Below are 129,677 nucleotides of genomic sequence, written 5' to 3' on the forward strand. Positions count from 1 at the left end.
TCACTGCAAAGCAGCAGTCACGGGCAGCCCGGCCTCCAAAACTTCCCGTCGCCGAACCATGAGAACTCAGAAATCTATCTGCTCCAGGCCTCAGACCAATCTAGCTTGTGAAGGTCCATTTGCTCACATGATAATTTTCTGTCTTCCTCTACCTTCGGCTCCTGTACACCTAGCAGGTGTTCAATAAATGTTGGATGGATGGATGGGTGGATGGATGGATGAACGGCTCAGTTTCCCCGCGTCTGCCACAGGGACCGCGGGAGGCGCCACCATTAGAGGCCTGGGGGAGAGCCTCCGCTCCGGCCCAGCAGCCGGCTGGAGCTGGGCGATCCCGGCCCGAGGGCCGGGAGTCGGGCGGGGCGCAGCCCTCGGGGGCGTGTCCTCCCGGGCCCGGGCGCCGCCGCCGCCGCCGCCGCCGCCGCCGCCCCGAGAGGCATGCAGCTGGCCCGGCAGGGCTGCGGGGGCCGCAGAAGGCGGGAGGCGGCGAGCATGGAGCGCGAGCTGGAGGCGCTGGCTGCCCGGCCCGCGCGCCCGGCTGAGCCGCCCTTCCAGGCGCTGGTGGAGGCGGCGGGCGGCTGCGGGCAGGTGTTGCTGGTGGGCGAACTGTGGGAGCGCGAGCAGAGCCGCGCGCTGCTGTGGGACTTCGCCCGGGCGGTGTTCCCGCCCCAGCAAGCCGCGGGCAAGCCGGGCGGCGCGGCGGCCGAGGGCGCGGGGCCCGGGGCGCCGGGGGCGCAGAAGGTGCCCGAGACCCGGGCGCGCGCCATCCGCTCACCGCTGGTCTTCGTGCTGTGCCGCGCGTCATCGCTGGCCTCCCGGGAGCCGCGGCGCCACCTGCGGGAGATGCTGCGGGACGTGCGCAGCCGGCGGCGGCCCGGCGCGGCGTTGGTCGGGGTGCTGGTGGCCGAGGCGGAGCCCGAGGACGCGGTGGCTCCGGAGCTGCGGCTACTGGAGGCGCTGCTGCGCACGGTGTTCGGCCGCCAGGCGGGAGGCCCGGTGCAGGCGGCCGCCTACTGCCCCGGCCACCCGGCTTCCAGCTTGACTGTTCAGGCGGCCGCCTGCAGGGCCCTGCAAGCCGCCGGGCCCTTGCGACCAGGTGAGTGGGCTCGAGGTCCCGGACGGCGTGGGCGGGCGGCGGCTGGGGAAAGGCCAGCTTTTTTGGCCAGCGCCCCCCTCATGGTACACCGAGGTAAACTGAGGCTGGGAGAGAGGAGGTGCCTAGCACTAGGCCTCCCAGGTAGGGCGGAGCAGGCCCTGGGCAACGGGCCGAGTCTGTCCCGGGAGGATCCTGCGTGCATGGGATCCTGAGTGCTTAGGAAAGACGAGGGGGCAAGCAGAAGGCAGGGGAGGTTGGTGGAAAGAGGGCTGGACTGAGCTGGGCAAAGATCTGGAGTTGGGGGGGAGGGGGAGGAGGAGACGGGAAAGCCTTGGGATGCACCAGTTTCAAGGTGGGAGGAGGACAGAATTGGGACTAGGGGGATATCCGGTGCCAGGAGCTTCTAGGACGCACACAGCTAGGGATGCGCTAGAGACGCGACCGTGAAACGCCGCGGGGTCAAAGGAAGAAGGCAAGGAATAAATGCCGGGGACTTGGAGGTGAGGGGAGAAAGGATGTGAGGGACTGAGGGCCTAGAGTTTCCCAGTCCTTCTTGGCTACCCACTGCAGTGTCTCCCTCTCTTCCCTCCCCACTCTCCTGAAGTGTGGGGAGGGAAGTAAGGGTCTTCTCCCAGCCCCAGTGACTGCTGCCATCAGCAAAAGGGTCAGAATCTCCTCCATCCGGGTACACAGGGTTTTACAGAAGGTTTCCAGTGCCCCGAGATTAAAATATGGATGTTAAGTACAGCTGGATCTGGCAAAGCTGGAGTGATCTTTTCACTTCTAGCTTCCTTCCCCCCACTCCTCTCCAGCACCTGCTGCCCTCCAAGCTTTCCAGCCTCTGCCAACCTTCTTGCTAAAGAGTTAATGATGACAGAGGCTGTGTTCCGCCTCCCTGGGCATTGGTGTGTTAACTCAGCAACTGGGTGATGCCAGACTTACAGGGGTCGGGGGTGGGGCTTTTCCTGCAAGGAGACCTGGTACCTCTGATGTCACAAATGTCACAGACTTACCTGCCAGCTTGGCCTGCCTAGGTGAAGACCATTCCTCTCAGCTGCGGAGCCTGCCCTAACCTTCCCCTCCCCTTCCCACAACTCTTTTGTTGAGTCTGTGAGGAAGCCAGCTAAATTTGAAACTCAAGGACCAGCATTCTGAAAGACATGGAGAATGTCCTGAGGTGGACTGTCATTCGGATTGTTGCTGCCAGCACCTTTGCTGACCTGGCCCCATGGGGAAACTTTTCTGTCCCCTAATGAGCCTGTGCCTAGAAAATTCTCTGAGCCCTTTGTCTCTTAGACATCTCTTATTCCCAAGGAACAACTTTTTTTGAATTTTACTTTATTTATTTTGTTATACAGCAGGTTCTTATTAGTTATCCATTTTATACATATTAGTGTATATATGTCAGTCCCAATCTCCCAATTCATCCCCCACCCCCCACCCCCCCACAGGGAACAACTTTTAATTCCCCAGAGCCAAGCTTGCTCTGGGCTCCTAAACTTTTTTTTACATTGCAGTTGCCTCAGAGAGAAAAGCCTTTTCTTCCATTCTCCTTTTCCTGACCAATCCCATCTTACCATTCAGAACTGGACTTCCTCCTCCAGAAAGCCTTCCCTGACCCGCCCACTCCCATTTGCAAGTTCACAAATGAAATCCCCGAACCTGCTTCTGCTCTCCAAGCTCTTACCACGTGGTTTTGTCACTTTCCCTTGTGAGTTGAATCACCACTGTATTCCCATTTCCTGACACCCTGCTTGGCATGCAGAATCCTTGCCTCTTTTTAAACACTAACATTTCAAATTTTTAACATTTTGCAAGGGAATCATTCTATATATTGTGTTAAAGTCGATTGTACTTTTATCAAAACATAATGAACATGAAACCTTTCATTAATGACTAAAGGTCATGGGTGTAATTATAACTCATTGTCCAGTAATTTCTTCCAGGCTTTTGCGGTGGGTTACACCATGGATTCATGCTACTAAGGTTTTGCTAGTGCTTGCAGAGTTTTCCAATCTCTTTCCTCACTGTCTGATGGCTATTCTTATATTTTTAGGTTGCCTGCCTCTTGGTAGTGCTCTTTTACCCAGTTTATGCTTAATTCAGATGCATTTTGGTTGAAAAACAAGGACCCAATCTTTTTAGAATTGGGTACAGATTAAGAGTAAATTGGCCCCAAGTAAAGAATTATGAGAAAGGATTTTCTGTGTCTTGGCTCTCCGGAGTCCTTTTTTAAAACTTTATTCCAGCTGACCTTATTCCAGATGGTTAGGGATCTCAAGTAATCCCCAGATAACTGAGGTGGTACTATAATAAGGAAACTCGAATCGACATGTAATTGTTTTGTGTGTGATTATCAAAAAAGATTAATTCTATTTCTATTAAGAAATAGTTTGATGGCCATTTCAAGAATAGTTGAATGGCCATCATTTAAAAATCTACAGATAACAGGGACTTCCCTGGCAGTCCAGTGGTTAGGCTGCCGCGCTTCCAATGCAGGGAGCGCGGGTTTGAACCCTGGTCAGGAAACTAAGATCCCACATGCTGCGTGGCCCCCCCCAAAAAAAGTCTACAAATAATAAATGTTGGAGAGGGTATGGAGAAAAGGGAGCCCTCTATACTGTTGGTGGGAATGTAAATTGGTGCAGCGATTATGGAAAACAGTATGGAGCTTCCTCAAAAAAATAAAAGTAGAGTTGCCGTATGATCCAGCAATCCCACTCCTGGGCGTGTACCCAGACAAAACTATAATTTGAAAAGATACATACACCTCTATGTTCATAGCAGCACTACTTACAATAGCCAAGACGTGGAAACAACCTAAATGTCCATTGACAGATGAATGGATAAAGATGTGATGTATATATCACATTGTGTGTGTGTATGTACATATATATATATATATATATATATACACAATGGAATATTACTCAGCCATAGAAAGAATGAAATAATGCCATTTGCAGCAACATGGATGCAACTAGAGATTATCATACTAAGTGAAGTAAGTCAGAAAGAGAAAGACAAATACCATATGGTATCACTTATATGTGGAATCCTAAATAGGACACAAATGAACATACCTACAAAACAGAAACAAACTCTCAGACATAGAGAACAGATTTATGGTTGCCAAGGAGGAGGAGGGGTGGTGGGAGGGAAGGATTGGGAGTTTGGGATTAGCAGATGCAAACTACTGTATATAGGATGGATAAACAACAAGGTCCTACTGTATAGCACAGGGAACTATATTCAATATCCTGTGAAAAACCAGAATGGAAAAGAATATGATAAAAGCATATATGTATGACTGAGTCACTTTGCTGTACAGCCCAAATTAACACAACATTGTAAATCAACTAAACTTCAATAAAATTTAAAAAATAGTTTGAACTAAAAATCCGGGGGTAGGGGGGTAATTACTGCTTCTTGAGTTTTTTCTTTGGGCTATTTAACTGTAATTAATTTCATGTCATTTTTCTTACTGTAGTTTCTCCATCATGGTACCTACATAGGGTTTTTGCGAAGATGAAATGAGGTAATATATATATAAGAGCAGTCTTTCTTTTTGTTTTTTTTTTAAAGCTCAAAAACCCACCCCCTTTTGCAAATCAGAATCTTTCTTTTTTAATCAGGCAGTTAAAACTAGGGCAGTTGCAATTGAAGCTCTTGGTTTGCTGAACAGAAAAGTCTCTCAGTCGTGTCAAGCACCATCTGACCCCACTGCCTCTGGGACTTTGTGTTCTTTCTAGCAGAAGGAGCCTGGGAGAGACCCGGCCTCCCAGGACTGCTGGCATGCTTTTCCTGGGGTCCCTGGAGCCGGGGGAAGGACCCAGATGCCACTTCCCCCAGTGACCCAGCTCAGGGTGAGTGTGTCGCCTTCCTGGCTTCCTGGACCCTGAGGGGGGCTTGGGGTTACGGTCACGTGCACACAGGGGACCATAGGGATGGAGTGGCCCACCATCGGCGAAGCCCTTGCCTCGTGCGGGGCGTGAGGGTGAGCAACGTGAGGTGCCTTGACGCCCAGGCAGCCGGCACTCAGGCTGGGTCAGCGGGGCTCTCGCCCCAGGAGTCTCTGCCTAAGGAAGGGGTTGTGGGCGGGGCCGGAAGACAGTTGCCAGACGTGCATGGTGGGGCACCTGGAGCCAAACGTATTATCTCCCCTGAGCATCCAGGGAGTTTAACAAGTGACTTTTGAGCTGGAGGTTGGGGGATTTTCTTAGACAGAAATGGGAAGATTTGGAGAGGCAGCACCATGAACAAAGGCTTGACAGCATGATGTCAAGCTCAGAAAAGGGACCCTTGCCAAGAGTGCCCTGGGGGTGAGGTGCAGAAGGAGACTGGTGAGGGCCGAGGCTGAAGAGGAGAGCTGGAGCCAAATCAGGGCCCTGGACCCAAGTCTCTCAGGAATAGGGAGCCCTGGCGACTTCTGAGCAGGGGTGTGCGCTGATTACGGTGTGTAGAGACGTGACTGGACTGCAGGAGCAGGGAGAGACCAGAGGCAGAGCCCACCTAGGAGGGGACTGCACCCTGCTGGAGCACTGAGGTCCCCACCTTGCTGGCTGTCACCTCCAAGAGGCCCTGAGCTGTCTCCTCTCCCAGGCTCACTCACTACACCGCAGCTGCTCCTGCCATCAGCAGGCGAATCTCCAGTCTCCTATAACATAACATAGTAACAGAAGTGACTCCCCATCACCTTCGTCACATAACCAAACCTATGGCATGAGTATCTCATCATAATCACAGGTCCCACCCACACTCAAAGGAGGGGATTATGCAGGATAAGTACACCAAGGAATGGGAATCATGGGGGCTGTCTTAGAATTCTGTCTACACAATTGAAAGCTCAAAAAATACAAAAGAAGAAACACAAATATTAAAAATCATTCATTTAATTCCCCCACTCAGAGGTAACTATAATTTGGGTAGACCATCCTGTCTGTCTGTCTGTCTATCTAGCTATCTATTTATATTGCCTTGTACTATTTAAATATTAATAAATTCACTTCTATATAATATACAAATCATCTGCAAAATTCATCATATATTTAATATATTTAATTGCAGAAATGTTAACTTCAACCTCTCCGTCATCATTTTGGATGTATCTGGAAACTAAAGGGGAAAAAAAGCAAAGGAATCATAAACATTTTTTTTTTCTTTTTTTTGGCTGCGTTGGGTCTTCGTTGCTGCGCTTGGGCTTTCTCTAGTAGAGGCGAGCAGGGGCTACTCTTCATTGCGGTGCTCAGGCTTCTCATTGCAGTGGCTTTTCTTGTTGCAGAGCTCAGGCTCTAGGACACATGGGCTTCAGTAGTTGTGACCACAAGCTCAGTAGCTGTGGCTCAGGGGCTTAGTTGCTCCGCGGCATGTGGGATCTTCCCAGACCAGGGCTCGAACCTGTGTCCCCTGCATTGGCAGGCAGATTCTTAACCACTGTGTCACCAGGGAAGTCCCCATAAACAACTTTATGTAACTCTTTGATCACTTCTCTCTGTAGCATATAACAAATTGTTTAGTCTCATGTAGAAGTGAATGTATTAAATGCAAATTGCGTGTACAGACCATACATAAACATTTATAATATACATAATAAATAGCAGATTATACATACATACATTTACATACACTGTTTTAGAATCTGCTTTCTTTATCAATAACATACTGTGATTGTGCAGTATTCCACAGCGATAATTATACGTCAACATCTTTCATCCTTTTTTTTTTTCTGAGGTAATTGTAGATTCACATGCAGTTGTAAGAAATCACATTAAGAGATCCTGTGTACATCTTGCCCAGTTTTCCCCCATGTACATCTTGCAAAACTACAGGATAATATCACAACCTGGGTGTTGACATTGAAACAATCCACAGACCTTATTCAGATTTCCTGAATTTTACTTGTGTGTGTGTGTGCGTGTGTGTGTGTGTGTGTGTTTAGTCCTATGGAATTTTATACATCATTTTTAAAAAATTTATTTAATTAATTTATTTATTTTTGGCTGCGTTGGATCTTCATTGCTGCGTGCGGGCTTTCTCTAGTTGTGGCGAGCGGGGGCTACTCTTCATTGCGGTGCACGGGCTTCTCATTGTGGTGGCTTCTCTTGTTGCGGAGCACGGACTCTCGGCACGTGAGCTTCAGTAGTTGTGGCTCGCTGGCTCTAGAGCACAGGCTCAGCAGTTGTGGCCCACAGGCTTAGTTGCTCTACGGCATGTGGGATCTTCCCAGACCAGGGATCAAACCCATGTCCCCTGCATTGGCAAGCGGATTCTTAACCACTTCTCCACCAGGGAAGCCCTATACATCATTTTTAATGCCTGAATCCCATAATGTGACTGAGCCACAGTTTACTCAGCCAATCCCTTTGTCAGATATCAAATCAGTTAGGATGCTCTCAGCTGTAGGTAAAGAAACCATGACTCAAACTAGCAGAAGCAGACAAGGAATTCATTATCTCACCTAAAAGACGGTCTAGAGGTGGAGTCAGTTTCAGGGCTGGTTGATTTAGGGGTCCGGCAACACTTTCAAGGACCCAGGTTTTTTCATTCTCTTTGCTGGGCCGTCCTTAGTGCTGTTTCATCCGTAGGCTGGTAGCAAGATGGCTGGCGCAGTTCCACTAATTATTCCTAATTATTTCCTTAGGATAAAATCCTAGAAGTGGAATTGCTGGGTCAAAGGGTATGTACTTTTTTAAGGTTTTCGCTACGTATTTTGTTGTGTTTTTAAAGTAGATAGTCACTGGGGCCAACTCCTTCCCTTTCATTCCCAGCTTACCCGCTCATAAACTTTATCTTCTCATTGGGTGATTCCTTCTCTTGTGTTCCAGATAAGTTCCAGGACCCTGAGGAGCATCTGGCACTGACAGTCGTATATCCCAACGGAGACTGCGAGGATCCCGGAAAGGGGTCAGTAGCCTGTGATAGAGTTGCCTCCACTCCCGCTGAGCCCGCCGGAGACTTGAGATGAAGGCTGGACCCCTGGCTGCCCCGGCTCCAACCTACAGACAGGGGGCTGGCTCTCACTGAGCTACCCTGCCTCCATGTTGACTTGGGATGCTGGTAACTACAAAGCCCCACCTGCCAGGGGGCTGTTGCGTTGACCTGTTACCAGCCAGGCAGCGGGACTTACTAAGCTAAGCAGGACCTAGGAAAATGTATCCTCCGGGAATCTGGCCCCCCACTCACATTTGCTCACTCTCGGGTCACTGTGGGATTATTTTTTCTCTCTTTGCCGCGGTTTCTCTATGCCATTGAGACAGCTGGCTATCTGCTTTGAGGTTGTGCGGTGCTGTGACATCCCATGATTGTTTGCATGAGTGGCCATCATTTCAAGAGCAGTTGGACTAGAAATCATCAGATCTGAGAGGGGAGCCTTGGACCTGTCACTCAACCTTTGGGTCTTCTGTTTCTCAAACACGTAAGGGCGCTACCAGCCCAGTGGCTCTCAGCCAGGGGTCAGGCTACCCCTCCAGGCAGTATTGGAAATTTGTGTGTGTGTGTGTGTGTGTGGTGTGTTGGGAGAATCACTGCAACTGTGGGGCACCCCTGGAATTTAGTGGGCATCTCACAATGTGCAGGGCAATCTCCAGCAGCACAAAGTTGTTCCATTCAAAATGCCAATCATGGCAACTTTGAGAAACTGTAGATGAGACCATCTCCTCCCTGTCAAATTCTAGGAAGAGTCCCCCAGAGCAGAGAGAGTTGGGCTTCCTGGGGCTTTGGCTTCCAGAGCAAGCCAGAATAAAGATGCATTGCCACCCTGGGGGCCTTTTGGGGCAGAGTCAGTATGGCCCCTGTGCTGCAGGCCCAGGGCATAAATAGCTTTGCACACTCTTGAGAAGAAAGGACCATCTTTCTTCCTCATGTTGACATTAACTTTCTGTGCCGCGTTCTTTGAGAATAAAGATGCTAGGAACTAAGCACAGCACCAAACAGAAGGAAAGTTAGGGGTATGGATTACAAGAGCATAGGATTTGTTCTTGATCTCAGGTCCTAACCCAAGGTCAAAGCAGACGAAGCCCAGAGGTGCCGAGTTCCTCAATCCTTTTTTCTCTGTTTATGAGTCAGTCAGGGTCAATGATGTTCCCTTCAAAGCCAGGAAGACCATCTGACTGTTCACTCAGAGAGGGAACTCTGTATTAGCTCCCTTGTCTTTCTCACCTGCCCCTGGAGAAATCCAGTCTTTGGAATGGCAAGGACAGCTCCTGATTTTCCCAAGTAGAAAGCACTGTCTAAGGGAAGCAGCTAAATTCATTCATTCATGCATGATTCACTCAGCAGACATGCAGTTGTGCCCAGCGCTCTGCAAGATGCTACATAACTTGTATGAGTTATTTCAGCTCTTGCTGTGATGGCGACCAAATGTGCAACGGGAAACCTTCTGTGGCCGAGGAGCTCTTTGATGTTAAGGAGGAGCCCTCCCTGCTCCGTGCCTTTTTTTCCTCTATAATTTATTCTCTATAATAGGGAGCCTAAGCCTAGTCCGTATCAGTGTGAGGGCAGGTAGGATGCCGGGAAGGATACAGCTGACTTCCTCCTGCGCAAAAATGGACTCAATGAATTGCTGTTGACTTTGTTTTAAAATGGGGAGCCCCATTCCTTTGACCTCTACCACCACGGCCACTGCCACCTCCCGGGAAGAGAGGAAGCAGGACAGGAGCCCACGTTGCCTGTCAACCAAGTCCTCCAGCTGCCCTGAAGAGTGCAAGATGTCCGCCTGTGCACGCTCGCCTGCACCCCGCTCTGATCCGAGTTGGATCCAGAGTTGCATACAGACCAAGTTCTGCATCAGTGTTATTTCGACCAGAGGCTAGGACTGGAGAGGGCTCTTCAGTACTTAACTGGGCCCAGAATGGTGTGTCTCAGTTAATCCAAAGGGAGTTTTAGACCAGTGCACTCAGCAGAGACATTGATACTACAGCCAATTTTACTGGTGCAGGTGCTGCAGCAGTAGGAGTGGCTGGTTCTGGTGCTGTTACTGGAACAGTCTTTGGCAGCCTCATCATTGGTTTTGCCAGAAACCCTTCGCTGAAGCAGCAGCTGTTCTCATACGCTATACTGGGATTTGCCTTGTCTGAAGCTATGGGTCTCTTGTTTGACGGTTGCTTTCTTGATTTTGTTTGCCATATAACAGAAATTACTGCTTGAAATGTTGGCATTCATATAAATTGCAGATGTAATTCTGTGTATCTTACTGTGACTCCGAAAACTGTAGTATTGGTTTCATGGAAATGAATGTTATTTCCAAAGTCATTTCATTAAAGATGAAAACGTTAAAAAGTAAGAATAAAAAAATAAAATAAAATATGGAGACTGGTATTTTTTAAAAAATAAATTTATTTATTTCATTTATTTATTTTTGGCTGCGTTAGGTCTTCGTTGCTGCGCGCAGGCTTTCTTTCTCTAGTTGCCACGAGCGGGGGCTGCTCTTCGTTGCGGTGCGCGGGCTTCTCATTGCGGTGGCTTCTCTTGTTGCAGAGCACAGGCTCTAGGCACGCGGGCTTCAGTAGTTGTGGCTTGTGGGCTCTAGAGCGCAGGCTCGGTAGTTGTGGCGCCCGGGCTTAGTTGCTCCGCGGCATGTGGGATCTTCCCGGACCAGTGATCGAACCTGTGTCCCCTGCATTGGCAGGCGGATTCTTAACCACTGCGCCACCAGGGAAGCCCCAAGACTGGTATTTTTGAAGCTGCTATATTTTTCTATTTCTCTGTTAATTTCTTTGTAATAATTTGGTTGAAGTTTTGTTATTTGATGGGGGGCGGGAGCTTTTTTTAAGTTAGGAAATTGTCTAAGGCAGAAGTCACAAGACAGTAGCCTCTGCTGTGTTTAAAAATCTTTTGTATTTGTTGCCAACATTTGAAACTTGGGAGATTGCATGTAAAAAAGCTGGTTTTCTGGGTGAAGGATGGGGCATGTTGTCCCCTCCAGTTTCCTGTACCCTCCCACCCACCTCTCCCACTCCTCTGCCTCTCTTCATCTGAATATGCCATGTGCCTGGTCCTGGTCCCGGCGGGCAAGTGAGTTTGCAAGCCTCTGGTATAAAGCGTGGTTTACTCAGTATTTTTTCCTTACCTTCAGTTTTTGCTGTGAAGAGTTGAAGAGAGAAGGTCTTTCTTTACTGAGATTTGGGTTCTGCCTCCCAAATGTTAAACGGGACTGAGACCCATCTGTGCTTCCTTGAGAAATGGCTAAGATACGCCCCATCCTTTTAGGAAATGTTGTTGCTGTCTTCTAGCAGACAGAAGAGTTAGGTAACAGAAGGGATGGCTTTGGCAGTGGGTCTCTTCTCTAGGGACCCTTTACAAGGCACAAAGGTTGGGCTGGGCCTGTCTGAGGGCAGAATTAGGTCAGTGGTACCAGGAGCCATCGGTGAGGGGCCTCCAGTCAGGTCCCCGTGTGGGCTCTTGGGTGCTAATCTTTCTAATATGGCAGTGGTTGTGTTACTTCTGACTTAAATCAATAATTCCTAATATCTAATAAAACCAAACAGTACCTCATTGCTGGCTAATTGGAAACGGAATGGATCTTTCCCTTTATTCTCATAAAAGTGTTCCTTGAAGGGACCCTTGGGAGCAAGGCATCTGGTTAAATGGCAGGACCTCTGGAATCGTCTGGCCTAAAGTCCCTCAGTCCTGCCCTGGGTGACATCTCCACAACCCTATTGGCTGGGATTGGAAAACATGTAGCTGGAAAGTGTAAGAAGATATTTAAAAAGAGTTTTTTTTTTAAGAGATAGCATTTAACTTGGTATTTATTAGGGTGTGTGTCTGCACACGCGAATGTTTAACGAGATAAAACGGCCTTAACTGAGTCTCAGAGAACCCTTTATACTACGTGCGTCACAGTTTCCTCTCAAAATATTTGTTCACAAGACCTTCTGCACAAGAGTCCCTTGGTTATCAAACCAAAGCTTAAGGCAAAGCTGCAAAGGAGTCAAGGGCTGAGGCCCCTACACCTGTGGTCTAAACAAGCCCCTCTTACCGGGGGCAGACCACCTAGGACCCCACCTCCCTGGGGAAGGTTGACAGTGGCCACGTTAACCTGAAAGCAGTCTATACTTCAAAGTGTAGCAGATCCATGCTGCAGGGCTGTCCCTGTGGTCAGGAGGCCGCACTTTGTCCTGTTTGGGTGGCAAACATAGCCAGCACAGTAGAGGAGCCGGTTATTTTGTACCCAAATAACCCCCTTCTGACCTGGTTTTGTGTGTAAGTGGATCAAGGATTGGGACAGACGTGGAAGTTGGCCTGGGCAACCTGCCATATGCTTACACGTGGAAAGTTCAAGGGGAAATGGAGAAGGCAGGGGTGACGCCCAGGATCCCACATGTATCCCCCTGATGCCTTTGGCCCCTGGGCCAGAGCCCTCTGGTTGCCCTCTATTTGAGGCTGCCTAATACAGAGCAGAAACAGAGACTACCCCACTGGGCCATGCTGTGGTTCACAGGGATCTTGGAATTCGACTCCAAGGGACCATGGTGTGCCACTGGGCACTAGGGCTGCTGTGGGTCCAGGGCTCTGGCAAGAGAGAGAATCTCGTCTGGCTTCCTCCCTGAGCTGCTCAGCTCCAGCCAGGGCTCCTGCTGCAAGTGCAGACAGTGAATTTCAGAGACCCTCAGGGAGAAATTCAGGTTTTCAGTCTCAAGTCACGCTTGTTGCTGTCCTGCCCTGCACTTATGTGGAGTAATTAGGCGCTTAGCTTAGTCCTTGGAGCCAAGCCCTCATAATGAGTCCTGGCTGCAGAAACTGGGTCTCTGTCTTGTCACAGGAGTTCTTTCTCTCCCTCACTGGTTAACAAGGTCTTCTCAGAGCAGGGTGTTGCCGCGGATCATTACCCTAACCTCCCGCCCCTCCCCCGTCCCAGGCGCATAGCCCTCTCCAGAACTCCTAGCTGCGAGGGCAGCCACTCCCAGCCCTTTGATCCCCGACAGAGGTGGGTCTCACTTTCAGATTCTGCCCCCTGATCTGGTCTGGCCCAGTATGTGCCACCAGCAAAGAGCAGCCATGATTGTGAAGCATGCCAAGGGGCCAGGCCTGAATAGGAGGGCAGAGGGACTGAGACCTCGGGGTGAGTCTAGACCAGCCCTGTCTCAGAAGAACCTACCAGGCACATATGTAGCTTTAAATTTTCTAGCAGCCACATTAGAAAACAAATCAAAAGAAACAGGTGAAATTAATTTTACTAACATTTTATTTAGCCCAGTATGTCCAAAATAGTATCATTTCAACTGTAAATATAAAAAAAAAATTTTTAATGAGACATTTTGCATCTCTGAAACCCTGTGAGAATTTTACACTTACAGCCAATTCAGATATTAAATTTTTATCCAATATACTTAATCTGTATTTAGATTTCATTAAATTTATAGTTGAAAAAATAGATTCACATCCTCAAATTGTTCCAAAGATACTTTAAAAGTTTCCCAATGACTGAATTGGTACCAGTCTTTAAATTTCAATAAAATAAGATTTTAATTTAAAATCAGTTTCCTGGGTTGCACTAGCCACATTTCAAGTGGCCACCTGGGGCTAGTAGCCACTAGATAGGACAGCCAGAGTGCAGGAGATCTCGCTTGGGGGTTCATTGTGGCTCCTCCCACCCCTGGCCACTTGCCCAGAGCTGGTTGGTCATTATAGACCCTCCCCCTGCCCCCAGCCACCCCTCCTCCCGCGAGGGAACAGTGGCTTCCAGCATCACTTCACCCAGGGCAGATTTCCGGTTGCCCACGATAGGCGTTGCCCTCCTGGACACTGTCCTTAGAGGGAAGAGAGCCCAGCGTCTCCGATGGCTTCCGGGTTCTTTCGTGCCTCAGTCCATCCAGAACAATTCCAGCCCCAGTCGGGCGTTTCCCTCCAGCCAAGCACCTACCTACGGGAGGCCCGAGTCACCGTCTGCGTTTCACGTTTCTGCTCCCTGAATAAACGCTTTTACTCTAAAAGCACGTGGCCTGAGTGCTGTAAAGGAAGCAACCACTAGCCTCGTGGCCAGTTTTATTCCGCGCTGTTCTATGCCAAGCCCTTGATTAGAGCACCTCCCCTCACAGGCGGCGCCAGGTAGGTGGACCAGCCCCCTCTACAGCAGGGCTCAGGTGACCCCAGGGCTGCTGTGCAACAGGATTTGATCCCTGGTGTCCTGGCACCGACACCCGCGCTTTCCACCTTATCACTGTGCAGCTCAAAAAGCAGTCAAGCCCAGTTCTTGACAGGAGACCGAGCCCTCCTGAGACCCAGGATTTAAATGCCAGAAGGCTCGCGGGTTGAGGGGATGGGGGTGGGTAGAGGTGGGTGGTCATAGAGCGCTCGCCCCTTGCCATGTGCTCCGCCTTCTGGGGAGCGCTGTGACCACTAGAGAGCGCCGCGCGGGCCAGGGAGGTGCTTCGGCGAAGCTTCGGACTGAATCCTGCTCAAGGTGGGCACATCCGCAAAGAAAAAGCAGGGTCACGGTTTCCTCCCGTCACCCTGACAGAGGCCCCCGCCTAACGCGTAACTGTGTGAGCCCACAGCTGACCTCGTTTGGGTTTTGAGATCTTTTGTGTTATTCCTATATTTGGAGGGAGATAGTTGTTTGTGAACAGAGCACTGGGTAAGAATTCTTTCTGTGGTTTTACTGTGTCCGAAATGTCCTCTAAAAAGAGCTCATTTTAGAGTCTTGGAGAGGGCAGGGGTTTCTGAGACATTGGTCTGAGTTCTAGCCTTGTGCCAATAACTAACTGACCCTGTGTTCATCCATTCATCCAACAAATATTTATTGAGCACCAACTATGTGCCTGACCCTGTGCTAGTTACTCTAGGGGACATGTAGATGAATAAGATGTGGCTGTGCCCTTGAGTCGTTCCTTGTCCAGTTGGGACATAGGCAAGAAAACATGATTATAGCTGTGTGGGGTAAAGGCTGCAAGGGGACACATGGTGGGGTGGTCAAGGAAGGCTTCCTGGAGGAGGTGCTGGGGATGAGGGGGAGAGGCCTTGAAGACAGAGCAGAGAGCAGGTACTGAGGTCAGAGACAAGGTACCATGCCCGCACAGCCTTTCTGGGAATCGGAGCAGTTCAGGATGGCAGGAGTGTGGCACACAGGGCAGAGGGGTGGGACATAAAGATGGAGGGTAAGCAGGGTTGGGTGAAAGTCCTGGAGAAGCTTGGAGGAGACCGTCCCTGCCTTCCTTGTTTTGGGTAGTGCTCCAGGCTAGCTGTGAAGAATGGCCTGGAGAATTGTGGGATGGTGAGCAGGAAGTCAAGGCTGTTGGGAACTGTTGCAGCCAGGAGAGAAGAGGGGGAGATGACTAGGGGGTAATGGAGTGAGATGGGAGGCTGGGCTGGTGTAAGAGAGATTAGGGAGGACCAGATCTGGTGCAGACCAGGTACGGGGGACAGAACAGTCAATGGTGCCCTCTACCCACCCTCTCCCTGGGGGGCCCTGCTTCAGTAGCTGATGGATGCCCTTCATCACACTGGGATCAAGGCAGGAGACACAGATGCAGCGGGGGCGGGGTGGGGGTCCGCAATGTATGCAGCTTTGAGGTCGTTGAATTAAGGAGCATCAAGCAGAGATGCCTGGTAGGTGTGTGTCTGATGCCCTGGAGAGAGGGCAGGGCTGCAGGCGTACATTGTAGGGCCCCCACCTTGTCCATGGCAATCCGAGGCATTGCACTCCCACAGGGAGAACGGGGAGTGAGGAGAAGGCTGTGCACAGAAACAGGGAAGAACAAAGCAGAAGAACAGAGCCCAAGATGGGGACTCGGGGTTTCAAGGAGCAGAGGCAGTGGTCAGAGCTGAGTTTTGAAAAAGATTGCTCTGACTAAAGAGTGCAGAATGGAATGGAGAGGAAGAAGCCAGAGGCCTGGGACAGCAGAATGTCCAAGAAGAGAGGGACCTCTCTCAGGGCTCCCATGGGGCTCAGGTGAGACTGTGGCAATTACAAGCTCAGCGTCCCAGCCAGAGACAGAATCGTCCTTCCATAGAGAATGTCTTCTTTTTGAAGAGCAGAGATGGCAGACTGGCCACCTCTCTGCTTTAAAACATTTTGAATTAGTTGCCAACATTTTTTTTTTTTTTTTGCCAACATTTTTTTTTTGAGATATAATTGACATATAACATTGTATTTGTTTTAGGTGTACAGCCTAATGATTTGGTATTGTGTATGCTGTGAACTGCTTATCACCATAAGTTTAGTTAACATCCGTTACTGCACAAAGTTACAATCTTTTCTTGTGATCAGAACTTTTAAAATTTACTCTCTTAGCAACTTTCTAATATACAACTGTAAGTCGTCATGCTGTACATTCATCGCCAGGACTGATTTATCCTATAAATGGAAGTTTGTACCTTTCCACCCCCTTCACCCATTTCACCCAACTTGCCAACATGTAAAATTCCTAGGATTTCACACAAAATTCTGATTTCTGGCTTTTCTTGGAAAAATCAGAAGCTCTCACGACAGTAGCCCTGCATTTGGCACTGCAACACTGTCAGAGCTAAATTGTTTAGTAAAGCTGGTATAAGACTGCAGATGGCTGTCACAACAGGCATTCCAAATTAGATACAATAAAAAACAGGAACCTGTCGCTACAGAGGGAGAGAGGAACTGGCCAGATGTAAGACAAGAATGGAAAATTTGTTTTTCCTTCAGAACACTTTTCACTGTATATCTTTTTATATTTCTGATTTTTAAACCATGTACAGTATTAACTATTCCAAATGTAAATAAAATCCTTCATTGTTCAACTTTATTATAAACCAGTGCTTACTTAGGGATTCATCGTGCTATGATTGTAAAGCATTTATGTTTGGATTTCTTTGGAAGCTGGGCCCTGGTTTTTAAAAATAATGGAAAATCACCCTTCTAAGAAAACGCTCTTTGCCCTCCCGGGATCCCCAAAGGCTTGGCTGGGGCGCGGGGTGGGCGCTGCAGGGAGACTTCCTGAGCAGCAGGTGGCGCTACGAGCCCCGCGAGCACCTCTCCTCAACCCGTTTTTCTCAGCAATGGCGGGTGACGGTGGGGGCGGGGTGGGGGTGGGGGTGGGTCCTGTCTCTAGGGGTGGCTATTCTGAAGCCTGATCCCAGGTGCGGACGAGGGTTCCCATTCCCGCGGGAGCGCTGACCTCGAGGAGGATTAGAGAACACCATGGAGCTCTCCGTGCACCCTCCCGCGCGAGGCGGGGCGGCAGTGGCGGCATGGAAGACACAGGTCTGGGGAGAATTCGTGCCAGGCGGCAGGCGGGACAGCGGGCAACCCCGAGGCGGGCGGGGTCCTGGGTGAGAAGCGAGCCGGTGGCCTGAAGAGGCGAGTGACTGAGCCGGGCACCCGGGGAGCCAGGCGGCGCGGCGGAGCGAGCGGCAGGGAGCTGACAGATAGACGGCGCGGCCGGGGCGGCGAGTGAGCGAGCGGGCGAGCTAGTACGGGGCGCAGCCATGATCACTTCAGCCGGTGAGTGGGATCGCAGCCGGCGCCGAAAGGGAGGAGACGCCACGCCGGCTTTTAGCTGAGTCAGGGCCGGTGACTGGGCACCTCCCGGCGGAGCACCGGCCTGCGCGGCTGCTCACTGCGCGAGGCTCACCCCTCGTGCCGGGGGCTGGTAGTGTGGCCCGGGGTCTCCGGGGGCCCCGCGACCCCCTCCGGCTCGGGGGAATCGCGCTGGGTTGACCGGCTCGTTCTTCCTCCGCAGCCACACCCCCATGCCCGGACACGAGGGGCTTCCTGGGCCCTTCTCTGACCCCGACGGGTTTTCCTTAATTCCATTCCTCCGGCGGTTGACCATGTGGGGCCGTCCGAGCCCAGCCCTTCCTTGCAGGTGGTTAGGGTGGGATGGTCCCCCCGTGCAGCCGGACTGTAAGGGAGCCCATGCTACTTAAGTACTTCTCGACCTGACTTAGCACTTTTCTCTTTAGAGGGAAATCGAAATTAAATTAGGCTTGAGGCGGGTCGTTTCTGGGTCTGTTCTAAGGATATTTAGTTAAAGCACCCAGAGAACTTTAGTGTTCGGTGAAGACAGCATCCTGAAGGCAGACATTATACTGAGAATCCAACTGTGGTTTTGAGGCTAGACGCTAACTAGGCTGCCTTGAAGGAAGAACTCATGGGTGTGCGGGGCAGGTTTCCTGCACTTAACCGTTGTGTGCGTAGATCGTGGAATGACGTTTGCAGCGGCATAAGCTGTAGAAGTCAGGTTTCAAGTGGAGATTTTTAAGCCCCGGGCTGCAGATTGATGTGCACGTAGCTGTCCTCAGCCTTGGTGCCTTTTTTCGTCTCTGCTCACAAACCTTTTTCTCGTCCTGTTTTACTCCACACTTGCCCCACAAGTGCTTTGCTATAAACAAACTGATAATCAGAGGACAGTAACTTGTAAGGAGCTCCAAACCATGTGTTTTATAAGGATTGCTTAAAGAAATTGGTGGAGACCCTGGGAGACATAATAGTTCTTTTTAAAGACTTGAAGAGCCGTCACCTGTACATGGGATTAGAGTTTTGTCTCCAGTGGGTGCAGATGATTGGGAGATGAATTTTAGTTCAATGTAAGGAAAAGCTTTTCCATCCAGTCAGAGTTCTCTAAAGAGAAAATTAGCACTAAACTTCTTGCTGCTTGTAAATGTAGGCCTCATTGTTTTTCAGATCCCTCTACTTAGCCCACACCACCTTCATCTCTTGCCTGGCTTGCTTTGACAGCCTTAAGATTTTGTTTTTCCAACAATTACCTCCGTATAGTCCATTCTTCGTGTTGTAGTCAGAGTATTCTTTTTTAAACCTTAATCACATAATATTATTTTTTTGGTTAAAATCCTTCAGTGGTTTCCATTGTGCTTATAATAAAATCCAGGCTTATAGGCCTACATGATCTGATTCCTGGCTTGTCTTGTACTACTTTTTTCCTCACTATACCCTAATCATACTGGCCTATCTGTTCCTTGAATATGTCAATTTTTCTCCCCTACCTCAGGCCCTGCCACATTCTTTTCCCCCTTTCTAAACTCCTCTTCCTCAAGTTTTCCCTTAGCTTCTCAATCTTTAGCTTCCGCTCAAATGTTAGTCTTTCCTGATCATTCTATTAAAACATGCTGCATCTCTCCCCCTCAGCTGTCCCCTCTCTTCATTACAGTCCTGTAATTACTTTGTTTACTTGTCTGACTACTGTTTTTCTCTCTGTGGTAGATTTTGGGCGGGAAGCTTTTCATAATTCTTAGAACAACTGCCGAGCAGATGACAGAAGTTCAAAAGTATTTCTCGAATGAAGAAATCAGTTAGCTAATCAAATCAATAAATCAGTCACCAGAGTATTTTAAGTAGAGGCTGAAACAACACTTGGTGGGGATTTAATAGAATTTAAACCTAATGATTTTTGAGGTCTTCCTCTGAGACTCGGTGGTGATAGCATAGTGTGTATTCGTTACTGTCATTGGTTACATTTACTGGATTACTTATCAGCTTCTGCTCCAAACCTTTTGTCACCTGGTTTCCTGTCCTTTGGCTTTCTATGGCTTAGGATCTGTCCCGGGTGCTAAACGGAACCTAACAGGTACTAGTTTGGATTAGTCAGTTTATTTGTTCATTTATTGGCTAGGCACTTGCAGGGCACTAAGAACACAGTGGTGAATAAGAGGTCAACATGTACTGTTAAGTTTTTCCAAGAGGTTTGGCTGTGAAAGGGAGCGGAGAGATAGAGATAGGTGGTTGCTGGAGGGAGACATGAGAATAAATTTTTTTTAACATAATAAAGGAAAATTATGCATAAAAGCTTTAAAATAATAGTCTCCCACTCCTCTTTTCCCTTTCTTATTCCTTGAGGCAACTGTTTTCAACTTTTAAGCTGTGTCTTCTGGAGCATACCTTTATATTTATAAATAATATGCTATTTAAAATAATGCTGTAAATCGATAGAGCAACTTTAGGTAATATCTGCTGACTTCATATTATGGCATAAGAGATTTTTTAGCATCCTGAAACCTTCCCCATTCCCCAGGTGCACCTCGTCCCCCGTCTAAAGGAGAGTTCTGTTGTCTTTAAGATGAGAAATATTTGTGTATGGAGTGTAGGTATTTGATTTAGTTGTGTTCCATGGACAATGGCTGCATTTCTAAGCCAGGACAACCATATAACACATTAGTCATAAGTGAAACCAAACAGGAGAGTGTACAGAAATCCATCACCTCTTTTGGTAAAAGCAGTTCAGACATACTGTTGATTGACGGTAAGGGAATGGGTAGCATTTTTAGTATTTTGATAAAGCATTCTGCCATTTATGATCTGTTCCACATTTAAGGTACTCTTGTCTATCAGCTCTTCCATGTCACTAGTTCACAATCCCCCTCCCCTCCCCTGATTGCATTCTTTAATCTGTCTTCTCTTCATGCTGTCAATTCAACCTGTCTGTTCTGGGTTTGTTATACCAACCTAGAGTACCAAGAAGTTCCTTTTATCTGCTTTCATGCTTTTTGAACAGTAGTATGCCCTAGCTAGAACCATGGCATAGTTTTGTTTGCTAAATTTTGTATCTTTTCCTGTATGGCTCTCTAAAGACGAAGCTATTTGGCGAACCTACACTTACCAGTTAGAAATGGCTAGCTACATCTCCTAAGGAAAGTTGCCTTGACACTTTTTGTATCAGCTCACAGTTTCAACTCAGTGTTCCGGAATGATTTTAAGACCTACATGGAAAACATATCTGAGAGACAGTTTAGTTTCCTTCATGGTCCAAGGACGGTAATCTCCCACATCTTTTTTTCTAATAATCCCTTTGCTATATGACTGTACTTCAGGGTGCATTTTTTTGGAGAGGACAGTTATTTCCTTTACTCTCCAGTGTTAGTGCTAATCACCTCAGGGTCACGTGGGGAATGCTGTGCTTCAGTAATTGAAGTCAGAACAAGTGAGATTGCTCATCATTTAGCAGAGCCTTCTAGGTTACTTGTGATACAACAGAGGTGCCTTAATATAGGCATCTTGAAATAATCGAATTATTTTATTCTGTGAGTTGATGACTAAGTACTCCTGCTTTTGTAAATAATTTTATAACTCTTGGTTTATTTTGTGTGAATAATTTTATTCAAAAATTGTGTAGGAAAATTTCTCGTTTTGGTCAGTAAATTCGGCCAGTGATTGTCAAACTGTAATGAATATCCGTATTACAAGGAAGGCTTATGGCTCCATTACTGGACCCCATCCCCACAATTTCTAATTCAGTAGATCTGTGATGGGGCCAAGAATTTTTATTTTTAACAAGTTCCCAGGTAATGCTAATGCTAATTGATCCAGGAACCATGCTTTGAAAACTGTTGAATTAGGCAAATAATGTGATATATATGGTATTATGAGGGTTTGATAACATAGTTAATCCTTAAAATTTGAAATATAAACCTTTTCAGTTTTAAAGAAAAATAATGATTCCTCTAGTGAAGTCACCCCTCAAAAAATACTTTTTTTCCAACTCTAATATATTGTTGACTAAGTGTTAGTTTATCTTAAGATATATATTTCATAATCATATACCTTTTGTCTTATAGCTGGAATAATTTCTCTTCTGGATGAAGAAGAACCACAGCTTAAGGTATGAGTCAAATAAAAATTAACTGGGCTTAATATGAGTACTTCGAAGCTCTTTGAATTTAGTGATATCTGTATATCTTCTTCCATTTAAAATAGCCGTCCTACTTAGTCTATACCTAGTCATTGAAATCTAGCCCGAGGACAGGACAGTATTTTGGCAACAGCAGTGGTTTTCCCTAGAGTTTTAACAAAGCTGAGGCAAATAAATCTAAGTGTGGCACCTGGAAACCCCCCCCCCCCCCACACCAGTTTTCTTATCAACGGAAATCACAAAAAGTTACTTCTGTATCACATATTTTAAAACTATTTTCATTTGACGAAAATTTGGAATATACTTTGGTTGGCTCTAGGCACCTGAATTCATTTATATCCAAACCAGCAGCCTAGAGTCAATCTTATGCATACTGTCAAAGAAGAAAAATGTTCAGTATGATAAGGAATGACATTATGTTTTATGATTGAAAACAGAAAGGAAGTGTGTAAGCCCAATGGAAAATATAAGTCAGTTGGTAAACTTTTGTATTTGTCATTTAGTAAATATGACTTAGAATTTGGCCACTGATTTGTTGGAAACTTTTTTTAAAGGAAGTATAATGGTAAGTCTGTCTCAAAATCGAATTTTGGTTTTATCTTCTACAGGAATTTGCACTACACAAATTGAATGCAGTTGTCAATGACTTCTGGGCAGAAATTTCTGAGTCTGTAGACAAAATGTAAGAATTTACTTTATTTCTATAAATTGGAATAAAGTAGATCAACCTTAATTATCTGTGGATGTGGGTCTGTGGCTTATTAATTCATTTAGAAATTTGCTGCCACTAAATTGCGACTTGAGTATTTAGATTTGGAATTTTTAAGGAGAACCACAGTTTGAACTAGGCCTATACTTCCTAATTTCTTTCAGAGAAGTTTTGTATGAAGATGAAGGTTTCCGGAGTCGACAGTTTGCAGCCTTAGTGGCATCTAAAGTATTTTATCACCTGGGGGCTTTTGAGGAGTCTCTGAATTATGCACTTGGAGCAGGTGACCTCTTCAATGTCAATGATAACTCTGAATATGTGGAGACTATTATAGGTAATTATCTTCCATCTAGTAAGGCTTTATCTTGTTGGCTTCTTTCTTGCTCTAGTACATATAGCATTTTTTTCCCTGAATTTTTGAGGTTGCCACATTTCATCTAAATTGAAAGTTCATAATCTTCCTACAGTAATTTTATGCAGGCTGAGTTTTTAGATCTGCCTTAGAATTCTGTGCTTTGTTATTTTTTGTTGTAATGAACAGTAACATGAATAACAGTAAAAATGAAGACACTCTACTCACAAAATATTTTAAGAATGAATCTAAGAAATTATTCAGAAACAGCCAACTTAACACAAAGATAGTTATCTCAGTGATTATGTTTATCTCTTTTCCGATGAGCATACTGTTACATGAAAAAATTAAATCTGATTGTTGTGAATAACAGAAATTAAATGATAGTAATTCATAGAGTTGTTTCTAACACAGGAAATCATTATTGAGTGTTTCCATTGTACTAGGCACTGTACTGGTCGTTCTTCATAGCATAGTTTATTCCACAGCTGCCCTGTGAAGAAGGAGCTAGCCTTGTTTTACAAATGAGAAAACTTGGGTTTCAAGATGATAAAGACACATGGCTATTAAATAGGAGGGTCAGAATTTAAAACCCAGGCTTACTTACTACGAAATCCATACTGTTTCTACTAGTAACCATTGTTTTTTTATTTGCTTCTGTGTTTTTGAAGTGAGAGGGTAGCACACAGGTAAGGTTCGGGATTCTCTATCTTGTAAGTTGAACCAGCTCTGTAAGAGTTTGTTCAAAGCTTTTGTAGCTTTAAAAATGTTTGAAAACTCCTGTTCTAATAGATGAAAGAAGGGATTGCATACCCTTCAGATGTGTCTTTTTGACTATCAAGCTTTAGATCATAGTTACAGAGAGCCCAAGAGTGTGTTCTCTGTCAAGTGTGTATAGTATAGTTTTTTGAATTGCTGATTAAGAGGACATCTGCATTATTCACCTGAACCCTTAAAAGGAGAAAATTGGTATTCTCTTTCAGAAATTGGGAAATGCTGCACAAGGCAGTCCAGAGAGGTACTTTTCAAATGTCCCTGAAGTTTGAAGTAAGATTTTGTGTTCACATTTAAAATTTTTTTGCCATGATGGTGTGAGAATGTTGCAAGTAAGTTTATTGTTGTTGGGAACTCACTGAATTGGAGTTTTCATCTGTGAATCCTGTGGGAAGAACAGATGATTTTAAAGAATAGACCGTATCATTTGAAACCAGAGCACTTTCCCTACATTAAGTTAGAAATGGTGAGTTAAGTGCATTTATCTCTTTTCTCTTATTTGAAGGATTTTTTTTTTGATGAATGTTGATAATTTTTTCCAGTGGTGATCTGCAAGTGCTTGCAATGTTAACATTTTACAAATGATGCTTTTAATCAGGACAGCTGGTCTATAAGAGGTTATGAGGTGGTAGATGCCTTCCTATGTATCATCTTAGTCTTAGCTTGTAGAAGGTGGTTGTTGACTGGTAGACCAGTTCTGTTTGCTTTTCTTTGTGTGGAAATGGGGTTCACCCTTCTAGTTTTCTTGAGACTCTTAGAATGGATTTTTTTAAATGTCAGCGAGATTTGTGAGAGGATATATAAAATAGAATTTAGGAAAGCCTTCCTAGGATCTTAATGAATGTCATAAACAGTACACTCAGAAAATTCAAGGCTAGAATTTTCAATCTTCTCCCAGTTGTAATAAGACTTCAGCTAGGAATGAGGCTCGGTTCTGGAATACAGTTATGACATAAACCTGGTAAGTGAGAGCACAAGTCTCATTTGAAACCTGGGAGGTAACATTTTTCTCCCTCAGTTATTAACTAAGGAAAGCTCCCCAAATGTTATAAATCTGAGATTCCTTTCTGATGAGGTAGGGGTAATGTTTCCTCACAACTGCATTTGGTTCAAAAAGCTCATATTAGGGCCTGGTGAAGATTTTCTGCAACCAAAATTGTTTAAGGTCTGCTTTGTGAGTGCCACTTAGTTCTTACTAACTGTACCTGAACCTGCCTAATTCTACCTGGATGGACCCCTGAATGTGGTATATTCCAATTTATAAAAGTCCTCTGCTTCCCCCAAAATATAGACCCATTAACATGGGCCATCTAGTAGACCAGCAGTTCTTTATCCTAGTTCAAATCATTTCTGTTTCCTGGGGCTATAGTTGGCAACTAATTAATCTTTTCCTTGTACCTTTCTCTTTGAAAGGGAGGGTGACAGGCCAGTGAGTTATAGAGAGGATAACTGCTATATATGTCATTCAGCTTGAGTGGCTGTTTTCCTTAAGAAGGTGGAAGAAGGTTTAGGGAAATTTCCTTTCTTGGTTGCTCCTAAAAAGTTTAAGGTATGATTGTAAAGTAGTGTAAGTTGTAAACATGATACCCTTCAGTATGTTGCCTCTTCCTCCCCATTCACCCAAATCATCGTGAAATGGGAAAGCCAAATTATGCACATGCACCACTGCATGAATTTTCAGACTCCCTGTTTGGGGGAGAAGGGGAAGTATGTGTGAATAGGTTCAACCTACCTCACATTGAGACAGTGAATATTTTAGCTGATTGCCGGAAAGGTTTTTGGAAATCTTGGGATTGCCTTTAGAACCTGTGGCACATTTCAGGTCATAGACTCTCTACTGTCAAGGATCTAATAGTTTCATTAATGTGAAGAAGTGTAATTTATTGCCATGTGATAATTGCTACAGTAGGGTTTTTGTTAATATCCTCAGTCATGGCAAGTGTTTGTTTTTGAGAGTGAAAACAGCAGCTATTTGTAGCCAACTCTGTAGAATAAGCAGTTTAGTCAAGTTGAATAACATAATTTTGAATAATAAACAGTAACAAGATAGAAATTTTTTTTTAAATTTATTTATTTATTTTGTGGCTGCGTTGGGTCTTCGTTGCGGTGCGCGGGCTTCTCATTGCAGTGGCTTCTCTTGTTGCAGAGCACAGGCTCTAGGTGCGCAGTCTCAGTAGTTGTGGTGCACGGGCTTAGTTGCTCCGCGCCATGTGGGATCTTTCCGGACCAGGGCTCGAACCCGTGTCCCCTGCATTGGCAGGCGGATTCTTAACCACTGCGCCACAAGGGAAGTCCTAGAAATGTTTTAAATAATGTCAGCTTACTGGAATTAGTGTGTAGCCCTGCAGTGTAACTGTTATGGAGGGAACAATATTAACTTGAAGGTATAACTTACAACATTTAAAAAATCTGAAATTTGCTCATTACTCCATAGTCATCCCATAAGTTTTTTTTATGATTATAAATGTAGGCATTGTCCTTTCTAGTAGTATAGCCCAATTTACCAGCTGATCAGAGTTATTTTATTTTCTCTATAGCAAAGTGCATTGATCACTACACCAAACAATGTGTGGAAAATGCAGATTTGCCTGAAGGAGAAAAAAAACCAATTGACCAGAGATTGGAAGGCATTGTGAATAAAATGTTTCAACGATGTCTAGATGATCACAAGTATAAGCAAGCTATCGGCATTGCTCTGGAGACACGAAGACTGGACGTCTTTGAGAAGACTATACTTGAGTCGGTAGGTAGATGCTGGAATTTTAGAGATGGCTATTGATGAAGAATCAGCAGAGCAAATAATGAAAACTGAAAATTGCATGGGTAGTGAAAAGAAAATCTAACTTAGATATAATAAGGTGCTCTTTTGAGAAAAATTTTATTTTTATATTTATAAAATATAAAATATAAGTATTTTATATTTATATTTATGTTTATAAATGAACCTTGGCTGTGTTTTGTGTTTGTCAAATAGTTGCTTTTATCTTACCACATTTATTCCTTTGAGGTCTTGCATGGGGAAGTTGTCTTAATTACCCTGCCCTTTTTAAGGAGACTATATTGGTAAACTGCTATTGTAATGCATTTATCATGGTTAAAACTATAAGCTACATTCCTGGTTTGGGGGTGTTTTGAAATAATTACGACAGTTGTAAGTTACCAACCAAAGTGGTCAGAGAGGTGCAAGACTGAGTTAAATGGACATTGATCTGCATGCCCACTTTGCCTGCCTCACTACGTATCCTTCTCCACAAGCTAGCTCTTTGCACTCCAGCCATTTTGACCTTGTCTCTTCTGCTAGATGTACCATACCCCATTCCCCTTGCCAAAAGTATTGCCCCTGCCAAAAACATCTTTTTCCTTTTCTTTCTTTACCTGCTGTATTCCTGTTCAAGATTCACAGTTCAGCTCAACTGTCATTTGTTTACAGATCCTTCTGTCAATCCCTGCCAGGCATACCCTCCTCAACCCTTAGGTCCAGGTAGGTCCACCACATTATAACCTCCTTAAGGATAGGTACTTTCACCACTGGGTCCCCAAAGCCTAAGGCAGTGTTTAGCAGCAGTGGTAAGATTTGTTTAAATGAGTAAATGAATGAATGACCCAGTGTCATAGAACGGCCCTTATTTTGCTCTGTTTGATTTTTGTGCAGTTGTAGTTTCCCCTTGTCTTCAGGTGAATAGAAATAAAATATTTGTTTTTATTCATTCAACAAATATTTTTTGAGTGCGTATTATGTGTCAGACACTGTTCTAGACATTGGAGATACAGTGGCAAACAAGACCAACAAAGTTCCTGCCCAAATGGAATAATCCACTGGAGGAATAGGCAGTGAAGCCTTATTCCCTATAAGGTAAAGGGGTGATAAATTTTTAAAGAATAAAGCAGAGTAAGAAATGTGTATTACTTTACACCCCAGTGCACATATACATATAGATGTAACTTAGGATGAAATAATATCTACTTTTTCTACTTATGATGTAATCCTGATATTTTAAAATTGTATTTCATTTTTTAAAAAATGCTAGTCCCATTAAGTTGATTTCATCATGTATACGCTGATAGATCACAACTTGCTTTTTAAAAAAAAATTTTTTTAAATCATTGAACAAAGCTATCTTTAAATTTTATAGTACTTTACAGTTTTCACAAGTTTCACACGCGATTTCATATAATCCTATAATAACACTTTTTTATCCCCTGCTCCCTTCCCCCTTCCCTGTCCCCACTGATAACTACTAGTTTGTTCTATCTGTGAGTCTGCTTTTATTTTTTGTTTTATTCACTAGTTTGTTGTATTTTTCAGATTCCACATATAAGTGATATCATGCAGTATTTGTCTTTCTCTGTCTGACTTATTTCACTTAGCATAATGCCCTCCAAGTCCATCCATGTTGCTGCAAATGGCAAAATTTCATTCTTTTGTGTGGCTGAGTAGTATTCCATTGTGTATATACATTTGTGTGTGTGTGACACCCCACATCTTTATCCATTCATCTGTTGATGGACACTTAAGTTGCTTCCATATCTTGGCTATTGTAAATAACACTGCTATTGGGGTGTGTATATCTTTTCGAATTAGTGAATTTTGTGAATTTTTAATTTCTCAACTGGCTTTTTGAGAAGTACTCCTGTAGCTCTTCAGCATGCTTATTTATGCTGAAGGACTTTTATAGGTTAGTATCTCAAATATTGGGTATGCTTTGAAGAACCACAGGTAAACATAAATAATCTGGAGGGGCTTCCCTGGTGGCACAGTGGTTAAGAACCCGCCTGCCAATGCTGGGGACATGGGTTTGAGCCCTCGTCCGGGAAGATCCCACATGCCGCGGAGCACCTAAGCCCGTGTGCCACAACTACTGAAGCCCATGCACCTAGAGCCCGTGCTCCACAACAAGAGAAGCCACTGCAGTGAGAAGCCCGCATGCCGCAACGAAGAACAGCCCCCGCTCGCCGCAACTGGAGAAAGCCCGCATGCAACAGTGAAGACCCAACGCAGCCAAAAATAAATAAATAAAATAAATTTATAAAATAACTAAATAAATAAATAATCTGGAGTCAAAATTTCCTCAGGAGGGCACCAGCTAGATGTGACAGCACTCAAAGCTTGAGTCACTCAGAGCTGGAGAATAGTTCTATCACATTGTGTTCCTGGCCAGTGAGTATAGGCGGTAAGTCATGAGGATTAGCAAGACTAGAGGCAGACACAATTGAAAAGCATAGCCACTTGGTATATGTACAGCTGTATAGATCATTTTATAATAATTAACAGCACCACCACAGTTATAGTATACTATGGTCATATAGTCATGATCCTGGATGATCACTAAATATTTAATTGTTTTCACCTATTTTTTTTTTCATGAAGACAGGGAAATAGGTAATTTTCTTTTAAGATTTTCATCTAAAATGGTTAAAAATTTTAAGTTTTATTGTTTAAGTAGCAAATAAATCTTTAGCTGCCTAGAATGGCTAAAGACTATCGATTAAAATAATTTGATTTCTAAATAAACATGCTTCAGTAACCAGATAATCATGTCTCTTCAAATTATCTTTTTCAGAATGATGTCCCAGGAATGCTGGCTTATAGCCTCAAGCTCTGCATGTCTTTAATGCAGAATAAACAGTTTCGGAATAAAGTACTGAGAGTTCTAGTTAAAATCTACATGAACTTGGAGAAACCTGATTTCATCAATGTTTGTCAGGTAATAACATTGCATTACTTTACACTGTACTGCTGGGCCGTGCCTCACTACATTACATTATATAACATCACATCACTGTAATTTCATACATGTATCTCAATTGATCTTTACAACAGCTTTGTGAAGATACTTTATGCGTTTATATTCCATTTTACTGATAAGAAACAATCTCTCAAAACTAAAAAGCTGTTTTGTTATAATGTGTTATTTCTATGTATTCTTTTTTTCATTTTGAAAATAATCCAAGCATTTAAGGAAATTTTTGAAAATGAGGTTAAAAAAAAAAAAGGTAGAAGAAAAGATAAAAACGGTACCTATGTTATGTCATTCTAAAAAGAATTTCAGCTGTAAAAATTATCTTTGGTTTCATTCCCCGAACACCAGCCAAGACCTTTGGGTATATTTTCTTTATCTCTTTTCATGTATGGACTTGCTTGCACACTTTAAAAAAAATTAAGACAGTATAGAAAATATATAAGATGAAAAGTGTATCTTTCCCTTTCCATTGGCCTTTTCCCAATTAAAAGATTCATAAATGTTTTTCTTCCACCTACTAGCACATGTGGAGCTACCTCATTCTTTTCAATGGCTAGATTGTGTTTTATTGACAAATTTTTGTATTCTGCTTAGAGCACAGCATTTTATCACACCTTTGGTTTGTTATTTTTTCATTATAATGTGTTCTCAATATGTGTTTCTATCCTCTATACATATTTAAAATTTAGATTAATACATCCTTTTTTTGAATGCTTTTTTTAAAAATTGAGTATAGTTGATTTACAATATTATGTTAGTTTTAGATGTACAGCAAAGTGATTCAGGTTTTTATTTTTTTTCCAAATTATTTTCCGTTATAGGGTATTACAAGATACTGAATATAGTTCTCTGTGCTGTACAGTAAATCCTTGTTGCTTATCTGTTTTATATATAGTTTTTGATGCTTTTTAAACCAAGTGTGAAACACAGAAAAAGCTGGAAGAAAAATATCCACCTTTATATCACCTGAAGTCTACGTAACATTTTAGTATATTTCCTTTCACTTTTCTCTGTATAGGTTTCTGGAGTTTTGTTTGCTTCTAAATAGTTTTTAATAGTTTTTAAAATAGTTTTTAAAACTTACATGAAAAACAGTAGTCCTCTGCCTTCTTCCTCTGTGTATTGCAGTTTTATTCCTCAGAAGTAATTTTATTTCTTTTAGCTATTTTATTCCTTGTCCCTGTAAAAATTTTTTTTAATTTATTTTACATTTTTAAAATACATTTTTGAACAGATAATATTACATTCACATGATTCAAAATTCATGAAGAATCAAAGGATATACAGTAAAAAGTCTTCTTGACACTTCTTTCCTTTGGCTCCCAATTTCCCTTCCCTGGAAGCAAACAGTATCAATTATATATTTCCTTCAATTTAACGTTTTTTCATGTTTTAATGTTTCACAAATTCTTGTACAAACTCTTTCTTGATTGTGCAGTAGTCATTCAGTGGATATACTTTGCCTTTCTTAACCAGTCTCCTGGTATTGGTCATTTATTTTGTTTCCATAATTTCCTATACTTAATTTATAATAACTTTGGTTAATGTGTTCATTTTGAAATTGAGTTATTTGCTGCTTAAGGGAACAAGAAAATTTTAATTGAATTCTTAAAAGAAAAATCCTAAATTTATTGGGTGGTTTTTGTTAAAACATGTGGCAAATCCTAAGAGTAGTAAGCGAAATGCTTCAAAACGGTCATTTTAAAATGTGCCTCTTGTCCTGGCCCAGCACAATACAATGTGTTAAATGAATGAACGACTCCCACAATTTATGGTAAAGCAGAAAATAAGTTACAGAGCACTTGATAGCGATTTATGGATAAGATTTAAAGAAGCCAAGATTCATTCACCAACCGGTTATTGAATATTGCTAATTGCCAGGCACAGTGTTAGGAGCTGTGAATATAAGTTGTGTGGATTTTCTTATGGAAGGCAGATTCCATTTTCAGGAAAACTTTGGTGCCAGGATCAGAACTAGAATGCTAGACTAGATAGTCTGCCCCAGTTTGCCTTTACTTATATTTGTTGACTATCACTCTCTAAGTATCTTGTAGACAAAGTTTTCAATTATTATGTAATTGTTCTTTATCTGCATTTCAGTGCTTAATTTTCTTAGATGATCCTCAGGCCGTGAGTGATATCTTAGAAAAATTGGTAAAGGAAGACAACCTCCTGATGGCTTATCAGATTTGTTTTGATTTGTATGAAAGCGCTAGCCAGCAGTTTTTGTCATCTGTAATCCAGAATCTTCGAACTGTTGGCACCCCTATTGCTTCTGTGCCTGGATCCACCAATACGGGTACTGTTCCAGGATCAGAGAAAGACAGGTATAAGTATCTTTTTCTGTATCAGAACGAATTCAACAATCTTTATTTCATTTTGAGAATAGATATTTACAGACAACATAATCTAAGAATAAATTTCACCATTAGCTTTCATAGATTAGCCTCTTACTAAAGCTATTGCTCTGTTTTGCACTCTGCTGCATACATTAAGGAAAACCAAAGAAATGGACCCTTCTGGAAAGAAGCGGAAGTGGTTGTCTGATGGGGAGGGTGCCTGCCAGACAGCATGTGTGCTATCTAATCAAGTAAATTAAAAATCTCAGGGCTTCCCTGGTGGTGCAGTGGTTAGGAATCCACCTCCCAATGCAGGGAACAGGGGTACGAGCCCTGGTCTGGGAATATCCCACATGCCGCGGAGCAACTGAGCTTGTGCGCCACAACTACTGAGCCTGCACTCTAGAGCCCGCGAGCCACAACTACTGAAGCCCGTTGCGCCTACAGCCCCTGCTCCGCAACGGGAGAGGCCGCCACAGTGAGAAGCGCGCGCACCACAGCGAGGAGTGGCCCCTGCTCGCCGCAGCTAGAGGAAGCCCGCACACGGCAACAAAGACGCAACGCAGTCAAAAATAAATAAATTTGAAAAAAAATCTCGGATGGGGTAGGTTGGGCTAGATTTTAGGCATTTGGGTTAGATATTTGTACAGTTAGAAACATTCTCAGCTTTTTTTTTTTTTTTTTTTTTTTAAACAAGGATGTTTCCTCTCACTAGTCCTTTTTTTCTTCTTTTTTAAATTTCTTTATTTTTATTATTTTTGGTTGTGTTGGGTCTTCGTTGCTGTGCCCGGGCTTTCTCTAGTTGCAGCCAGCAGGGGCTTCTCACTGCAGTGCTTCCTCTTGTTGCGGAGCATGGGCTGTAGGCACGTGGGCTCAGTAGTTGTGGCTCACGGGCTCTAGAGCACAGGCTCAGTAGTTGTGGCACACGGCCTTAGTTGCTCCGCAGCATGTGGGATCTTCCCGGACCAGGGCTCGAACCCCTGTCCCCTGCATTGGCAGGCGGATTCTTAACCACTGGACCACTAGGGAAGTCCCCATTCTCAGCTTTTTTAACGCTTTTATTAGAACTAATAAAAATTACTGTAAGTCAGTAATCTTGTAATCTTCATTTATTTAGGTTTTCTTTCATTTCTCTCAACAGTGTTTTTGTAGATTTTAGTACAGGAGTTTTGTACATTTTTCCCTAGATTTATTCCTAAGTATATTAGGTCTTTCAATGCTGCTGTAAGTGGTACGTTTAAATTTCAATTTCCAATTGTTTGTTGCTAATATGTAGAATTACAATTGATTTTTCTATATTAATGTTGAATCCCACAACCTTGCTTTAGTCACTTATTAGGTCTAGTAAATTTTTTTTATAGATCCCTTTATAGAATTTTCTACATAGGAATCATGTCATCTGTGAACAGAGACAATTTTACTTCTTCCTTTATAACTTTCATATCTTTTCCCCCCTTATTTTTTTCTGCATTGGTTAGGAAATCCAAACATTCTTCCTTTGTTCCTAATCATGGGGTAATAGCATTTAATTTATTTCTTTTTGATTTTAAAATTTTCTTTCTCCTTACCCTCTCCTTTTCTTGTGTTGTGTTTATTTGCTTTCATGTTCTTTCTGAGTTGATCTTAATTTCTGAAGTAATTATCCTTCTTCTTCCATTCCCAGTTTTTCCCTAGTTATATTATTTCATTTCTGATATATAATATTCTTTTATATCTTGTAAAAGTTTTCTTCATATCTTTGACCTCTTTTCAAATAATTTTTTCTTATAATGGTGAATGGGATTTTACTTTGATCCTTTTTTGTGGTTTATCTTTACTGAAATTAGTTTTCCTAAATATTTACAAAGGAGGCTTGTTTAGGATAGTTTTTCTAATTTCCCTGTTCTCTAGAACTTCCTCTTTTATTGTGTTTGTGGAGTTTTCAACAAAACGGTGTCTTATGTTCTGAGATCTCCTGGCTCTGTTTCCTTTCTCACTTTTATTTCAGCCTTCTTTTTCCCTCATTTCTGCCGTCTTAATTTGGATTCTGTGCCCAGCATTTTCTCCTCAGTGTAGTGCTTTGACCTAGAAGAGGGTGTCGGCTGGTTCGTTTAAGAGTTGTTGAGGCTCCAGCTGCTTTGCTTCAGACTGGTCTTTGTGGCTCGTGGTGGTGTATCTTCACCTGACCGTGTTTTGGGAATCTGGGAGATACTTTGTCACCTGGTTTTGTTGTCCATATATTTTGCTAACCTAGTTAGTTGCTTTGCGTGTTTTTATGAATTTATTTGGTGGAAATTCAGTAACTGGGTTGCCTCCATCTTACTTTACAATCTTTTTTGTTTCCTAATGGCAGTACTTAAGAAGTAATTAACTGTTTTTTCCTTGCAAAATATTTAATTTGGACATGGTTCAGACCTTCAATTTGATTAAAAGAAAAAAAAAAGCCACCCACACATACTATTCAGAAAATATTTATCACATTAGTAACTATTGGTTCTCTTCTTTTTAGTGACTCAATGGAAACAGAAGAAAAGACAGGTAGTGTACTTGTAGGAAAGACACCAGAAGCGGTAAGTGTGCTTTTTGAAGTTGAGGTTGCCATTTAAACAAATATTTCCACACTATACTGTAAATTATTTAAAAGTGTTTCATACCTGCTTTTATGGAGGTTTATTATTAAGTTTGATACCAAAGTTATTTTATAAAAATGGATTTTCTATAAAAAGTAAAATTTTAAAGATTCATCCCAGGGAATTCCCTGGTGGTCCAGTGGTTAGGACTCGGCGCTTTCACTGCTGACAGGCCTGGGTTCAGTCCTTGGTGAGGGAACTAAGATCCCACAAGCCACACAGCACGGCCAAAAAAGAAAAAAGATCAATCCCAGAAAGCACTTGACTTAGAAGAAATCAAATCCTCAGATCCTTATCAAAGAATGAACTCTGTCCAGAATAACTCTGAATTACCTGTCACAGAGTGAGAAAAAAAGTATGGCTTCTAACAAATAAATGGCAACTTATCATAGAGGGGGAGGGGGTAGTTTAGTTGTCTTTATCTTTAGTATTCATGGTGTGTGGAAGAGTGGGGCAAGGATTAGAGCAGTGGTCTGTTGGATGTAACTGTTTCCTCCATCAGGATTTTTGGTTTCTGGTTATCAGGTGTATAAATTTCAACTCTTCTTTCACATGGTTGGAGAGTTGTGTTGATGGCTTGGTAGTTCATGAGATCATATATATGTGTTGGTTAAAGGTGCTTTTTCTCAATTTGGAGGAGGGAGTTTCTCACCTAAACTATAAGTTGGCTGTGTATAAAATAGTTCTCCTTGCATATCACCAGTAATTAGTTACTCTTTTACAGTTTTTTTTAATATTAAAATATTTTATATTGGAAGCGAGTTTGGAATGAATAGCATTCTTCCATCAAGCTGGTATCATATCTCAATGGCATCTAATAAAGAAATAAATTACTCTTTCTCTCAAATAAATGATACATGAGTTTTCTAGATCCTACTGTTAAAATACGGGTTTTGTTGTGTGTATGACTGTGAATTTCACTGGTTTAGGGCTGTTAAAATAAAGTTAGCTTACTGTATTTCAGTAATACAATAATTTTCATTCTTGTTTGTTTGGCAGAGTCCAGAGCCCAAGGACCAGACTTTGAAAATGATTAAAATTCTAAGTGGTGAAATGGCTATTGAGTTACATCTGCAGTTTTTAATACGAAACAATAACACAGATCTCATGATTCTAAAAAACACAAAGGTAGGAAATTCATCTGTAATGGAGACCTTTTTCTTATATTTATTTCTTTCTTTAATAAGTACTTATATTTATTTCCTATTGAATAATTTGTTGCATTTTATTCCTGATCAAGGAAATAAGTATTTAAAAAAAAATAACCATGGGAGAAATGCTTGATCTTGTTGAAGAAGAAAGGGAATTAATATTGATTGAGCTCCTGTTTTTTGTGCTAGTCTCTCATTGGGAAGTTTAGTGGCTTTTTTTTTTTTCAGTCCCACTTTTTAAAGTTAGCTTTTATTTGAATGTATACATGTGGCATTTGGACAAATACCACAATCAGAACATTAATACAGGTTATTTGTGTGTTTGTTTTTCCCACTGAACTGCAAACTCCTTGAGAATAGGGGTTCTTACCTTGATATTGTAACCTTTGTTGAGATACTGATCGTAACAATTATTAATTTTTGAACAGATTATCTATTCATCTGGTTCAAAAAATGTTTTTATATAAAAAGATACATAGTACAAAAAATCTTCCTGCCTTGCCTGTGTTATTTACCCAGTATCCTTTCCCAAAGTCATTTATTCATTTTTTATTGTCATATGCTATTCCATTACTAAGCAGTTGTTTGATTGAGGCATATGTAATCATGCTTCTCCAGACTTTCAAAATAATTTTTACAGATGGCAAAAAGAATAATATAATTTGCATTTATGGCAATTTTCTGATGTTTATCTTTATAACGCAGTCTCATTAAAAATAAACACAACAACTTTGGTGATTGCCAGAGTTACAGTGCCAGAAGAGGTGCAGCATTGCTCCTCAGGTTACCCCAATACTTTGGAGACCTTGAGCTAGATACTGAAGAGAAATGGCAAACTATTCAGAAACCCAAAATTAGAAAATCTGCTGCGTAAATTCCTACCTAAAATCTACTACTGACCTCAATTAAGACCACAAATAAAACTTTGTTTGACTTGCTTGTTTTTTATAAGCTAGCTATTTAGTGTTTATAAAAGAAATATCCAAGATTCGTATGTTAAATACCAGTTCAGTTTATTCATGTTTTCACCACAAAACAGGGCCTCTTACTGTGTGTTCACATGCAAGCTTGCGTTTGTATGAATACTTTGCTAATATTAAAAATCTGAATTTGTTTTTGTAGGATGCAGTAAGGAACTCTGTGTGTCACACAGCAACTGTTATAGCAAACTCTTTTATGCACTGTGGGACTACCAGTGACCAGTTTCTTAGGTAAATATACTTGTAGGTTCCCACTTTGGTTTAAAATTGTCTTTGACAGAGACTCTGTTGACATTGTCACATGGATGTGGGGAACTTTCCCTGCCTGACAGTCCTGAATTTTAAATTCTACTTTTCTATTTTATAAATTTTTTTAATTGCATATGCCTACTTGTTTTGAGGTAAAATTAATTTTCTTTATTAGTTGCCTTGAATATAGTTTTTTGAATGAAATACATTAAGCTTAGAAATTTGATACAGTTTTGCTTTTGTTCATAGTGGAATTACATGTCATGCATTTTTAAAAAGTCTTCAAAATATTAAGAACAACTTAGGAGGTAAAATGGAATCATCAGTAACTTGAGATCCATAAAGTAAAATGATTTGTAACAGTTCAAGGTGAACATTTTAATGCTTTGACGTTAGCGTTATAAAAAGCTTTATGGAATTCATTTCAGTAGTGTTGCTGAATTTCCTTTTCTTACAGAGATAACTTGGAATGGTTAGCCAGAGCCACTAACTGGGCAAAATTTACAGCCACGGCCAGTTTGGGTGTAATTCATAAGGTAATATATACCGATCACTGTGAGCAGGCATCAGAACAGAAGCAATTTTCCTGGAGTTCAGAAAAAAACTAAAGTTTACTATAATTCATTGACAGGTACATTTTGTTAAATTGGATCAGTCCTCATACAGGGAAGGATAAAGTAAAGAAGAAATGTGTGTTTGTTTTTTTTTTATAAAAAGTGGAAATCTTTTTCCTGTGAAGACTAGCTAAGACGTTTCTCAAAATGAATTGAAATAAGTTATTTGCATTGTCTAAGATGAATTTGGGGAACTGTTATAAAACAAGGAGGGGATGGGAATTGCAGCATTTGTTTCTAACCAGGGTGTGACTGGGTCATATAAAGGCTGTCTTCTTATGTGAGTGATAAAGTTGCTTAGGAGAGAGCCCCACTTCCCCCTTCACTCTGGAGAAAAAGCAATAATCATAGAAAATGTTACATCTTCTTTTCTCTAACTTTCTTTTACTGACACCTTTGTGGTGGCTCAAATTTACAGGGTCATGAGAAGGAAGCATTACAGTTAATGGCAACATATCTTCCCAAGGACACCTCTCCAGGATCAGCCTATCAGGAAGGTGGAGGTCTCTATGCACTAGGTCTCATTCATGCCAATCATGGTGGTGATATAATTGACTATCTGCTTAACCAGCTTAAGAATGCCAGCAATGATGTAAGTATTAGAATGGAAAAATAAATTCCCATTACTTAAGAGTCCAGGGACACATTATATTTGCCGAATTATTTTAGTGAATAGAAATTTTGTAGGATTCCCAAACCAGTACTGTTCTCATTGAATCTTTCTTTCTTTATTTGGTTGTGTGGGTCTTAGTTGTGGCAGGTGGGCTCCTTAGTTGTGGCTTGTGGGCTCCTTAGTTATGGCTGGCCAGCTCCTTACTTGCAGCATATGGGCTCCTCAGTTGTGGCATACAAACTCTTAGTTGTGGCATGCATGTGGGATCTAGTTCCCTGACCAGGGATCGAACCCGGGCCCCCTGCATTGGGAGTGTGGAGTCTTAGCCACTGGACCACCAGGGAAGTCCCTAGAATCTTTTCATTTGAAGATAGTTTCCTCTCCTTCTCCATAAGCTAAAATTGTGCTTCTCAATCCTTTAAACCTTGTGTGTGAGGAGCAAAATAAAGTACCAGATATTTATATTGATAAAATATGTGCTGTATTCCCACACTTCAGAGTCTTGTTATGTTATATAAGTGACTTTAGTGATCATTTAGCCTAATTCTATTATTTTTCAGGAAACTAAAGCCCAAAGAAATTGCATGTACTCTTTTGGGAATCAGGATTCTTGCTTGTTTGATCTTTGATGACTTTTAAAATGTCACTCTTTTGGAAAAACTTACTAAGCAGCCCTGTTCTTTTTTTAAGGAACCTTGACACATAGGATTTTAGACTTTAACTTTTATGTTAGTCTCTTTTAGAAAGCTACTGAGAGAGTAGCTAAGTGAGCCAGAAAATTCTGTCCTACTTCAGTGAAAAGACTGAGGCCAGTAGGAAGGTCTTTCTCAGCTAATAAGCTCCCTATCCACAAATCATATAGTTTATACATATCTCTACCTCATTTCCTCTGTTGGTCTCAGGTAAAAATTTTCTTGTCAGTTAAAACTTTTTGGTTACCAGCAGTAAAACCCTCTGCTTAAACAAGGAGTTTATTGGAAGTAGCTTATTTAATTAAAGGAAAGGCTGATGAACCAGTTCTCACAAAGCTTAAGGGCAGGGCAGTTCTGGGAATCTAGATAACAGGAACTAATGGGATCATCTCTTCAGGGCACTGCTGTCAGGGTGAATGAACTTGAAATGTTTTTGGTCCTTGGGTCATTCCACCTAAGAAAGATGAAAATTCCGGAGGAGCATCTGATTGGCCTGTCTTGGGTCACAGGCCCACACTTCCGCCAGGGGAAGATGGGAGCTTATTTTAAGTGATGGTCCCACCAAGACTCGAACCAGTGGGGAGGAATATTCCCCAAGCAGGAATGGGGTGCTGTCACCAATAAGAGGATACTGTACATTCAAAAGTAACAGATCACCACAAAAGTGTTCCTCAAATAAAGACTAACTTTTGGTCTTGACACCATTTTCTCCCACTTTCTTCATAACCATGAAGTTATGAAGAAACTTTTTTCTCCTCTATCTTCAGTTTCCTTCTGTGCTGCCTCCCTCAGTCCACAAGCATCTTCAGGTCTCACCTATCCTAAAAAAATCTCTCCTCACCACTTGCTTCTCCCTTTTAGTTGTTGTCATCTTTCTCCTCCCCTTCTCATGTAAATTTATTAAAAGAGAGCTGTACTGTTTCCACTTTCATTTTTTTCATTTCCTTCTCAACTCACTATTATTTTGCATCAGCAAGCAGCATTCTTTTGAAACTGAAATTGGTGAGGTTACCACTGGCCCTCTGTATCCTTTGATCATACTTCCTAGGCCAGCTGCTTTCCATGCCTAATATCACAATGTATTTTGAAATTTGAATGAAAGCTTGGATTTTAAGTGCAGTGTACCAAATAATTGGAGCCCATCCTTTTTCTTTAGATTGTTCGACATGGTGGCAGTCTGGGCCTTGGTTTGGCTGCCATGGGGACTGCACGCCAGGATGTGTATGATTTGCTAAAAACAAACCTTTATCAGGATGATGCTGTGACAGGTAAGTGATTCTTTCCAAAGATGACAAACTCTAGGATTAATTAATGTAACTGTAATATTTGTTTTCTACCTATATTTTGTGGTCTCTTAAAAATCTAATAGATTTCTCTATTTGCCCCATTTATCAAACTCATCTTATAAAAATATGTTTTGTGATATATAGGCTTTTTAAAATGGTATATCTTGTGTGTATGTCTGTATAACTGACTTTTGTAAATAGAAGTTTATTAGAGTGATCTGCTTGTATCCTGGGGCTGTCTATACTGCTTGGTGATAATGTAGAAAAAATATTGCCATAATGTCTCCTTTGAAATCACTGTAGGATTTGGTAGTGTATCCTATCAAGATTTAAAAGGAAAATAGCTGTAAATATATGGATGTACTTCCACATAAACTATTCTTCTTTATATCTGATGACTTGAAAAAAGGCTCTCAGAAGCTAATGGTTGTTTTGATAGTTGATGCTAATAGTTAGCACTTCCAATAGGATATGTTTTATTTACTTTACATACATGACTCTTATTCTTTAATGTTTTGCTTTTCACTCACTAGGGGAAGCAGCTGGCCTGGCCCTAGGTTTGGTTATGTTGGGCTCTAAAAATGCCCAGGCTATTGAGGACATGGTTGGCTATGCACAGGAAACTCAACATGAGAAGATTCTACGTGGTCTTGCAGTTGGCATAGCATTAGTGATGTACGGGAGGATGGAAGAGGCTGATGCTCTCATTGAATCTCTCTGCCGTGATAAGGTGAGATCACATATTATTCATCCCTTTTTCCCTGCATTTCCTCACCCTCTGGTTATTATATCCAGCATTTACAGAAACACTTAACCTTTACTGGAAATTGTCTCTATTCCTATCAGAACTCTTAGGCACATTTGTTGATAAAACTTCTCAAAAGATATATAAAGCCTAATAGAATTTAGGAAAGAAAAACACTGATTAAAAGAGGTGAGCAGGGCTAATTTGAGAATTTTAAATTTAATCAAGACTTCAGTGATTTTCAAATAAGCAGATTTAGAAAAGTTCTTTAGAAATATATAAGTTGATTTCTTTTAGAAATAATGTTTTGGGGATGATTTCATAATCATTTAATAAGATATAAAGTTTATTTCATTGTTTTTTCATCAAAAAACAGTGCCAATCTCTATACTTATTTATTTGGGTGAGATTTTTTTCCTTTGCCTTTTGTTTTGTTTTTACAGTGGCATTGTATATGGTAGGTAGTCAGTGGTAAACGGTACTGTCCTCTGTAATCTGATAAAAACATCCACTGCTATAGTTTATTGATAAAACTACTAATTATTTTGCTCAACTGTCAGACTCCGTATCTCTTCCACTCAATGCTCAGTGCCCAAGAATTAAGTGGTAAGGTGAAAAGCAAGTTAGAATGCAGAATTAGAAGCAAGCTTCTTTGTTGTTTGACAAATGGAAGTTGAGAATCATAGGGCAGTGAGTGTTGGTATTGGGCTTGAGTTTATACTTTCTAAAAAGTGTGAGGCAGCATAGGCATGTTGCACAGAATATTGGGAATTAAAAGCCGTTAACTAATACCATATTAGTGTCTTTTAATTCTCCGTTTGTTTAGAGAACTGCCAACCACAAAATGGTGCTCCTTGAGTTCATCATTTCTTACCTAAAACCAACTCCCCTGATGGATGAAACTAAGCCTTTAGAAGTTACTATCTGAAATAAGTTGATGATTGACATTGAATTATTTCTTAGGATCCAATTCTTCGACGATCTGGAATGTATACCGTGGCCATGGCTTATTGTGGTTCAGGTAACAACAAAGCTATTCGCCGCCTGCTACACGTTGCTGTAAGTACTCTGACCTTTCTTGGATAGACATGGAAGAGAAAGTTTGCAGACAGACACTAAATGTGCTGATGACTGCACACCCACACCACATCACTACCACCAGCGGCCCCAGGTTCAGATTCTCATTCATGGAGCACAGTCAGCCGTAACCTAGCGCCAGGTTCACTTAGCTTTTCAGAAGGATACAGGAAAGGATAACAGTGTGTCTATTTGAATGAAAGTCCTTAAAGTCATTTAGGGGCAACTTCTGAAACTCTATTCCAAGGGACACCCTCATTTATAAGGGACAAGCCCATGTGAATGGATCCAGGAACTTGGACATGCACTAGAACACAGCAGGGAATGACTCGGAGTCTTTGGCATCATTGAGCTTACAGTGTCATGGGGAATACAGATGCCAGAACAAATTAATACAAGTGTAATGAGAGTTACAACACAGAAAATTCAAACTGCATATCAGCTGCTCCCTTTAAGGAACATGATATGTCTTCCCGTCTGCAAATAAATTGTAAAGCATTCGTCTAGGACTTCAACACACCTCAGGAGAATTGTTCCTGGGTATTTCATATTTATTGTTATGATTGTGTATGGAATTTTCCTCCCATTACATTTTCTGCCAGGTTATTATTGGTGTAAAACAAAAGCTATTGATTTTTATAGATTTATTTTGTAAACTGGACACCTTATTAAACTCTTTTATTGTGTTTAAAAAAAAAAAGACCATGTGAATGTGTGCAGCCACCCCAGGTAGGGAAATCTAATGAACAATAGGAACGACTTCTTTTTACAGCCTGTGAAGTTAGCTTCCAGGTACCCCTAGGGGACATGCTCTATGACAAGAGACACGTTGCACAGGAAAGCCAATGCCCATGTTTTCCAACAGGCTTTTTCCACTCAGAGTCACCCAATCCAGGTACAGTTTTTCAGTGATAAATAATGTTGCCTGATAACACAGTGGACGTTCCATATGTCTTAACGCAGTAGGTTTCTACCATCTTGGTGCTGGGAGATGGTAGACCCAAGGTCATCTTCCCATGCAGAAAGGGTTTAGAGCTATTATTATTTCTTTCTTCCTAGAGATATTCACATGACACAGTATTTATTAATAATTTATTACTTATCAGTGCAGCATGTGGTATGTTATAGATGGTTGTATTTTGCTTGAGTTTAGGACATATGGTTTTGAAAACAACATTGAAGGAATGGTTAGATTTTCAACGTGGCCCACAAAAGCTATGGTAGAGCTGAAATAGTCTTTACAAGTAGCCCTGCATCTTAAACTTCACCAAACTATAAAGGCTTCTAAGCCTTGAAATGAAGAAATTCTCAGATGAATTTTTCTTAATTGGGGTAAGACATTCTAATAGAGGAATACAGTAGTCCCCCCTTACCCACGGAGTATATGTTCCAAGACCCCCAGGGGATGCCTGAAACCACGGATAGTACATATACTATGTTTTTTCATATACATACGTACATACATACATAACTGTAATAAAGTTTAACTTATAAATTAGGCACAGTAAGAGAATACCTGAATTGCAGCATCACTACTCCTGTGCTTTGGGGCCATTATTAGGTAAAATAAAGGTTATTTGAATATAAGCACTGCAATACCGCATCGATCTGATAACTGAGAGGGCTACTATGTGACTAGTGTGTGGATAGCATATACAACTTGGATACACTGAACAAAGGGATGATTTACATCCCAGGCGGGACAGAGTGGGATGGCGTGAGATTTCATTACAATACTCAGAATGACATGCAATTTAAAACTTATGAGTTGTTTATTTCTGGAATTTTCCATTTAATAAATATTCAAACCACAGTTGACTGTGGGTAACTGAAACTGCTGAAAGTGAAACCATGAATTAGGGAGGTGGCTACGGTAATATGCTAATGAGATCTAGTTTACATTTAAATGATGTGGGCCTCTCCTATCAGTTTATTCTAGTAATGTAATGAATGTAGTAATAGGATGCATGTAGTATAATGTAATTATCCTTGAAATTTTTTCCTAGGTAAGTGATGTTAACGACGATGTCAGGAGGGCAGCAGTAGAATCACTTGGGTTCATTCTCTTCAGGTAATAATTTCTAACTTCTGATTCTATTTATATTCCATTTCTATTTGTAGTTAGTAATTAAACAGAAACTAAATATCTGAGGAAGTATGTCTAGGTTCAGAGTGAGGACCATATAACAATAAAGTTAGTACTGTTCCTCTGAAGAAGAAGCCAGTATGTTTTGAGAGTCTGAGATGCTCTTTGAGAAGCAGTAGTCCTCTTCCCATGTATACTGGTAATTCAAATGGGATGCTATCTCTCACACAGACTTGCAGAGTTCTTGAAGCTCTTTAATGAGAGTGAAAGGTATTAGGTTTTGTTTAAATGCAAAAGAGTGAAAAATTTGCAGATTTGGAGATGCCCTTGGCATTATATTATAGTATGGTTGTGATTTAGAGGACACACTCTGAAACCAGTCTGCCAGGATTGAATCTTGGCCCTGTCACTTACTAGCTGAGTGACTTTGGGCTTGTTACTTAGCGTCTTTGAACTTCGGATTCCTAAGGGTATAGTAATAGTACCTAAGACTGTTTTTTGACAGTTAAGTGAATTAATAGGTCTAAAGCCCTTCGAACAGTATTTGGCACTAGTAAGCGCTATTCAAGTGTGTATGAGTAGTGGCAATTGTAATAGTTAGTGGTGGTAGATGCAGTAGTACTTCTTACAATAGTTCTTCTCTCCAATCTCATATACACTGTTTCTTTTCGCTGAGGTACTTTATCTTAAAATGCAACATAGGAAAATTAAAAGTATTTCTTTCAGCTCGTTTTTGGGCACTGCTTATTAGAGTTTACTTGTGATGAAATTACACAGTAAAATAAGTTCTGAAGGTACATGTAAGGTGAGCTTCATGTACTTTTAATCTTTGGTATAGGTATATATATATATTTTTTCTAACAAATATGTACTCCACTGTGAACTGGTTAGAGGACCTTCTCTAAGATACAAGATAGGAAGTTACTGCAGGCACTAAATATTTTTTTCCTATTGTGGATAAAAATGTTGAATAAAACAGCAAAGCACACATCCATATAGCATGTTAATAGGTTTCTCCTTACACCAGTCAGTTTTGTTGAATGAGGTTGTTCAACAAAATACTAATCTCCTTCACTGTATTACCTCTAACCCTCATTTGTCTAACTTGTTCACAAAGACACTAGAGAACTTTCACTAAATCCTAAAAACGTAGTATTTATACAGATCTACTAGTCTGGTACCTCTAAAACAGATTATGTGGTTAATTGGTTATTATTGTTTTTAGTAAATTCATAGAAGTATCACATGTTCATTGATTCCTTTTCTGAGATCTGATAAAACCTATTTGTGTTAAGCTATTCCACATTTTTTCAAAAGATCTACAACAGACTCCATAGTTTAAATTTCTTGAGTCCTATCTCTTTTTGAACATTGGAATATTTAGCCACGTACAGTCCTTTTGTATCTTTTTTTTTTTTTTTTTTTTTTTTAAGGGAACGTTATTTATTTATTTATTTATTTTGGCTGTGTTGGGTCTTCGTTTCTGTGCGAGGGCTTTCTCTAGTTGCGGCGAGCGGGGGCCACTGTTCATCGCGGTGCACGGGCCTCTCACTGTCGCGGCCTCTCTTGTTGCGGAGCACAAGCTCCAGACGCGCAGGCTCAGTAGTTGTGGCTCGCGGGCCTAATTGCTCCGCAGCATGTGGGATCTTCCCAGACCAGGGCTCGAACCCGTGTCCCCTGCATTGGCAGGCAGATTCTCAACCGCAGATTCTCAACAACTGCGCCACCAGGGAATCCCAGTCCTTTTGTACCTTTGCCATTTTCTGTTTTTGCTCAGATTTGTCAACAGTGGTTCTACAATTATATTCACAAGTTCTGTTTCAGGGAAGTGATTCATTTAGCTTAGAGACTTGAACTCATTTAAGGCACCCAGTCTCTTCACCTGTTTTGCATTTTGATCAGTCTTAACATTACCTTCTATCTTTCTGGTCTAAAAAGCATTCTCCTGAGACAAAAGATGGAAGCAAAATAGAAGTTGAATAGTTCTGTTTCCTTCCTGTCATCTTTGGCGTATCATTCTAGCCAACCTGTGATGCTAACCTTTCCTTATTTTTGTTCTAGAGTTTAGACACAGTTGAAAACCAGACACAAATGGTTTTATTATTGCTATTCAGGGAGGTTTTTTTAAAAATTCTTATTGGAAAACTAGATAATTTGTATATGGAAACTATATTCTTCTAGGTGTACCCTTAGTAACTATTGGCCTGTATAAAGAATCGTACTCATGATGGTCTCTTCCTTTGTTTTATCTATTCATTGTCGGCTGCTAACTGTTCCTATTAGTCACTTTATATTTTATATCACATAAATCAGTCACCTAGTGTGTGTATTCTGCCACACAGGAAGTTGAGCTTTCGTGAAAACTGTTTTTCTTCCATTTTTAACCTGACAGTGCTTTGCTCTCTAATTATCAAAATTCTTTTCTGCCCTTGTATTTACTGTAGCTGACACATGTGCTCAATTCCCAGTTTCAGCAGCAGATGTCTTCCATGAGCTGCTTTTAGGCTTTGCTAAGATCTCTACTACCTAGGATACTCAGATCCAGCTAATGAGTTGCTTATGTGCTCATTATTTCTAAGCGACCATTCAGAGTTCTGTTGCTGTTGTTGTTTTTTTCTTCATAATATGATTCTTATAAGAAGTAGAAACTGGAAAAGATTTTAGAGATAACTTTGTCTAAAACTTCATGGATGAAGAAAATTAAATGTAATCAACTTGTCTAAGGAGGTGCAGTTAAAACCAAGTTCTCTAATTTTAGATTGTTGTCAATTCCCTGGAGTGATAATTTTTAAAGGTGAAAAAAACCTTAGAAATAAACAGTATTCCCATTTTTTTTAAAGAGAAGAAAATTGAATTCCAAAATTGTTAACAAAACTTCCTGTTGTCATAGAGCTGAATGGTAGAACAGAAATTCAAAACAGGTCTCAGGATAGACCAGTGCTTTCTCTACCATGCCTTTCCTTCAGAGCGCCTTCTTTCTGAGTGGCTCTGATAGAACATTTTTATTCTCAAATTTCCTTATTAAGTTTAATATTTGGAAAGTTTCTGTCCTGTATCCTAAGAATTAGTAAATGTTTTCTGATGTGTCATCGGTTGCTTTCTTAGTGCGCTCCATTTTATCATTTCTTCCCTTTTAAATGTCACTTTTAAAATAACCACAGACATTTGGCCCCCTTGAATCGTGTTTTAAGGATTTATTTCTTCTTAATTTTTAAAACTTCTTTTAAAGTGTACTTATTGGACACAAATACTGAAAACATATCAGTAAACACGTATTTGTACTTCAGCAACTAAGGTGAAATTGTCTTTGTAGGAAACTAAACATTTTCATGTATATTATCTCCTTTATTCTTAGGATAGTCCAGGGAGTTGTAGTATTTTCACTATTTCTTTCTCCTGGTATTTGTGGGTTATATGTTCATAATCTATATGATAAAAATAGAAAATTAAATTGAAAAACATTCTTGCCAAGTTGAAATGAACCTAGTTTATTTTTTATCCAATAATTAGGTGATTCGTGGGTCCATTGTTATTAGTCTAGTCAGCAGATGTATTATCACAACTCTGTACAGTACTGTGCTTGGCATTGACTGAAAACTCAGTTGGAATTGAACAATCTGAATTATTTCATCTTCACATCGGAAAGGAAAATGAAGAAAGAGGCTAATAGAAGTATTAGTTTTTATATACTTGTTAAAATTAAGTTGCTATAATGGTGAACAAGTTGATGATCTAATATAGACCTTTCTTAAAATTAGATAATCTTCGATATCCGTGATCATCTTTGCTATGACTTAAGCTTACAATATAACGCTAAATATTTCTCAATTTATACATTAATTTACTTGCAGATATGGATGGATCTCACAAGATCAGAGGGAGATTCTTGGTGCAGATATTTTTTAGACCACAAAAAAATGGTTTCTTGAATAGAAATGTGTTGCATCATCATAGATCCTTAGCATTTGAAGGAACCCTAGCAATCAAATAGTTACCACCAAATGCATAAATTATCTTTACAATATCTCCATTCACAATTTTATATCAATTTGATACATATTCTCTATGTGCTGTTTTCTGTTTCTGCCTCAGTGTCTGGATGCTGTAACTTCCTTGTTTTTTCAATTCTTCCTTCTATCTGCATCTTTGTTTTCGCCTCACATTCAATTAACAATAAATATGGAATAGAGTGAAAAAAATTTTTTTCAAAATTATCCTTCTAAATAGGTACAATCTATTCCTTTTCTTTGAAGGTAGGACTATTAAAGAGAGTCCCTTTGTTGCCATAGCGGTGGTTAACTTCGAGATTTGCTTTTAAGTACAGATTTCCTTAAAATATTTTAAAATAGAAATATCAGTTATGTATCAAAATGCTAAAAATTTTGTACTGTGTTATACTTTTTCAGGAATAGTTTATATTGGAGTTGTATTTCTTTTTCTAGAATCTTCTGGAAGTACTAGAATGATCTCTCATTAACTAGCTCTCAGCTAACTGTAAGCAAGGAATTTTTTTCCAGGAATTGAAGCTGAACAGTTTAAAGGTCTTATAGTTAATTCTGTAGGTGTGCATATGTTTAAGCACATACACAAATTTGAAGTCAGTATAGAGCATGTGGGAAGATATTCCTTCTAATCTAGATTGTCTAGGGATAGAGCTTTGCCAGTAAGATTGCCATCTCTAGTATTTAAATTTTCTGAAACAATTTTATATATGCCATCAGATACCTAAGACACAGTTTGGAATACTGTTGGAGTGATATCTGAAAACTTAATCTCTGACTTGGCAAGAATGTAAATCTTAACATACGCCAAACACTTCATATTAGAGACTGAAACCAAAATAGATAAGAATGATTTTTTTTTTTTTTTTAAGGAACGTAAATTATTTTGCCTCTTATTCGAGATAACCCACCCCTTTTTTTTTTTTTTAACATCTTTATTGGAGTATAATTGCTCTACAATGTTGTGTTAGTCTCTGCTGTATAACAAAGTGAATCAGCTTTACATATACCTATATCCCCATATCTCCTTCCTCTTGTGTCTCCCTCCCACCCTCCCTATCCCACCCCTCTAGGTGGACACAAAGCACCGAGCTGATCTCCCTGTGCTATGCGGCTGCTTCCCACTAGCTAGCTATTTTACATTTGATAGTGTACATATATGTCCATGCCACTCTTTCACTTCATCCCAGCTTACCCTTCCCCCTTCCTGTGTCCTCAAGTCCATTCTCTATGTCTGCATCTTTATTCCTGTCCTGCCCCTAGGTTCTAAAGAACCATTTTTTTTTTAGATTCCATATATATGTGTTAGCATATGGTATTTGTTTTTCTCTTTCTGACTTACTTCACTCTGTATGACAGTCTCTAGGTCCATCCACCTCACTACAGATAACTCAGTTTCGTTTCTTTTTATGGCTGAGTAATATTCCATTGTATATATGTACCACATCTTCTTTATCCATTCATCTGTCGATGGACACTTAGGTTGCTTCCATGTCCTGGCTATTGTAAATAGAGCTGCAATGAACATTGTGGTACATGACTCCTTTTGAATTATGGTTTTCTCAGGGTATATGCCCAGTAGTCGGATTGCTGGGTAGTATGGTAGTTCTACTTTTAGTTTTTTAAGGAACCTCCATACTGTTCTCCATAGTGGCTGTATCAATTTACATTCCCACCAACAGTGCAAGAGGGTTCCCTTTTCTCCACACCCTCTCCAGCATTTATTGTTTGTAGTTTTTTTGATGATGGCCATTCTGACCGGTGTGAGGTGATACCTCATTGTAGTTTTGATTTGTATTTCTCTAATGATTAGTGATGTTAAGCATCCTTTCATGCAGAGATAACCCACCCTTAACACTGCTGAAAAAAGAGTTGTGGCAAAAATGCCTAAAGTTTTAATGATTTAGGAGTTAAATTTGTAAGGTATACTCTTTCTGGCAGAAGGCGTAGAGCCCATAAGATCTGTAATAGAACCATGTTCTAGGAGAGGATTCTGCCATTTGAATTTTATATACCTGGTTCCCTTATGCTGAGTGAGCTTCTCCATAGCCAGCATATTTCTTGTGATAATTTTCTTAAACTGTGTTGCCTGGAAGGGAGCAAGGATGGAGCAATAATAGGTTGAGGCATAAGAATGGGTCAACCTGAAAAGGAAAGGCTAAGATATGGGCTGTCTTCACTGCAGACTCCCTCAGGCTAAATTTATTCACCATTTATGTGAGTAGCATAAAAATAAAATATCAAGGGCTTCCCTGGTGGTGCAGTGGTTAAGAATCCGCCTGCCAACGCAGGGGACACGGGTTCGAGCCCTGGTCCAGGAAGATCCCACATGCCGCGGAGCAGCTAAGCCCGTGCACCACAACTACTGAGCCTGCGCTCTGGAGCCCACAAGACACAACTACTGAGTCCACGTGCCACAACTACTGAAGCCCGCGTGCCTAGAGCCCGTGCTCCGCAACAAGAGAAGCCACTTCAGTGAGAAGCCTGCGCACCACAACGAGGAGTAGCCCCCGCGCACCGCAACTAGAGAAAGCCCGCGTGCAGCAACGAAGACCCAACGCCGCCAAAAATAAATAAACAAAATAATAAAAACATTAAAATAAAATATCAAAAGTAAATAGAATTGGCTACTATTTACAGAGTACCCACATGAACTCATTCTCATAAGAACCCTATGAAACATAGATGAGGAAACTGAGAAATATTTTTTGTAAATTCAGTCAGTTAGTAAACGGCATAGATTGGATTTATTCCAGATCTAGTAGTGCAAAGTAAAGTAACAAAAGGATGAATAAAAAATTTTGTACCAGAAGTTCAACCAAGTCTTTGGGGAAGTTTGGCAGCCATGATCTCATAAGATTATTAAAAGTTAGGTTCCTGGATTAATAAAGTCCCATGCCTTATTGCATGCTCTTTGAGAAACATAATGCACAGGCTCTTTGAGAAACATAATGAGGTTTAGGTACCCAAGACTCGTTTCATTTGCTTTCTCCTCCTCCGGTAGACCCACCTCTGCTGAGTAGATGCCTGGTGTGAGCCATCTAACAAACAGCTCTAGTTCTAAGACCGTGTCACTTTGTGTGATATCCAACTACTCTCCCTACCCCTTCCATCAAGACAGTTTCCTGATCAGTGCAAAATTGTGATTACATTTAACTAAGCCAGATTATGAATGGCAATCTCGGCTTACCTTCAGATGTGATCATTATTTTATGCACTTATTTTTAGTCCTCTGTTTCTATCACTGTTGTTCTGTGTTATGCCTTATGTCTTTAACGCCTTGAAGACAAGGTTAATACTTGTTTTGTTTATTTCATTCTTAGCATAGCTTTGCATACAATTAGGAACTAAATAAATTCTTATGGTGACTTTTTTTGTAAGCCAGAAGTTTATTGATTTATTTAATTTTATTTCATTTGACTATCTTAACATTTAACTAGTGTGCTGGATTGTTTTAATTTGCAACTATACAAAAATGATTTTTTTTGTTAGAATAATTTTGCCCAAATAAAGAAAATTGGATAATCTTAATACATAATTCTTAATTTAAAGAGATGATTTTTGATACATGATATAAAGTTCTTCTTTATGTAATTCTTGGTATATTTATATCTTCTTTATCTTACTCATCATTATATTAGTTACATAAAAGCTGTGCCATTACTCTATACATAACTGATTTGCTCTTCAGTTTTGTCACCTTCATTTTCGGTGAGAAGTGTATCTAGTAAAATGATTGATGAAGACTGAATGGTTGAACTTCGGAGCCTCATTGGGCTCTGGTACATGGCAGGATTAATGCCATTTCGCATTCTATGTTTCATAAAAAATTTAGAGTTCTCTGCCATTGGATTCTGGAAGTACACATTACCGGAGCATTTTCTGAGTTTTTTTACTGATTTTGTGGCCCGGTAATTGCAGGTGATGTACCGGCCAAATGCATCCCGAAATGTCTTGTTGAAGAGGGTGTAGACCAGAGGATTCACCCCTGAGGAAACATAGCCTATCCACACAAATATCTCCAGGAGCATTTTGAGAGTAGTCTGGTTGCAGGAATCACATAAAGCTAAAGTTATATTTGTAATAAAAAAGGGGCACCACATAAGCAAAAAGAGGAAAAACACAATCCCTAGAACCTTTGAGGCTCTTTGTTCATTGGAAATGGTCTGCACTGACTTTTTTCCTACTGTGGACGTTCTTCGCATAAGTATGTCATCACTTGCATTGGGCAGGGTTTTGTCCTTGTGAGAACCATCCAGCATTGCCACTTTTTCTGGTGATGAGCAAGGTGTTTCATCCCTTTGGAAAACTGTGGACACAGTCAACCACATTAGGCGTTGAGGTGGCTTGTTTTTGACCAAGTAAGCTTTCTTCTGTAAAGCGTGGATAGTGAGAAAGTAGGTGACAATCATGATCGCCAGAGGTGTAAAGAAGGACGCCAGTGAGCCAAAGAGCATGAAATTGCCAAAACGATCCTTTGTCAGCCCACAAGTGATGTTGTTGGGGTTACCCACATCAGTGTCTATACCTTTAATAGGGACTGGAACGGCAATGCCTAAGGAAGAAGAAACAAGATAAACTGAGTTACTTTATGACCTTTGACTCTTAGATTAGGTCCTTTTAAAGTTTATCTTACTGACTTTACCCTATTAGTGTATTATAATTCCTGGTACCCACAATGCAGAATCTGTCAAGAAATAAATCAATGGAAGATTTGACAAATAGAACCTAAGTAAGCAAACCTGCTGTTTTTAAAGAGATTGGTTTCAGTTTTATAATTAAAGCTTCCCTAAAACCATAGTGTATACATGAAATAGTAGAGAATGTCTTCATTTATTCTCCATTTCTCATTATCTATTTTTGTTTGTTGATCTATCCCAAATTAAGGAAAAGAATTCAGAAGAGAAGCTGCTTTTATCTTAATATCCAGTGTAGATGAGCTAAAGAGACTTAAGAATACATTCATGCAATATCTTAATTCTGAGTAGATACCTATTTTATAATCTTTGAGGTTACACAGTTTCATTTAACAGACAGTTTTATCTTTTGATATTTGTGAATGTCTTTTAACCTTTTCTTTCTGACTTCTTAGGGAAAACTAAGGGTTCATTGTATTTTTTCAAATGCTACTTAAAAATTTGAGAGCGAGTGGATCATGAAATTTACTTGCTTTTTTTAAAAAATTTATTTATGTATTTATTTTTGGCTGTGTTGGGTCTTTCTTGCTGCACGCGGGCTTTCTCTAGTTGCAGTGAGCAGGGGCTATTCTTCATTGTGGTGCGCAGGCTTCTCATTGCGGTGGTTTCTCTTGTTGCAGAGCATGGGCTCTAAGCACGCGAGCTTCAGTAGTTGTAGCACGTGGGCCCAGTAGTTGTGGCTTGCGGGTTCTAGAGCGCAGGCTCAGTAGTTGTGGCGCACGGGCTTAGTTGCTCCGTGGCATGTGGGATCTTCCCGGACCAGGGCTCGAACCCGTGTCCCCTGTATTGACAGGTGGATTCTTAACCACTGCGCCACCAGGGAAGCCATGAAATTTATTTTCAAGATTGAAGGTTCCTCTAATAAAAATGAAAGAAATGTACCTCATGCTAATTTTATTATACTTTAAATACCGTGAAGTAGGTATTTAAATATGACCTTGCTTATTAGTGAAGTAGGTTATTAGCAAGACAACACAAGGGTTAACCCTAATCCTTTCCCTTTGAAACAGCAAATACTTTAAAATAAGTCTGAATTAATTGATCTTTAGACACCTCTAGGAAGTATCATGAAAGAATTCACTTTTATGAATCTAAAAGTACTCCTGTCATCTGCATAGCCTTTTTATGGTAGCAAAGAGACCTTGACAAGAATATATTCCTCAAACCCTTTCTAATGGAGGCCACTGATTTTTCTACTTTTCCTCAGGTATAACACCAGAAAGAGGATTCTGTATACTTTCTTTTCTACACTAGGGGTCAGCAAACTATAGCCCAAGGGCCAAATCTGGCCTGCCTTCTGTTTTTGTAAATAAAACTTTATTGGAACACAGCCATACCCATTTGTTAATGTATTATATATGGCTGCTTTTGTTCTACTGCTGCAGAGTTGAGTAGTTCTGACAGAACCATATAGCATCTGTAAGACCAAACTATTTACTGTCTTGCCCTTTATAGAAAAACTTGGCTGGCCCCTCCTCTACCCTGTTACTTCCAGGTAATCATTACACTGTTCTTTCCCCACCCCAAAGCACTTCCCTTTTAAAGTCTATTTAAGCTACTTATACCACTCTATTCTCCATCCAGATCATCTACCAACCTCCAGGATATATGTCTGTCTTCCTTAATGGTTTCAGCCCCTTGCTATAGTTTCCTATCCACTGTTAACCTTGCTATCATCTTCCATGACTCCATCCCATTTATTACTCTTCTAACACCTAATTTTATATTTCTTGAACTCTTCAACTCCAATGCACTCCTGAAGCCATCGATCCATAAGTCCACTTAAAACTACCCCATAGGGACTTCCCTAGTGGCACAGTGGTTAAGAATCTGCCTGCTAGTGCGGGGGACACGGGTTCGAGCCCTGATCCAGGAAGATCCCACATGCCGTGAAGCAACTAAGCCCGTGCACCACAACTACTGAGCCTGTGCTCTATAGCCCATGAGCCACAACTACTGAGCCCGCATGCCACAACTACTGAAGCTCGTGTGCCTAGATGCTCCGCAACAAGAGAAGCCACCGCATGAGAAGTCCGCACACCACAACGAAGAGCAGCCCCCGCTCGCCGCAACTAGAGAAAGCCCGTGCGCAGCAACAAAGACCCAACACAGCCAAAAATAAATAAATTAAAAAAAAAAAACTGGCCCATATCTAAAATCATGAACTCTGATATTTCCCTTTCTTGTCCTGCTACTCTTCATTACTTCTCTTTACAGTTATCTTGACATCTAGTGCATCCGTCCTTCTCTTTTTTCACATTCCATTAACTCCCATCAAGGCTCAGGTTACCTTCCCAACCAGCTTGTTGGTCAATGACATTTAAGTTTTCACTAGTATTTTTTATACCTTACCCTCTTATTCTCCTTTCGCCTTACTGTTGTCAGATGTTACCTAGGATAACTGTAAATCCAGAAGAAGAAAGTGAGCTCTTTTTTTTTTAGCACTTTGCAGAATTTAAAAACTAAACTAACCTCATTATTTGCCTTTTCTTTTACAAAGTCACTGAATTGTCATCGGTTCTACAACACAAAGTGTGATGAAATGAAAATGGCATTGATCTTGGCCTTTGTGCTAAAAAGCTGTTAAGTCTTTAAGCCAACTGTTTAAAACCTCTAGGTTTCTTTTCTCATCTGTAAAAGGAAAAAGTAGATTTGTAAGATTCTTCTAAGCTGTAAATTTGGGGTCATCTTTTTATTCTTTTCTTCCTGTATACTTATCACTTAGTATTAGTCCATCTTCCTGAATGCAAAGATTCTTTTTCTTATTTATCTTTGTATTCTTAGTACCTAACATATCATAGGTACTCTATAAATTTGATTATCCAGCCTTGATTGAGGTACCAACAGGCTGTTTATTGGCTTGATTAAATTTCAGTTTCAATGCTTTAATTCTCTTAAGGAGCCATTTCTCCTATTTTCCCTCTACCTTTGCCCTATTCTCTCCCCCCGCCCACCCCCCGCCTCCACCCTACCCCAACACACACTGTTTCCCTTTCCTTCTCCCTTATCACACTGAGCTTACCAAAAAGGTGTGGGTTGTTTGACATGAGCTACTTTAGTTTTCCTTCTCTCCACTCTAAATTTTGGCAGTTGTCACCCATCCATGCCCTTTCCGTAGCTTCTTTTTTAGGGGCCTCTTCTATCGATCAGCCTCTGTCCCCAAAGCTAGCCTTTTCTCTCTGCTTGCAGGTATCTCCATTCTGAATAGAGTTCTCCTTGACCCTAATTTCTTCCCAAGCCAGACTAGTAACAGTCCTTACTTTTACCTCCAAACTTTTCAAAAGAGGGTTGGCCTTCGTATCTTTATTCCAGGAATATAAAGGTCATTTTCAATGTCTTGCTTTCTTGTTTTTTTCCCCCAGCATTCTTTTTTCTGATTAGGGAGAGAAGTTACATCTTTTTCTTTCTTCCTTTTAGCATTTTCAGGTCTCTCTTGATTTTTTTTCCTCTTTGAATTTTTCCTTATTAGGAGAAAGTGAATCTGCTGGCAAACTGTTAATGATCATAGTAACCGTTGTGAATCTGTTTGTTTTTCTGATACTAACGTACTTAAAAGATTTGAGTTATCATTTATGCTGTACTTCATGCTAAGATACTCTAATAGAGCAGCTATCTTTGAGTATTAAACATGGGCACAGGGGCATAAAACAGTTTAGAAGAAATATGATTTCTCCCCAAAATTATTTCTGAACATCATTTGTATCTCTCTTAAAACTTGTAATTAAGCATGTTCAAAACACTTAAACAGACAGTAATGCCTTTAGTCTGCGTACATATTGGTTTCCAAGGTGAATATATGAACTTTGATACCTGCATACAAAAAGTTTGGTTTCTTTTTGTTTTTGTTTTTGTTTCCTCTTTTCCTATTTATCTTCTTAGATGTGATTTAAGATGCATTTCATTTTTTTTTTTAATTGTTGTTACTTTAATAAAATTTCAAGATTCTGCATGCTACCCAGACCTTAATGATCGGTTGACAAATATGAAAACTGTTTTCAGATTTAGTCTTCCTGCATGTCAAAATCAAGCCTTGAACTTTTCTGCTTTTTCACACTTTTTGCTGATAGTGTGCTTTAGAAGCTATATGATGAATGTAATGTTATGAGGAGCTTGTATTGGTGTAACAGTGTCTACCAGGCCTGGTAATCTCCTAGCCCAATGGAACCAAAGGCTATATACACCACCACACACCCTGACATTCCCCACATACCTATTGAAATTAACCACACCACTGTAATCTTGATGAATGCTGTAGCTGGTGAGTTATATTGATTGGCCTGGATTGGCTTTTTGATGGCTATGTAACGATCCACTGAAATGGCGCAAAGATGCATGATGGATGCAGTAGAAAAAAGAACGTCAAGAAATAACCAGGCAGGGCATAGAACGAGTGGGAGGGGCCACATAGCCTCTGAAAGAAAGAAAAACAAAAAAACATAGTCTCAAAATGGCAACCTTTAATCTGCAGTTTCTTTTTTAAGTGATACATATTTTTTAACCTTTTTCTGTATTCATCTGAAATTTTATGACTTAAGCTGCAAGGTAATGTTTGACTTCAGATAATGGAGTCAGTAATATTAAATACATTTCTGTAGATGGTACCCTTTAAATACATTTTCTGTTTTGTAAAATAATTACAGCTCTTTTCCTAAATCAGTTTAGCATTTTTAGCATTATTTTGACCTTTGCTCTTTTGTGTATTCCTTTTGTGATCTTTTAAAAATGTATACAGTGTTGCAACTGGAACTTAACCTTACTATTCAGATAAAATTTATTTTTAAGCTGCTATTGTATTTTTTTTTTAAAAAAAAACATTTACCAAATAGAGGAAGCAATATAATGTGGCAAAAAGAATATTAGCATGGCAGTCTCAGTGAGGCCTGGGATTTTGGCTCACTTCTAGCATTAACTAGCAGTATGATCCTTGTTTATAGCAAACTCTAATTTGGTGAAATAATTAAGTGGAATGACTTGAGTTTTCCTTTTGACAGAAATAGTTCTTAAATAAAGTTTGCAAAAGGAATGGCTTCAGATTATTCCAAAGAAAAGTGGGTTGTTACCCTTCCAATATAGTCCATCCTTCACTCCAAGCAAGGAGATGTAATAAGCAGTACAGACTTTGGTTTAAAAAGAAAATCTCATTATTAAGCATAGTACTTTATTTAACAAATTCTTATTTAAAAAGCATTTATTCTATACCTCATACAGTCTGAAACACTTTAGAAATATTAACTTTTTAAAAAATTTCAGGTTTGGGGTATGATAGTTTTCCCATAAATTTACTTAGATGAGTATTCATACGTGTATGAATGTGATACACTATGCATTATACATATACGCACTACTAAATTTTGCAGTCTTAAAACAACTAAAATTTATTATAGCGTTTGTCCTAGAGTATTTCAGTTAGAATCCATTTTACAAACACACACAGATTTTAGAACTTGCTATAAAAGCAAATTCCTCCTGTATAGAACAAATGTCATACATATGAGATTATATAAACCCTTTTTATGGTTTAATTGTATGTCCACTGACATGTGAACTACTTTTCTTTTCCTGGTTTTTGCGAGTATATCTGACTTTGACAGGTATAAAATGATTGAGATAATTGAAGGGGGAACCAAGATAACTATCTCAGGATTTCAGAGCACCAAGAGACCCTTTAGTTGTAAACTGTTTAAATTCAGGAAGCCTGGGGGGAGTGGAGAAAGGTTAGTATCCCAGACCAAAAAAAGACCATAATTTAGGGAAAGAGGTTTTAAATAGACTTGAATATGTCTTTTTCAAGACTCAAGTAGGATCTCAGTGAAAAATATGTGGATACTTCACAAAAAAAGGTAGGTAGCAAGGCTGACAAACGCACCTTTTGGTGCCTTCTGTTTCCAGAGTTGGTATGTGGCATTCTTAATAGGAATATTAAAATATTTCTTTTTAAAACAAAATTAGTATGAATTTTTTATTGAAAAAGGATAAATGATTCCTTGGTACTTGGTTCCATGTTCAGCAGATTCTTTAAAAAAGATTTAAAGCATTAGGTGGAAGGAGTAATTCATACTTCTAAGTAAGTTACTTTAATCAGACTCTTCCTACTTCACTGAATTGGGGGTGGGAATAAGGGACAGAGATGATAAATTATAGTCATTGAGCTGGAAGAGACCTTAGAGATTATATCATTGATTTTGCAGATGAGTAAATTCTGGTACAATTAAGTCTTTGAATATGAGAGGGAGCATTTATTTATCAAAATTTAAATGTTAATTGAAAGTGTTCTTTGGGACCTTGCTACTCAAGGTGTGCTCGTCAGATCAGCAAGGATCAGCATCACCTAGGAACTAGTTAGAACTGCAGGCTCTTGGGCCTCATCCCTTAGGTACTGAATCGTACTGCAGTTGAAGGAAATACCAGGTGATCTGTATGCAGATTAGTGTTTGAGAAGCACTGCTTTCTTGAAAAGGTTGTGTATTGAGTTTGCTGGCGTAGGATAGGCACTCAGAATTCCTCATGGAAACGAACTTATGGAAGACTGCTCAAAATAAACAAAGAAATAAAGTATGGCAGAGAAACTTGTGTTTAGAATGAATCTAATCAGACTTTCTCCCTCTTAGCCATAGTGTTCAGTTTTCCTGTTAACTAGTGTAAAAGGACCTTGAACAAAGGCAACAATGTACTCTTTGACCTGAGCTTAAGCAAACTTATGGTCTAGAGTGGAAAGAATCATATATGACAGATAGTTTTGCAGTGGAAGCTACTTGAAGTGGGGCTTCATCTTAAACTATCCTGAAGTTCAGATTTAGAACTGAGTAGGAAGTAGAAAAATAGTCAAGCCTAGAGCTACGACCAGAGATGTTAATCATAGTTAAGGATTTTAAAAGGCAGATAATTAATGTCTTATATCTTAGGCTTCCTTTTTTTAAATGCATGCTCTCCATCATCTTTTAAAGTGGGTTGCTAATAAATTTGAACTTGCCTATTTAACTATTCTAATTATGGATTATATTTTTTTTAATTAAGGTCTGGAAAATTCTAGTCATAAATCTAGTAGCCATGAGTAGGAAGCCACAATAGCATTCTCATATGAAAAGTACATGTCTTTGGAACTGAACTGCCTGACCCACATACTTCTAGTTGTGAGCTAAGAGGGAAAGCTCTTCAGTGCTGGTTTTAGTTAAGCCTGTGAAACCTTGTTAGCCTCCTTTTCCAACATAATGAATTTATTTTATAAACTCCAATTTTGGAACAGAAAGTGGATAGTGGATATTAAAATTAATGCAGATCATTAAAATTTTATTACTTGAGTGCTTTCTTAATTGATAACAGTAGAGATGTTGAAACGTGATAGAGCAATTTCTTAAAGAAAGAGACTGAGGTTTAGAATTGAGTGATGGATCTTTTTGATTAACCTTTATGATTCCAAGTTTCATGAAATACTAGTGAATAGACTGTTTTTATGAAACTAATATAAAAGTAACAGATGACTGCATTAAATAGAAATCTTTTATACAAAGCTAAAATAATTGCCTAAGTAGAAATCACGTAATACAATAATTTATACAAGTTAAAAACATTTCTAGACATTCTCAGTTTATAAAAGGACTTTCTCTAGTCGAGATATTTTCATTCTAAATAGTATTAATTTGATAGGCTCAAGGTCAGAAAAGTTTTTTACTATTCGGAGTAACTGAAAAAGGTTAACTTGGTATGGTGAGATAGGTTAGCTATTCAAAAACTTATATGTTATTTTTATTAGGAGTTTTAATTTGTTTTAAGGATTTATAATTTCATTTATTTGTTATAATGTATTATGTCTAACTTATTTCCATAAGAATGTAATGTATTATTTTAAATGGAACATAAAAAGAAAGAATCTAAGGGAAATAAGTTATCAGACACTTAAACTAAATTAATTACTGCTGGGGCTCTAAATTAGACTTTTTTTAATAAAAGCTAATACAGAAAGGGGAAGACATTTAAATTATATAGTATTTGTTGTCCCACAAAAAGAAAGCACACAAAATTTCTCTGAAAAACACATCCCATTTCCCACCTCATTGCCCTATCCACTTCATTAAACTCAAAGAGGAATTTACTTCCAATAAGGTTTGAATAATGGCATTTCTTTGAGTGCCTAAAGTAATTACAAATTGATAATTATAGGAGCAAAAAAGTCTTAGATGAGTCTTGGATCATGGACAGTTCGTTATTTATCTAAAAATATTAGTAGCACAAATATCTTGTTTAAAATGAAGACTTGTATGCTGTAAGTACCATCATACATAAGGGGTGGTAGAATTGCCGTTCAGTTACATACGTTGCTATTTGTCTCCCAAGGAAGGTTCAGTAACTTTTTAGACCTATGTCTAATATCTTCCTCAGAAAAGATGTCTGGCAATCATTTCAAGGATTCATGCAAGTATTGGTTAAGACCCACGTATTCTGTATCATTTAATATGAAATATAACCTTAAAAAAATATTGGGTTCTGCCTTGTCCCTAGAGAAAATTCTATGGTCCTCCTGTTAGATCGAGTTATTTAAGATATAAATGTTGTCTTTGCCAAATATTATAGTTTTGGTTGATATGATTTCTCATTTCATTTGAGAAAGCAGAGTAACAGAGGTTAAGAGTGTGGATTCTAGAATCAGTTCTCCTAGGTTCAAATTTTATCTCTGCCACTTACTTATTCCTATGTCCTCCCTTGTAAAATGGGGATGATAATAATAATACTGGTTTTATAGAGTTGCTTTGAGGATTAAATGCAATAATACATGTAAAGTGTTTAAAACAATATCTGGCATAGAGAAAGCACTCAATAAATGTTAGTTCTTATTACTATTATTGTTTGACAGAAACTAGCCAACTAGCCCAACCATTAAAACACTCCCACTTAGAAACAATGAGCCATATCATCAGTATAAAAACCTGGTATGTTTGTCTTCCTGCCTGCTGTAGCAAGAGTGCGTGCATCCAATTAAACTTAAAACTGTACTTCAAAAAAAGGGCATGAGAACATGGTTAACTGTTCAACTTTTAATTAAATCTGTCATGAAAGTATGCCTTTTACTAAAGTTGAATTTTAACTATGTTATATATGTGGCAAAGAAGCATAAGTAACCGATGTGCATTGCCAAACATTGCCATGCCTTTTTGTTTGTTTTTTGTTTTTTTGTTTTGGGTTGTTTGTTTGTTTGGCTTTCTTTCTAACTGGTATAATAACCTGAATTTTTAAACCATAAACTCCATTTCTTGATGAGGTAAACTAATTTTCATCTGAAACCTGCTTATCCTTTGGGTAAGTTTTTAGTTTGGAAAGCTGAGTTATGTCATTAGTTTGGAAAGTAATTGACATTAATCTCTGAATCTGGCACATAAAAGATTTCCCTTTTGAGGATTTAAAGACTATTTTTAAAGCCATTCCAAGAGGACTATGTTCATTGAGGTAAATAGTTCATGAATGTATTGGAGCAGGACAAATCCTAAATGGCTCTAATGTCCGAAAAGGACATAGTTTTCAAGTACACGTTTTTTTTAATCTCAGAAATTCTTATGTTTCTATATTTATCTTCTGGAAAAGACAGACCTAGATCAGTGCTTAAATTTTTGTTACGGAGCTTCTGCTTTGTTTTCGTTATTCTTGTTTTTTCATTACATTTAAGCATATGAGGTATCCTGGGGTTAGATGTCTAATATAGTGTTTTAAGCGTTTTGAGTGATTTAATACTTATGAAAATTTTTCCTTGGTTTTTTAAAATTTCCACCTTCCAAAAAGAGGTGCCTTTAATTGCTTTGCTCCCTCATTTAAGAATTAGGTAGAGCAGCATTTCACTGCATAAACGAATAACTGATTCTTTTTCTTTTACTGCTATACATTTATCTCATCTCTGGTGAAACTCACATCCAAACTAAATCTTATATTTAAGTATATAAACCCTTTGCATGTTGTACTGATAGTTGCCAATTATTAGTGCCTAAAACATGCTGGGACCTACTTGACAATTTCACAAGATATTGGCAATGGAAGATGTAGCATAACCATTTTACAGACAAGGTGATTGAACTCTGATATGTTGTTGAGTGACTTGCCTAAGCCAATACAAGAGAACCAGGATTCAAAGCCTAGGGTATCTTGCTTCAAACCCCCATCTTCCAGCCATTTTATATACCCTCTTTCAACTGTACCACAGATACTGTTTCGACTTACAGATCGTGAGACATGGATTAAAACTTGTAAATAAGCCAGTAATGACCAATGAATGACCAAATACTGTATTTTCTCCCTTTACATTTTTAATCATTTATTTCATGAGAGAAGGCAAAGTTCAGAGACGTTCTTAAACTGTGAATAATCTGTCTTTTTTATATTGGCATATGATGTTCTGTTTTCCTTTGCGTCCTACTCAAGTATTTCTAACCTAGGCAACTTCAAACCTTATGTTATAAGCTACTAATTTGTGATCATGATTTTTAAGAATTATAGACAAGACAGTAAAAAACTGGAAAGTAAAGGTTAAGTCCAATGCTCCCAAGGAGGAAGAAGTGACAGAAAAGTTGATGTAGCACAATTTATTTGAAAGACCATGTTATGCCTGCCAGTCATAATAATCTTGGAAAAATAGAAATTCAAATAATATATAATCAAATATTATACAAATTATTGGTTGAATAAAATGCTTCTCAGTGTAAAAGCCACTTTAAAATTTTCAGTGCTCTCCTTTTTTTAAAAAAACTACATTTTATTAGAATATAAAGTTTCAGTGTTACTTTCATTGAATTTCTCTGAGATAACTAAAATAACTTATGTCATTCATAGTGGTAATTAGTTTGTTTATGTTTACAGAGCCGGGGACACTTTTGTTTGTACAGACTTCAGAAGTTCTGAAGATTATCCCTATAATGAGAGAAAAATACACAAAATCTACTCCTGCATTTTAAGATTACAGAAATTCTTATAAATGCATTAATTTAGAAAGTTTTAGTATTTGTTAACACATGAAAGGCTATCAAAAAATCTTAGTATTTGAAGTCAGGTCCCCATTTATAATATGTGCAGTTCCCAATTTATGAATGCATCCTTTTGAAGCTTTTTAGAGGGCAACATGCATTTTCTCATACATTTTCTCATAGAAGTAGAATAATGTTTTCAATAATGAATTAATGCAGTAACATTTTAAATAGTGGTTAAGTTCCCAGGTTAGTTTATTTTTAAAAATCTGCTAACCTTTCTATATAGCTTAATTACTGATAGTAGAAGTGTTTCAGTCTATGAAAGAGTTTATTTTGTAATTAAAAATTTACATTTGAAAGAAGGAAATGAGGTTAAAAATGTAATAATTATTTCAGACATAGATAGGAAGACATTCTACATATTTTATGTTAAAATATGTTGGATTTTCTGCTGACTCTTATAGCTAAGAATATCTTGGGCCCCAAATATTTAAATATAAACTTAGTTTTCAGCTGCTATATACCTACTGTTTTCCTGTGGAATACATGGGATGATCACTGTTGTCTGCTTTTGTGTTTTGTTTGTCAGCTTACTTTAATGCCATGAAACTTTGCCTTTTAAGATTCCTTAACTGTTTAGCTGTTGATTTAAGTATCTACCACAGTATTTTGCAAAGACTAATAGATGTTTGACGGACTCATGGATTTTAAAGTTAAAATTCACTTCAATCTCATTTATTCAACATAACATCAATTAAATTCTGTGGTAGTATGAGACGAGCATTTTAACATTTTTTGTACACCTAGCAAAGCACAATTTAAAGAGTGATTTGACACATTAAACTATTGTGTGCATGGAGATAAGAGTTTGAATCAATGCCTATACAGTCTTTACCATATATGCATAAATGTTCCAGCATAATCCTCATTTATTTCTTTTAAACTTTATTCAGAATTAAGATTGTTTAGGTTCTCCTTTAGAGTAAGATTTCTTAATTATTTTCCATGGTTATGTGTAGCACTAGATTATTCAAAAGGTTGCAAATTTGTAAAAGGGAGGGGTATAGACAGGCAATATTAATGATTAGAGAGTCTTTAAAGCAGAAAACCTTATTCATTACTGCATGTCCTGCCACAGAATTTAAAGCCTGGGTAAGTGCTGATTTAGAATGGGAAGTTTTAGCCCGTCACCATCTGATTATATATGGGGGATCAAGTACTTAATTTTAGATATCTTTCTGTACTTACTTATAAAAATGTAACATTTAAACCTGAATACAATAGTTTGAATGGCAGTTTTTCTTCACCTTCTCATATATATTCTAGTTAATAAATTTTACTTCTATAACCTGAAATACTTTTATCTTCACCATATAAGCAATTCCAAGAAGCCCTGTCTGCTACAAATAATCATTTTTCTTAAGCAGTTAATGAATGGAATATCAATTAATGTCAAGCATTAAATAAGTTAAATATTCTCTTAATGCTGATTCTTCAGAGCCCTCATAATTCATCATCAGAATTATTTGTGTTTACCCAAATTCTCTAACTAGAGATGATATGCATGAATAGGAAACTACTTATATCATTTTAATATCGTTATCTTTTTTATTGATATTATAACTAAGATTTCAGTTCTAATTATATTTTAAATTCTTGTAATAACTCAGGTTTTGATCCCTTATTTTAGTAACTTAGAGGTCTGATTCTTCTAACATATATCAAGGACACAAATGGTCAGAAATCATAAAAATTAAACAGATGGATCATCTCTTGAGATGCTCTGAGCCAGACCATTCCTTCAGCAACCAAACATAGTTTTTTGTTAACAAGACACATGTGTAAGACTTGTGTTTAGTGTAAGACTTGTGTTTAAGTCTTAAGTACACAAACTATAAAGATATATAACAAGACTTTTTAGAACAATTCCAGTTTAAATTGGGGTTTAGAGATTTATATTGGAATTTAGTGATTCAAAGACCTTATTATTAATAATTAACCCAGCACATTAACTGTCACAGCAGTGTCCTAGATATTGCTTTATCAAGAAAAAAAAAAGTACTAGTAATGGGGTAAAGTATAGGTCTGTTCTTCACAATAATTTTTAGGTAATGTATGCAGAATATATGAGTATTGCTAACTTGGATGACTTTTTAAATGATTTTGTTAGGTGGCTGAGGAGGGAATGGAATTGTTTCTAAGAAATTATTTTTTGCTCTTTAAAACTGATTATCAACCATAGAAAATGATGAAAAATGAGGGACTGTTTACTCACTGTACCTTTAAATAGTCCAAGTCCATATTTAAAGATTAAATGAGTATCCATTTCTCTAATAGTATACCATAGTTCGGTGGTTTGATGGCAGGAACAAAGTGAAATACTTACCAAACATTATTGTCAAGAGGGCAATCGGCATCACAAACAATCCAACCAGCAAATCAGCCACTGCCAGGGACATTAGGAAATAATTGGTAGCATACTGTAACTTTTTCTCCAGTGCAACAGCCAGAATAACAAGGATGTTTCCACCAATTGTGGGTATTATCACCATGAGTATCAGAAGAGCTGCCCAGCGCAGCTTATTTCCCTGTTCCTCAACAATCTGTTTCATTTCGTCTGGTATCGATTCTGTCTGTAATCCAGACCAGTTAGAAGAGATTAAGTGGTCAAATGAGCTCTGCAAAATGTGCTCAGGAATTGTGCGTTGTTCGAATATTCTATAAGAGAGAGCCATTCGTTGTTTTTCTTTAATTTGATCCAATTCTAGACAGTGGTCAGCATGGTCAGTAGCTAAGTTGGTCATCTGCGTTTTTAAGCCTTTGTACCCATGCCAAAAACTCAAGGCCAAAGTTGACTCCTTCCTTAAAAAAAGAATTTCAAGTTCTATAAAATGAGAGCATACATACATTTGTCCATGTCTGTAGGTAAGGCCCGAGTGTTTAGTATTCTGCAGAGGTTCAGGTTTCAGAAGGCTTAGTGAAAGAAACTGATAGCTGTGAAAAAAAGACTATATTTTTGGTTTCTCTCTCTCCCTTTTTTTTTTTCTTGTAGTGGTGGAGTCGAGTTTGAATTTGAATGCCAGAGAGTTCCCCCTAGATATAAAATATGCCAACTGCATTATTTTATTTCTTTATTTTCAAAACCCAGTTTAAAAAAACAGTTGAATTTATTAGTAGCCCCTCCCTTCTCAATGGGTCTCTTGTGCATTTGTGACAATGCAGCCAGTTCTCATAAACGTATGCCTGGTATGCTCCAATTAATGAAACGAGATATATTAATTTTTTCAGTGGTATAATAAAAACCTAGGTGTTTCTGACCCTTGGATGTCTTTTTACCTTTACTTTAGAATATGTGCAGAAGATTAGAAACATCAGAGCACCAAATAGTTCTGAATAGAACTTTTCATACACACTGGCCATCTACCTAGAAACACTCCAAGCCCCCCTAACGTATAAATAAATGATTTACCAGCTAGGAATCCTTATTTGTAATTGGGTTTTGTCTGAGCAGGTTTATTTTAATACTGATATAAATGCCATTTTTGTAAAACATTTTAGAACTCCTTTAGTTTGAAAGAAGGGGAGAAAATAAGTATTACTAGAATCCAGATAATTGCTTTTACTTATTTCATCTTTCAAAGAAAGCATGCTTCTGCAACAAATATTTTCCAAATTTATCACTTTATGTTTATTGCTTTATGCCAAATTTGAACCAGTTCTTTTTTGGTTTTAAGTAGTAATTTTTTTCTTAACCTTCCCAGTTTCCGAGGGAAGGAGGGGAAGCTGAGAGGAAGATTAAATCATTTATTCATAAAATCTACAAATCCCACATTAAAAATCTCCCCTTTAACATTTGTAAATTTTTCATTTTGGTTTTTTTAACCACTGAATAGAAATAAAAGATTATGGTAGCAGAGTTTGTGAAGAAAGAAAAAAAGAAAACTCTTTAGATCAACTCTATATTTATTTGTTAAATACTTACCTCTTGCTTGCTCTTTACTCTCCCAAGCATGTCATCTTATCTGCTCAGTAGACCTGCTTGCTGCTGTGACTGAAGTCCTCCTCCCATTGACTTATTCTGAGCCTCCAGCGCTGGTGCTTGAAAGCAATGAAACAAATGTGTTGTATAGCTGTAAGCGTGCCAAGGAGGTTATTTCATCTTTGATACATTCATTTTTACAGAGTAGCAGCATTCATTATAATTCATAAAATCACTAGTTAAGTATGTTGAACCAGTTCATGACCCTTATTCAAGTTATATTCTTAAGAGCTCTCTTTAATATTGGGGGGACTGTAATAAACTCTGTCATTTTAGCTTAACGTAGTTTTGTTTTAGATTAACCCTAGGCTGTTTTTCCCATTTGAGAAAGAATAAGATACAATCTAGAGATACTAGAGCTTTAATTCTGTGACGGTTCTGCCCAGTGAACCTTAGAGTGATTTCCAGAGCTCTAATTTCTACCGGTGAAACAAGATTCTTATCCAGCTTTTATGCCTTTGTTGTGGAACACAATTAATTTGCTCTGGTTACAACCTTATATAGAAGAACACAGAAAGGTTTGAATTCTACGTGCTTACATAAGTTTTAGAAGAGACTTTTTCATTGCTTGCTTTTAAAAAGGTGGCCTCTGGATTTGGGAGTTGGTTCATTGGCAGTTTTTTTTTTTTTTTCACAGATATATTGGGGAAAGTATGTGATATGTAATGAAAATATATTTCTGCCTTATTTCAGAAAATTAGTGTAAAAGTCTTATCAGCTATTCTATCTGAGTTTTCCTTGAACTGTAAGACTAGCTTAGTACTAGGACTTCAGCATTCTCAAGGTTTCCTTTTAAAAGATCATCATAGGGGACTTCCCTGGCGGTCCAGTGGCTAAGACTCTGCGCTTCCAATGCAGGGGGGGGCGCATGTTCGATCCCTGGTCAGGGAACTAAGATTCCCGCATGCCGTGTGGTAAAAAATAAATAAAGATCATCATAGATTGCTCATATTTTTAAATTATTTAATTACTTCTACATTGGCAACAGCATTTATGCCCTGTTTCAAATTTATATTCCTTACCTTGTGTGAAAGTTACTGGAAAATATTTTGTTCATTTCAGTTCTACTGAGCGCTTCAGATTTTATTCAATATTTGCTGTTTTATTTTAACTCAAAATTCAATATTTTAGAAAAAATATTTACTAAGAATTTTGGATGAAAACGAATAAAATAATCCTCAAGAACAATCAGATGGATTTTAATGTGCCAGAATTTCTCTTCAAGACTATGAAAATATCTTAAAATACTGCTTTATTCTGAACCACAGTTTGACCCCTATGCTCATGCAGGCAGATAGGTATCTGCAAAACAAGTAATGTCAGATTGAAAATAGCATCATTATATTTAATGAAAAGACTTGTATGAAAGAAACCTTCATTGATCTGTGTTTACAGATAAATTTATTAAAATATTCAATGAGTATATTATAAAAATACGAAACATTATTATTTTATAATACTGTGCCAATACTGAACCTTCTCACCCACATTCACTCACTTTCTTTTTTTTTTAATATTTATTTATTTATTTTATTTTTGGCTGCATAGGGTCTTAGTTGCAGCACGCGGGATCTTGGTTGCAGCATGTGGGATCTTTTCGTTGTGGCACGCAGGCTCCAGAGCACGCGGGCTCTCTAGTTGTGGCTCGCATGCTCAGTAGTTGAGGCGCATGGGCTTAGTTTCCCCACGGCATGTGGGATCTTAGTTCCCCTGCCAGGGATCGAACCTGCGTCCCCTGCATATGAAAGCGGATTCTTAACCACTGGACCACCAGGGAAGTCCCTCCCTTTTTTTTTTAAACCTTAACTAAAAGTAGTTAAAATTGGTTCTTGGAATGTTTTTATTTTATTTTTGTATTTTTAATTAGTTTAATGGCTAAAGGACATAACTAGTTAGAACAGCTACTTATTTGGCAACCTTGAGTCATTAGAAGCATAGCTGATAATCAGAGAGAAAACAAAATAATAATAATAAAAGGGTAGATGAATCTCTCAGTTGGCAAATAACTAAACCTGTGCTGTAAAACTTCACGTACATTAGGCAGAAGGCTGTCTATAAGTCCCCACTCCAAATTTTTTTGCTCTAAACACACTCACAAAAACTTCTCTCCCCCATCTTTAATGAAAACAAACATTTGCACATGGTGGTAAATCTAAATAGTACAAAAGAATATCCATTGATAAATTCACTCTTGAGACGGTTTTTTTTGTTGCTGTTGTTTTAATATTTGAGACAGTTTTAACAAACACGTTTCCCTCCTTCTCCAGAGTAGAGTAACAAATTAAGAGGTGGACAAGCACTTTGGTAATAGCAAACAGGGCCAACTGAAAAAACAGGAATTAAAAAGTGTAGGCGTGTAGGTCTGCTCAGAATAGAGACTTGCAGCTCTCATAACTCAGCCCTCCGCAACTCAGTGGTATAATAATTGATATCATAGTGTTGACTACCATATATTTAATAAAGGTTAAATCATCTTTATTCAGCTCTGTTTTGGATAACAAGAATACATGAAGTGCATTTTTTTAAAATTTTCATCCAAAATGACAAAAAATATAAAAGTATGATTCTAAATGGTAGAATGAGATTTCAAATATCTGGAAACTTTATTTGTGTAGAATATCTCATTTACCAAGAACTCCAGATAAATTAATTCTTACTAAAGTAGCTTAAAGGTCAGACTCAAACTCTAATCTGACCATAAACAAAACACCTAATTGGTGCCTTTTTTTCTAAAATACTTTCTTTTATCCCTGATGCCTTTTAATTTATTGAACAGATTCTGTCTTCTACTTAAAGGGGCAGTCTAGTATCTTTTATAGGTTTAGGAAGACAACTTAAATGTCAGTCAAAGATATTTTTTATCTCTCAGTCATAGTATCTTTCAAACACTAACACACTAAGGAATTTTTGACAATATGTGGATTGTGTCCATTACATATTCATTCATTTGCGAAGTATTCATTGAGTTCCGTTAGCTTGTGGAGATACAGTGATGAACAAGATAAACATTTTCTGCCTTTATATCAATATAATTTATAATTTTATGAGGGGTGCAAACGCATATACTGATAATTATAATATAGATATGGTGCAGCTAAGACTAACTCACTTCAACAGGGCCCTCGGTGCAGCTCAAATATTTCTTGGCTTTTTTTTTTTTTTTAATTCCTTTCTTGTTCACTCTCTTTGATGAGATCAGTGAAAGAGCTAAAACTTCGCTCATTCTTCCCTGATGACTGAATTTACCTCTTATTATTATTTATTTATTTATTTATTTTTGGCTGTGTTGGGTCTTGGTTGCTACGTGCGGGCTTTTTCTAGTTGCGGCGAGTGGGGGCTACGCTTCCTTGTGGTGCGCAGGCTTCTCATTACGGTGGCTTCTCTTGTTGTGGAGCACGGGCTCTAGGTGCTCGGACTTCAGTAGTTGTGGCACTCAGGCTTCAGTAGTTGTGGCACGTGGGCTTAGTTGGTCCAAGGCATGTGGGATCTTCCCAGACCAGGGCTTGAACCCATGTCCCCTGCATTGGCAGGCAGATTCTTAACCACTGCGCCACCAGGGAAGTCCCTTACATCTTATTTTAATGAAAGACTTAGACCAATCTGAAAGCTCTGTCACCTTTCAACTTCTTAAAATGTCTTTCTTTTCATCCATCCTATCATTTGGGATCATGTTGTCATTCCTCTTTACCATAACTAACTTCTACTTAAATCCTTAGTCCCAACTCTTTATGGTAATTCTTTGCAATCTTGCTGAATAAAGTATTTTCTTTTTCACACATAGAATCCATGCCTTAAATATTCATTTCCTCAGCTTTAACTTCTTTCTTGCAGACATGCTCAGGTTTACAGTTAATGAAAAATAAAACCTTTCTTTGTCCCTTAAGTCTCTTTCCTTCATCATTTGACTTCTTTAGAGAAATTGCCTATCCTTTTTCCTTCTTACTACCCACCCAATATATAACCCTTGTAATCAGATTTTTATCCCCAACATTCTATTAAAATAACTCTTAGAAAGTCACTAATTAACACCAATTGTTGATTTTGTGCAATATTCATCACTATTGACTGAGCATTTCTCTTTAAAACTTGTATCTTTTTTTTACTTCAAAGACACCCTATCCTGGGTTCTTTGTCTTTCTTACAGAATCTTTTCTAAGTCTTATTCTACCCTCTTAATATGTAGATTTTCCAAGGTTCCTATCCTGTTAACTTTTCTCCCTCTTCATTTTCTCCTTGCATTCACTCTTATGGTTTCCCATTGACTTGTTGAAAAAAACTCCTAAAACTCTATTTCCAGCCCAATGACTGTGATCTTGTGGTCATGAGATGAGACAAGCAGCATACTTAAGGGCTAGGAGACCTCAGACAAACCAATTTCTCTGAGCTTTAATTTCTACATTTGTAAAAAGGAGGTGATGTAACCTGCTCTGCCGACTTCACAGCAGCATTTGACCCAGTTGATCATTTCCCCTTCGCCTTCCTTAAAATAGTTTCTTTGCTTGGCTTCCACTAGACCACACTGTTGGATTTTCTCCTACCTCATTACTACTCCTTTGTAGTCTCCTTTACTTGTTCTCTTTCATCTCAGCCTCTTTAATATTGGGGCTCCTCTGGGGCTCATTTCTGGACCTCCTCTCCCCTCACACTTGGTGATCTCAGACACACTTAAGGCTTTGAATACTACCTATATACTAAAACTCCCAAATTTGTATCGCTAGCCTAGACCTTTCCTTCAAACTCCAGACTGTTACATTCAATTACCTACTCAGTATTTCCCTTAGATGTCTAAAAACATCTCAAACTCAAAATGTCCAAAATTGAACTTTTGCTCTTTCCCTCCAAATCTGTTCTATCTATTGGTTTCTTTATCTCAGTTAAAGGCAGTTGCATTCTTCCAGTCTCTTTTTTTTCACGTCTTACCATCAGGAAATCTTGTTTATTCTACCTTCAATATATGTACCAAATTTCAAACATTTTCCCCCATGTTCATGACTACCACCAAGTCACAGTTATATCTTAACCAGATTTGTGAGATAGCCTCTTAACGCATTCCTCTTTCTTCTACCTTTGCCCTCTGGTCTCAGTAGAGCAGCCAAAATTAACCATTTTTAAACAAGTCAGATCATATCATTCCTTTGCTTAGAATCCTGATTGCCCTTCACTTCACTCATAGTAAAAACCAAGTTTCCTATAATCTGGCCCTGTTTTCAACTACTCTTCGCCTCTTCACTACACTCGAACTATTGACCTCTTTGCCACTCCTCAAACATGCTGGGCATCATTCCTCCACAGGGCCCTTGCATGAGCTGTTTCCTCTACCTAATATACTCCTTCTCTGGGCAGCCACTTGGCTCACTTCTTCACTGCCTTCTTTTCTTTGCTTAAGTATCACCTTATCATTGAAGCCTGCCTTGACTACTCTAATGAATACTGCAAAATGCCCCCTTCTCTTGGCTCTTCCAATACGCCTTACCTTGATTTACTTTTTTGGTTCTCCTTAGAACTTCACCTTTTTACTTACTTTATCATTTATTGTTTATTGTCTTTCTCCTACTAGAATGTAGTGTTTGTCTTTTTTGTTCACTGTTCTCTTTGAGTTTATCCTGCTTGGAGTTTGTTAAGTTTCTAGTCTCTCATCAAAATTTGGGAAGTTTTTGGCCATTATTTCTTCAAGAGTTCTTTCAGCCTTCTCTTTCTCTTCTCCCATTGGGACTCCCATTATGCGTATGTTGGTATGTTTTGTGTTGCCCACAGGTCTCTTAGGCTCTGTTCATTTTGCTTCATTCTTTTTCTGCTCCTCAGATTGGATAATCTCAACTAACCTAACTTCAATTCTCAATTAACCTAACTTAATATTATCAGTTAACCTTATTTGATTCTTTTTTCTGCCTGCTCAATTCTGCTGTTGAGCCCCTCTAGAGAATTTTTCATTTCTTAGTTTGATGATTTGGAGGGCAGGGGGAAACATGCTGATAATGCTGTAACTTTCTGAATGTTGCACATTTCTCTAGGTTCAGGAATGCAATCTGAGATTTTTAAGAGCCATGTTTCTTATTATGGTGAAGTAGCAATTTCTTTATATAAATCTTTTCAATCTACTTTCTTCTTACCTATTTGAGATATTTTCACTCCATTTTGGCAGCACCTGAAAGAAATTAATCTGTTTGGAAACATACCAAAAGCTTGTCTGAAACTATAATTATTTTTAGTTTTCTGAAGTCCAATAATATGTTAAAAAAGAAATATTAAAGATCGGACTAAATTTGTAAGGTTTGGGGCAAGATCTGTGTGGTTTTGTTTTCCTGGTGGTACTTTACATGTAGTAGATAGATAATTCAGTAAATACTAAATTGATGGTAAAAAAAACTACCGTAAGAACTGTAGTAAAAAACTACAAATAGCACTAGCTTAGGATACAGAGTTTCATGGGACAGAAGTGTGTTTGGGAAATGAAACTGTTTTCTTCTTTTTCAGTTATTTTTGTGATAATATTTTATGTATGTTGTTATGAAAACAAAATTCAAAATGTTTAATATCTCCCCTCTTTTAATGGTATTCACTTTTTAAATTTTTATAAACTAGCCAAGAAATAAAGAGAGCAAGAAATGTTGCTAGAATTCCCACAACATGTAGCTCCATTGTTGAGAACAAATGCAGCTAGCAAATTTGTAATTGTCTGAGTAAATATACTTTTAAATTTAACATATCAAAATGTAAATATGAGGAAAAGCTAAGTCATAGGTAACACATTTTGTGCTAATCAAAGTGTTGAATTCCTTGCTCTCTAACTATCCCCAGCCAATATAACAAAATCCACTATTTTTCCTGTGACTTGAACATTTCTAGACATTTATTTTTCTAAATATGTTCACAGAGACATAGAGATGAACTTTTATTGCTGATCAGGGATTAGTCATTTAAATACTTAGTTTTAAATGCTGATCCAAAGCCATTAAAACAAACTACAGGAATTATTTTGTGACATTATCTTAAAGACATAAATGTTTACATAGAAAAGCTAACATTCAAGGAGAGTCAGAATTATTTAAAATAACTGAAAAAAAGCCTTATGAATTGTTATTAAAGAGTTAGTGTATTTTCTATTAATTTGCACGTTCTTTCTCCTTCCCTTGCCTTGCCCCCCTCTCTCTCAGTTGCATCCCTGTGTGTAATATAATGTGTTTTTTGGTCTTCTATATTTCCTGTAAATTGATAGTTAGATCTAGAGGCTTGGTCACATTCAGGTTCAATTTTTCACTCTTTCTCTTCTTCTCCTTCTTCTCCTTCTTCTCCTTCTTCTCCTTCTCCTCCTTCTCCTCCTTCTCCTCCCCCTCCTCCCCCTCCTCCTCCTCCTTCTTTTTTATTAAGAAGGGGCTGGCAGTGCACATAAGGTGTAAGGTCTAGTTGTTTCTCTTTTCATGATGTTAGTGTCTTTGATAATGATGCTGTTGTCCATTAATTCATTACCAGTTTCAAAATGGTGATGATATAATTTTATCATTTATTAGCTTAGTTTTAAAAATTATATATATATACCAACATGTATGTATGTATTTGGATAAAGATTAATGTAAATTTAGCTTTCAGTGAATATTTGCATTGCGATCATTGCTTAGAAAAATTCTTTTGTCCTTTTAGAGCTGCCTGTTGAAAAATTAAAATAAACCTAGAATATTATGATTTTATTGTACTCTTGAAGAGGTTGAATGTCTAAGCTAATTAAAGAATTTGTCGTTCCTTGTCTTAACAAATTTTCTGAAGAAGGTGTCACAGTTGGAACTATTATTAGACTGAGAAACATAAAAGAATTTTTTATGTGCTTTTGAGTTTATAGCCCTCACAACCTATCTCAGTCTTTTATGGTAATCAACTAGGTAAAGCTCTCTGCGTTAGGCTCCCAGGCAAAGCTCTGTATTTATGTTCGCAGGCAAAACTTTTTTCTAAACCTCATGAAATTGTTAATGCCCTATTCTAAGTATAATACTTTTAACAAGTGGGAGATCATAAAATAAATGAAGTTTTAAGATACGTTTAGGATAAGCTCTTTGTGAGTCACTTTTCCCTGGAATATCCTGTCCTTGCTGCAGCTGAGGGGCAAGGTAAGTAAAGTGTTCTCTGTGCCATTAGCTCCCTAAAAGTTGGTGAGGAAATCTGGAGGTCAGAACCCTGAATATAACCAGCTTTCTAGGTTTAATACCCAGCTTGTTTTACATTGTTTTGAATGAACTTTTGGGTATGAGTTGCCTTACCTTTCTTAAAAAATAAGAGCCCAAACTACAGCATACTAGTAACCAAATTCCTGGTTCTGACCCAAAGGCAATTTCTGGTTATGCATTTAGATTTTAGTAATTATAGTATAGTATTCTACTCTACCACACCACTAACTCCCCAGTGTAAATAAGGTGGAGCAGATATCATTTTATGCATGAAGCAGTTAAGGCTCAGAGAGACTTAGTGATTGCCATTCTATTAATAAATGGCTGCACTAGAATTGGAATCCAGGTTTTTCAAATTCCAAGCCCACGTTCTCTCTACCACAGCATGTTGAAAACGAAAGGGAGAGGAGGCAGAGAGATCATTTAAGGAATCACTGTATTATTTCAAGTGAGAGATGATCAGGGCCTAAAACAAGCAGTGCAGACAGAAACAAGATTTAACAGTTTCACTTGATTGGGCAGATTAGATGTGGGAAATGAGAGAATAGAATGATTGAAAATGTGAGTTTTCTTGGTGTATAGATGAATAGTCACGGTGGAAAGAGAAGCAGTTTAGGGGAGGGGTGCCTTTATTCCTCTTTCTGTACAGAATTCTGTGTATTGACTGAGGTATTTGTGGACTATTTAGTTAAAGACGTTCAACAAGCACTTCAAAATTCAGGATGCTGCTCAGATTATTTGGAGTCTGTTGGTAGGGAGTACAAGGGAATTAAACAGAGGGAATACTCTTAATTCCTGCGTCATTATGTTAATCCTGTGTCACTTACCTGATGAAAATATAAATTCATAACTCTACCAAGGGACTACCATGAGGTTTATGTCCTCACCAAATTCCCACTGCGAAGGACCAAACCCATGTGCTTAGAACAGTGTTTCTGCCTATATACGTATAGTGCTATATTTTTTCCTCTTCTAGGGAAGATAGATTAGAAAAAAGACACATATTCTTGAAAGCATTTTGATTTATTAATACGATTTAATATTGAGGTTGCACAAAATATTCAATAAACAGTAGTTAATAGCCAGTATGTTTAAAAAAAAAAGAATTCATATGTGCACTTTATGGTTGGATAATATGGCAGTGACTTGTGCATATGCCCTTGCACAATTCCTGCTCTCTGGAAGGTTGTACACATAGTAAGTTGGTAAGATGACTGTTAGCTACAAGCCAAGAAATTTTATTGAAACAACAAATCAGAACTTAGTTACCTGTTCCAGTGTTTTACTTTTTAAAGTAGGCCTTCCCTAGCCCTTTATGTGGTCTCCCTGCTGGGAACTTAAAAGCACATAAAATTAAAAGACACTCAGTTAGTTAGCCCTTTTGAAGTAACTCAGAGGTACTTGTTAACTCTCTCTTTTTTGAGTTAAAAACTTAAGTGAGGAGGGGAACAAGGAAGTGCCTGATATTTTTCCCAGTGATTAACCCTTAGGCCTTGAACCTAGTAGGAAATACTTGTTGGTCAAGTCTGTAAATATATATTTAGTTTGGCTGCCTTTGTCTTTTTTTAAGTAATAAAAATTATTTTATCTTTAGTACCTAGCACTGTGCTACTAATTTATGGGAAAAAGTACGGAAGACACAGTCTCAATCCTTGCCCCTTGAGACACGTGCAGTCTTGAGTGGTTTTATTTATAATTTGTTATGTGATAAGATGTTTGAGTTTGTCAGAGGATTTGAGTATCAAAGTATGGACAGAACTGGGCTTCCCTGGTGGCCCAGTGGTTACGAATCCTCCTGCCAGTGCAGGGGACACGGGTTCGAGCCCTGGTCCGGGAAGATCCCACATGCCTCAGCGCAACTAAGCCCATGTACCACAACTACTGAGCCTACGCTCTAGAGCCCGCGAGCCGCAACTACTGAAGCCTGCACGCCTAGAGCCCGTGCTCCGCAACAAGAGAAGCCACCACAATGAGAAACCCCCGCATCGCAACAAAGAGTAGCCCCCGCTCGCCGCAACTAGAGAAAGCCCACGCGCCGCAACTAGAGAAAGCCCGCGTGCCGCAACTAGAGGAAGCCCGCGTGCAGCAACTAAGACCCAACGCAGCCAAAAATAAAATAAATAATAAAAATAAATACATTAAAAAAAATTATGGACAGAACTTTTAAGTTCTTAGCCCAATGCAAGTGAAAAATAAAAGTTAAACAATGATGGGACTTCCCTTATGATGCAGTGGTTAAGAATCCGCCTGCCAATCCTAGTTATTACTTTAAAATGTATATCTCAGAAATAACTAATTTTCTTGTCAACTGCATTATTATGAACTGTCATCAAATCTTTAACCGTGGTCATTTTTAAGTCTTTTGTCATTTACAGACAGTTCTGGGTGTACTCTGGTGATTTTGCAAATATGTTCCTATAAAAGGGTTTCATCTTCAAGAAATACATGGAAAAGACTCTGACAAGTACAGGTTTCTGGTAACGGACTGTACTGCTGAACTGAATGAATAAGCATTTTCAGAACTCTAATGAAAAACTGATGAACTCATAAAAGTGCTAACAAAAGATCAAGATGAAAAAAAAAAATTAATTACATGGGACTGAGTGAACTGATGAGGATGAGTATAATTTTTGTGACTTTCTGTCTGAATTTAAAAAAAAAAAAAAAAAATTCCACAAGGACTCAGAGGCAAAGAATATACAAATCAATTTTCACTGCAAAGTAAAGGAGCTGTTACAGTGGAGGATTACTGGACTGAATGTCAATACTATGACATAGTATGAGTGTGTTTCATGTTTGGTAATTGCAATCATTGTTGCTTTTGTTGTGGTCATCCATGTACAATGCTTGGTGTCAGTCGATTTATCTCTTGTAAAAATAAAATACAGTGTGTGTGTGTGTGTGAAAAAAAAAAAAAAAGAATCCGCCTGCCAATGCAAGGGACACAGGTTTGAGCTCTGGTCCGGGAAGATCCCACATGCTGCGGAGCAACTAAGCCTGTGCACCACAACTACTCAGCATGCGCACCTAGAGCCCGTGAGCCACAACTACTGAGCCTGCACGCCTGGAGCCCATGCTCCACAAGAGAAGCCACCTCATTGAGAAGCCCGTGCACTGCAATGAAGAGTAGCCCCCGCTCGCCACAACTAGAGAAAGCCCACACACAGCAACGAAGACCCAACACAGCCAAAAATAAATAAATAAATTTTTTTAAAAAGTTAAACAATGATGCTGTCAACTACAGTAATTCTCCAGCAACCTCTTTGGTATGATATCACCTTTAAAATTTCATTTTTATTTCATAGGAATATTTCTCATTGATGAAATGTCCTGTAATAATGAACACTGATTTAAAACCTTTGATGACTGGTTCATTTTTAAAAGCCATAGAATCGTAAAGTGGAACAGACCTTATGGAACTTTTTGTCCAATTCCTTCTTTTTCCGATGTGAAAAGGGATCCCAGAGTGTATGGTTAATCGAACCTTGTCTAAAATTATCCCAGCTATTTAGAGGCAAAACAGGAACTAGAACATGGGTTTTTTACTTCTTATATAACTTACTGTTATTTACCTCAGTACTCATTAACTGAAAGCATATGTGTATTTGCTCATTTGTTTCTATATTATTCCTGCATGATAGTCAAGAAATATTATCTCTAGTTACAGAAAAGAAAATTTTAAGTGATTTGCCTAATGTCATGTACTAAGAAATTAATAAAACTAAGACTAGAACCCAGATCTTCTGTTTCTTAGTACATTGCTTTCTTTATACTACTTTTCTGTATTTTTGCCACTAGATTGTTTACAGATTTTTTGTACTAGGAACTAGCTTCATCAAACTGAGAAAGAACATTTTCAAGAAAGAGTGATAGCAGAGTTCTACCTTTTTTTCTTTTTTGAGGTATGGTTGATGTATAATATATAAGTTTCAGGTGTACAACATAGTGATTCACAATTTTAAAAGATTAAGTTCCATATATAGTTACCATAAACTATTGGCTGTATTCCCTGTGTTGTACAATATATCCTTGTAGCTTATTTATTTTATACATAGTAGTTTGTACTCTTAATCCCCTACCCCTATCTTGCTTTTCCCCCAAAATTCCACCTTTATAGACAGTTGCATAAACTTGGCTCTACTCCATTTGAAGTTTGAATTTACCATTCACTGGAGTTTGAGGCTAGAGGGCAATTTCAAAATAGAATTATGGATTTAAATTGGTCTGTAGGTAATAACTGCTTTCATTCACAACAGGATACTTTTTTAAAAAAACGTTCTATTGAAATGTAATATATTAATAGTCTCTTTGTTAAGTTTTTATTGAAGTGTAATATACATCTAAAAACATGAACATAATTAGCCTACAGCTTGATGAATTTTCACAACTGAACACACCTGTGTAACCAGCACCTAGTTCAACATCAGTACCAGCCTTCTAGAAACTCCCCTTACACTCTCTTCTAGTTACTACCCCATCCTGCTGCCCCCTCAGGAGTGACCACTATAACAGGATAGTCCTTTAAGATGAGATCAGATACTTCATTTGTCAAGGTTGTCCTCTCTTCTGTATTTGCTGCAAATATGAAGAACATGAGAAAAGAACAATTTCTCTATTCTTATCAACACAAAAATAATTGCTGAAGACAAAAAAAATCAGAATTTTTTCATACCAAGTCTTATTTAACAATTTAATATTCAATCAGAGTAATACTGGGATATTTAAATCTTTTGTGCAGCTTTGGAAACATCTTGGAGTCTCTGTAAGTGACTTTTGTCTTCTGAAACAAGACACAGAGTAAGCAGGAGTTATAAGAATGGACGTAGGGCAGCGTTCCCCCGTCCCCATTACCCACCCCCCGCCCCGGCCCGCCCCATCTCCCATGGCTGTTCCCCACCCTAGAGAAGACACAAGGGAATGAGTAATGCTGTGATGCAGAGCTGTGGTTGAGGGATCACTGATATGTTCCTCTTTCTTTGCATATATTCTCTGAATGTTGAAGATAGCTTTCTAATATCAATAATTAGAATTCTGTTGGAGATTTTTAATTCTGCAACTTCTGTGTTAAATACAACTCTGTTGTTTCCCATAACTTTCAAAAAATTGATTAAAATTCTTCCATCTTGATTTAAAATATGTTATCTATAACACTGTCTTCACTTTCTCTGTTTCTCATCAGGACCCCTGAACAGTGCCCCAGTGTCGTTTCACTGTTGTCAGAGAGTTACAATCCTCATGTGCGTTATGGAGCTGCAATGGCCCTGGGTATCTGCTGTGCTGGTACAGGAAACAAGGTAAAGGCCAAAGCCAATGCGGTCAGTTCTTTTCTGGCGCCAGACTGTTTTCCCTAGCCGAAAAGTTTATGTAACAGTTGTAAAAATACAAGTGTGGTGTGATCTGTAAGACTTAACTTGCCTCACAAGTTAAGCTTCCCAGAACTTCCTCACTTAACTATGCTGGATTGCTCAAAGCCGTTTAAGAACAAACCACCACATTACATGGATGGCTCTAATGAAAACAATGCTGTTGAATTTTTTATGAAAGCATTGATTTCTTTAAAAAGAAGAAATAGTATTTTTTTCTTTGAAGAGCTACTCTGGCCATTTTACATTGTTATTTTACATGTTTAATTTGCATAATAAGTATTGTGGAAATCAAAGTTCTTATTTGAGGCCACCACAGTCAACTCAGTTTGATTTTTTTGTGTGTTTGTTTTAAGTATATATTTAACTGCTGTTTGCCTGTTTTCTCCTCAAGAACATAATAGATAACCTGGTATTTGTTAAGCCCACAAAAGTGACAAAATAAAGAGTTGGGTTAGGTACATTGATGATTTGAAAACAGTTTGTCATGAGAGTCATAAAGAAATGCACCAATGCTTTAATAACAAGTATTCTTGATTCACAGCAATAACATAAATCACCACATTTTGCCTTTCATAGAGCACATGAACACACCTTGGCCAGTTCCCCAAAAGGTGCACTTTTCTTTTAATAGCACACAGGCATGTGTGTGTGTGTGTGTGTGTGTGTGTGTGTGTGTGTGTGAAAGAGAGAGAGAGAGAGAGAGGGAACAAGAACATGGTTATATTCCCAGTGTCTTTACATCAGAAAGGAGCCACTTTTTAAAAATCATCTCTTGTCCAAACTAAAGTAAAGCAAAGCATAATTATTAGTTTATTGATTGATTCCAGGAATTAGATTTTAACTTGCTTGACTTTTTCTCTAATAAATAGTATTAGTATTGGATACAAATAATTTTTTTTCTAGTCACATAAAACATTATTGAAGCTAGGAATTAAAATAGGCATTTTCACTATATGTGGCGAGAATTGTATAAAAATTTATAGAGACATTACCTTCCAATATTCTCATTCTGTCTCCTTACCCTGCTTTATTTTTCTTCATAGCACTTATCACCACCTGACATATTTTTACACCTATTTATTTATTGTCTGTCTTCTCTCCACTGAAATGTAAGGTTCCTGAGAACAGAATGTTCACTGCTAAAACCTAAAGTCAGACCTGGCACATAGTAGAGTTTCAGTAAATATTTGTCAAATAAATGATGAAGGGAAGATCATTTTAAGGATATGATGATGAACAAGTTGGACATGGTCTCTGTCCTCTCAGTTTTGTTTTTTAAATGTTTTCATTTCTTTTGGAGGAGAATTTCTTACATGAGAATGTATCTTCAGTTTTATTAGAAAAGTCATTGTGTGTATAAAATACAGTTTATAGAAATTGGCCTTCATTTTTTTCTAGGACACATCTGTTCTATAAACAAAGGAAAAATATAGTTGGATGTTTTACTAAGTATTTTCTCCCTCCGGTGTTTAGTAGACATTTATGTCAGACCTCATAAGTTAAATGTAAATTAGATTTTTTTCTTTCCAGATTATTCTAAACTTAATATGGTATCTAGGAGCAAATGTTCTTTGAGACACAGTATCTGACAAGTTAATTCAATGAAAATTCTTCATTACTCATACTAAACAAGTCTGCTTTATTTCTAGATAGTTTGTATGATCTACGTATCAATACCTATCTGTCTGAAGCTTGGCACTTTAATTTTGTTTCTTAAAAGCCTGAAACACCTATTTATTCTAAAATGTATCTTTGAGGTCATGTCACATACCTCAAAGGCCAAGTTAGTGTCTTTTAACTTACAAGTTGGAAATTTTCTTATATTTTTATCATGACTACTTTATAAACAACATTGACAATATGAGTACCGTTTGCAGAACTTTCTTTTCTAAACAACGGCACTACATTTTTCAGGGAAGTGAGGAGAAAGAATACATTTATATGGTATTTGTATTATCTGTTAATCGCTCTAATTTTTCTTTTTTGAATTTTTGAATTTTATTTATTTTTTTATACAGCAGGTTCTTATTAGTTATCTATTTTATACATATTGGTGTATATATGTCAATCCCAATCTCCCAATTCATCACACCACCACCACCACCATCCCCCCGCCACTTTCCCCCCTTAGTGTCCATACGTTTCTTCTCTACATCTGTGTCTCTGTTTCTCCTCTACAAATCGGTTCATCTGTACCATTTTTCTAGATTCCACATATATGTGTTAATATACGATATTTGTTTTTCTTTCTGACTTCACTCTGTATGACAGTCTCTAGGTCCATCCACGTCTCTACAAATGACCCAATTTCATTCCTTTTTATGGCTGAGTAATATTCCATTGTATATAGGTACCACATCTTCTTTATCCATTCATCTGTTGATGGGCATTTAGGTGGCTTCCATGACCTGGCTATTGTAAATAGTGCTGCAGTGAACATTGGGGTGCATGTGTCTTTTTGAATTATAGTTTTCTCTGGGTAAATGCCCAGGAGTGGGATTGCTGTGTCGTATGGTAATTCTATTTTTAGTTTTTTGAGGAACCTCCATATTGTTCTCCATAGTGGTTGTATCAATTTACATTCCCACCAACAGTGCAAGAAGGTTCACTTTTCTCCACACCCTCTCCAGCATTTGTTGTTTCTAGATTTTCTGACGATGCCCATTCTAATCGGTGTGAGGTGATACCTCATTGTAGTTTTGATTTGCATTTCCCTAATAATTAGTGATGTTGAGCAGCTTTTCATATCCTTCTTGGCCATCTGTATGTCTTCTTTGGAGAAATGTCTATTTAGATCTTCTGCCCATTTTTGGATTGGGTTGTTTGTGTTTTTAATATTGAGCTGCATGAGCTGTTTATATATTTTAGAGATTAATCCTTTGTCAGTTGATTCGTTTGCAAATATTTTCTCCCATTCTGAGAGTTGTCTTTTCGTCGCGTTTGTAGTTTCCTTTGCTTTGCAAAAGCTTTTAAGTTTCATTAGGTCCCATTTGTTTATTTTTGTCTTTATTTCCATTACTGTAAGAGGTAGATCAAAAAATCTCTTGCTGTGATTTATGTCAAAGAGTGTTCTTCCTATGTTTTCCTCTAAGAGTTTTATAGTGTCTGGCCTTAGATTTAGGTCTCTAATCCATTTTGAGTTTATTTTTGTCTGTGGAGTTAGGGAGTGTTCTAATTTCATTCTTTTACATGTAGCTGTCCAATTTCCCCAGCACCACTTACTGAAGAGACTGTCTTTTTCTCCATTGTATATTTGCCTCCTTTGTCATAGATTAGTTGACCATAGGTGCATGGGTTTATCTCTGGGCTTTCTATCCTGTTCCATTGATCTATATTTCTGTTTTTCTGCCAGTACCATATTGTCTTGGTTACTATAGCTCTGTAGTATAGTCTGAAGTCACAGAGTCTGATTCCTCCAGCTCCATTTTTTTCCCTCAAGACTGCTTTGGCTATTCAGGGTCTTTTGTGTCTCCATACAGATTTTTAGACTTTTTTGTTCTAGTCCTGTAAAAAATGCCATTGGTAATTTGATAGGGATTGCATTGAATCTGTAGATTACTTTGGGTAGTATAGTCATTTTCACAATATTGATTCCTCCAATCCAAGAACATGGTATATCTCTCCATCTGTTTGTATCATTAATTTCTTTCATCAGTGTCTTAATAGTTTTCTGTATATAGGTCTTTTGTCTCCCTAGGTAGGTTTATTCCTAGGTATTTTATTCTTTTTGTTGCAGTGGTAAATGGGAGTGTTTCCTTAATTTCTCTTTCAGATTTTTCATCATTAGTGTATAGGAATGCAAGAGATTTCTGTGCATTAATTTTGTATCCTGCAACTTTACCAAATTCATTGATTAGCTCTAGTAGTTTTCTGGTAGCATCTTTAGGATTCTCTGTGTATAGTATCATGTCATCTGCAAACAGTGACAGTTTTACTTCTTCTTTTCCAATCTGTATTCCTTTTATTTCTTTTTCTTCTCTTATTGCCATGGCTAGGACTTCCAAAACTATGTTGAATAATAGTGGCGAGAGTGGACATCCTTGTCTTGTTCCTGATCTTAGAGGAAATGCTTTCAGTTTTTCACCATTGAGAATGATGTTTGCTGTAGGTTTGTCATATATGGTCTTTATTATGTTGCGGTAGGTTCCCTCTATGCCCACTTTCTGGAGAGTTTTTACCATAAATGGGTGTTAAATTTTGTCAAAAGCTTTTTCTGGATCTATTGAGATGATCACATGGGTTTTATTCTTCAGTTTGTTAATATGGTGTATCACATTGATTGATTTGCGTATATTGAAGAATCCTTGCATCACTGGGATAAATCCCACTTGATCGTGGTGTATGATCCTTTTAATGTGTTGTTGGATTCTGTTTGCTAGTATTTTGTAGAGGATTTTTGCATCTATATTCATCAGTGATATTGGTCTGTAATTTTCTTTTTTTGTCATATCTTTGTCTGGTTTTGGTATCAGGGTGATGGTGGCCTCGTACAATGAGTTTGGGAGTGTTCCTTCCTCTGCAGTTTTCTGGAAGAGTTTGAGAAGGATGGGTGTTAGCTCTTCTCTACATGTTTGATAGAATTCACCTGTGAAGCAGTCTGGTCCTGGACTTTTGTTTGTTGGAAGATTTTTAATCACACTTACAATTCATTACTTGTGATTTGTCTGTTCATATTTTCTGTTTCTTCCTGGTTCAGTCTTGGAAGGTTATACCTTTTTGCGAATTTGTCCATTTCTTCCAGGTTGTCCATTTTGTTGGCATAGAGTTGCTTGTAGTAGTCTCTCAGGATGCTTTGTATTTCTGCGGTGTCTGTTGTAACTTCTCCTTTTTCATTTCTAATTTTATTGATTTGAGTCCTCTCCCTCTTTTTCTTGATGAGTCTGGCTAATGGTTTATCAATTTTGTTTATCTTCTCAAATACCCAGCTTTTAGTTTCATTGATCTTTTCTGTTGTTTTCTTTGTTTCTATTTCATTTATTTCTGCTCTGATCTTTATGATTGCTTTCCTTCTGCTAACTTTGGGTTTTGTTTGTTCTTCTTCTCTAGTTCCTTCAGGTGTAAGGTTAGATTGTTTATTTGAGATTTCTCTTGTTTCTTGAGGTAGGCTTGTATAGCTATAAACTTCCCTCTTAGAACTGCTTTTGCTGCATCCCATAGGTTTTGGATCATCATATTTGTCTCTAGGTATGTTTTGATTTCCTCTTTGATTTCTTCAATGATCGCTTGGTTATTTAGTAACGTATTGTTTAGCCTCCATGTGTTTGTGTTTTTTACTTTTTTTTTTCCCTGTAATTGATTTCTAATCTCATAGTGTTGTGGTCAGAAAAGATGCTTGATATGATTTCAGTTTTCTTAAATTTACTGAGGCTTGTTTTGTGACCCAAGATGTGATCTATCCTGGAGAATGTTCTGTGTGCACTTGAGAAGAAAGTGTAATCTGCTCTTTTTGGATGGAATGTCCTATCAGTTAAATCTATCTGGTCTACTGTGTCATTTAAAGCTTCTATTTCCTTATTAATTTTCTGTTTGGATGATCTGTCCGTTGGTGTAAGTGAGGTGTTAAAGTCCCCCACTATTATTGTGTTACTGTGGATTTCCTTCTATAGCTGTTAGCAGTTGCCTTATGTATTGAGGTGCTCCTGTGTTGGGTGCATATATATTTATAATTGTTATATCTTCTTGGATTGATCCCTTGATCATTATGTAGTGTCCTTCCTTGTCTCTTGTAACACTCTTTAAAGTCTATTTTATCTGATATGAATATTGCTTCTCCAGCTTTATTTTGATTTCCATTTGCACAGAATATCTTTTTCCATCCCCTCACTTTCAGTCTGTATGTGTCCCTAGGTCTAAAGTGGGTCTCTTGTAGACAGCATATATATGGGTCTTGTTTTTGTATCCATTCAGCAATCCTGTGTCTTTTGGTTGGAGCATTTAATCCATTCACATTTAAAGTAATTATCGATATGTATGTTCCTATTACCATTTTCTTAATTGTTTTGGGTTTGTTTTTGTAGGTCCTTTTTTTCTCTTGTGTTTCCCACTTAAAGAAGTTCTTTTAGCATTTGTTGTAGAGCTGGTTTGGTGGTGCTGAATTCTTTTAGCTTTTGCTTGTCTTTAAACTGTTGATTTCTCCATCGAATCTGAATGAGATCCTTGCTGGGTAGAGTAATCTTGGTTGTAGGTTCTTCCCTTTCATCACTTGAACTATATCATGCCACTCCCTTCAGGCCTATAGGGTTTCTGCTGAGAAATCAGCTGTTAACCTTATGGGAGTTCCCTTGTATGTTATTTGTCGTTTTTCCCTTGTTACTTTCAGTAATTTTTCTGTCTTTAATTTTTGTCGGTTTGATTACTATGTGTCTTGCCGTGTTTCTCCTTGGGTTTATCGTGCCTGGGACTCTGTGCTTCCTGGACTTGGGTGGCTATTTCCTTTCCCATGTTAAGGAAGTTTTCGACTATAATCTCTTTGAATATTTTCTCTGGGCCTTTCTCTCTCTTTTCTCCTTCTGGGATCCCTGTAATGCGAATGTTGTTGCATTTAATGTTGTCCCAGAGGTCTATTAGGCTGTCTTCATTTCGTTTCATTCTTTTTTCTTTATTCTGTTCCGCAGCAGTGAATTCCACCATTCTGTCTTCCGGGTCACTTATCCATTCTTCTGCCTCAGTTATTCTGCTATTGATTGATTCCTTCTAGTGTAGTTTTCATTTCAGTTATTGTATTGGTCATCTCTGTTTGTTTGTTCTTTAATTCTTCTAGGTCTTTGTTAAACATTTCTTGCATCTTCTTCATCTTTGCCTCCTTTGTTTTTCTGAGGTCCTGGATCATCTTCACTATCATTATTCTGAGTTCTTTTTCTGGAAGGTTTCCTATCTCCACTTCATTTAGTTGTTTTCCAGGGGTTTTATCTTGTTACTTCATCTAGTACATAGCCCTCTGCCTTTTCATCTTGTCTATCTTTCTGTGAATGTGTTTTTTGTTCCACAGGCTTCAGGATTGTAGTTCTTCTTGCTTCTGCTGTCTGCCCTCTGGTGAATGAGGCTGTCTGAGAGGCTTGTGCAAGTTTCCTGATAGGAGGGACTGGTGGTGGGTAGAGCTGGCTGTTGCTCTGGTGGGCAGAGCTCAGTAAAACTTTAATCCGCTTGTCTGCTGATGGGCGGGGGTGGGGGGTGGGGGGCTGGGTTCCCTCCCTGTTGGTTGTTTGGCCTGAGGCGACCCAACACTGGATCCTACCTGGCTCTTTGGTGGGGCTAATGGCAGACTCTGGGAGGGCTCACGCCAAGGAGTACTTCCCAGAACTTCTGCTGCCAGTGTCCTTGTCCTCACGGTGAGACACAGCCACCCCCCGCCTCTGCAGGAGACCCTCCAACACTAGCAGGTAGGTCTGGTTCAGTCTCCTGTGGAGTCACTGCTCCTTCCCCTGGATCCCAGTGTGCACACTACTTTGTGTATGCCCTTCAAGAGTGGAGTCTCTGTTTCCCCCAGTCCTGTCGAAGTCCTGCAATCAAATCCCACTAGCCTTCAAAGTCTGATTCTCTAGGAATTCTTCCTCCCATTGCCGGACCCCCAGGTTGGGAAGCCTGACGTGGGGCTCAGAACCTTCACTCCAGTGGGTGGACTTCTGTGGTATAAGTTGTTCTTCAGTTTGTGAGTCACCCACCCAGCAGTTATGGGATTTGATTTTATTGTGATTGGCCCCCTCCTACCATCTCATTATGGCTTCTCCTTTGTCTTTGGATGTGGGGTATCTTTTCTGGTGAGTTCCAGTGTCTTCCTGTCGATGATTGTTCAGCAGTTAGTTGTGATTCCGGTGCTCTCGCAAGAGGAAGTGAGCACACATCCTTCTACTCCGCTATCTTGAACCAGTCTCTCGCTCTGATTTTTTTTAAATAAATAAATTGATGCGAAAGGAAAGCTGAAGTCATTCCCCCCATGTCCCCCAAAAAAGGATTCAATTTATTCTTCCTTTACTTGGCTTTGTAACAAAAGACATTTGAGAAATGACATACTGTATTAAAATAAGTTTGATAATCATATAAACTAATTGCTTTGTTCCTCCAAATTTATACCTACCTAAAGATCTTGTAAGGGGCACTGAACAAAGGTCCTGAAGGGTGTGTAATAGAAGTTATATGGAGTAAAAGAGTTCTTGGTCAAATACAATGAACAGATGCTGGGCTATGCAAAGGTCTAGTAGTTTCTTTAATAGGGTTTCTTGAACCTTTTGTTATGATATGTACACTCCTGGAGCCCTTGGTGTGCTAGATACATTTTTGAATTGCAAGAGGGGATGATATACAGTATGCAGGAGCTCCCAAACTTATTTAATCAAGGAATCCTGTTTTCATAGAACTGGTATTCTGAAGAATATGATATTGGGGATATCCTGGTAAACATTTTGGAAAATCCCACCATATGTGGGAAGTGTAACCATGGAATCATTTCTAGTCCTATTTGACTTAATTTGTGTTGCCATTCTCCTAGCAGGTAAAATCTTTTCTGTTTTGTTTTGTATTGTTTCTCTTTGTTTTTTGTTTGTTTCAATTTACATTCGATTTATTTAATTTTTTAAATTAGGTTTTGTAAAATCATCTTAAGATATTATCTTACTCTAGTATTTGAAGGAAGTTGGATACTTAGAGTCAGACTGGCCTGAGTTTGCTACACTTATGTGGTTTTTGGCAATTTACTTTACCTAACTCTGTTTCTTTGTTTATAAAGATTGTTTTGTATTGCTGTTGTTGTTGTTTTAGGATGAAGAGGATTAAATGGATAATATATATAAAATACCTCCCACTGCACCTGGAAAATAATAGGTGTTTATCAAACATTAATCTCATTTTTTCTACTTTCTTTTTTATCTCTTTTACCCCAGGACAGGAGCACTTGTGTTGTAAGCTTCCTTTTCACTTACCATCAATTATATTGAAACTTAAAGCATACTCAGTTCTGACTGTTGCATCCAAGTAGTCTTAAATTAACTTGTGATTACAATGTTAAATGAAAATATTGACTTAGAAAGACAGTAACTAATCTGAAAATTTAGCTATATAAACTTTATTAAATGGTTTTTTTTTAATGCTTTCAGGAAGCAATTAATTTGCTAGAACCAATGACAAATGACCCTGTGAACTATGTGAGGCAAGGAGCTCTCATAGCTTCGGCTCTCATCATGATCCAGCAGACTGAAATCACTTGTCCCAAGGTGAGAAAACAAAAGAATTCTCTAGAAGAGAGCTGGTTCAGGCTTTTCGTTGGTAGCTTATCTTCTTTTGAGGACATTTCTACCTCAAATATGGTGTACACTGAACTCACAGAAAGTAAAGAGGTAGGAGAATGGGAAAACTTTAAGTATATAATACTCTTTGATTGCATTTTTTTTTTTTTTTAATTTTTATTTATTTATTTATGGCTGTGTTGGGTCTTCGTTTCTGTGCGAGGGCTTTCTCCAGTTGCGGCAAGTGGGGGCCACTCTTCATCGCGGTGCACGGGCCTCTCACTATCGCGGCCTCTCTTGTTGCGGAGCACAGGCTCCAGACGCGCAGGCTCAGTAGTTGTGGCTCACGGGCCCAGTTGCTCCGCGGCATGTGGGATCTTCCCAGACCAGGGCTCGAACCCGTGTCCCCCGCATTGGCAGGCAGATTCTCAACCACTGCGCCACCAGGGAAGCCCCGCATTTTTTATAAATGTATGGTCACTTTGTTAATTCAGTTATATAGCCATACTTGAAAAATTAGAACTCATGGGTTGACAAAATCATAAAAATCAACTTGAATTTATGCCTCCTGCTGTCCTTTTAAAATTTATTCGGTAGGATAACTTGTTCCTGTGATACAAGATACAAACTAAGTAGTCTGTGATTTTTTTTGGATCCATCCTTCTGAGGTAATAAAAACTTTATATAGTATATACAATCTCAGTTTAGAAATGAGTACATCCACATTCTCTGTTAGAATGTCATTGCCCTCATTGGAGATCCCTTGGGCAGGGTTTCAAATGGCTCCCGGAAGGCTTTCTTTCTTCTTTGACCCACATCTGTCCACAGAAACACTATTGCATTTTTTTGCCCTTCTTGTAGGTAGGAGTATAATAGGCTCTCAGTGCAGCTTTGCCTGCGTCTCCCTTTCTCTCCCCCTCCCTCTCTTCTTCTCCCTCCCTCTCTCATTGCTTGTGCCTCAGTCAGTAGCTAATGCCTCATAACTCATGTGTCAGATGTCAGTGCACAGTGACCACTGATCATACTAGGCTCACCACATGCTCACCACATGGTCTCTCTGAAGCCCATCTCTGGGCTTAGAGTTAGTGGGAAGGACTTAAAGCCCAGTTTTCCCCGTAGAGAAATCCTTTTCACATACCCTTCTATTGATACAATCAAGTCCTCATCTATACCGTGTGGATGACCCCATAACAGATTTTGAGGCATCTGTTTTAAAATTTCCTCATGATAGTCTCTCAGACCTCATTTCAGACTTTGGTATCTAATGTGTCTTGGCACCTCACCCAGAACTTCTCATTTTGTTGAGAAACAGAAAATGCATAAATCTTATTACATATACTAAAAATTACTATGTTTGACATGTTTAATAGATGTATATAGCTTATGCAGTAATTTCAGATCTTTAATTCTTAAAGTTAGGGCATTTAACAACCTTGTATAATTCTGCTCCTATATAAGAAACAGTCAAAGAAATTGACAACAGAAAAAGCCACTGGTATACTGTCTTCTGCCTCATTAAGCAGATTCATTTTTAGCAAAGTATCAATAGATAGACTGCGGGGGGGAGGAGAAAAATATTTCAGAACTCATTGATTATTCTGTGGAACTTTAGTAGATTTCCTTTTCTGAGCAGTTGCTATCATTTTTGTTGCTGTCTTTTTTTTTTTTTTTTTTTAATCCAGTCCTACTCTCTCCTAAAATCACTTTTAAGACTTATAAAAATTGGATTATTGCAAAAATAGAATCAAACTTCTCATCCTCTTTTAATAATACATTACTTAATATATTATATCTTCTAGAATATAAACATCTTTTCAAACAGACCACATTTCTTTTTGGTTTTTGTTTTTAAATAGAACAGTTATGAGTAGCTTTTGCATCTTTTATTTCTACTTTTGATCTTCTGTTGAGCTTTATCAGCTGGAGGTTATCCAACTAAGTAATGTCATTAAAGAAGGAAGTTTGGCCATCGAATGCACGTCCCCTAACAGTAATATATAGATATTTATTCACTTTGACCTTGCATGTTGCTTTCTTGTTATATGTATTGTGAACATGACAAATGTTTTGCCATCTTCCCATCCTCTGCTGAAGGATTTCATTGATTTTATAACCATAAGCTCTGCACCAACAATGGCAGAGTACTTTGTAATGGGGGTGGGGTTAGGTTAGGGTAGGCTGTATAGTTTCAAAAACCTTTCAACTATTTATTCTAATAAACAAATAAAACTTTTTCATATTTAGAAAATGTAAGAAATACAGCAGTTCAAATAATTAGTATTTTGTAATCATTCCATAAATTTTGTTGAATGAAGTCTTAGCTGATGTGAATATGTGGTGTACACTTGCATCTTCACATTGTATCAGAATCTTGGGTATTGATAAGAATGTTAAAATGCAGTTATAGCTGGTAGGCTGTGCCATTAATATAAACTCAATGGGGAAAGTTAAATGTGTACCCCAGTGACTACAAAAGCAAAAGTGTATACAACAAATGTTCTTTCTGGAAACACTATCCCTTAGAGTAAAATTGTTACTCAGTTCATGAATCCGTAAACTTTAAGTTCTGTTTCATTGTTTTCTGCTCTTAAGCATGTGATCAAGAGCTTTGTAGACTATAGTTTATATCTCTCTCTTACCTGATAATTGTGAAGAAGGCAACATTGACATTCTGGGAATTCCCTGGCAGTCCAGTGGTTGGAACTTCGCACTTCCACTGCAGGGGACACGGGTTCAATCCCTGCTCCAGGAACTAAGATCCTGCAAGCCATGTGGCATGGCCAAAATTTAAAAAATTGATATTCTTTTGGGATGGTATGTGATATTGCTGAAAAGAAAAAGCTGTTAACAAGCTTGAAGAGAAGTAAGTTCTCAAGGCTACAGAGTCCTAGTCACAAGGTTACAAACCAGTCCATGAAAATGCCTTGAAATCAAAGATCAAGTGTTAATTTCAAGACTATAACCCCTCCTCAAAGGAATACAGAAGGGACATTTCTCAGATATTTTGTGAGATTTTTAATGGAAATTTCCAAAGGAAATGTTTTTTATGCAGTCATGATCTACTTCACATCCTTTTACAAAACGCTGTCTTAACACTAAGCTCTACACATTGTGGTCTTAGTTTAGCTCCAGTACGTCTTTGCTTTTCTTCTGCCAGTTTCTTGCTCACTCACTCTCACAAACATAGACCCCAGAACACACATACACCCTTGGGTGATTACAAACCCAATTTAGAAGGCTCTTAGACCAGAGGTTCAGAACCATTTAACTAGAATACTGTTCTTTTACAGGTCCTTGGAGTTATTTTGTCTCCAGAACCCAACTCTTTATGAAGGATCTATCTTCTGTTTTTCTTATTAAATGAACTCCACTGTTAGCAGTTATTTGAACATGTATATAACAAGTATCATATATAGAATCAGATAAAAATATTAAAGTGTAAGAATGGGATCCTGTGCTCCTCCTTGCCTAATATCATCTAGCCTGAGGCCTGTTAACAAGGAAGCTTCTCCCACCACTGATATGTACCCTTTTTGGAAGTAGGATCATATTTGGCAAAGTTTGATCAGCTTTTGCAGTTTTAAAATAAATCAGCATGAACTTTTATATTATAAGGTTTTACTTTACAGCATAACACATTTTTAAGTAGTAATTTGTATTACCATACTGTTTCCTTAAGTAAGACATGGATTTGGACCCTAAAAGTGTTGGTGGTAATATAAAGAAAAGGCACAACCAACTACCATGAACAAAATAATACTAATAAGATTGAGGAGGGAGCTGAAAACATCACTTGGGATATTGATAGTGGGGAAATCATGATAGCATTGCCAGGAATCTTGAAAAAGAATAAAGATCATTTTCACATTAGGCATGTTAAGTTTGAGATTATAGCAAGTCAGTTGGAGACAAGATGAGAGCATAGGAAAAAAATCAGAACTAAAGAAAGAGATGGGAGCTAGCCCAGATAAATTATATAAGTTCATGGCCCTTTATCTGCAATTCCAATTTACAGAAAGGTCTGAAAACTAAGAGTTTTGTCTGTCTTTAAGGACTCGTTTGGCTGTAAAATCTGAGCCACTATGAACTCATTTATAGCCTTTATCCCATTTAGTAAATATTCATTTTGCTGCTTCAGAAATATTAATTTGGTTGATTACGGGATATTACCCCCACGCTCCACTGAGGATATTGCATAATTTATGGTGTGTGCACCATGTCACCTTTCTAAATTCTGAATTCCAAAATTCATCTGGCCTCAGTGAGTTCGTGGAAGGAATTATATACCTAGTTGAAGTCATAAGAGCTAATGTAATGTCATAGAAAGAGAAAAGGGAAAAAAAAACTCTAAAACTGATCCCTGATGTACAGCTTCATTTCTATATCCAGGAAAACAGGAAAAAAAAAAAAAAAAACAGGAAGAGACATACCTAGGTGATAAGTAACCACAGAAAAAACGTTTACGGAACTTTATGCCCTTCTCCCATCCTTTATTTTTCTCTCTGACATAGATGTATGGGTTTTGTTTTTTTCCAACAGTATAAGGTGTATAGAGTTAAAAACATGATGAGTGTTTAAAATGCAGGATTTGGAGAAGGTAGATTTTAGATAATCAGGCACAGCAGAAGGCATGGTTCACAGCATTGTCTGAAATTTAATTCTTTTCTGTGAGATTATCATAATATAAAATGGGAAATTAATATTATTTTCTCCTACAAATTCTAATTTGTTTTATGTGGGGGCCATACTATTCATAGCGATGAAATTGAGTCAGAAAATAATGATCCTTAGCCATGACTGCAATTAATTGTTTGTGATCACAAGCAAGCCAGTCATTTTACCTATCTTGGTTCCATTTTTCACATCTGTAAATTAGGCAGAGTAGACCAGATGGGCTCAAAGTCGCCTTCCAAATGTAAGATACTATCCTAACCTACTAATATAATAATTCTTTATGAAGAATCATAATAATGAAAATTAAGTTACTGCTGCATAAGTAATGTGAGGAAAAATTTTTAAGTGATGAACAAAAACTAGCTTTTTAAAGTACTAGTCTACTTAATATTGATTGGATAAACCCATTATGTATTTGCATTGATTTTTTAAATTCCATCTTTCAGTTTCACCAAATGTTATCCTATTGTTTGGGGTGTGGTTTTATATTTAAATTCTTCCTTATAATGTACATACAGTGCTTTGTCCAGCATTTCTTTTTGTAAGTTCATGAACTATTTCGTAAACTGTTAGCACATAAAATTTCCATCCTATATAAGGTAATGTAAGTGTTCATGTAAAATAAGTTAAGAATCAAAGGAATTTGACCTGTTGAACCAGAGTAAAAGCATCAAACCTTAGGATTTTTAAAACTAGAAGGGAATTTTGTGATGATCTCATCGTGCAGGGTTTTATAGTTAGAGAAAGTAAGATGTAAAGAAGTGAGTGGCTTGCTAATGGTCATATGCTGGGTAGTGGCAGAGTTAGTTCATTGTTTTCCCTGTCACATTCTGTTGTTGCCTATGAATAAATAAGTGAGAACCATTTTAAGGAATATCATTTTGGTAGCAGTATTTAGGTTGCAGAGAGGATAGTCGTGGAGGACTTGATAGGACTCTGCTCTGACATGGTAAGACAGCCATGCTTACTGAATCATAAAATGCCTTTTACACATTACTTTACATATGTATTACTTCATATAGTCCTTACAACAACCGTGTAGGTGTTGTAATCCCTGTAGAGACGAAGAAACTGAGACTCAGAAAAGCCATGTAACTTACCCAAACAGCTTATTAGAGCAGAGGTATTTATAAGCCAGTGTTGTCTGACCCTATGTTAACTCTGCACTGTATCACAGGGTGGCCTCCTGGACCAAGATAAATGAAAAGGGCAAGAGATTCTGAAAGAATATGTAATGCAGATGAAATCATTATATTGGGAAACTCAAATTCAATATTTCCTGCCTTTGGCAGATTTGGGGGGGGCTCTGTGATCATGTGCTTCTTGAACAAGCCAACTTCTTTCTGGGTGCTTACCATTTGAAAAGCACTTGGTGGGAAAATAGGGAAGTGTAAGACGTGGAGGAAGCATAAAATATTTCCCTTATTGTCACCCAAAAATCAGATATTTTGATGAGAACATATATTTTATAAATATTATTTTCTAATTATAAAAGTAATGTATGTTATTTTAGAAAATACAGAAAATAATAAAGAAGCAAAAATTACCAGTAATCCCTCCCTGAATGAGTCAGCATGTATTCCATTTTGGTGTGTTCTTTTTTTTTTTTTTTACGGTTTTTTTTTCCCTTTTTGTTTTTAATTAATTAATTTTATTTTTGGCTGCATTGGGTCTTTGTTGCTGCGTGTGGGCTTTCTCTAGTTGCGGCGAGCGGGGGCTACTGTTCGTTGGCGTGCAGAGGCTTCTCACTGCGATGGCTTCTCTTGTTGCGGAGCACGGGCTCTAGGTGCCTGGGCTTCAGTAGTTGTCACACCAGCCTCAGTAGTTGTGGCTCGCAGGCTCTAGAGCACAGGCTCAGTAGTTGAGACCTACAGGCTTAGTTGTTCCATGGCGTGTGGGATCTTCCTGGACCAGGGATCCAACCCGTGTCCCCTGCATTGGCAGGTGGATTCTTAACCACTGCGCCACCAGGAAAGTCCCTTGATGTATTCTTTTGGTAAGAGTAATTATTGTGATGTGTCCTCTGAAAATTAATGTGTATGCATAATGAAAATCTTTATTGTATATGTGAATATAAATCCAAAATATACCTCACACAGCTGCAGTGAAAGGTAATTTGTTGTAAGGTAGAATTGAAGGACTGTGCCCATTAGGAAATCTGTAGGTTGATGGTGAACAGAAGAGGTGTAATTCAAAGCTCACTGAAAGCCTTAGTGTTCCCTTGAGCTGTTTAAGCTTGCTGACTAACAGTGGTGCAATATGAAATCACACTCAGCATTCCCCTGAGTCTGAATCATCCACTGTGGAATGAGGATTGAAAACAGAGCTGGTGCTCCCATACCAGAAAAGTCATGACATCCATGATTTCAATCATGGGACTGTTATCCCTTCAAATCCAGTCCAGATCCCTCTCTTTTTGAATGTTGTGAATCAGAACTCAGGTTTCATTGCCATTTGAGCAGTCTATTCCCCGCTCGAAAATGACACGGCAAGTGAATAGAACTAGACTATAATTCTTTTTCTTGTTCCTTCAGGTGAATCAGTTCAGACAGCTGTATTCCAAAGTCATCAATGATAAACATGATGATGTCATGGCCAAGTTTGGCGCTATTCTGGCCCAGGGCATACTGGATGCAGGTAAATGTTTTTAAATCTTCCAGATTAATTTGTCTGTTTAAATCTAATGAAATATCTGTTCTAACTATATGACAAAGTAGAAATTTAGTCTGGGACAAATTATTCCTGGAGAAAATTTGGGCCCTGCAGTTCATAGAAATAATTTAGTAGAGTTAAGACTGCAGACTATTACGGTTTGAATCCCAGTCCCTTTACACTACTAGCTATATTTCCCCTCTTTATGTCTGTTTTCTTGTTTCGTAAGGTCTACCTCATAGTGTTGGGAGGATTAAAAATATATGTAAAACAACTAAAACAGTCCCAGTCACTTAGTAAAGTGGTCAATGAGTGTTGGCTGATTTCTTTTCCTTTAATTTTCTTAGTATATATCAGTTTTAAACAAGTTGACGTCGGAAATTTTTTGAGGAAAAAATTAAGTTTTAGACAAATTCTAGCAGCTAAATCATCCTAAAATAAGATACACGGAATATTTGCCTAGTAAATGTATAGCACACTGTACCAACTGGCTCCTGAATTCACATTCTTCACCACTACACTATGGTTTATTTAGAAAGAGATGGGCTACCCTTTCAAGATAGAATGGTGTGCTTTAGTACCTTGGACTTGGGGTTCATTCAACCTATTCTTTAACTGTTATTACTGGTGATATCTCCCTCAGTAGGGTAGAAGGGAGGAAGCATAACTATTTCATTATTCAAGTGTGAGATTCTTTTTCTAACTGTACCCTAGGCATGTAGAATATAATCTTTTTCATTAATCTTTGCTAATTTGTAAGGTAAAACAATAGTATCTCAAGGTTTTCATAGTAATTCTATTACTAGATGAGCTTTTCTAAAACTTGTTGGTTATCTTAATTTCTTCTAATAAAAACACTGTTAGTCATATTTATTGCAACCATTCTTTTATTGGTCAACTAGAAATGTGTTTATATTTCTAGTGAAGGAAATCAGAGAAAGAAGCTGAAGTTTTTGATATAGTAAGTTTTTTTGTTAACCTTGTCAGGTTTTGTACTTAGAGTATTTTTTAGTCATATTAAGATTTTCAGTGTCCTTATTTTTTAATTTTAGGTAATCTCCCTTATATATAAGGCTTTTTAAAAAAATCTGTCTCCTCTCTAATTTGATTATATTATCTTTTTCTTAATTAGATTTGCTAGAGATTTCTCTTTTTGTTTATATGCTATTGCTAGTCCTTTTTTCCCCTAAATTCTTTATTTTTGCTTGACTCTTATTTGCTTTTTCTTTTTTTTTTAGAATGTTGGTGCTGTTTTCTAAATTTTTTTTTAATTAATTGATTTATTTATTTTGGCTGAGCTGGGTCTTAGTTGCATCACGCAGGATCTTCGTTGCAGCATGTGGGATCTTTAGTTGTGGCATGCGAACTCTTAGTTGTGGCATGCATGTGGGATCTAGTTCCCTGACCAGGGATCTAACCCAGGCCCCCTGCATTGGGAGCATGGAGTCTTAGCCACTGGATCACCAGGGAAGTCCTCGTTTTCTAAATTTTTGAGGCAAATACCCTTCTCTTTTAATCCATTTGTCTAGTAAAGTTTGTTTTGTTTTAATTTTCCAAGAAGTTGAGAGTTTTCTGCTTAAATTTTTAGTGTTTAACGTACAATTTATATTTTTCTCTCTTTTTAATTTAAAGATAGGTCATTGCAGCTGTATATAAATAAGGACAGTATTCTATAGATACTTTAGATGAAGTAAACCATTTCAGTTCTTGATGGTATTGATTCTCTCCCATGTATAAATGATACAGACATTGACATGCCATAGTTTCTCCCTTCTCATTCTTTGCCACCTTCCAAAATTTTTATATTATGTTTACATTGTCATAGCTCGTAACATTTACATACTCTTGTGAAATCATAATTCTCACAGTTTGGTCTTAGTTTCATATTTAAAGGGATTCAGTGCTCACCACCATTTCTTTTATTGCTGCTTCTTTTTCCAAGGTATCTATACTAAGACTTGACACTTAACTGACTGGATATTGTCAGTCTCTAGTTTACATTCGGGTTCACTCTCTATGGGTTTTGATAGATGTGTAATGATATGTATCCACCTTTACAGTATCATACAGAATACTTTCACTGCCTTAAAAATCCTCTGTGCTCTACCTTTTCATCCCTCCCTCCCTCCCCACCCCCACCCCCCAATCCCCGGGCAACCACTGATCTTTCTGCTGTCTCTATAGCTTTAGTTTTTCCTTTTCCAGAATGTTATATAGTTGGAATCATACAGTATATGACCTTTTCAGATTGGCTACTTTTGGTAACTGGTTTTTAAATAGGATTTAGAAGTAACATTTTACCACTCCATAATCTTTTATGTTTTCTTTTAGCTGCTAGTTTTTGAAGTTTGTGGTTTTAGGCTTCAACCCTTTACTCATTCATTCAGTACTACTAAATTAGAGTCATTTGTTAAGAAATTGGGGAGAGAATAATTCTTTGTTTTAGCTTTATTCTGCCATCTTTACTAGAAGTCCTCTCTCTGGTTTCCCTTTCTTCCTCTTTGAGCCCTTCTCTCCTTCCATCTTTTTTTTTTGTGAGTCTCTATTTGATCTGTGATGAACCAATCAAGTTTTGATACTTCTTTCCGTTTCTCTTTTTAGTGTTATTAAGTACATAAAAGTTGTGTACTGCCATATTTGCTATTAGGAGCATAAGATTATTTTCTTACCCTTTTTCACTTTGCTAATATCCTTTCATCCTGGAAAACATTTCTGCAACTGCATTAGAAAAAATTTTGGTCCTGTAATTTATCTCTCAGAAGTTAATGGTAGTAGAGAAAATCTGGAGAGGGCAACTTCAAAGGAATGAGTGAAGTTTATGAGAACTCACTCAATGACTTGGTTTCTTCAGGGAGAAAAGCTGAAGATTAAGAAAGTTTATGGTGAAGTTTGTAAAACTGTGCAAACACTATCAATAGAATAAACTTGCCCTTGTTTTATATTAAATCTCAAACTATTAGAACTAAAGGCTAGTTTAGTTTCTAAGTCTGAAGAAGATAGGTTTCATTAAAATAAAATTCAGCTTCAAAACTTAGATCAAATATCACATTCTCTAGGAAGCCTTTCCCCCCTCTTCTTCTACTGTATTCAGCCTCCACCATGGGTTAGGTGGGCCTAGTACCCAGTTATATCTATCATAATACTTTTATGCCTTATTTTAATTATCTAATTATCTGTCTTCACTAGATTGGAGGCTCCTTGGAATCTTTTTCAGTATTTCAAAATTCTTAATATATAGTAAGCATTCTGTGAATATAGGGGTTAGAATAGGGAAGAATGTAAGCAGACAGTAAAAGTATAACTCATTCCTGTTGGAAAAACACAATTAAAGTATACCTGATTTATTTCTAGGTAAAATCTTAAATGAAATATCCGTAGAGGGAGTATTAAGAAAATCTAGGTTATTTGGTTGAACAGTAGAACCCTGATTCTTATAAAAAATGCTTTTTGGCTTAGTAAAGTTAGTACTCACTTCCTAACTCCAAGCAAAACATGAAGGGAGGACTTCCCTGGTGGCGCAGTGGTTAAGAATCGGCCCGCCAATGCAGGGGACACGGGTTCAAGCCCTGGTCTGGGAAAATCTCACATGCCACGGAGCAACTAAGCACGTGAGCCACAACTACTGAGCCCACGTGTGACAACTACTGAAGCCCATGCACCTAGAGCCTGTGCTCCGCAACAAGAGAAGCCACCGCAATGAGAAGCCCGCACACCGCAACAAAGAGATAGTTGCTCACCGCAACTAGAGATAGCCCTTGCATAGCAACAAAGGCCCAACACAGCCATAAATAAATACATGCAAAACATGAAGGTGTCTGTGTGATATTGAGGTGAAGAGAAGTGAAATGTGAGCAGTGGAGATCCAGAATTGGAATTCATATTAGGATGGTGACTGGGCACAAACAAGCCTTATTTGTATGGGCTTTATATATTATATAAACTAAAAGATTCGTGTCTCAGAGTTCTGGGGTCCAACACTGACACTGTTACTATAGGCCAGAGGCTGCAACACAACAGCCCGTGGGCCATACCTGCCTTAAACACGTTTTTGCCTGCCTAGCAAAATTTTGTCCGAAATCCAGATTCAAGTGTACTTTTAAAAACAAAATTACATAGTGACCCTGGATCTAACACCCCTAGTAACATGTCCTCTTTAAATATGACATGAACTTTTCAGTTTGCTTCAATCCACACTGCTTTCAGTCCAACTTTTCTCATTTGTTTACCTGACCAGTTCCTAAAGACATTCAAGTTTGCAACCCCTGAAGCCTCCTAGAATCTCAGCCTTATGAGGGCCCAGTAGAGATCTAGCTAACTGATACTTGGATCTTAGTTCTTGTTCACTAGCTTTCAAACTGTGTTTCTCTGCACTCCCTCAAGGGATAGTCTAGGGGACGTGGAAAGAGGTAGATTAACAGGTCAGATTCAAGCCCAAAATCTCTTCTGATTTAACAGAATTAGCTCTGATTTCATTATTTTACATATTGTGCTTCCTCAAAAAAATTTTTCAGTTGAATCAAGGATTGGATATTAAAATTTTTCTTTTGTTAGTGGTAGTGCTCTAGTTCAAATGCTCAAGTTCAAACTGTCATTTTGCCAATGGGAAAAAAAACTTTTAGAGGTAAAGTGATTTGTCCAAGATCACAAGGCTAGTTAATCTTGGAGCTGCCTGCATTCAGACATGACTAAAGCAGAAAGAATAAAAATAAGCAAACAGTATTTACCTCTTGTCTCTTTGCCATTGTTTACAAATACGATATGTACTAAAATTTTACTTTTTGTTTGCACATTAAAAGCCAATGTACAATATAGATTAATATTTAATTTAGCATACAAGTTCTGATATCCTTCAGGCTTAATTTTTGAAAAATGCCTACCTATATAGAAAGAAGTTCTAAATTACCCTTAGTCCAGTATTTCCAATTTTGGAGACCCTAGATAGCTCATTGGCTAACTAATTCCAGTGACTTCATATTAGATTTTAGAACTATACTCTCGAAATAATCACCAAATTCTTCCCTAGTGTAGTACTTAGAAATCTTTATTATTGCTCAACTAGATTCATGTTTATGATTTCTCTCCTTTTCTACAGGTGGACATAATGTCACAATCTCCTTGCAGTCCAGAACTGGGCACACCCATATGCCTTCTGTGGTTGGCGTGCTTGTCTTTACCCAGTTCTGGTTCTGGTTTCCTCTTTCACACTTCCTGTCATTGGCTTATACCCCTACCTGTGTCATTGGCCTTAACAAGGACTTAAAGGTATGTTTGTGAGACCTCAGTTTTATATTGTATCTTCACCGTATCCTATTTGCCACCCACTCACGAGGATTTTCATAAAATTTTAAAGATTAGTTGGCATCTTATTAATAAAGTATTTTCCCTTCAGACTGAGTCATCACCTTATTGAGAGGAGTGTGTTGGTGGAAGTTTTGAAAATCAAGTCTTTTCACTATAACTGTGTAACCTTGGGTAAATCAGCTAAGAGGGATTGGTAAGGGGGGGCAAAATAGAAAAATATGAAAAGGCTTTATAATCACTGATGAATTTTATTTAATATTGGAGGTCTGTGAGAGCTGTTGTAGGATTTCATGCAGATAAGTGACATAATGAGATTTGCATTTTAGAAACATTCTGATATCAGTGGAAATTTGTTACAATGCTATTGCAATAATCTGGGCAAGGAAGACCTAAACTAAATCTTACTAAGGAAGGAAGGTTTGAGACAGGGATATGTTTCAGTGTTATGTGATGCTAGAGCATTTGATGGAAGAAAGGATTGTTGCTAAAGGGAAAACAAGATAGGAGGATGTCCCTTTGGTAGTGGCAGAAAACAAGACCAGCAGTGAGGAGCCAGGGACACTGACAGAAAGAAACTAGTCACTTTAGTCAAAGACTTAAGGTGATACATTCCCTGTCATCACACTATACTTTTTTTTTTTTTTTTTTTTAAATGAGGTTTTCGCTTATGTCTTTTTTCTCAGTCCTGTGGCCTGATGACTCACTTTCTTGGTCTTGCATCCTCTCAGAGGCTTTTTGATCTTTAAATAACTCTTACATTTGGTCATCGCCATTGTTAAAACATTCTGTTAAGTTTTCAGAGTGGAAAAATTTTAGGCCAAAAAATGGCTGGTAAAGATTGAGTATTTCATTGAATTGATTTTTTTCGGTATAGCTGTGTAGCCAATTAATTATCCTCTAAGTGTTTCAGTATTAAACTACTCACATTTGTAAATATTGAGCAGTTTTATCTCTCAGAGCAAGAATCTTTTGTTTTCCCAATCCCTAACATTTAACATGGTGGTTAAACATACTGTATAATCTTTCGGGACTTTTTCCTCTGGCAAACAATTTTATGATCTCTGTTTCCATTCCTTACAGTGAAAGTGGGATGGAAAAGACAAGATTGCTTATCCTAGTAAATGTGATGCTCATTACCATTCTCTTGGGTAAATAGAGAAAAATTCAGACTAGAGAACTTTAAACCTGGTCAATAAGTAATGCAAAGCCGACTTTTCCATTAGGCTCATGCTAGACTCTTGTAAGGTGTGATTATATGGTGTAGAAACTGTATATGGACGTGTATAGGTTGTTACTGTGGTACAAGGAAGGGACATGGAAGTTAGGTATGCAGGTTAGATAATCAGATGACACTTTACAAAAAAGGTAACAGTTGATCTGACGCTCACACCATGAGTGGGACTTAACCCTCTGAAGCAGGGTGTGTGGTCAGTAAAAATGAAAGGGATGCCTGTTCAAAGGCACAGAGCTTCAAGAAAGTATAGGGAACCACAGTAGTTCTGTAAAGCACCTCAAAACTAATTCAGTGAAAGAAGAGAGATGCCTTTAAGGGAGGAGTGGTAACATAATTGAATAACTGTGTAATTTAGCCAGGATTGAAACTTCTGGCACCCCTTGGCATCTGTATGCTTGTTAAGAGCATATAATACTTAAATCTTGATTTTGATTATTTTAATAGAGGGGGGAATTCTCTTATTTCTTCAGATGCCGAAAGTTCAGTATAAATCAAACTGTAAACCATCAACATTTGCATATCCTGCCCCTCTGGAAGTACCAAAAGAAAAAGAAAAGGAAAAGGTAGGTTTTTTTGTTACTTTGAGCATCATTTATACCTATATAGAAGCTGCTTAGTGTTTTACTTGTGTTTGTTTTAAATATTGTTATGTTTTAAAGTAGGTATTTTTAAACTAATACTTCTCATAGTAAAATCCAATGTTACACAGGAATATAAAGTGAAAGCCCTTTTCTCTCCTGGTCATCCAAGTCCCATGTTGCAGGGATCACAATTTGTGAATCCCTCCAAATGTTTTTTCTGCACATAGCTATACTTTTTATACCACAAATCGAATTATTCTCTGTGTGCTGTTCTGCATCTTATTGTTTTCACTTTAACAATTTTTTTTAAAAACTTTCAATGTGTATTGATCTCTTTTTTCCCAAAGCTGCAGAGCAATCCCTTTATATATATATCATTGTCTTACCAGTTCTTTATTTGATAGACATTTAAGGTTATTTCTGATTTGTCACTGTTACAAATGGGACTGGAATAGAGTTTTTATACATGTATATTTGTGCACTTGAACAAGTATATCTATAGGTTAGGATCTTAGATATGGAATTGCTTGATCAAAAGTAATGCACATTATTTATATTTATAAGTGTTAATTAAATTTCTTTTCAAAATGGATATAACCAATTTATACTCCTCCCAACCAGCATGAAGACACTCATTGATACGTGTTAAGTTAAAGTATGGTGAAATTGAGAGCTGTGCTTGCCCCTGTAGTTTTCTCAGTAAAATTACCCTTTATGACACTTGAGGTTTAGGAAAATGATTTTTTCCCTCAAGAGAATGTTCCATATTAGCCAGTTGACTATTTGCTGTAAATGTTATAGTTAGGTAGGGATAATTATATAACTGACCAAATTTGCGGGTGGTAGGTGATGATACCCTTTGACAACAGTATCTTGTTCATCAGCTGTGTTTCAGGGCCCCCTCCCTTTTGAGTCTAAAACAAAGGCAGCTTTACACCATTACTGCCCAGCCTTTCAAAGTACCTGTTTCACCTTTGATTTCAATGAGACCCATCAAGGAGGATAATTCTAGGTTAACCACCCACCCACTGTGGATTACCATTGTAGGGCATCTGGTCCAGTGAGAGATCTTTACGACCAGGTTTGGAGAAAATTTTTGTTTTCCAGTGCTTTCCCTATGAAGTAAAAAAGGATGTGGCACCCAAATCTCTATCTTAGAAACTTATCATAGCAAATTCACATCCAAGGTATACTACAGATCAAAAAAAATTAGAGTTATATTGGACACAGGCCTCTAGGAACTAAAGATTTACCTGATGACTGTAACAGTAGGTTATCTTTATATTCCCAGATTATTTTGTTCTTTATGATACTTACTACCAGGAAACAGAATAGTACTGTAGAACTGAATTCTCATTGGGCTTGTACATTTGCGTGTAAGTAAGGGATTACAATGATTTACCCTGTTCACTCCTCTAGGTTTCCACTGCTGTGTTATCTATAACTGCCAAGGCTAAAAAGAAGGAAAAAGAAAAGGAAAAAAAGGAGGAGGAGAAAATGGAAGTGGTAGGTATAACTTGGTGGTCATTTGGGTTGATGTAGCTTTCTCTGTCATGGTCCAGATTCTTCCTTAGTTGAACATTGTTATACCTTGCTCTTGGCTTCCTTTAAATCATTATCCTGTTCCAAGCATGGAGACTCAAAATTTTAATTGGAAGAGACTTTAGAAGTTATACCCATTCACGGGAAGAATAGAAGGGTACAAATCAAAAATGAGTTCTTGGAGGAAATGACAACTAAAATGAGTTTTGAAGGGCGAGTAGGATTTTCATCAGACAGTGAGATGATGGTGGTAGAGAGAAAAGCCCTTTCAGGCAAAGGGAACATCGTTTATTTTTGAATATCTCTGATGATAGAAAAACCTTACTCTTTACAACTAAGTTAAATATCATTCTCACCCCCAAGCAGAGTTACCATCTCTCTTGTCTGAGTCTGGTATCACTTTACTTCTACTTCCGTTATGTCTAATCCTAACTACCTTTTGCACCTAATAGTTGCTCAGTAAATTTATTAAACATTATTCAGTGATGTAGAACAGAAGTGAACCTTTATGGGGCTATTTTTTTCCCCCCCTAGGATGAGGCAGAGAAAAAGGAAGAAAAAGAGAAGAAAAAAGAACCTGAGCCAAACTTCCAGTTATTGGATAACCCAGCCCGAGTTATGCCTGCCCAACTTAAGGTCCTAAGCATGCCAGAGACCTGCAGATACCAGCCTTTCAAACCAGTAAGTCACCAGTGGCCCTTAGCTATATACCAGTAGGATGTTAATCTGTAGGGCAATGGAATCTTTATAGAGAAGGATAAATCTCCAAAGTATTGGGAAAAGCTCTGTAGTACTAATAAATCTCTTAGCAAAAGAGAACATTCCCTTCCATTCCATGTAGATTTGGGGAGACTTTTCTTTGTGTGACCCTGCAAACATCCTTCATCTACCAAAGGCTTACATCATGGAAGTTTCTAATACAGCATAGTGATTTGGACCACAGACTCTGGAGCCAGACATCCTGAGTTTGAATCCTGATTCTACCACTTTCAGCCTATGCGACCTTAAGCCAAGTACTAATCCTCTCTTCCTCAGTTTTCACTACTATAAAATAAGAATTATCGTCCTTAACTCATAGGAATGTGATTGAACAAGGTAATACAGTTAATACATAAGCACTTAGAGTGTTCTATTTTACAATTAGAAAAGGATCTTCATGCCATTTAATTTATTCTAGGGCAGAATGTTTCATGTTAGAAACAAATGCTGATCAGAAATTTGAGCCGTGATAATGTCTTTATTTTCTAGGTTCTTGTATCTCGAAAACTAGAGAACCATTAGTAGACATATTTAATACATTCAAATCCTGGACCTGTCTAAAATGTCATAGACAAGATTTCTAGATCCTTATAGAAAAGTAAACCCATTCTCATCAGCTTGAAGGTGGTCCCTGATGGTGGTGACAACTCTTATCCACAATTGTGAGTCAAGCTCTTACCTGACTAGATTATCAGCTAGAGGAGACAAGGGCAGAGGATGGAAGATATTTAGTGGAAGAGCTAGAATTGGGCAGAACTGAGTTTATATTCCAGATCTGCCGTTTCTTAGCTGTGTAACTGAGACAAGTCATTTGATTGCTTCGTGTTTCAGTTTCCTCATCTAATAATTGGGATGGTGATACTACCTACTGCCTAGGAATATTGTAAAGATTAAATAGGTTGTTATATGTGAAACACTTAAAACAACATGTGCAACATGGTAAATCCTCAGTCAGTGAATATTACTTGGTGGTGGTGACAAGTCATCAGCCATCTGTGGGCAGCAGGCAGTCAGGCCAGGAAAGACAGAATAGCTTGCAGGTCTTCTCCCATCTCCCATTAATTTTGCATTACCAGGACCTAATACTGCTTGGTCTGTAGTGTCGAATGAATGAATTAATAGAACCACCAATGGACACATTAAATGTAGTCACTATCTAATCTGCAACCCAGCTTGCTAAAGTCACATGTTTCCAGAGAATATATTCTAACAGAATCCTTTCAAAACTGCTCGTGCCAGAACAGGTACATTAGTACACAACAGTGAATACTTTAAGCACACAAAACACCTAGTGATTTTGACAATTATGAAGAACTAAAGAGAGCAAAGTATATGCTCAGTGTCATGAGGCCATCTGAGGAGACTGGTTTTCCTCAGCTGGAACTTAAATGATTGTTAAGCCTTTGCTCAAAATAAATCCAAGGAAGCTGTAACAGTTGTTCATTTACAAGCGAAAAGATTTCCTCTGTCTGTGCCTGGCTGACTGTTGAAGGTGTGCCCCAATCACACACATAGCCCCTCGGCAAAGACTCGGAGACTTATTGTTCCAGGTGTTTAAGGACATCCCTGGCTAGTCATTAGCTGTCCAATCAGGTAACTGACAGGAGACTTCAGTGGTCACATACAACAGAAAATACTTTATAGAAAAGTCACAAAACAGACAACAACAGCAAACCCTAGGGAGGGGTGAGAATTTGATTTCCAGAGTTGCCACATTATATTATTTAAATGTCCAGTTTTCAACAGAAAATTACAAGACATACAAAGCAATAAAACATGACTCATACACAGGAAAAAAGCAATTAATAAAACTGTCTCTGAGGAAGCCTAGATGTTGTACATAATAGGCAGACTAAATCAACTAAAATATGTTCAAAGAACTAAAGGAACTATGTCTAAAGAACTAAAGGAAAGTATAAGAACGTTGTCTTAACAAATCATGAATATCAGTAAAGAGATAGAAATTGTAAAAAATCAAGTAGACATTCTGGATTTGAAAAATACAATAACAAAAAAAGGGTGAAGAAAAAATGAACAGACCTGTTAAAAGCCAAGCATACCATCCATCATACACAGAAATGGGATAATGGGAGTCCCAAAAAGAGAGAGAAAAGTATAGAAGAATATTTGAAGAAATAATTACTGAAAACTTCCATAATTTTATGAATAACATTGATCTACATATCCAGGATGCTCAGTGAATCCAAGTAAGATAAAGAGATCCACACCTAGACACATCATAATCATACTGTTGAAAGACAAAGAAGGATTCTTTTCTTCTTTTTCTTCTTTTAACTGAGGTAACATTGGTTTATAACAAGTGTAAGTTTTGTGTATACAACATTATAATTCACCTTCTGTATACACAGCAGTATGCTCACCACCAAAACTCTAGTTTCCATCCATCACCATACAACTGACCCCCCTTTCTCCATTTCACCCTCCCGCACCCCCCCCAGAAGTTACTGTATTCTCTATGGTTTTTTGCTTTGTTTTGTTTTTGCTTTGTTTCGTTTTGCTTGTTCATTAATTTTTTTGTTTTAGTCCACATATGAGTGAAATCGTGGTATTTGTCTTTCTCCATCTAACTTATTTCACTTAGCATAATACCCTCAAGGTCTATCCATGTTATTGCAGATGGCAAGATTTCATCCTTTTTTTATGGCTGAATAGTAAGTATTCCATTGTGTGTGTGTGTGTGTGTGTGTGTGTGTGTGTATCACATCTTTTTTATCCATTCTTCTATCGATGGGCACTTAGGTTGTGTCCATATCTTGGCTGTTATAAATAATGCTGCTATGAACATAGGGGTACATGTTAACACTACAAATTAGTGTTTTCATATTCCCAGAAGTGGAATAGCTGGATCATTCTTTGAGGAATCTGCATACTGTTTTCCACAATGGCTACATCCATTTACATTTCGACCAACAGTGTACCAGGGTTTCCTTTTCTCCACATCCTCTCCAATCTTTGTTATTTTTTGCCTTTTTGATAATAGCCATTCTAATGGGTATGAGGTGATATCTTGTGGTTTTGATTGATTTGCATTTACTTAATAATTAGCAATGTTGAACATCTTTTCATGTGCCTGTTGGCCACCTGTATCTTCTTTGGAAAAATATCTATTCAACTCCTTTGCCTTTTTTTAAATTTAGTCATTTGTTTTTTTGTTGGTCAGTTGTAAAAGTTCTTTATATATTTTGGATATGAACCTCTTGTATGATGGATATATGATTTGCAAATATCTTCTCCCATTTGGTAGGTTTTCTTTTCATTGATGGTTTCCTTTGCTGTGGAGAAACTTTTGGTTTAAAGTAGTCCCATTTGTTTATTTTCGCTTTTGTTTCCCTTGTCTGAGGAAACATATCCAGACAGATATTGCTAAAACCAATGTCAGAAAGCATACTGCCTGTGTTTTCTTCTAGGAGTCTTACGGTTTCAGGTCTTACATTCAAGTCTTTAATACATTTTGAGTTAATTTTTGTGTATGCTGTAAGAGAGTGGTCTGGTTTCATTCTTTTGCATTTGGCTGTCCAGTTTTCACAACACGGTTTATTGAAGAGACTTTCCTTTCTCTACTGTATGCTCTTGGCTTCTTTGTCATAAATTAGTTGTCTGTATATGTAGGTTTATTTCTGAATGTTCAGTTCTGTTCCATTGATCTGTGTGTCTGTTGTGTCTATTTTTCTGCCGATACCATGCTGCTTTGATTACTACAGCTTTGTAGTATAATTTGAAATCAGGGAGTGTGACACCTCCAGCTTGGTTCTTTTTTCTCAGGATTTCTTTGGCTATTCCAGGTCTTCTGTATTTACATTTTAAAATTTAGGATTTTTTTTGTTCTATTTCCGTAAAAACAAATGTCATTGGTATTGTGATAGGGATTGCATTGAATCTATAGATTGCTTTAGGTATATGGACATTTTAATATTGTTAATTTTTCTAATTTATGAGCATGAAATGTCTTTCCATTTCTTTGTATTTTCAGTTTCGTTCAACAGTGTCTTATTCAGTTATCAGTATATAGGTCTTTCTCCTCCTTGATTAAACTTACTCCTAGATATTTTATTCTTTTTGTTGCAATTGTAAACGGGGTTGTTTTCTTAGTTTCTCTTTCTGCTAGTTTGTTGTTATTGTATAGAAATGCAACAGATTTGACAGAGAATCTTGAGAGCAGCAAGAGAAACACAACTCCTCATCATGTAACCAGAGCCACAATAAGATCAACAGCTGATTTGTCATTAGAAACTATGGAGGCCAGAAAGCAGAAGGTTGATATAGTCAAAGTGCTCAAAGAAAAGTCTCAACCAAGAATGCCGTATCCAACAAAACTATCCTTCAGAAATGAAGGCAAAATTAAGACATTCACAGATGAAAACTAAGAGAATTTGTTGCTAGCCAGCCTGCCATACAAGAAGTACTAAAGTGAACCCTTCAGGATGAAGTGAAAGGACACAGTAACTTGAATCCACATGAAAAAATACAGAGCACTGGTAAACATAATTATATAGGTAAATATAAACAATAGTATAAGTGTATTTTTGTTTGTAACTCTTTTTTTCCTCTTTTTTTTCTCCATTAATTTTTTTAATTGAGGTATAGTTGATTTACAATATTATGTAAGTTTCAGGTTACAACATAGTGATTCACAATTTTTCAAGGTTATACTCCATTTCTAGTTATTATAAAATATTGGCTATATTCTCTGTGCTGTACAATATATCCTTGTAGTTTATTTTATACATAGTAGTTTGTACCTCTTAATCCCATGCCCCCATCTGGTCCCTCCCCCTTCCCTCTCCCCACTGTAACCACTAGTTTGTTCTCCATATCTGTGTCTCTTTCTTTTTTGTTATATTCACTGGTTTGTTTTATATTTTAGGTTCCACATATAAGTGATATCATACAGTATTTGTCTTTGACTTATTTCACTGAGCATAATACCCTCCAAGTCCATCCATGTTGTTGCAAATGGCACAATTTCATTCTTTTTTATGGCTGAGTAGTATTCCATTTATTCTTTTTTATTCATTCACCTGTTTATGGACACTTACATTGCTTCCATATCTTGGCTATTGTAAACAATGTTGCTATGAATATTGCAGTGCATATATCTTTTCAAATTAATGTTCATTTTCTTCAGACACATACCCAGGAGTAGAATTGCTAGATCATCTGGTAGTTCTAGTTTTAGTTTTTTTTGAGGAACCTCCATACTGTTGTCCATAGTGGCTGAACCAGTTTACATTCCCACCAACAGTGCACAGGGGTTCCCTTTTCTCCACATCCTTGCCAACATTTGTTATTTGTGGTCTTCAGTAATTCTTAAGATTATGAAGGGATCCAGAAAAATTCTTTATCAGATGAGTTGGAGTTCAGAAAATGTGGTCACAGAACTCTAGACCAGAGGGACCCCACCCTGTGGCCGGAGTCTGCTCTCACCCTGTCCCCAGGGTGGCCAGCTCACCACCCCCTCCCTGGTCTTTTTTCCTCTTATCTGATTTAAAAGACAACTGTACAGTGCAATCATAAATTGGTGTTGATGTGTACACACTGTATAAAAATGTAAGTTGCATTAAAGTATGTCTTAGTCTGTTCTGGCTGCTATAGCAAATTGCCACCTACTGTTTAAGACTGGGTGGCTTAAACATCAAATCTTTCTTTCTCACAGTTCTGAGACTAGAAGTCCAAGAACAGGGTGCCAGCATGAGCAAGTTCTTGGTAAAGGCCATCATCCCAGCTTATAGACAGCCCTCTTCTCATTGTATCCTCACATAGCAGAGAAAGAGAAAGCAAACTCTCTTCATGTTTCTTCTTATAAGGGCATGAATTTCATTCCTGAGGGCTTTGCCTTCATGACCTAATTGCATCCTAAAGACCCACCTTCTCATACCATTACACTTTGTGGGGGTGGGGTAGGATTTCAACATATGAATTGGGGGAGGGGACACAACATATAGGTATGTTTGGCACGTACGTGAGCCATACAGAACCATGTCTGGCACACAGTATGTGTATACTAAAGTTGGATATTGTTATGATTATTCTTATTATATATGGCAAATAAATTTCTATCTGTTTAATCAAAAAAAAAGGGGGAAGACTCAAATTACTAAAATCAGGAAACAAAGAGGGGGCATTACTACCAGCCTTACACATTACTACCAACCTTACAGAAATAAAAGGATTATGAGAATATACTGTGAATAACTATATATGTCAACAAATTAGGTAATTTAGATGAAATTGACAAAGTCCTAGAAAGACACAAACTACTACAGCTGACTCAAGAAGAAATAGTAAATCTGAATAGACATATAACAAGTAAAGAGATTGAATTAATAATCAGAAAGCTATAAAGAAAAGCCCATGGCCAGATGGCTTCACTGGTTAATTCCATCAAATGTTTAAAGAAAAAATAGCACCAATCCTTTACAAACTGCTCTAAAAAAATACAAGAGGAGGAAACACTGCCAAACTTATTCTGTGCGGCCAGTATTACTCTGTAGTAAAACCAGGCAAAGACATTACAAGGAAAAAAACTACAGAGCCAATAATTAATGTTCACAAATTGGAAGATTTAGTATTACTCAAGATGGCAGTACTCCCCAATTTGATCTATAGATTCAACACAGTCCTTATCAAAATCCCAGCTGACTTTTTTTGCAGGAATATACAAACTGATCCTAAAATTCATATGGAAATACAGGGGACCCAGAATAGCCAAAACAATCTTGAGAAAGAAGAGCAAAGTTGGAAGAATCACACTTCCCAATTTCAAAACTTACTACAAAGCTACAGTAATTAAAACTGGTATTGGCATAAGGATAGACATCCAGATAAATGAATTTAAATTGAGAGTCCAAAAATTTATGGTCAATTTGACTTTTTTTTTTAATTGAAGTATAGTTGATTTACAATGTTGTTGTGTTAGTTTCAGGTATATAGCAAAGTGATTCAGTTATACATTTATGTATATATCTACTCTTTTTCAGATTCTTTTCCATTATAGGTTATTATAAGGTATTGGATATAGTTCCCTGTGCTATACAGTAGGTCCTTGTTGTTTATCTCTTTTATATATAGTAGTGTGTATCTGTTAATCCCAAACTCCTAATTTATCCCTCCCCCCCCCCACCCTTTCCCCTTTGGTAACCATAAGTTTGCTTTCTACAGTATTATCTGTGAGTCTACTTCTGTTTTGTAAATAAATCTGTACCATTTTTTTAGATTCCACAGATAAGTGATATGATATTATATTTGTCTTTGTCTATCTGACTTTCTTCACTGAGTATACGATAATCTCTTGGTCCATCCATGTTGCTACAAATGGCATCATTTCATTCTTTTTTATGGCTGAGTAATATTCCAGGATGTGTGTGTGTGTGTGTGTGTGTGTGTACACATATATATACCACATCTTTATCCATTCATCTGTCAATGGGCATTTAGGTTGCTTCCATGTCTTGGCTATTGTAAATAGTGCTGCTATGTGCATTGGGGTGCATATATCTTTCTGAATTTTTGTCTTTTCCAGATACATGCCCAGGAGTGGGATTACTGGATTATATAGTAACTCTGTTTTTAGTTTTTTAAGGAACCTCCATAGTGTTCTCCATAGTGGCTGCACCAATTTATATTCCCACCAACAGTGTAGGAGGGTTCCCTTTTCTCCACACTCTCTCCAGCATGTATTGTAGTTTTTTTGATGATGGCCATTCTCATCTGTGTGAGGTGATAGCTCATTGTAGTTTTGATTTACATTTCTCTAATAATTAGTGATGCTGAGCATCTTTTCATGTGCCTGTTGGCCATCTGTATGTCTTCTTTGGAGAAATGTCTATTTAGGTCCTCTGCCCATTTTTTGAGTGGATTGTTTGTTTTTTTGATACTGCGCTGTATAAGCTGTTTATATATTTTAGAAATTAATCCCTTGTCAGTCGCATCGTTTGCAAATATTTTCTCCTATTTTGTATGCTGTCTTTTTGTTTTATAGTTTCCTTTGCTGTGCAAAAGCCTTTAAGTTTAATTAGGTCCCATTTGTGTATTTTTGCTTTTGTTTCCATTACTCTAGGAGATGGATCTAAAAAAAAATTTGCTGTGATTTCTGTCAAAGAGTGTTCTGCCTGTGTTTTTCTCTAGAAGTTTTATAGTATCCAGTCTTACATTTAGGTCTTTAATCCATTTTATGGTCGATTGATTTTCTTCATTGGGGAAAGAATAATATTTTCAAGACATGGTGCTTAAGACAACTGGCTATCCATATGCAAAAGAATTAAATTGGATCCCTACCTTACAGCATATATAAAAATTAATTGAAAATGGATCAGAGACTTCAATGTAAGAGCTAACACTATATAAACCCTATCTGTAAATCTTTATGATCTTGGATTAGGCAGTGTTTTCTCATATGTGACATCTAAAGCAGAAGCAACCCCAAAAAAAGATAAATTGGACTTAATCAAGTTAAAAACTTTTGTGTTACAAAAGACACTATCAAGAAAGTGGGAAAAAACCCCAGAGAATAGAAAATATTTTCAAATCACATACCTGATGAGAGACTTATACCCAAATACATTTTTTAAAACTCAATGATTAAAAAAAAAAATGTATTTTTTAAATGGGCAAAGTATTTGAATAGACATTTCTCCAAAGAAGATTTACAAATGGCCAAAAGCACATGAAAAGATGCTCAGCATCATTCATCATTAGGGAAATGGAAATCAGAACCACAAGGAGATAGTTCATAATACCCTAGGATGGCTATAATCAAAAAGACAATAGGTTTGTAGGTTAAAGTTAGCAAGGATATGGAGAAATTGGAACCCTCATAAAGTATGGGTAGGAATGTAAAGTGTTGCAGCCTCTATGGAAACCAGTTTGGCAGTTCCTCGAAAAGTTAAATGTAGACTTATCACATGACCCAGCAATTCCACTCCTTAGTATATGCCCAAGAGAATGAAAACTATGTCCACACAAACACTTGTACACTAATGTTTATATCAGCTTTATACATAATAGCCAAAAGGTAGAAACAATGCAAATGTCCATCAAGTGGTGGATGGTTAAACAAAATATGATATGCACAATGCAGTATTATTCAGCCAAAAGAAATGACATACTGATATATACTCCACCATGTTTGAAACTTAAAAACCTTATCCTAAGTGAAAAAAGCCAGATGCAGAAGGCCACATAATGTATGGTTCTGTTTATTTGAGATGTCCACAATAGACAAATCCATAGAGACAGAAGTTGCTTTAGCGGTTGTAGGAGCTGGGAGTGGGGGATGCAAAATGACGGCTAGCAGGTGCAGTTTCTTTTACGTTGATGAATGTGTTCTTGAATTAGATAGTGGAGGTGGCTGTACAACTTTGTGAGTATCCTAAAAAAAAATCACTGAATTGTATACTTTAAAAGAGTTCATTTATGTTATGTGAATTATATCTCAATTTTTAAAAAAAGAAAGAAAAGACTGCCTCTGTGTGTGTGCAGTGAAGAAAGGGGTGCCCCCTGACTCATTCCCTCCAGAACCCTCAATGGCAGGGTCATCAGATCCTTCCTCAGACATTGCATTTGAAAGAGGCAACTTTAGGGTTGTTTTGTTTGTTTGTTTTTTAATATTTATTTATTTCATTTTTTATTTTTTGGCTACATCGGGTCTTAGTTGTGGCACACGGGATCTTCTTTGTGGCATGCGGGCTCTTTCGTTGTGGCGTGCGGGCTGTTCTCTAGTTGTGGTGCACGGGCTCCAGAGCACGCGGGCTCTTTGTTGTGGTGCGTAGGCTTCTCTCTAGTTGCGGCGTGTGGGCTCTGTAGTTGTAGCATGTGGGCTCCAGAGTGCATGGGCTCTGTAGTTTGTGGGACGTGGGCTCAGTTGGTGCGGTGCGTGGGCTTAGTTGCCCCACAGCACGTAGGATCTTAGTTCCCCGACCAGGGATCAAACCCGCGTCCCCTGTGTTGGAAGGCAGATTCTTAACCACTGGACCACCAGGGAAGTTCCAGCAGCTTTAGTTTTGAAAATGGGTGGCATTCCTACTCTGTTTCCTGTCCATCTTAAAAGAAGTCTTATAGAGAGTGTGGAACATTTGGCAGCCGGAAGTGTCCCATTGCCTCTGTCTTCCATTGTCACTAGCCTTCTCAGAAAACAGAATGTCATATATCTTATTCTCTGCTTAGAGAGTGTGAACTTTCTCTCTAACATATAAGACACTAATAAATCTAAACCATATAGCTATAAAAAGCTCTTCCCATATGTTGATTATATTGCAGGATTTGGGCTGGAGCATTCCAGTTAAGCATGAAATAGTACCACTATGATCTGGAGCCATATATTTCCAAAATGCAGGAAGTCCTTTAGTGAACATGGGTATTTTCTGTTGAGTAAAAGATTGATCTCCATTTGGTCCTTTAGAAGGTTCAAATAAACTTTTAGACCATGGAGTATTAGGATAGTGGCCATGTTACTCTGTTCTTGGATGAATATTGGTTATATTAAAGGGAGGGTCCATTCATAAAATGGCTTTTCTTCAAGGAAAGCAAGCTTTTTAAGTGAAAGGGTTATAGATTAATGTGTTTGAATATGTATGTATTGAGAGAAGGGAAATAGTTTAGAAATTCATGAAGGCACACCAGTTTTATGGCGTGGCAGAGCAGAGTTCTGATGAGTAAAAATTAGATTAGGTTGAACTGCAGAGATGCTTATACATATATGAATCATTTGCCTAACGTGCTTGGGCTTCTTTTCCTTCCCAGTAATGTGCTTTGGTAGAAATATGTTTTTTCCAGATGTTCCCTCCACTGTTGACTGATTTAATTACAGAGAGCAGCTTTCCATTTCCTTTGACACAGGCAAGCAAATAGAATAAGATTAGCACACCAGAGATGGGCAGACAGTTTGATTTTTTAATTTACCTTTCACTAATATGTTTGGGAGAGGGCTTAATAGAATTGCTTCTACACTCTACTTCCCTTTTGTTTCCAGTCTAGTTTTTCACTGTCTCACATCACAAGGATTTGTAGATTATAGTGAAAAACACTCAGATATTTGTGATACTCATATTGCTCTATCATTCTGAAATTGCTGGAGAAAAATTGGCTTTTCATTTCTAGATTGTCTCTTGTGTCCAATATGATGGTTTTCTCACAAATGATAAAGTATCTGTTAGACTCGTGTGCGTCTCAAACTTTAACATGCATATAAATCACCTGAGGATCTTGTTAAAATACAAATTCAGAGATCTAAAGCGGGGCCAAGTTTTCTGCATTTCTAACAAGCTCCGAGGTAATGAGAATGCTACTGGTCCAGGACCACACACTGAGTAGCCAGGTATTAGAATACCGTCTTTGGATAGTAAACATTCTCCCTGCAGTCCAACTGAGGCTAGTACAGTACTGAGAAATACTTCTTAAATTGGGATGCATCATCCAAACAGCAACACCACATGTTCTACCATCCAGAGCCACTGGGTTAAATTTGTAGGTACTCCTATAGATTACAGTTATCTTTATCCTTTCTTATGCACATTGGCAATGATGTCCTCATTCAGTCCTCAGACTAACCTGAAGGAGTAGATCAGGAAGATTTTATTAGCCCCTTCTTACGTTTGAACAGTTTAGTTAAGTCACTAGTGTAGCATCACACAAGCACAAATGCGCAGGTTTCCTGACTCTCATCTAGGAAAGTGTAGTTCCATCCCAGTTCTTTATTTCCAAACCATTCTAGTAGCCTTGAGGTACCATTTAACAAATATGCACTCAAGATTCTGGAGCATTCTGGAAATATGAGTGGAGCTTGTGCTTCTTCATTCCTTGCTCTGTTTAATAGCTGTCCATTGGAGGCATCATCATTCTGAAGGATACCAGTGAAGACATTGAAGAGCTGGTGGAACCTGTGGCAGCCCATGGCCCGAAAATTGAGGAGGAGGAGCAAGAGCCAGAACCCCCAGAACCATTTGAGTATATCGATGACTAAGGACCAGAGGTGTGTGTGGAACAAAATTGTATATCAAGGGAAATCTCTTAGTCGGTTCTTCACAAATGTTTTATACAGAGACTTGGTCTCACTTTTTCCCTTTTGTACTTAATCCCTGTTTACCTAAACGGTATTAAAATTTACCCTTCTTTGACCTCTTCGTGAATATGGAAAATACCAATTCTTTTTTCCTTCTTTGACTCTCTACCCTCTAGTGTTCTGCCAGTGCTATTCAGAGTGGCTGGACTGCAAACTGATTTCATAGGTCCATGACGAAGTAGGGAGCTTGCTCCAGAATGTAACTCAATGCCTCTCTCATCAAAAAAGCCTTGTTACCCACTAACCCCAAAAAAGTCAGCTGAACTGACAGTCAGCTCAGTGATGGAGATGACTTCCATTTTGATGTAAGCTCCTTGTTGTGGATCAGTTATAGTTTGTGGGCGGGCACTGGTCGGTAAATCACACTTTGAGTAGCACAGGTCTAAATTCCTCACTGATTCTTCTCTCTCTCCCTTTCCTTTGGCAATACTTTTGGCACTAAAAGCCTTACCATTCATTTATTCGGGAAGCTATTGAACATCTAATATGTATAAGACATAGTGCTTATAGGTACTTTGGGGTCAGTTAGACTGTAACACAAAGTTTTGTCCAGTTGAAAAAGATTATTATTATGCCAGTGTCCTAACAATGTTGAAGGGGGTTTTTAGATGCAAAAGATTGCAATTTCACGAAATTGTCATTTTGTTTCCTCCAATTTTTTTTTGAATGGTCATCACGTGTCTGAAGATGCATATAAACTGTATAATCAAGGTTCTCTAATTCCACCCTACTACAATTACGTTGTCAAACAAATATGAATTTATTCTACTCGTTAAAGAAAGTAAGATCAGTATCATTTATTACATTAGGACAAAAGAAAAATACATTTGAAATGTCAAGTTGCAAATCTAGCGCTGTGAGTGTTACACACTAAGTAGCAATTGATGAAAGCTTTTATAGAAATCTCAGATAAATGTTAAGGCAGAAACCCTGCTATTAGCAGAAAAAATATATTCAAGCCTCCAAGAGACAGTTTGGAGATTTATAACTTCCCTTCCTGCTTTTGAAAATTGTCTTCCAGCTCTTGATGGTTTCCTAAGCTTTACCCAACCAGCACATGACAATATTAATACCCTGAGCTCTCAGTCTGTGTGCAGAACTGAACTCACATTAGCCTTCTTCAGCCTTTCACAATACCTTACTGAAAACCCCCTGATTAAGTCTTTCAAGACAGTTAACTACAAAATGGCTTAGAAGTTTTCAGTTGGAAATTGGATTCTTGTTAGTTTTTTTTTTGGTATTTATTTATTTATCTATTTACTTTTGTATTTATTTATTTAGTCTGCGCCAGGTCTTAGTTGCGGCACACGGGATTTTAGTTGCGGCATGCAGGATCTTTTAGTTGCAGCATGCAGACTTCTTAGTTGCAGCGTGCGGACTCTTAGTTGCAGTATGCATGCAGGATCTAGTCCCCGACCAGGGATCGAACCCTGGCCCCTTGCATTGGGAGCGTGGAGTCTTACCCACTGGACCACCAGGGAAGTTCCCCTTGTTAGTTTTTAAAAGGGTAAAATATCCAGTCAAATGAGAATTTGAAAACTATAGTCTGTCTTAGCACAAACTGTCATATTAGGACTGCATCAGCAGGTTTAGGGGCTAGTTTGTTTTTTTTGTTTGTTGTTTTGGTTTTTTATTTTGGGTGGTTTTTTGTTTGTTTGTTTTTTTGCCACACTGTGCAACATATGGGATTCTAGTTCTCCAACCAGGGATCGAACCCATTACCCCTGCAGTGGAAGCGTGGAGTCTTAACCGCTGGACCACCAGGGAAGTCTATAGGCTAGTTTTAGACTTCAACATCTAGTAGTTTGTTTTGGGTTCTTTTAATGTTTTTAAAATAAAGAATAACCCTAGCTTCTCCCTCTCCCCCCTTCCCCAGGATCTTATTGCTCACCTGAAGAAGACTGTCCAGGCTCATATTGGAAACGCCTGTGAGGAAGTTCATGCTGAGACCTGCTATTCACTGCATGTATCATTGCCTCTGTGCTGACCTTGTGTCCAAGTCTTTGGTTGAAGAGATGGTATATGACTATTTAGTGTTCTCTTTCACACAACTTGGTTTTCAAATAAATATATTAAGATCTTCAGACGGACAAGGACTTCTTGTTTGTTTTTCAGCCTGGATTTTAAATAAATGGATCTAGTACTCTTTCCTCCCACCATGAAACGCCTAAACCCACAGAGCTAAATCTTTGATTGCTGGGATGAGTATGCATGACTTTAATATTGGTGAAAGAGTTAAACTATTTTATAGATTATTTGAAAAATAATGGAAAAAATAAGAGAGAAGAACAACCACCCTTGTTTATACTCCAAGAATTCTCTGCATTTTTATTAATGGGATTGAGGGTGTAGGGTGGCATCACTTATTGAGGAAGTCCCTTTAATGATCCAAGGGAAATGTAGTCTGTTTAGGCAGCTCAGAAGCTTTTTTTTTTTATATATATATAAGCTTTGCTTATTGTTTCCTGCTTTTGATCCTGCTAAGGACAATAGATATAAATTATTTCAATTTATTTAGCCACAAGATCTAATAATGTACCCTTTTTTTCTCCTTTTCTGACTTTTTTTTTTCATAGTTTTTTTTATTGAGGTATAATTTAAAGGTAATAAAAAATGCAGACATTTGGTTATGTAGGGTCTTTTGTGCCTTGGCCTTCAACTATTAAAGTAAAAGTAGGTAGTTTCCAACATTTATACACGAATAGTTCTTTATTCCAACCTTGATTCTTTCACTTCTTAATTTAAGATATAGCCTTCTGAGTCTGAAAAAAAACACACCTATTTTTAGAGGAAACAAACTCCTGGGTAGATCAGCTCTATCCATTCATCTACCACAGCTGTGTTGTTAGGTCCAGGTCTAAAGGTTACTGATCCCAAAGGATGGCTCCACTCATTGGTTAATTTCATTGTATCCCCTCCTTTTGTAAATTCCTTGTTTCCTCAGTATCAGATGATTCTCTAAAAGAGATTATCTCATTTCCTAACCTCTCATTAGCTATGTCCTTCCTGTTCAACCTCTTAACACTGCTTGCATTGCAGACACAGTTATCTCTAACATTTCCCTTAATATATGAAATGTTTAAAAAACAGAAGTCTGTCAATGATGTCACTGTCCAAAATTGAGTAGTCTGGGAGAAGTGGTGCATTCATGGGTCTCTGGCCAAAGTTAATGAATTCTTTCTAAAATAGTGGATTGAACTTCAGGGAGCAGTCAGTACTGGTTCCTGGTAAGAAGTGCAATTTAGAATTTGTATCTTGGTCTTAAATCTTAAGGTTATAGCTTTTAAAAATGCAAGCTATTAAAGTAAAATGGCCGCTTGGGTCAGATTATGATGAGATTGTATCTCTTTTCCTGATTTTTTTTTCCTAGAAGATTTCCTAAGGTATGCATAGCACCGAGATAACTAAGGTGCAAAGAAATCTAAAGTGATATAGAGTAGAGTGAAATAAAGTAATGTATGAAAACAGGACAGGAGCTAGAATTGACACATTCAATAGAAGAAACAGAAGGGAGAATGGCAGCAATTACTGCCAGTGTTGTCATTGGGGCACAGTGTTTCAGAGTTGAAGGCAAGGGGGGGTGCACATCCAACCACTCCCTGGGCATCCCTATTTGGGCTGCCTCACAGGCACTTAAAACCACATAAGCAAAGCACATCCAGCCCCTTCTCCCCCTTGAGGCTAATCACAACCCCTCGATCTGGTGATCCAACCAGAAATCCAGAAGGGCTTCACCCTTGACTCAGTTTAGCCTCTCAAGTATCTCTCCAGTTCCTCCACCCTCCTTCCCCACTGTTCACTACCCCTAGTTTAAGTACTTAACTGTCTGTCTGCCTCCAGACTTGGCCCACTCTACTGCATTCTCCAAACTGATCTTTCTAAATTGCAAACCATATTAGTCTCCTGCTTAAAAATCTCTCAGTGGTTCTCTGTTGAATAATGTGCAAATCCTTTTCTGTGTGTACAAAGTTATGCAAGGCATTAGCTGCTGCTCACCTCTCCAGCCTCCCATCTCTTCACTCTTCTCCCACCTCACACTCAGAACCACTTTCACTTCCTTCAAAGATCCATTGAAGGGATTTGTTGTGGAAAGCCGAAGTGTTGTCTCATTTATGATGAAGATAATAAGGAGGCTGGGGAGAGGACTGAGACAAAGCCACAAAAGCTTCTTTGCCCAAGCTTAACTTCTTCTCATCATCTCATGCCAGTTAGAGATAACTGGCTTTTGTACGTACTATTCCTTCTGCCTGAAATACCCTTCTTTCTTTATTCCCGCCTCTCCCTCAAGGTCTGGTAATCTACTAGTTACTTCTTTTTTTTTTTTTTCTTTTTTTATTGGCGTATAATTGCTTTACAATGTTGTGTTAGTTTCTGCTGTACAGTGAAGTGAATTAGCTATATGTATACATTCTACTAGTTAGTTCTTTAGGTCTCCATTTAAAGAGACTTCTTCTAAGAAACCCTCCCCAATTTCCCCCACCAGAGCTGGACTAGGTCCTCTCTGCTTCCCCAGCGCCCAGTATTGCCCCCGTTGTCCTTATCACACCATATTATCATTCACTGCCCAGTTGACTTGCCTATCTTCCCGCATTTTTGTCTTGCTCACCATTATAACCCTAGCGCACAATGTATGATCATATATTCTTGGACTCTATATTGTTGAGAACGGTGAGAGCCACAACTGAGCACTAACAGAAAACTGGGACAGAATCCATGAGGACATATGAGGAGATTAATTCAAATGTCTCCTCACTTACCTCCTGCAGTGATTAAACAATCCTTCTAAGGACTGTTTTTCAATTGGTTTTACTCTTGGAGAACCTTGGCTTTTCTTTGTGTATGTATATGTGCAAGATGGTGTGTCTGAAATCTCTTAACTGGCATGAGATGATGAGAAGGAGTTGAGCTTGGGCAAAGAAGCTTTTGTGGCTTTGTCTCAGTCCTCTCCCCAGCCTCCTTATTATCTTCATCATAAATGAGACAACACTTTGGCTTTGCACGGCAAATCCCTTAGAAGTTGCTTAGCTTGATTGTTTCTAGAGCTCAAGTTCCTTTTCTACCCTCTCATTTTTTACAATTAAGAACTGGAAGGGAGGGCCCTTCCAAACCGAACTGCATAATGGGAAGGTCGTAGACTCTGGCTTCAGACTTTGGTTCAGGTCCTGATCTTGTCCCTTAGTGGTTTCCTCATTTGTACAGAGGAAATAATGTTTACCTCAAGGTTGTGGGGATTAAATGATAATGGCTAATTATTACATGCTTACTACATGCTAGATACTAAGAATCACACGTATTGACTTATTCCTCACGACAACCCTGTGAGCTAGATGCTGTTATCTTGAGATAATCTATCTAGGTTAAAGAACCTAGCACTAACGTATTCACTAAATTTTAGTTGAATCAGAACGGTATGGTCTAACCCCTCATTTTACACATGAAGGCACTTATAAGAGTGAAGTGACTGGTTGACATTAAGCACCATTTTTACAGTTGTGTTTCCAGTTCATAGGCCAGCTGGTCTCTGGCCTATTAGTGTTCTGGGCATGTTTGATCCAAAGGGCAACAGACCTCCCAATAGCCATTTTTCTGGCTATTCTACTTCCATACTCTGCTCCAAGTTTGTGTCTTCTTCCTCCATACTCTTATGCCAGTACGCCTTTTCAGAAAGGGATTGTCAATAAAAATGTTATTTCCAAACACCCGTTGCCTCTACAACACAGCCCATTGCTGATGGGCATTTCCCATCTGTTTGCTGGGATCTGGGCAGTTCCTTTGGTGCATGCACTCAGTGGTTGCCAAATCAGTGAGTTATTTATTTATAATAAAATTGCATCCGGCAGACAATTACCTTCAGAGATCTTGGGCGTTACACAGAGCTGGGGCTTGGCAAATAGTTGGACAGAGATAAAGAGTTTCCCATCAAGTTGTATTCCCACGACCTGGTGTGAGGAGCCTCTGACTCATGCCATGATCTTTTCTCATTAGCCCTGATTCATGTTCTAAAGATTCAAGTGGTTTATAAGCATACAAGGCTTTCTGCTTAGGCTGGGTATGAACTAGCCTCTCCAAAATAAGGAGTAAGCATATCCCTTCCTTTGTTCCTGGATTAGAAGCCTGGTGGGGGTATTCAATCAATCTTTCCTCTGAGCAACTCCCAGGCATGTATGATACATGGTTGGCAGGTGATTCGTTGTTCTCCAGTGATTTCCTGTGTGTATGGGATTTTTATCGCCCAGCCAGTTTATAAATAAGCTCCTTAAGAGCAAGCCCCAACATATCCCCCAAAGTCCCTGTCACAGCGTTTGAGACATAATGCCTATTGGCTCCAGGTTAAATAATTGGGGAGTCTGGTGATACACTTGATCCTGATTTATTTTTCTCCATGGCACTTAGAACCACCTTGCATATCATATGTTCCTTTATCGTCTGTATCCCCCGCTTAGTGTGTAAACTTCCTGAGGACAAGGACTTTGTTTTTGTTTTTGTTTTTAATTTTTTATTTATTATTTATTTATTACGTTTATTTTTGGCTGTGTTGGGTCTTCGTTTCTGTGTGAGGGCTTTCTCCAGTTGCGGCGAGTGGGGGCCACTCTTCATCACGGTGCGCGGGCCTCTCACTATTGCGGCCTCTCTTGTTGCGGAGCACAGGCTCCAGACGCTCAGGCTCAGTAGTTGTGGCTCACGGGCCCAGTTGCTCCGCGGCATGTGGGATCTTGCCAGACCAGGGTTCGAACCCGTGTCCCCTGCATTGGCAGGCAGATTCTCAACCACTGCGCCACCAGGGAAGCCCCAAGGACTTTGTTTTTGATGATTTATGTATTCCTAGTGCCTAGAGCAGTTCCTGGCTCATCATAGGCTCCCAGTAAGTATTAGATGGACAGATGGACAGGTAGATGGACAGACAGATGGTCAGACAGATGGCCTGACCGATGATAGTGCCAAACGTGTATTTAGCTTCTGTGAGCTAGGCACTCTGTTCAGCACTTTATTCACATTACCATTTTCAATCCTCACAATTCTATTGTGAGCTAAATATTACTCTCCCATTTTACACAAAATGGGACTTAGAGAGGATGAGGGTACAGAGTAAGTCATGAAACTGGAATTCAAACCCAGGTCTGACTACAAAACCTGATTCTTTTGCTTCTGCTTATTTTAGCCACCATGGCAGTGACTTGACAGACCTGGAGTCCAACTCAGAAATGAGCCAGTTTAGCTGGCCCTCAGGTGATCCTGGTGGAGACGATCCTGAGACCACACTGAGAAACACTGTCCCACACGAAGCTGCCTCCAGACTTGGGTCCCCTTGGCGTTTAGACGGGGTGTGGATACGGGGGTAGTGAGGACCCCAGAACCGCTCCAACAGCACAGCCATCAGCAAAAGCCCTGCGTACAGGACAGATGTCTCCAGCAGCAATGCAGGACATACCTGGAGGCAGAGTTATTCCCCGAAGGAAAGGTCCCCAGAAACCAGGTCAGTGGGCCACGTGGCAGGAAGTGAGGACGCTGTCGTGCTGGGGCCCCTTGGGCAGGTCTCGCTTGTAGTACACGTGACACGTGGCACCAGGCCCGCTGGCTTCCCTAACTCCAGGCTCGCCTACACTCACCATGGCTATTGCTGCTCACCAGCAAAAAGGACTTTGGGTTTGTCTACCTCTGGTAACAGCCCATTTAATGAGATGCTTCGCTCTCTTCCCCAGAGCCCTGCGGTGGGCATACTGAGGAGCCAAGAGGCTGAGAGAGCCAGCAGGGGCGGCCACGATGCACCACTTCCCCTGGGAAGTACCCCACCGGAGCCCCCAACCTGAGACCTTCTGCGGCTTGCAGTGACCCAGGGAGATGCAAACACATCGCCTTGCCCGAGCAGACAGTGCCTGTGAGCGGATGCCAAACAGTCAGTCCTTGCCCTGGAAACGCCAGGCCCCAAGCCAGCCCCACAGAGGCCTGGACACAGGTGCCTCAGCCTTTCTTCTCGTCAGGGTTCTCAGGGGGGCTGTGTTCACGCAGTCCAGTAACACCCCGGCCGGCAGCGGGCTCAAGCAGGGCCGGCAGGGCTAAATTCCCCATCAGCAGGCAAAAGTGCATGCTGGAGCCAGCAGGGCAGAGGCCCAGGAAAAAATAATTTCATTTTTCTTAAAATAATTTGATCAACATATATTTGCTATTGAAATAGTCTTTATGGGGAAAATGAACACGTTGTTAGACGTCCTTACATTTATTCTGTGGCTTAGAAATGTTTTTATTTTTAATGGGGGCAGCGGGGCTGGGGGGAGGCACCATAATCTTTTCAGTGCTTAGAGTCTTTAAAGGTCCTTATCTATCCTGAACAGGGACATGTAATCTGTGCTTAGTTCCCCAACATTCTCAAGCCACTGAGTGGTTCAAGACACAGTCACGCTCTGGCAGTGGAGCTGGTACTAATAAGGAATATGGAAAAGCATCACATCTGAGGGGAAAGCCAGTGTGACCAAACCAAACTGCGGAAATTAAATCCATAGATGACTGGCCTTAGCTCACATTTCTATACCACGTTAGAGAAGGTCTAGGGAGCTCATTCACTCATGTGTTCACCCATTCTCCAGTGAGCTTCTATAACGTTTGCAAACCAGCCACCACTTGCATTCCTTCTGGGAACTGATGTCTGCGCCTTCGTTTTTCCCTGAGGGAACTGCTGACCTCCTAGCTCAGCCCAGCTGCCGGTCAGCACGCTCCACCCGCAGGCCTCGGTGCCGGGCGCAGGGAAGAGCGCACAGCCCACCAGGCCAAGCTGAGAAAACAAGACCAATCCTGGGACCTCTGTGCCAACTACTGGGAACCTCCTACTTTTGACACGCCCTATAGCTGAGCCTTGCTCCGCAAAGAGCCTGAACATGACGCCAACCCAGAGGAACCCGGGCTCAGAGGCGGATCCAAACAGCACCACACAAGCTCCGGGTCCAGCTGTGTCTCTGCCTCCAGACTACGAAGTTCCATGAGTGCCAAGTTCTCTTCTTTCTTTAAGCAAAACACAAGGCACTTAGAGTTGAATTTCCGGCATTTGATACCAAAAGACTGCTTCAAGAAGAACCATTAAAGAGGGGTGCTACGGGCTAAACTGTGTCCCCTCAAAGTTCATATATTGAAGTCCTAACCTCTAGTACCTCAGAATATGACTGTATATGGAGATAGGGCCTGTCAAGAGGTAGTTAAGTTAAAATGAAATCATACGTGTGGGCCCTAATCCTATGACTAGTGTCCTTACAAGACAGACAACAGACAGACCAAGAGGCAACCATGTGAGGACAGAGCAAGAGGGAGGCCATCTGCAAGCTGCAGAGAGAGGCCTCAGAAGAAACCAAACCTGCCAACACTTGATCTTGGGTTTCCAGCCTCCAGAACTGTAATAAAGTAAATTTCTGCTGTTTAAGCCACCCGGTGTCTAGTATTTTGTATGGCAGCCCTAGCAAACTAACACAGAGGGTGTACTAGGGGACAGATGAGGTGATCGAATTGGTGGGTGGGGGGGAGTGAGAGGAAACCACTGCAGTCTTCCACCAGGGAGGTGAGGCTTGAGCGAAGCAGGAGGCAGAAGCCATAAAGAGAAGAACATGGATCTGAGAGAAATTTTAGGCCAAATTGAACAACTTGGTCACTGACAATGACGAAGTGAGGGTAGGGATATCATGCTTTTTGCTGGAGCCTGATGGTGTCATGTCCTCCAGCAGAGGGAGCGAAGTCAGAGACACCAAGTGGTGACCGTGAACTATACCTGTGTTTGTCCTCACTGTGTCCCTTACCTCTCCCCACACGAGGTTCTTAGCTCCTGGGTCTGGGCTTGGTGGATTCACGTTCATCTCCCCTCCACCCTCACAGCCTGAAGCTGCAGTTCTCAGGAGCGAGGCATAACTGCCCCTGGAAGGGAGGCATTTCCCACATCGGTAGGGTGGAGGCATTTTTAGTTCCCACAATGACTGGGGAACCCAACGGGTGTTCCTGGTGGGAGCCCACCACGCTGGACATCTTGCCGCGCATGGCTCGGTCTGGGCCAGAACTTTACTAAGGGCTGCTCATCCTTTTGAACTACCCGGTCGCCACCATCACACCCCTGCGCCGGTCTGCACCGCAGCAACGGCCTGAGGCCACATGCATCAGACTGCTTTCTGTCTTCCCGCGTAGTCGGCCCAAGTGCTTACATGTGGAAAAATACATTATTTTTTAATAAATTGCATTATCGTGATTATTTTAAAATCAGGTGGGTGAGGAGTTTCATTTTAGGATAGGAAAGAGGATATTACAGAGCATGTGATGGAAGGGGGAGCCTGAGAAGCTGGAGACTCAACACCCAGGGCGGCGGCGCAGCCTCCGTGGAGAGCCGCCCGGAGGCCTCCCCGCCTCTCTTCCCAGCGGGCCCGGCCTCTGCGCAGCCGCTACCCTATAAGGCCATGTGAGGGCTGAGCAGGCAGAGGAAATAAATGGGCTCCCCTAGCAGGGGCCTGCAACTCTCACAGCTTCCTGGAGGGGAGGGGGCTCCCAGAGCCCCCCACCGCCCCCCGAGAGGGCTTGGGCTGCCCCGTGCCCCCTGCCCCCGAGAGCCCCGATTAGAGGATCCGGACTGAGCCAGACTTTCAAGGGCAAGTAAAGAACGTTACCTGTCTACAGCCCCTGTTACTTCCTCCAGACAGGTACACACACATTTCCGAACAGATAGTTCTAGAAAATGGGAGGCAGGCATACCAGGGTCCTGAGGGCTCTTGGGGCCAGGATTATAGAAGACTGTCCCTTGTCTTGGCTCCT

General features: G+C 38.9%; 3 protein-coding genes and 1 pseudogene across 6 annotated transcripts; 3 read left to right on the forward strand and 1 right to left on the reverse strand.

Annotated features, from left to right (window-relative positions):
* Positions 1 to 433: 433 nt before the first annotated feature.
* Positions 434 to 9,707, forward strand: C7H2orf72 (chromosome 7 C2orf72 homolog). The gene is made up of 3 exons (XM_059927463.1): positions 434 to 1,093; positions 4,846 to 4,959; positions 7,918 to 9,707. The coding sequence occupies exons 1-3, from the start codon at positions 436 to 438 to the stop codon at positions 8,055 to 8,057; spliced, it is 912 nt and encodes a 303-aa protein (XP_059783446.1). The 5' UTR covers positions 434 to 435; the 3' UTR covers positions 8,058 to 9,707.
* LOC132368834 (ATP synthase F(0) complex subunit C3, mitochondrial-like) lies at positions 9,452 to 10,220 on the forward strand (annotated as a pseudogene).
* Positions 10,221 to 17,330: 7,110 nt separating this feature from the next.
* On the forward strand, positions 17,331 to 120,988 carry PSMD1 (proteasome 26S subunit, non-ATPase 1). 2 transcript variants are annotated; one of them, XM_059928917.1, is made up of 25 exons: positions 17,331 to 17,507; positions 21,575 to 21,618; positions 22,257 to 22,330; positions 22,522 to 22,691; positions 26,021 to 26,226; positions 29,045 to 29,188; positions 31,325 to 31,551; positions 34,052 to 34,112; positions 35,172 to 35,300; positions 36,446 to 36,534; positions 37,010 to 37,088; positions 37,585 to 37,758; positions 39,628 to 39,739; positions 40,291 to 40,487; positions 41,466 to 41,561; positions 43,586 to 43,650; positions 80,681 to 80,795; positions 89,957 to 90,073; positions 97,294 to 97,396; positions 102,504 to 102,673; positions 104,417 to 104,509; positions 105,947 to 106,033; positions 106,604 to 106,750; positions 118,659 to 118,814; positions 120,781 to 120,988. In XM_059928917.1, the coding sequence occupies exons 1-24, from the start codon at positions 17,492 to 17,494 to the stop codon at positions 118,803 to 118,805; spliced, it is 2,862 nt and encodes a 953-aa protein (XP_059784900.1). In that variant the 5' UTR covers positions 17,331 to 17,491; the 3' UTR covers positions 118,806 to 118,814; positions 120,781 to 120,988. The 2 variants fall into 2 exon arrangements, with proteins under 2 accessions (XP_059784900.1, XP_059784901.1); XM_059928918.1 differs by lacking the exons at positions 17,331 to 17,507; positions 21,575 to 21,618; positions 22,522 to 22,691 and having other exon boundaries at positions 22,272 to 22,330.
* HTR2B (5-hydroxytryptamine receptor 2B) lies at positions 51,174 to 67,456 on the reverse strand. 3 transcript variants are annotated; one of them, XM_059927466.1, is made up of 4 exons: positions 67,289 to 67,456; positions 65,693 to 65,752; positions 56,574 to 56,774; positions 51,174 to 52,221 (listed from the first exon to the last, which is right to left on the reverse strand). In XM_059927466.1, exons 2-4 carry the CDS (start codon positions 65,721 to 65,723, stop codon positions 51,332 to 51,334), a joined length of 1,122 nt encoding a protein of 373 aa, XP_059783449.1. In that variant the 5' UTR covers positions 65,724 to 65,752; positions 67,289 to 67,456; the 3' UTR covers positions 51,174 to 51,331. The 3 variants fall into 3 exon arrangements, with proteins under 3 accessions (XP_059783449.1, XP_059783448.1, XP_059783447.1); XM_059927465.1 differs by having other exon boundaries at positions 65,693 to 65,939; XM_059927464.1 differs by having other exon boundaries at positions 65,693 to 66,168.
* Positions 120,989 to 129,677: the final 8,689 nt, after the last annotated feature.

The sequence above is a fragment of the Balaenoptera ricei genome, chromosome 7 (genome assembly GCF_028023285.1).
Source record: "Balaenoptera ricei isolate mBalRic1 chromosome 7, mBalRic1.hap2, whole genome shotgun sequence".
NCBI classification, from domain to species: domain Eukaryota; kingdom Metazoa; phylum Chordata; class Mammalia; order Artiodactyla; family Balaenopteridae; genus Balaenoptera; species Balaenoptera ricei.

Excerpts from the sequence above, each read along its gene's own strand:
- PSMD1 (XM_059928917.1), top strand. Across the intron at positions 41,562-43,585 it reads GCCGCCTGCTACACGTTGCT|GTAAGTGATGTTAACGACGA; the intron begins GTAAGTACTCTG and ends ATTTTTTCCTAG. Across the intron at positions 102,674-104,416 it reads GCCTTAACAAGGACTTAAAG|ATGCCGAAAGTTCAGTATAA; the intron begins GTATGTTTGTGA and ends TTATTTCTTCAG.
- HTR2B (XM_059927464.1), bottom strand. The coding sequence starts at position 66,110 with ATGACCAACTTAGCTACTGACCATGCTGACCACTGTCTAGAATTGGAT. Across the intron at positions 56,775-65,692 it reads CCTCTTGACAATAATGTTTG|AGGCTATGTGGCCCCTCCCA; the intron begins GTAAGTATTTCA and ends TCTTTCTTTCAG. Across the intron at positions 52,222-56,573 it reads GGTGTGGTTAATTTCAATAG|GCATTGCCGTTCCAGTCCCT; the intron begins GTATGTGGGGAA and ends CTTCTTCCTTAG.
- C7H2orf72 (XM_059927463.1), top strand. The coding sequence starts at position 436 with ATGCAGCTGGCCCGGCAGGGCTGCGGGGGCCGCAGAAGGCGGGAGGCG. Across the intron at positions 1,094-4,845 it reads CGCCGGGCCCTTGCGACCAG|CAGAAGGAGCCTGGGAGAGA; the intron begins GTGAGTGGGCTC and ends TGTTCTTTCTAG. Across the intron at positions 4,960-7,917 it reads CCCCAGTGACCCAGCTCAGG|ATAAGTTCCAGGACCCTGAG; the intron begins GTGAGTGTGTCG and ends CTTGTGTTCCAG.